This window comes from Dipodomys merriami, unplaced genomic scaffold, assembly GCF_024711535.1.
Source record: "Dipodomys merriami isolate MVZ:Mamm:240054 unplaced genomic scaffold, mDipMer1.0.p SCAF_33, whole genome shotgun sequence".
NCBI classification, from domain to species: domain Eukaryota; kingdom Metazoa; phylum Chordata; class Mammalia; order Rodentia; family Heteromyidae; genus Dipodomys; species Dipodomys merriami.
In genome coordinates this window covers 5,843,659-5,984,092 of record NW_027204826.1, presented here as the reverse complement: position 1 = coordinate 5,984,092, position 140,434 = coordinate 5,843,659, and the positions used below count along the sequence as shown (strand labels likewise).

The following is a 140,434-nucleotide window of genomic DNA, read 5'->3' as shown; positions in this document are numbered from 1 at the left end:
CAGTGGCCACCCACCCTGAGGTGGACAGCACACTTTACTACCCTCTGATTCCAGCTGTCACTGGCTGTGTCTACAGCCAGTCAGACTGACACATAGAACTTGCTACCCCGGGCAGGCATTCAAGGACCCGTTTATCTGGCTTGATTTGCTCCTCCCTTCCCCCCGCCCCCCCCCCCCCCCCCCCCCCCCGCATGGAAGGTCCACACAGGCTCAGCCAGTAACCAGCTCACACTGGAGCAGGCAGACAGAGAGCTTCAAAGCCTGGGTCCTGGGAAGAGGGGCCTAAGGTTACAGCATATTCCCGTTTGGTGGGAAACTGTCTACAGTTCTGGCTATATGCCAGGGGCTTGATTAATCATAGCATCATAGCAAGCAAGCAAATGAAAGAGAAAAGCAATATGGACCCATGAAGAACAAAAGCCATTCCGAAGAAAGGAAGTCTAAGCACCACTAGGCTAGGTGACTTGGCGCTGAATAAGGTTAATGCAATCGCACCCGTGTCGATACTGAAGGGAGACTAAAACGGTAAAATGCTGTTGAGAAGATGAGAGTTTGGGGAGTGTGTGAGTACACACGTGATTTACGTGTGGTGTGGGGGTGGGGGAGAGGCTTGCCACAGCATTAGGCTTGGAAGAGAGTGTAAGGAGGCTGAGCTGTTACCCATGACAGTTCATGGCTTACGTCTAAAATCAAAAGCTCAACAATGAATTTGAAGAGACAGCTGGGCTCCAAGGCCCACTGCAGCTCTGCTCCTACCAGCCAAGATGGAGGATCCACTTAGGGCTCCATCCACGCATGGGTGGTAGACATGAAGAAGTACTATGCAGCCTTGAAGAGAAGGACGTTTGTCATTTGTAGCACACTGGCTGAATCCGGAGGACTCAGTTAAGTGAAATTGTCCAGACACTGAAAGACCAATAGATTCTTAGAAGCAGAGATGAAACCATTTTAATGGGGGTGAGGACATTGTGGTTTTGGTCAAAGGACACAAGATTCTGGTTAGATGGGAGGAATCAGTTCCAGCAAGCCCTCATGCATCACGGTATAGTAATATTGTACATTAAAAATTGTTGGGAGCAGCCAGGAGCTGGTGGCTCACACCTGTAATCCTAACTACTTAGGAGATTGAGATCTGAGGATCAAGGTTCAAAGCCAGCCCAGGCAGAAAAGTCTGTGAGACTCTTATCTCCAATGAACTACCAGAAAACAGGAAGTGGAGCTGTGGCTCAAAGTGGTAGAGCAGTAGCCTTGAGCGAAAAAGAGCTCAGGGACAGAATCCAGGCCCTGAGTTCAAGCCCTATGATCAACCCTCCCTCCCCCAAAATGTTGAGAACATATTGCAGTGTTCCTGCCATAAGGAAATGCCTTTAATGTGCATGAGATGCGTGTGTATGTGTGTGATCTGTGTGATGGTATGATCCAGTCCACCCAATGTGTGTACCTACTACATATACTTTATATGAAAACCATAAAGGTACACAATTTCTACTCTCATGGGGTAGGGAATAAACAAAAACTCAGAAGTAGAGACACGCAGGGAAATACCACCCCAGTCTCTGACCACAGAGACTGCTGTTGTTACTGTGATTGTGATGGCATTCTTCAAATTTTTAAAACTAAGCACACATATTATAGTGATTACAATGACAATTTAAAAACCTTCAAGATAGATAAAAGACAAGTTGTGCTTCTCCCAAATAACAGACCTGATATTTACACCTGTCTCCTACTGGGAAATAGCAGCTGGGCCCTGTCCTAGCAGAATAAGCCCCCCCCCAGCTCCCTGGGGTGGGGTCCCAGGGCAAGGTCCCCAGGGACAGGGATCCCTAGGACATCTGCTTTGACTCAGCCCCGGTGTCTGCTCTGGTTTATTTACCCAGAATCTTGAGGCTAAGTAGTTCCTCATGAAATGACAAGGCTTGCATGAGGTGGTGGCTTTAGGTAGAGGGTGTTTGGAAACCCTGGCAAGCTGGGGTTGGGTGCTTGTTTTTCCTCTGAGACCCAGACACGCTGCTAACCATTGTTCCCAGTGTGGTTTTGAAAATCTTATTCTTTGCAAATTCCACGGGCAGCCCAGACTGATTCGTCCGTCTAGGAATTCGAGGGGCCGAGCACAGAGCTAATGTTTTACCGGAGGGAAGGGATCCCAGACAGCAGGCGTTGGAGCAGAATCCACCCTGGTCTCAACCTTGGGGATCACACCTCGTTAACAGCAGCCCAGCCTCAACCAGGTTGATTTTTAAAAGCTGCCCCTTTGGTGTGCTCTGGATTTTAGCAAACAGTTTTTTTTTTTCAGGCAAACTGCTGCTGGTCCAAGAGGTGGGATAAGTCTCCACATGACCCAAAGCAGAACTTGAACCCCACCATCTAAGGGGTCTTATGTCTGCCTGACAGCAAAGGTGTCTCCACCTTCTTTCCCACCATACACGGATTTCTCTAGTGCTTTCTAGTTTGTAAAGTACCTTACAAACCAACCCACAGAACAGCAGAACGAGATGGGTGAGGATTATTGTTTCCTTTGTATAGGTGGGGAAATTGAGGCTTAGAGAACCTAAAAGACTTTGCCTATAATTAAACAGCAGGAATTGAACCAGGTTTCCCAAGTCTTGGTCCAGTGGCAATACTATACCCCGGAAGGTGCCAGGCCCCCAAACTGATGCTGTAGTGCTGTGTATCCATCATGGCCAGGGCTGGGTGCCATCACCTGCCCTCTTTTCCTAGGTGGTACTGAGTCTCTAGAGCTCTCTAGCCCTTCCTCCTCCTTCTCCTCCTCCTCAATCTGGTGTTGGCTTGAGAGGTTTGGGAAGAAATGGAGTTATATTTGGCCTGGGAGGGCCTGGGAATTCTGTGCTGTTTTCACTCAGCTCTTCTCTCCTTCTCTGTGAAGGTGCTGGGCCAGGGCAGTGGAAACTGGCCTCAGGCACTTGTGGGAGAGTTGGTGGGGGGGGCTCTCCCACTCCAAACTTTGCCTAGCCTGGTGTTGGATGCTGACTCTTCCCCCATTGGAAGGCAGCATTCTCAAAGTGAATGTGAAGTTCTCTGGGGGGGGGGGGGGGGAACCTAAATTCCTAAAGCCAGAGTTCTGTCCTAGCTAGAGGGTCTTCTGGGGGAAGAGAGGGACTTTCCAGTTTCTAGACCTCTCTGGGTGTTGGAAGGCAGAATGCCAACTTCCAGACCCTCCTCAAATTCCACATGACTTTCCAGCTGTCTGGAAAGGGGCTTCTGCTCTCCAGGAAACCTTCTCTCCCCAGGCCCAGGTTGCTGGGAGCCCCACCAGCCAAACTATATAAATGCTGGCTTTGTTCAGGAAAATGGCCTGGGAGGGGCGTGGCCTGGGAGGGGCGTGGCCTGCGAGGGCCAGAGGTCTGGGAGCAGTGATTGCTTTCCCTCCTGGCCAATGCACAAGCAGCGAGACCTAGAGCCTGTGCCAGATAGTGCAGCCCACACAGGCACAGCTCGCCCTGAGAACACCTGACCCCACAGAGCCTGAGCATACAGAGGAGAGCGCTGCCCAGGCTGGAGCATTTCATCACAGCATCCCGAGATGTTGTCTGAGCCTCAGGCTTACCTGAGCAAGATCTGACTTGGAATTTCTTTCCAGTAGGCTTAAGAGAGTGGGCTGGAAATGATAACCCTTCATCTATGCCACATCCTATTGTTCACAGGAGGAGCCCTGGTACTCAGTAGGAGGAATATCAGGAGCTGGGGACATCGTGGACACTGGAACTGGAGATGCTGGGGACACTGGGGTCACTGGAGTTTGGCTGCCGCACTGTCCCATGGGGTTCAGAGTCAAGAAAGCAGGGAAAACACAGACATTAGAACTGAATGGTGACAGCCACATTCACTAGGAGACAACCACATTCACTAGGAGGCCTGGATGCTAGTTCATACCTGTGTCAGGGACTCAGTACCCTGCGCTCCACTGGAGCAGGTGGCAGCATCCTGGGGTTGCATGGAATTTGCAGTGCAAACGTGTCTAGGCTGATCACTACAGGGCAGGGTCTCTAGGGGGCTGATCAGTACAGGGAGGAGTCTCTAGGGCTGGTCACTGCAAGGCAGGGTCTCTAGGGGGCTGGTCACTGCAGGGTGGGGTCTCTAGGGCTGGTCACTGCAGGGCAGGCTACTGTAGGGTAGGGTCTTTACGGGGCTGGTCCTGCATGGCGGAGTCTCTTAAGGCTGGTCACAGGTGGACTGGCATCTCTGCTTGCTCAACTCAGCACAGTCAGCTTTGTGAGCAGAGCCTGGAGGAAGCCATGAGGCTCTGGCAGCAGGGGCTGTAAGGACAATTCTGTGGAAGAAAGGCTAGGAAAGGGGCTGTTGGTGATGACCACCCTCCACTGTCACCCAGGGCCCATCCTTCTCCTTTGGCCTAGCAAACCTTAGATTCTGCCTTTCTGGTGAGATTTCAGTCTGTCTTGTCCAGGTGGATGTGAAGGTCGTCTCTGAGCTGGTCCACACCTGAGCAGCCTCTACCCTACCCTGGCCTCTTTGCTGTTCATCTTCAGCAGCCCACATCTGGCCTGCTTCTGCTGGAAACTTTATCCCCAGGGAAGCAGGGCGAGGGGGCTCCCTCGGAGTCCGCCAGCAAATTCCTGGAGCGTGAACAGGTTGGTTTTCATCAACAGATTTGGAAGTTCTAGACGGCCAGACACGTCTCTTTGAGGTAATGATATTTGCAGGCCACAGGCCTGGCTTCTAGCTCGCTGCCTGTTGGAGTCTTGCCCAACTTAGGGGACAGGTGCCTGCTCCCCCATAGAAAGCCCTTTCTGCCACTCTCAGAGTGTAGGTGGCCCTTGCTACATCATCCCGTTGCCCTGTGTATTTTATGTGGAACACTTACCCCCAAGCCACAATGTTTGTGCCCACATATTTGTGAATTAGCTTTTCCTCCATCTTCCTCATGAACTTAGAATCACATCCACTAAGAATTGGGCTGCAAGTCTGGCACCAGTGGCTCACATCTGTAATCCTAGCTACTCAGGAGGCTGAGATCTGAGGATCATGCTTCAAAGCCAGCCCAGGCAGGAAAGTCCATGAGACTCTTATCTCCAATAAAACACCAAAAACCCAGAAGTGGTGCTGTGGCTCAAGTGATAGAGCGCTCACCTTGAGCTGAAGAGCTGAGGGACAGTGCCCAAGCCCAGAGTTCAAGCCCCACAACTGACAAAAAGAGAAAAAGAAAAAAGAAAAAGAAATCAGGCTGCATTGTAGGCATCAGAAGGGGGATCTGCGCTGCTGAGCTGTTTGCTGAGTTCCCTGGGGATGCAGGTGGAGGGTAGATGGGGTGTGGTAGCCCTAGCATATGAGAGCCAGAGTGTCAGAGATGTGAGCTCCAAGCCAAGAAGCTAGAGAGTCAGGTGAGGGAGGATGGAGAAGATGGAGAGGGCCAGGTGGTTTCCGGAATCCCTGGAGGAAGGGAGGAGACAGAAGGCCTGAAATTGGGGACAGCAAAGGGTTTAGGATGGAGCAACAGGAGGCTGGAAGAGACAGTGGGGCCTACCTGCCTGGCCAGGCCATTTGGGCTGTGACATCTGTGGAGACTCTCTGCCTGGTGCTCCGGAAAGTGGAGGCTGCTGATTTGGAAGTCTGGCCCAGGGAGAGTAAGGAGGTGTGGAGATGCTCCCAGGAGAACTACTATGCAGAGAGGGACGAGAATGTGGTTCTGGGTAGAGCCCAGGGAACCACAGGTAAGGACATGAACCCTTGCGAGGAGACCAAAGGGCCGTGGCTGACGGGGCTCAGCGAGCCACAGGGCACATCGTGGAAGCCGGGCAGAGCATGTAACGAGGTGGAAATGGGTAGTGGTGATCAACACTGTCTCCAGGCCAAAGAAGAAAAGGCACACTGCGTCCCTGGAATTTATTGGCAAGGAGGTCGCTGATGGCAAAGACTATTTTGTTATGACAGGTGGGTATCTGTCCCCCACTCTGGAGCAGGGAGTGGAGAGAGAGAGAGAGAGAGAGAGAGAGAGAGAGAGACAGACAGACAGACAGACAGACAGACAGACAGACAGACAGACAGACAGACAGACAGACAGACAGACAGACACAGAGAGAGACATAGAGAGAGAGAGTATACACACATGCTTGTGCAGCAGCTGGAGCCTTCCAGAACTTTGGCTAGAGAGAATCTAGAGTTAGGGGAGAAAGAGGATGAATGATGAAGGGGAATGAGAAAGAAAAGAAAGAAAGAAGGGAGGGAGGGAGGGAGGGCAGGGAGGGAAGGAAAGAAGGGAGGAAGGAAGGAAGGGAGGGAGGGAGGGAGGAAGGAAGGAAGGAAGGAAGGAAGGAAGGAAGGAAAGAAGAAAAAAGGGAGGAAGGAAGGAAGGAAAAGAAGGAAGGAGGAAGGGAGGGAGGGAGGGAGGAAAAGAAGGAAGGAGGAACGGAGGGAGGGAGGGAGGGAGGGAAGGAGGGAAGGAGGGAGGGAGGGAGGGAGAGGAAAAGAAAATGGACAGGTCTACCAAGCCTATGTCTTGGGGGAAGATGAGGATCAAATGAATGGAAGAATATACTTTAAGAGGCCAAATTGTTGCATAAGTGGAGATTTTTTAACCTCAAAGCTCCTTGCTTTTCTCTAGCCCCCCTCTTCCCCATTTCTGAGCTCCCCCTCAGCAATACAGTAGGGACAAAGTGTTGATTATTCTCAGGATCTGTCCCTCAGAGCAACCTTCCCAGCCTCCTGGGGGGTCTTTTCTAGACTATTCCAAGAACCCAGAGCAGCAGCCACCGTTTCCCTCTGCAGCCATGGAAATAATTAGCTCCGATCTTCCTATTTGGATAGCTATGCTTCATTCGGCTCTTAAATATGAGCTTTGTTTGCACCGATTTTCAAACCCTCACAGGTTCTATTTTTACTTCTCTTGTTGGAAGAAGTCGGTGGCAGGCAAGCTCCAGTACAAAGAGCCCTAATTAATTTCCCCCTGCCTTTAAATATTTTTCCAAAGTATGTTTGAAAAGGATATTGAAGAAGAAGAAGAAGGAAAAAAAACCAACTCCATGACTCTGGAGGCGGACTCCAACATCATCTTTCTCGCTGCTTTCTTACTTGGAAAGCGGCCTTCTCCTCACAGCCCGCGCCGGGTGGCCTGGCTGTAGTCTGCTGCTCTGCGGCTGGGCAGAGCTCACTGCCCCTCCTCCCAACATCTCTTGGACAGCTGAGGGCCAACTTCTCAGGCCACAAACTGTCCTGTGAGCCACAGTCCAAGGACCCAGAGAGAAAAGAGAGGGTCCCGGTTAGAAGCTGGCAAAGGTGATATTTGGAGGCCCCTTCCCCACCCACAAAAAAAAAAATCACAAAAACAGGACTGGGATCATTGGAAAAACCATTAGGGCAGATTCCTTTGCCCTGATCCTCATTCCCAGGGTGGCCCCCTGAGCCAAACCATACACCGTGGCTGGTGATTTATGATCGATTTGGCTGTCCGACTTTGAAATGGTATCTTCAACTGCATGTATCCTCACAAGGCTGTGGAGGCTGAGCCCAGGACATGGGGAGAGAGAAAAGCTTCTGAGGCCTAGAGCACGGGGCTAGGGAGGTAGCGTACCCCAGCGGGGTGGCTGTCTGGTCCTCCAGTTTCTCATTGAACAGAAGTTGTTTGGAAAAAGCAGATGTGCTCTTTTGCAAACACACAAGAGAAGCTTCTTCCAGCTGTGGCTGCCCAAGCGCGGGCTCCAGCTTCTTGGATTGAAACCTAAACCAAGACCAGGGAAGGTAGAGAGAGGAGCCTCTAAGCGGAGGGATTCGGCGTCCTGGATTTGAGAGCCCCAGGCCTGAAATCTCACCACTGGCACTTCATGCTTGAAGATGCTAGGCACCATCTCTGGTAAAATGCGAATCATTTCCAGCCAGCACAGGAAAGGTGGGGGACAGCAGTGGGCAAGATGTTTCCTCTCTTCCTCTTTCCCGCTCCTCTCTGCCCTGCTATACTTCCCCTCTGCCCTCTTCTCCCCTCCCCTGTTCTTTCTTATCCCTTCCTCCCCATTTCCCTCCGCTTCCTCATCTCTCCTCCTTCTGGCTCTGCCTGTATCCCCAGGAGCAGCATCCTGTGTGTCTCTCCTCCAGGTGAGTCCAGCCAACATGGCAGTCTGGCTGCTAGAACTGGTCCGTCTTGTCTGGTCTCATCTGTGGCCTGGACATGGGCCTGGGGCTGCTCCACCCTGAGCTCTTGGGCTCCTGATTGACCTGTGGCCTCTCTTTCTCCTTTCTGGTGGACTGAAGGAGGAAGAAAGAGTCTTCTCTTTAGAGAGATAAACCCTGAGCAAGACACAGAGCAAGTCGGTCATGTGTGTTCTGCACAGCCTGGGTGGATATCTAGTTCAGCACCTACAGGAGCTGCAGCTCTGGAACACACAAGTGCACCCACCCACACCTGTGAGCAGGCAGGCCGAGTCCCAGAACAGAGGAGAAGATGAAAAAGAGCAAAACCCACATTGGAGAAGGTGATAGCCAAGACTTTACTTAAACTATCTGGCCAGATTAGTTCTACATTATTAATTCTATAGGTTAAAAGCTCAAAGATTGAGCTGCTTGATTTCTGGGAGTATACTTTTACCATCCAGCTTTATAGCTCACATGAATTCGTTATGAGTATTTGTCATTTTCAGTGTGAATGTTGAATGTCTTTCTAGCAGCTTCTCAATGGCACTAACTTTCAAACAACTGTGTGGTATTAACTTTGTTGGTTTTTCTTCATTTATTATATTCTATTTCACTAACACTTGTTTTTATTTCTACTCCCCACTAGACTTTGAGGGGTGTAATTAGCTATTTTTTCCCTCGAGATTTATATTTACATACCTGATTTTCAGCCCCTTTTTTTTCTTTTTTTGGGGGGGGTCTTTTTTGGGGTATGAGGGAGTTGGTTGTAGGGCTTGAACTCAGGGCCTGGGTGCTGTCTCTGAGTTCTTTTGTTCAAGGCTAGCACTCTACTACCTTGAGCCACAGCTCTACTTCTGGTTTTCTAGTGGTTAATTGAAGATGATAGTCTCACAGACTTTCCTGTCCAGGCTGGCTTTGAACCGTGATCCTCAGATCTCAGCCTCCTAAGTAGCTAAGATTACAGGTGTGAGCCACCAGCACTTGGCTTCAGTTCCTTTTTTCAAGTGTTTCACATATTCTCCAAGTGTTGCTTGGATTCACATATTCTCCAAGTGTGGGATTAGTTCCTAATCCTACCCTCCAGCCCCTCCCAACGCGCGCGCATACACACACACACACACACACACACACACACATACACACACACTGGGGCTTGAATTCAGTCACTTTGCTTTTGTGCTACACACACACACACACACACACACACACACTGGGGCTTGAATTCAGTCACTTTGCTTTTGTGCTCAATGCTAGTGCTCTACCACTTGAATCACATATCCACTTCCAGCTTTTTAGTTAATTGAAGATAAGAGTTACAGACTATCCTGCCCAGGCTGGCTTTGAACCACAACCCTCAGATCTCAGCCTCCTGAGTAGCCACCAGCACTTGGCTTTGAGCTGTATCTTGAGATGAATATTAGATAAACAGACTTCAGCCTTTCTTTCTTTCTTTCTAGCAAAAGCACTTAAGATTATAAATTTATGGTCATGGAGCTTGAATTCAGGGCTTCGGCTCTGTTCCTGAGCTCTTTTTTTTTTCTCAAGGCTAGTTCTTCATCAATTATTTTTTAAAATACGTTTTTAATTATGAAAATACTGTACAGAGGGGTTACAATTACATGAGCAAGGTAATGAGCACATTTCTTATCAAGCATTATTGCCTCCTCCTTTGTTTTGCCTCTACCATCCCTTCCCTCCCATCTCCACAACTACATTCCCCACCCCCCCCCACCCCCTGCTTAAAGTTTGTTTTTCGACATAGCATCTTGTACATCTCATTGTTGCAATGGGTCCACCTGTATTCCTATTTAAACGATTTGTTTTTCCCCTTCCCCTCCCCAAATTATACCAACATCAAATACAGAGAAAGCAGGGGTTATACCATGGGGGAGAGACATACAAAGCAACAAAAAAATCACATGGTACCTTATAAATACATTAGAAACAATAGCAAGCAAGAAAAAAACACTTGTGCCCCTATCTTGGGGTTCCTTTCACTTAACATCATCTTATCTGACCTTTTCTGCTTGTCTTAGACATATACTAGTTGTGGCAAATAAGGGAAACCATGGGACCTATGTTTCTTTGGGCCTTGCTTACTTCACTTAATATAATTTTTTCCAAGTCTTTCCATTTCCTAACAAATGGGGCAATGTCATTCTTTCTGATGGAGGCATAGAATTTCATTGTGTATATATGCCACATTTGCTTCATCTACTGAGGGGCATCTGGGTTGGTTCCATATCTTAGCTATGGTCAATAATGCTGCAATAAATATAGTTGTGCTGGTAGCTAGTGCTTCATCACTTTAAGCCATATCTCCACGTCTGATTTTCTAGTGATTGACTGGAGATAAGAGTCTCTAAGACTTTCCTGCCCTGTCTGGCTTCAAACCACACTCCTCAGATCTCAGCCAGGATCATAGGTGTGAGCCATCAGGGCCAAGCACTATCTACGTTCTGATACATCATGTTTCTCAATTCTATTGTTTTCTCTAATTCCCACTGACCTGTGTCCCGTGCCTCTTGGGTCTTGCCTCCTCCTGCCCTGACTTCCAGCAACCTGTGCTTTGGTGTCTCTGCCCTGAGGGAAGGCCTGATGCTCTGTCACTTCTCTGTCTCTATGCAGACACTGTGCCAGGACTCTAGGCACCCTGCCAAACATCCCAAGGGCAAAAGTGGTGACCAAGTATGTAACCTTTCAGACTTTTCTCCTTCCTCCTAAATGTTGTCTCTGAAGCCCCACACCTCTTAGGAGGAATTATTGTTAAGGATCGTTGTTAAGGATTATTTTTAAGGCATTTTCTTCAGCATTAGCTAGGAGTGGTGGCTCCTATCTACAATTCCAGATAGTCAGGAGGCAGAGATTGGGAAAACCATATTTAAAACCAGCCCATCTCAACCAAAGCTGAATGCAATAGTGTGTACCTATTCTCTAGCTAGACCTGAGGCATAAATAGGAAGATCATGGTCCAAGCTGGTGTGGACATAAACATAAGACCCTATTAGAAGAAGAATAAGCCAGGCACCAGTGGCTCACATCTGAGAATAGTGGTTTAAAGCCAACTTGGGCAGGAAAGACCGTTAAGACTTTTATCTCCAATTAACCACCAGAAAATGGGAAATGGCACTGTGATTCAAGTAGTAAAGAGCTTGCCTTGAGCTGAAGAGCTCAGGGACAATGCCCATGTTCAAGCACCATGACTGACAAAAGAAGGAAGAGGAAGAGGAGGAGGAGGAGGAGGAGGAGGAGGAGGAGGAGGAGGAGGAGGAGGAAGAGGAACTGTAATCCTAGCTACTCAGGAGGCTGAGATCTGAGGATCGTGGTTCAAAGCCAGTCCAGGCAGAAATATCTGTGAGACTCATCTTTCCAATAAAAGATACTCAGAAAAAGCTGGAAGCAGTACTGTGGCTCAAGTGGTATGGCACTAGCCTTGAGCACAAAGAGGCCTAGGACAGAGCCCACGCCCTGAGTTTAAGCCCCAGGACTGACAAAAAAAAATAAAATTAAATAAAAAATAAAAACAAAAAGGGCTGAAGACCTTGCTCAAGTGGTTGAGCACCTGTCTACTAAGCACAAAGCCCTGAGTTCAAAACTCAGGACAGCCAAAAACAAACCTCCTAGCTTTTAAAGAAGCTCTCTCATTCAACACACATTATTCCCTTAGAGCCAAAAGCGAATAAATCTTGTTAAAGTTTTACCTTGAAAAAAGTAAATTTTAAGATAACCGAACTCAGGGCTGGGAAGGTGGCTCAGTGGTAGAGCACTTGCCTTGCATGCGTGAGGCCCTGGGTTCGATTCCTCAGCACCACATAAGCAAAAAGAAAAAAGCCGGAAGTGGTGCTGTGGCTCAAGTGGTAGAGTGCTAGCCTTGAGCTGAAGAGCTGAGGGACAGCACCCAGGTCCAGAGTTCAGGCCCCACGACCGGACCCAAAAAAAAAAAAAAGATAACCGAACTCTTCCCTAATCTCCTTGTTCTCCTCCAAGAGAATAAGAAATAAGTCTAGGAAATTTCCTGCTAAGACTACAGGTGTGATCCATAGTGCCCAGCTTGCATTTTTTTCCCCCCTGCCCCTGCCCCCTGCATATATATACATGCCATCCTCCTTAGGATGCTGACATTGACATTGCGAGGGTTATGTTTCAAAGCCAGCCTGGACAGAAGAGTCCATGAGGCTCTATCTCTAATATAACCAACAAGAAGCTGGCAGGAAGCACAGCTCAAGTTGTAAAGTGGCATTTAAGCAAGCTGAGCAAGCTGAGTGTCAGGTGCTAAGTTCATCCAGGAAGTGACACGTGCCTTCCTATATATTATCTAGTTTGAATCTCACCTTTGGGAGTAAACTGGAATCCTTCTTCCATTCTGCAAATGAAGATAGTGAAAGGCCTTGGCATTTACATAACAAAGAAGTTAAAGGAATTATTCTAATGCTTCTCATTCAATTAAGGAATCCTAACTGTTTGGTTCTTCTGGCTCCCACTGGAGTCTGCCTGTGGATTGTGACCTTCCTGAGCCAGACACTTCTCAGTATTCCATAGAACTTGCCAGAGGCCTGAGTATACAACAGGCGCTCTAGTGATGCTTGCTGAACTGAGGTTGAACTGAGGTACGCTGGGCTGTGATTGTTGATTTGAGTGGGACATTCCCAGCCTGTCAGTGTTGCATCAGATTTGATTTAGAAAAGAGACTGAGGATAATAAATCAAATTCTGGGGCCAGAAGGAACCCACAGGAATTGATGAGAAATGCAACATAAACGCACTAAACCTCTTACTCAGGACAATTCTCCTCTGTCTTGTATTTAGGCACATCTGGGTATAACTAACTGAGACAAGTCTGCCCACGTCAGACAGGCAGCTTAACCACCCTTCTTACCCCTGCTAAAAAAAACCTCCAAACAAAATAATAACTAAAGCAAACTGACACCACGTAAGAGTTAATGGGAGCCATTATGTTCTAAATTGATAGGCATGTAAATTGAAGCCATTTCTGAAATAAGTCACTCAAAATTCCAGGGGTGTGGAGTGTGGGGGGTGTGGGGGGTGGGGGGGTGTGGGGTGGGGGAATGAAGCTTTGGTTTCCTCAGTTCAAGTTGGAGCACTTTGAGAAGGAAAAAAGGGAGCTGAGTTTGGGACATGGCTGCTGTGCTCAGGGAAGACAACCAACGACAGATGTTTTGAAGCACAGTACTGGTGAGCTTGTCAGGATTGGAAATGGATCGCTTCCCCATTTGGGTCATGAGAGGACTCTGCCTAGCTTTGTAATCACCGCGCTGAGACTCAGCCCAGAACCGAGCCTTCTGCAGGGTTGGGGAAAGTTATTTTCATTTGCTAAAAGGTAGAAATGCAAATTCTGGTTACTTGTCCACTTCAGTCTCCTGGCTCAGATTCACATCTGTCTCCAACTAAGAAACCAGAGCCTTGATGGCAGGCAAAGCTGTCAGCATTGTTTACAGAATGGGCGGCAGGGCAGAGACCAAGCTTTACTTTGCTGGGTTGTTTTCCAAATTGCTGAAGTCCATTTTATTAATTTTACTGATGTGGGATAGGTGTGTACACAGAATAAAATGTATCTAATAAGTTTTAATAAATGCATGCACTCATGTATAACACCAAAAATCAAGACAGAGAAATTCTCTAACTCCAAAGTTGCTCTGTCCAAAGCAATCACTCTTACAAGAGCTCTAGAAGCTTCTGAACAGCTGTTTGTCCCTGCAGTACTCGCCTATTGTTTCTGGAGTTCAGATGAATGGAACCATTAGTAAGTTCTGTCTCTAACCCAAATCTTTCATGTAACCATGGCTATGAGAATCTTAGGCAATGCACATGCATTCCAGAACTTTGTTCAGAGCATAGTGAAGGGTGTGACAGGGCCATGATGATGTGATGTGGTTTAGAAACCTCGACCTCTGCAAAGGCTGAGGACAAAGTCAAAGTCAGAGGCTGCTTGCTGGTTGTCTCTCAAAACATTTCCTTCTGCCTTGTTGTAGATCATTTAGCTGTTCCTCCAGCAGGGTGCGCTGGTCCTGGTCCCACACAGAGATCCCGGGCCTCTACCGAGCACAGACCCCACTTCTCAGTCAGGAGCATGCAGAAAACCGTGCTAGCAGCAACCCCAAACCCCAAGAGTTTCCAGGCCACCCGATCTGTCAGTTGTGAACCCCAGGGCCAAGGGGCTCCACCTCAACACTGATTTCATAGCTGCAAGCAGTACAGGGGCACCCACAGTGGTGTCTGGCTCTAGAAGCGTCTACCAAAAGGGTTAATCATCACCCTAGTCCATGTCTCACAAGCCAAGCAAGTCCTACTTCCAAAAAGAGCAAAAGACAGGGAAATGGGGGTGTTCTTTTGGTGGTTGTTGGTGGTGGTTGTGGGGCTTGAACTCTGGGCCTGGGTGCTGTCCTTAGGCATTTCAGCTCAAGGCTAGCAGCACTCTACCACTTGAGCCAGAGCGCCACTTCGATTTTCTGGTGGTTTATTGGAGATAAAGAGTCTCACTTTCCTTCCCAGGCTGGCTTTGAACCAGGATCCTCAGATCTCAGCCTCCTGATTACAGGTGTGAGCCACCAATGCCCGGCATTGGGGGTGTTCTTAGTGAAAGGTTGGGGCCTCTCAAAGAGAGGAGGAGCCCCATCTGTCTGTTGTGTGGGGTTCATCCCCTAACCTATTTAACAAGAAGTACTCTGCCCCAGATGCCTCCTGTGGTGTCAGAGTTTATTCTAGAAGAAAGAACATCATCGCCAAGACAATGCTAGCCTCTGGCTGGACTGATGGGGAGTTCTCAGGAGGCGGCCAGCAGGGGGCGATGTTGTGAAGCCGGAAATCACCACCCCGCAGGGGCATACTTTGCACTGCCCACCACCCTCTGCCATTGAACCAGTCCAGTCTGCTCCACGGCCCTCCGCGTCCTCCCTTTAAAAGATGGATAATGTGAGTGGAAATTTCCAGAACAGTGGTTGGCTTACTCCCCTTCCCTGGCTGGGAAATGTCTCTCCAGCTCCTGGACCAGAGCCTGGGGCTGAGTCACAGGCACTATCAGCATCGTTCTCAGCCTGGCTGGGTCATGGAGTTGTTTGTCTTGGTGTCTGCATGGATTCCTGACTCTGAAGACCCAGGCGAAGAGCTTGAGGGCTGGACCACCCCTACCCATCCTTCTGTCCTTCCTCCCAGGACCCCAGGGGCCTGTGGGAAAGCCTGAAATGGTGACCCTACGGCCAGGGAGGCTGGTTTCTCAGAGGCAGCCTCCCATGGAGACCCTCCTTGTCTGCCTCCCCAGGGCCTTTGTTTGTAATGACTGGAATTAACGCTAACTCCTTCCAGGCCCTGTGCTGCCTGAGTGCAGGCTTTGCTTCCCTGAAAACAACTGAAGCACCCCCATCTGTTCCTCCTGCCCTCCCCCAGACTTCCTGCCCCAGCCCATCTGCTCCCCTTGCCCCATCCCTGACCAAGGGCCTGCCCTTCCCATCTCCAGCCCTGCAGCTTCCACGGCTGCCCATGTGCCAGGACTGAGCTCCACCGTGGCCCTTGATCCTGCCCTCCGCCTCAGCCCTCTGTCAGGTCGCAGTCTGCTAGCCCAGATCATCCTTTCCCAGCTAGAATACGCTCTGCTGGGCAGGTCAGACCCCAGCTTGGTGACCACGCCAGCTGCACCCCCTCCCTCCCTTCTTCTCCAAGCTCTGTGAAGATCCAGGGCCCGATGGCCAACTGTGACTCCACACCCTGGCTTTACCTCTCCCGAGCACATGAGCTCTCATCACTCTGTGGCTCCGTTTCCCCATCTGTAAAAGAGGGATATGAATGATACCTTCTTCGGAGGGTTTCTGGCTGAAGTGACTGAGAAACAAGACAGAACAAATGCAGTCTGCATGTGCAAGTCACTAGATGTCATCTAGTCCTGACCCATTTACCTGCATGTCTGTACAAGACACTAGATATCAGCTAAACCCCACTCACTCATGCTGGTGCAGGTGATGGGTCTCTCCTGGATTAGGGAGGCTGCTAGGCACGACTCCATGTATGCCTTTACCAAGCATCTGAATCCTAAACTATGGGGTGGGGGGGGACGCTAGATGTCTCTGTGTTACCCTTCTAGTACCAGTCTGGAGGCTAAATAAGCTTCTGTGTCTATGTGTGTGTGTGTGTGTGTGTGTGTGTGCACGCATACATGTGTGTGCACATGCATGTGCACACTGATCCTGGGGCTTGAACTCAGGGCCTGAGTGCTGTCCCTGAGCTTCTTTTGCTCAAGGCTGGCACTCTCCCACTTGAGCCAGAGCTCTGCTTCTGGTTCTTGCTGGCTCATTCCTATCTAGGTTGGCTTCAAACTGTGAGCCTCAGATCTCAGCCTCCTGAGTAGCTAGGATTACTAGTGTGAGCCATGGGTACCAAGCAATAAGCTTCTAGTTTATTTATTTATTTATTGTCAGTCCTGGGGCCTGAACTTGGCCTGGGCGCTGTCCCTCAGCTCTTCAGTTCAAGGCTGGCACTATACCACAAAGCCACCTTCCCAGCCCAAGCTTCTAGTTTTATAACCTTTCTGTACTTCATTTTCTCCATCTATAATGTAGTAGAATTAATAATTTCTTATTTTTCTTTCTTTTTGTCCCTTTTTAAAAAATTTTTTGGTGCTGGGACTCAAACCCAGGGCCTTGAGCTTTTGTTTTGCTTTGATTTTTTTTTTTGAGGTTAGGTCCTCCCCCCCCCACTCTCTTTCTCTCTCTCCTCACTCAGTGGTTATGGGGCTTGAACTCTGGGCTTGGGAGCCATCCCTGAGCTCTTCAGCTCAAAGTTAGCACTCTACCACTTGAGCCACAGCACCACTTCCGGTTTTCTGAGTTGTTTATTGAAGATAAGAGTCTCACAGACTTTCCTGCCCCGGTTGGCTTTGAACCATAATTCCTCAGATCTCAGCCTCCTGAGTAGCTAGGATTACAGGTATGAGCCACTAGCACCCAGCTAGGTCTCTCTTTTGTAGACCATGCTGGCCTCAAGCTCAGCATCTTTCTGCTTCAGGATCCCAAGGGCTGGGATTACAGTCATAGTCTGGCTTTAATAGTTCCTTCTTCATGGGGTTGACAGGGTTGGGAAGAGTGACCTAGTAAATGTATGAATGAACCTCTCTCACTTGTACCTTTCTCTGTGGCCACTCGCTGGCTTGGTAGAGGAAGCATGGGGATTTGAACTCTCCCAAACCCTGATGGAATCAGCCCCGATCTCTTGCAGTAGGTAAAGTCTGTGGTTGAATCTCTTTTTCCCCAGGTCCTGGCAGATGCACAGGTGCAATCACCAGTTCAGGAGTGGTGAAGAGACTGGGAAGAGGCAAATCTGGAGGCCCTGCCCCCACAGGGGGCTGATGCATGCCCACAGGGCTCAGGCCAGCATCCCTGCCTGAGGGTACAGGGTAGACTCAGGCTCTTTATCTGAATACAAACCACTCTCTTGTGTGATCACAAGATGCTTCTCTTCCCACTCCCTGCCGGGAGGCCGACCTCATGTAGAATCACGCTGTCCATTTTGAAAACCCCACAGCCACACCAGCTCGGCTGGGCTAGCCACTCTGCACTGGCTTCCCAAGCTGGGCTTTGGTGGCTCCGGGTCACATGGGCCTCCAGAAGCTTCTGCTGGCCTCCTGCCTGGGCCTTGTGCAGCACGGGACAGGGCCCCACCTCCCAAACGTGTGATCAGATGATGCGCTGGGAGCCCTGAGTTGGAGTATCACTCCCAACTTTTCCACAAAGTCGCTGGTGGCAGCAGGGTGTGAGTCACGTGATGCCTCAGTCTTTTGCAGCTCCAGCGTCCTGGGGCTGTGGTCCACCCTGCACAGCTCTCCAAGCCTGAAAGAGATGGATCCAACCTTTGAGAGCCCGAAAATCCAAGCTGTAAGATGCCAGAAGGAGAGGGAGTCGGAATGCCTCCTCCCAATACACTCTCTCTGAACGCTGTGAGTTTTCCTGGAAAGATCCATCAGTCCTGGCTTAATGGGAACTCAGATTCCACCCTAAACTGTGTGGGAGCCTAAGGATGGACTTAGGTTTGTGCAGATTGTAGGCCGTTTACTGTTTAGATCCCCTTCCCAAGATTACTTTGTATGCAAAATATTGTCATGCATTACTTCCTTGCACAAGACCAATAAAAACCTTGGTTAATAGAATCTGTTGTGGGATCTGTTGCGGAAAGCTAGAGGTCCCCTGGTACCCAAACCTCAGTTCCTTGGTCCCAGTTGTGGACCAAGGATTAAGAACACCAGCCCAGAGAGCTAGGATTGATGCTTGAAGCTGGAAGTTCTCAAACCCAGCCTCCTCACAACATGGGGGAGTGGCTTAGACCACCCCCAAAGCATGCTGGGAAGACTCAGATGTGCAGGGCTCCTGGGCCAGCCCAGCTCACCCTGTCCTCAAGGCCCTGATCAAAGCCCAGGGTTGCTTAGGGCACGGGAGGGACACTGGGGCCAAAATGAGGGCACCAAGTTTTAGCTCCACCTCGGCCAACTTAAGCAAGTTTGATCTTGTGATTGAACACCATAGCTTTTATATATAGTTTGTTTTTTCTTTAAAAAAAATTAGTGAAACTAAGAGAGAGCGGAGGAAGGGGTGACATTATCCAAAAAGAGGTGTACATTTTACCTGACCATGTAACTGTAACCCCTCTGTATGTCACCTATACAATATCAATTTAATTCATTTTTTTTAAAGTTAGTGAAACAATCCAGGTATGAAATAAGGCACCCCCATGCATGAAACAACTGAGTATTAAATCACCTCAGGGTTCTCAGTCTGGATTCTCCTCCCAAATGGCCAGTAGGTGGCGGTGTGTCAGAACAAATACCCCGGCTGCTGGGGAGGGGTTTCTGCAGGAAGAGGCTCCGGGGAGTCCCTCTCTCTTCATGCTCCACAGGGGGTTGGGTGCCCAGCCCATCTGCCTCCCAGAGGAGACTCTGGCCTCTCTTCATCCCGCATCTCTTCCCCATCCAGGATGGGCATGGACGGCTTGTGAGCTCAGCTGTGCAGGGACCGACAAGACTACCCTGAAGTGTACAAAGTGTTGACACTGCAAGTCCACGGGCCCAGGTCCTCTGCTCCCCCACCCCCTCTTCCAAGGCTGCTGCTTCCCAGTGCCCCCTTGGTACAAATGGAAATGAAAATAAAATAGCCAGGGGAGGTTTAGGTCAACACACCTCTTCCCCCTCTCCTGGCCTTGACCACTTCTGCCCTCCTTTTTTCTGATGCCTAACCCACGACCCTGGCCACAACCATCACTTAGACATCCCCTGCCCTTGGCATTTGGACACAGAGGTGGCTTGTTCCATGCAAGCACTGGCACGACCTCGGAAGGGCACACCGCTCCCAAGGGGCAGAGATGGCCATAGGAGGGATGGGGGGGCAGGGCCCTGTTGCCTGGCAACCAGCTTCCTCTGTTACCTCGGTGACAGCCCCATCAGAAGGAGGCTGCGTGCAGTGTGTGTGCCTAGGAGTCTCTGGGCTCCAGGCTCTTGTACCAGCTGTCTGAAGCCACCTCCTCCCCATTGCAGATTTCCTCCTGCATAGATGTGAACTCCCTTCCCGCACCCCCTGCAAACACGATGAAGACCCTCTCCTGCCTCAGTTTCCCCTTTTCCATTATTCCTCATCACAGCCTTGCAGGCGTCAGCCATCCTGATGGGCAGCGTCTCAGATCAACCCCCTTGAGCCTGCCTTCAGACCTGTGCCCAAGAAATCCCCTCAACCCAGTGGCAGGCCTGGGGTCTCTGCCTTCTAGGGGCAGAGCAGATATGGTGGTTGCCATAGTGACCCCAGAGGAGGATTTACAATTTGCTGTGGAATTCTGATGTGCAAGACTGACAGGAAACGAATATTTAAATCACCATACTTTTGGTGAATTGTTAGAGGAATCACAGGAAACAAATAAGAGGTGATGTCCAGCAGAATTTAAACTCACAGTTAGGGCTGAATGCAACCAGCTCATCCAAAACCAGAAGCCAAACTGCTCCTGGTACTTTGGTGCCCCTAAGTGCATATTTTGATGATGAAGGTGGCCCCACTTGGGACCATAGTGAGTTTTAATGTCTCCCTAGGGGCAGTGGGGGCTGTTCAAGGCCACAAGCCAAGTTGTACTGGAATCTTAGACAGGTCCCTGGCTTTGGGCGAGAGAAAGTGTTACAGAAAGCAGGCATGGATGGCAAGGTCAAACTGGAGGCTATGCAGAAACAGCGGGGCCAAGCTGGAGGCTAAGCAGAAGTCCAGGGTGGACGCCGCAGTGGCAGGTTGGAGCATTTGCAGGTGAAGCAGTGGAGGGTTGGAGAATGGGCAGGTGCAGGAGTAGCTGGCAGGTGGACAGGGCCCCACCCTGCAGGGCTGGTTCTAACTAGACTGGGGTGGAGCACAGAGAACCCTCAGGTGATGGCAAGGCTAGACTCTACCAGTAGGTGGCGCCATCAACCGTATCTGGGGAGCAGGAGGAGGATGAGGGACTGACCTCCAGAGCCGCGGTGGGAAGAAACCCTGGGGTTTACACCTCAGAACTCCACGGGTGGGGTGACGTTGGGCGGAAAGCCCAGCAGAGCTCTGCTGAGCTGCCAGGCAGAGTCCTATGACTGTGTCACCCCAGCTAAGGCAGGCACAAATGGAAGGAATGGTGTTCCTTCCTGCTTACTTATGTACTTACCATTTATTTAGGCAGAACTACAGCTTGAAGTCAGGGCCTCCCACTTGCCTGGCACGTTACTGCTGAGCTACACCTCCAACCTTGCACCCTGGGCCGGTGGCTAGATTCCCATGCCTCAGTCTACTGACGGTGTTGGGGGCCCTGTGGCCAGGCCTGTGCCCTCCAGGGTTGTCCATGTGGGTCTGATCAGAGAGCATTTGCCAAAGGAAGATGCCTGCAGGGCAGACCATCGACGAGGCCTGACCTCCATGCTGGGTACTTCAGACCCTCAGCCTCCTGTCCTGTGGCCTGGTCAAAACCCCTGCTGAGTCACTGAGCCAATGCAGGAGACTGGAACCCCCCTCCCACTGCCCACCCACTTACTGCCCCCCACTGCCACCATCCACAAGAATAACCACTTCTCTTTCTAACACCAGCAGCACACACTGCAAAGGAGACCCCCTTCCTCCCAGTTCCCATGCCTTCCTCCCCACTCCCCACTCTGTCCGCCTGCCCAGCCCCACTCCCAGAAGAACTGAGCAAGACTCACACGGTCCCTAGCACCTTCCTCTTCCTGCCAACTGGGCCCACTGGGATGGGTGCAGGGTGCTTGGTTGTCATGGAGACCAGGCCTACCAGCTTCCTGCAGCCCTTTTGCTGGGAGAGGCAGCTGGCCGGAGGGTACAGACATCCTGATACAGAGAACGTGCAGAGGAACACACACACACACACACACACACACACACACACACACACACGTGCACGTGTGTGCATGTGCGCATGCACACATGCACACACATACAGTGCAAGCCCAAATGTGCACATGGAGAGTCCAAGAGAGGAGGCAGGCATGTGTGCAAGGTTTTTTGGGTGACACGGCTGATGTTGACAGGGTTGAGAGAGTGCAGAGGTATACAGGGTCAGGTCTCTTGTGCATGAAGCACATTTTGCTGTGCATATGGAGGAAGCTATAGGTACCCTGACTCCTCTTTACCCCGCTGGTCCTGGGGCTCAGGGATTCGGGAGAAAGGCCTGAACTATTTTTGTCCTTCAGCTGTCCATTCCCATGCCCTTGAGATGTCTACCAGAACAGTCCAGAAGAGGCTGGCTGATCCCCAGGACTGCACAGCAGCAGTACTGGGCACTGGGAGGACTATTGAGTTGGGGTCAGAAGACCTTGATTGACCAGGGAGGAACAATGGCCCTGGAGCAAGGGCCTGGCGCACTCCCCCACCTCATGGTAATACTTCTCCTCCTCCCCTTGTCCTGAGCATGGAGCTCCCTGTGCAAGCCACAGCACCACTTCCGGTTTTCTGGTGGTTTATTGGAGATAAGAGTCTCACAGGTGTTCCTGCCCAGGCTGGCTTTGAACCTTGGTCCTCAGATCTCAGCCTCCTGAGTAGTTAAGATGACAGGCGTGAGCCACTACCAGCCGGATACATCTATACTTTTATTGGAATAGCATTTCAAAGAAAATATGGATGGCCCAGTGACATTTGAATTTCAGATTTCAAAAACAGTATAACAAACCCTAAATAGTGATACTAAAAAAAAGTATTCATTGTTTCTGCACATTCAAATGTAAAGTGGGCATCCTGCGTTTCTATTTGTTTCATCTGATGATCCTACCCGGGAAGCTCCGGAGAGACACAGACAGGCTGAGTGAGACTTCATGCCTACAATAACCAAAGCAGAGCTAGAATAGAGACTTTAAGTGAGAAATTGCTACAAGCGACAACGAAGGACATCTATTCAAAACAGGATTTCATCTATCCAGAAGACACACCAATCAGAAACGTATATACATCTAACAACCAAAGCTCCAAAATATATGAAGCAAATATTGGCAGAATGGAAGGGGCATGACCATTCTCCAACAACAGAGATATCAGTACCCTACTTCCAGTAATGCATGGCAGAGCAAAGATGCTGACAATAATGTATAACCTGAGGTGACTTGCTATGATCTGAGCATTCTCATCAAGACTCAATGCTGGCTGGATATCAGTGGCTCAAGCCTGGAATCCAAGCTACTCAGGAGGCTGAGATCTGAGGATCTGAAGACCCCCCCCCCCACCAGCAGTAGGACCTCGACAAAGGCAGCCATTCATTTTGGCCTTCTCAGCTTTCAGAACTGTGAACCAGAAAAGCTTCTCTTCCTCATAAATTACCCAGTCTGTGGTATGTAGTTACATCAATAGGAAACAGACTAAGATCAGACAGGAGGGAAGACACCCCCCCCTCTGCCCAATAACTGCAGGGAATACATCTTCAGGGTGCATGGAACATTCTCCAGAACACAACATGCATTAGGATGAAAGACAAGGTTCAATAAGTTTATGTGTTAAAAACATCCAAAGTATGTTCTCCAGCTACCATGGATTAATAGAAGGAAAACTGGAAAGATTACAGATAATTGAAAAGTCAACAATGATTTCTTATACAACCCATGTGTCAATGGGGAAAAAATCACCAGAGAAATGAAAAATTATAAAAATACTTTGAACCTATGTTAAACAAAACCACAACACACCAAAACTTGAAGGATTCAGCAAAAGCTTAGAGGGAAACTTAGATCTGTAAACAAAGAAGAAGGAAGATCTTGGCTCATAACTGATTCACAACTTTTTTCTCTGGGTCCGGTCGTGGGGCCTGAACTCTGGGCCTGGGCGCTGTCCCTCAGCTCTTCAGCTCAAGGCTAGCGCTCTACCACTTGAGCAACAGCACCACTTCCGGCTTTTTTCTTTTTGCTTATGTGGTGCTGAGGAATTGAACCCAGGGCCTCAGGCATGCAAGGCAAGCGCTCTACCACTGAGCCACCTTCCCAGCCCCTGAGTCATAACTTAAGAAGCTGAGAAAAAGAAGAGCAAATTAAACCCAAAGCAAGCTGAGAGAATGAAATAATGAAGATTAGGGTAGAAACAAATGGAATAGGGAATAGAAAAATAATACAGAAAAAAAAATCAGTGTACCCAGAACTTGGTTCTATGGGGTGAACAAAATTGCCATTTCTGCAGCTAGATTAGCCAAGAGAAAGGAGGTAAGGCTTAAATGACTAAAATCAGAAACAAAATTGGGGACATTATTGCAAACATTAAATACTAACCAGAAATAAATATCATCAAGAAATAGAAATACATATCATAAAGGAACAAGATCGCCAGGCACCAGTGGCACACGCCTGTAATCCTAGCTACTCAGGAGGCAGAGATCCGAGGATCATGGTTCAAAGCCAGGAAAGTCCGTAAGACTCATCTCCAACAAACTCAGAAAAAGCCAGAAGTGGCAGTATAGCTCAAGTGGTAGAGTGCTAGCCTTTGAGCACAAAGAGGCTTAGGGACAGTGCCCAGGCCCTAAGTTCAAGGGGGAAACAAACAAAAAAGGAAAACAAGGATAAAGCTTCTAATAGAACATGTATATGTCCCAATCCAAAATAACCAAGGTGAAATCAGTAAGTTCCTGGGAAGATACAAACTATCAAAAATGACTGTGGCTGAAAGACATATGAGAAGTAAAGAGATTCAATAAATAACAATTTGAAAAACTCTCAACAAGGAAATGCATAGTACCATATGCTTCACCCGTGACTCCTATCCAACTGGCATCTAAAGAAGAATCAACACGAGTGTTCTCAGATTCTTCCAAACCGTAGAAAAGGAGGGAATTTCCTAACTCATGCTACAAGTTCACAGTTATTAATTACCCTGAGGCCAAATCCAAAAATATTGAAAGAAAAGAAATTGTAGTAGTCTGAGATTATAGCTCAAGTGGTAGAGCACTTGCATAGCATATGTGAGAATCAGGGTTCAATCCCCCAGCACCCCATTAAAAAAAGAGCAAATATTCATTATGAATTCTAGGTGAATTCCAAACAATTGTATTCTTCCTGATGAATAGGGGAGTGGAAAACACTGCAAATTAGCACTCCTTCGTCGTACTTTTTAATAAACATGGTTTCCAATGTATGGGTCAGTTAGGAAAATGGTGGCCCTAGCAAAACTAGGCCCAGCTGTTGTATAGGATAATTCAGAGAATCCTCAGCTAGCAGTGAAACCCTCCAAGGCCTTTCCTGGCTTAGTTCACATTTGTGTAGATTCACCATTATCAGCAACAGAGCCACTGTGAGGGTCAGAGAAGTAGAAGCCTGGCCACTTCTTCTCCACAGTGGTCGGGCACACCACTGCGCATCTCACAGCCATTTTCTCAAGAACACTTCAGAACCTGGTTTCCAAAACAACAACAACAAAAAATCACAGTAGAGGGCTGGGAAGGTGGCTCAGTGGTAGAGTGCTTGCCTTTCATGCATGAGGCCCTGGGTTTGATTCCTCAACACCACCTAAGCAGAGAAAAAGCCAAAGTGGCACTGTGGCTTAAGTGGTAGAGCACTAGCCGTGAGCTGAAGAACTGAGGGACAGTGCCCAGGCCCAGAGTTCAGGCCCCATGGACCAGCCAACAAATAAATAACTAAATAAATAACAGTGGAACTTTCCTCTAGTGAAAACAAATAGCTTGGGGTTTTTGTTTGTTTGTTTTGCCAGTGGTGGAGCTTGAACTCAGGGCCTGGGAGCTCTCCCTGAGCTCTTTATGCTCCAGGATAGTGCTCTACCACTTTGAGCCACAGCTCCACTTCTGGCTTTTTGAGTGGTTAATTGGAGATGAGTCTCCCAGGGAACTTTTCTGCCCCTACCGGTTTTGAACTGTAATCCTCAGATTTCACCCCCCTGCGTAGCTAGGCTTACAGGTGTGAGCCACCAAGCACCTGGCTTATTTTGGTTTTTGGCAACACTAGAGATTCAACTCAACAGTTCACACTTGCTCTGCTATTCAAGCCAGGCCTTCAGTCCAAATTCGGAAAGCATTATCCTTGCATAAGCAGGCATTAACAGTATGGGAATGACTGGAGTTTATTGTAAAATGGGATTTGAAAATTCTTCACCAAATTTACCCCATAGCTAAGCTTTCCCATTTGTTTATAGATGGCTTGATTCATGTGAAAATAAACTTAAAGCCCAAATTAAAAGTGTTCTCTAATTATGAGCAAAGACAGACAATCCATATGACTTTAGCATTTCTTTTTTTCTTTTTTCTTTTTGTCAAGTCATGGGGCTTGAACTCTGGGCCTGAGCCCTGTCCCTCAGCTCTTCAGCTGGAGGTGAGCACTCTGCCACTTGAGCCACAGCGCCACTTCTGGTTCTCTGGTGATTTATTGGAGATGAGTTTTATGGACTTTCCTACCCAAGCTGGCTTTGAACTGTGATCAGATCTCAGCCTAGCGTGAACCACTGACGCCCTACTTGACTTTAGAATTCTTGAACATGAATTCCGGATGAATTTTTATGTCGTTCAGATTTGTGGATGCTGTAAAAATTGCTTTTATGACAGAACCATCCACAGAGATGCTTTTCTCTGGTTTAAAACCACATCCAAGGAACCAAGTTATGAATCCATACCTACTTTCCTTTTCTGTATTTTTATTCTTGAACTTTGTACCAGCATGAATCTGTATGAAGTGCAGCAAAACAGCCCATTTTTCTTTCCAAACCTTTCTATCTTTTTTTTCTCTGACAGCTGTGAATGTCTGGAGTAAATGGCCTTTGTGGGGACAAGCCACAGTACCACCACAGGTTCCACTGGTTACTTTTCAAATGCGGACGGGAGGCATGGCTCAGGTGGCAGAGCAAGTTTGAGCCACGGAGGGGACTTAAAACACAATAGCCAGGCCTTGGGTTAATGAAGTGACTTGCTGTCTATAGGCTCGCTGGGGTGTTACTTCCTTTGCTCTAGACCTCAGTATGGGAGTTTTTAATCCCTATTTTTAAAAATAAACATTTGTTCAAGGGGCAGTTTTAGGCTTGCGGCAAAACAGAGCAGAAAATGTGATTTCCCACATGCTCCTGGCTTCCACGCATGCTCAGTCCCCTCTTCACCATGGCTCCAGCCGGATGGGATCTGGGTGGATTGGATATGCCCTTGTTGTCCATCGGGAGTGTATGCCGGGGCTCACTTTCCATAGGCGGTGGCTAATATAGTGACACAAATGACACAAGTGGTTTCACTGCCTTAAAGCCCCTCTGCACTGTCCCCCTGCTCTCCCCCGCCTCTGGCAGGGCTCCTCTGCGCTGCCCCCCTGCCTACCTCCCCTGCTCTGCACCTGCTCCCTCCTCCCATGGTCTGAGCACCCACTGCTCTCTTCACTGTTTCCCTAGCTCTGCTTTTCCCAGAATGCCACTGTTGGCATCCCTCCGGGCGTAGCTTTTTCAGATTGGCTCCTCTCCCTTAGCAATGTGCACTTCACGCTCCTCCATGTCTTTTCGTGGCTCGATAGCTCATTTCTTGCGAGGAGTGAATAACAATCCACTGTCCACACACTTGCGATGTACTCACCCATTCACCTGGAGGACCAGCCACCCGGCTTCTGAGTCTTAGCAAACTGTGGACACAAATTTTTAACTCATCCAAGTGAAGGCCAAGAAGCATGGTTGCTGGCCACACCCGAAGAGGGTATCTGCCGTGCTGTTCCAGGGGCTGCCGATGCGGCCACAATGCTTGAGTGTCTATGTGCCGCTCTTTTGCCAGCATTTCATGCTGCCCATGATTCTGCATTTTGTCCTCACTTTTTAGTGAAGAGTCTGAGGTACCCAGGGAGCGAACCTGCAGGTGACTCAGTTGGGGTATGAGCTTGAACCCGTAGACCTTCTGATGCCGCTGCTGTTCCTTTGTCTGTCAACCAGCATGAAGCTGTATAGTGCTCTGGGCTCACCTGACAGGAAAGTGACACGTTTGTCTAAAGAACACAGGAACCAGCTGGGAAGGTGGCTTAGTGGTAGAGTGCCTAGCATGCGTGAAGCCCTGGGTTCCAGTCCTCAGAACCACAGAAACAAACAAACAAACAAAAAAGGCACTGTGGCTCAAGTGGTAGTGCTAGCCTTGAGCAAAAGAAGCTCAGGGACAGTGCCCAGGGCCTGGGTTCAAGGCCCAGGACTGGCAAAAACAAACAAACAAACAAAACCCCACAGGAACCAGCCCCAAAGATACCTGGGGAGTCCATGCTACCTCCAGACAGGAAAAGCAGACACGAGTCCTCACCCACAGCACGCAGAGGAGTGAAGACAACCCTCTCACCCTCCCAAGATCTGAGGCTGATCTATGAACTAAATTGACATACGTTTAACGGATTTAATTACACTCCTATCAAGGACTCCTACATGATACCCTAAGCTGGGTCAGACAGCTGGCACTATCCCTGAGCTAGACAGGGCCCTGGCTTCTGAGATGCTGGGACAAGTCACACACAGCAGAAGGAAGAAGCACACGGTGAGTTTGAGGGTAGAATGCTGAGTCCCCAGTAAGAAGATTCATGCTGGGTACCGGTGGCTCATGCCTTGTCATCCTAGCTACTCAGGAAGCTGAGCTCTGAGGATTGTGGTTCAAAGCCAGCCCAGGCAGGAAAGTTGGTGAGACCCTTATCTCCAATGAACCACCAGAAAACTGGAAGTGGTGCTGTGGCTCAAGTAGTACAGCACTTACCTTGAGCTGAAGAGCTCAAGGACAGCGCCCAGGCCCAGAGTTCAAGCCCCAAGACTGACCAAGAGAAAATAAAACGTGGGGCCTGCGTCTCTCACACCAGGTTTGGAAATGCTGGCCTTTGCTACCTCTAGGGTCTCTGGCTCAGCCTGAGAAGAATGGATGCTCCCCTCTGGGTTGGTGCCCAGAGCCCTGGTCTACATGCAGGAACTGGCCATGGATCTGTGAGGCTACTGCCTCTTGCTTTGCCTCTGTTGCTGCCACCTTGTGACCCACTTGCCTCCCATGGGAAGATTGGAAAAGCCTCCAGTCCAGACACCAAGCAAGGCTGAAATCCAAACATGCTGCCTGGGAGACGGAGAGCGAAACCAACTCTTTCACACCTGCTTTGCATGGCTTTGCTGGGCAGGGCTGACATCACATCGCATGATGCAAAGCAGGGGTGAGGGGAGGGGAAGAGGGAACACTGGAAGGAGGGGTGTGTGTGCACGCATGTGCATGTATGTGTGTGTCCTACCTAGGAGCTTCTGGTCAGTAGACCTGTGGAGGCCCAAGACAAGCTGATGCCGGCTGGGGATCACGCTTTGAGAACCATCTAGGTATTAATAGTATTTCAATCCCAAAGGAACTGGAAGTAGAAATCTGCTTCCAGTGAGCTATACCATGCCCACAGGGCAGCTGGTGCCCGGCTGGTGGCCCACAGCAGGTCTCTCTGCTGAGACAGGGATAATATCGTGACACTTGCCAGCTGGGAGTGTGGGAGACGGAAATACCCGGCCCCAAATATATTTCTTTGACATGTTTTAAGTTGGTTATTCAGAGACACAGCGTTAGATTGGCTTTTCCTCCTCCATCCAGCCCCCGTCTCTCTCCCACTCTAGGGGCTACCTTCCAGTTAGATCCTCTCTGTTGAAGGGTCATCTTCTCGTTAGATCTTCTTGGTCCATTTTTCCTCTCTTAGGCTCTGGTTTGGAAACTCTGAACTACATACAATAGGCTGTGTCTAGAACCAGGAAGGAGGCATGGTTTTGGGGAGGCACCACGGAAACACACATTTTGGGGCCATCCTTGGGGGGCGAGCCCTCACCTGGACATAATAGGGGCTATAGCCTGTCCATACTTCTCTCCTGACTGGAGTGAGACCCAACATAAGGAGGGAGCCAGCAGTAGATGACGGGTCTGAAACATTTTCTCTGCCATTGCAGCCTGTCACGTGGCCTAGGGGCAGCAGATTGATGATCCTAATTACTCTTGGCTCAAGCTGATATGAAGTATTTGTCTCATTCCCCAAGCCTGTGACAGCAGTGGATGTCGGATGGTAGGGACTGGGGAACGGTGCCAAGAGGCATGCTGGGTAACTGGGGATGGCAATCTGGGATGTGAAATATCCACAGGAGATAAAAAGTGGGTGCAGAGGATGTGTGTTCTTGGCTGGTCCTCCAATGGCTTTCAATGGAGTCCTAGGATGGGGAGATTCCTGGACAGGTCTTGAATGCCTCCTCCCATCTTGAGGTGACCTATCCAGGACAATCTCAACCCAGACTTAGGCCAGACCACTTCAGAAGCTGGACAGCAGGCAGATGGAAAACAATGTTGCCAGGGGCTTAATTTACATTTTTGCTGCTGATTGGTTTATTTTGCTTGCTGTGTCCTTTTGTGTGTCTGCTCCAGCCCTCATGGGTGGGGTGCTAGAAATGGAATCCAGGGCCTAGTGCTTGAGGGCCCAGTGCTCTACCACTGGCCCATGGTGGATTTGTTCTTGGTGGCATTAAGTACTTGCTGAGCCCACAGGTAGACGGTTAGAATCACATAGAGGCAAGACCAGACACTCAGGGCTAAACGTAATAGGGCAGAGCTGTGGCGGATGGGGTGTCAGGGGAGGTGGACCATCAGAGGTGGGGTGCAGTGGTGTTGGTGCAGAGAAGAGGAGAGAGCGTTCCTGGCAGGGGGCAGTGTGGTCAAAGGCAAGAGTTCCAACTTGGAAAGAGGCTGGGCACAGAACTTGATGCCTGAGGTTTACTACCCAGAGGATTTGGAGAAGGGCTGCACTGCTGGTATGGAGGATCTTGGGAGTTCTCTGGCCTACGGAATAACTTTGGGCCTGATTGGGAAGGACTGATGTTCAAGTCCCAACCCTGTCACCCGGGCAAGTGCCTCCCTCTCTAAATGTACAGACCCTTCCAGAAACTTGCACGTAGGGCTACCCAAGAAAACCCAAACTCAGAGGACGCGCATCGCAGATGCCAGGCCCCGTGTCCATCCCTGCAGCTCGGGCAGAAGTCCCCTTTGATGGCAAGCAGAGGTTCCCGCTGATCTCCCTCCCTCCCTCTCCGCTGTCCCCTCCCCCTCGCAGGCGCTCACAGGACAACGCTGTCCCGGTGAACTGCGCGGTAAATCGCAGCAAAGCAAGAAGTAGTACACTTCCAGCCCAGCTGGCCAGGAGGGGAGTCCGCGTGGCCAGCTCCTCCCACCCCAGTCTGGCGCGCTCGGCCAAGCCCGGCCAAGCCCGGCCCTGCCCGGAGGCCTTTCTCAAGACTTGGGATGCCACCCTCGGGTCCCCAGGTGGTGATGGTGGGGTCCCCGCAGTGCGCGAGTGGCCAAGTTGGGTTCCATCGCACCTGCACAAGGACCGAGGCTCCGGCAGAGCCGCGCTGCCCCGAAATCGGACTCTCGGGGGTGTGGGGTGGGGAGGGGGGATGCTGGCTACGTGGGAAGAGTGGGGTGACGCTGGGGCTGGCCGGGGTGGTTGGCCCCGTGCCAGCCGCCCTCGCTCCGCTCCTGCCCCGCCCTCTAACTTGGGGCAGGCTCCGCACCCGGGCTGGGGGAGTCGGGGGGGGCTACTGGGGGGCGCGCCACGCCCCTCCGCCCGCCGCGCGCGCCCGGCGCTCCCCCGGCCCGAGCGTGACTTGATCGCGCGTCCCGAGCCCCCTGGGTACCCGGGAGCCGAGCCGCCCGCGCTCCCCACCCCCAACCCGGGCCAGCAGGTACCAAGGACTCAAGTTGGCCCCGGCGCGCAGCGTGGCGGCCAGACGTCCGCCCCGGGTCCGGGGGTGGCCGGTGTCGGGCGGGCCGCGCGCGGAGGAGGGGGGGGGGACTCCGGGGTGGCCTGGGCCGGGCGCGGCGGGCCGCCCTCCGCCGCCGCTCCCCCCACCCCCCACCCCGTGTCCCCCTCCCTCCCCCTCCGCCTCGGTAGCGCGCGCCGGCGCCTCCTCCCCGCCCCCCGCCGGCCCGCGCCGCGCTCCCTTTCTTCCTGCCTCGCCTTCCTGCGGCGCCCGGGCTCATCCATTATAGATGCGCCGTCGGCACTGACGGCGGCGACCGAGCGCCCGCGAGCGGCCCCGGCGCGCGGCCCGCCCGGAGCGCGGCTCCAGCTCCGCCCAGGGCTGCGGGGAGCGCGCGGGGCCCAGCCTCAGTCCGGCCCGATCTCCGCGCCCGACCTCCGCGCCCGGCCCGGTCCCGGTCCCGGCCCTCCGCGCCCGTGCCGCCGCCGCCGACTTTCTGCATGACGGTCACAAAGGTAAGCGCCGCCCGCCGCCGCACCCCGACCCGCCCGCCCGCGCCGCAGTCCCCCGGCCCGGGGCGACCGGGGAAAGTGGGGGGGGGATGCGGGGGCGGAGGAGGGGGCAGCCGGGCTGGGAGGGGGCGGGGCGCGCCTCCGCTGCGCCCCGATCGCGCGGGGAGTCCGGCCCAGCCGAGACTGCGGTTCTAACCCCGGTGTGTGGGGAGGGGAGGACGGGGGGGCGGGGGGGACATGCTGCATTTTTAACCCCTGGAGAGCCAGGTCGGGCTGTCAGGCTGAAGGAGTGCGCACCGCGGGGCCTGGGGCGCACGGCGGTGCGGGACGGGACGGGACGCGGGCGAGGGGAGCGCCCGGCGGGGCCTGGGGCGCACGGTGGTGCGGGATGGGCCGGCGTCTAGAGGTCCCGCGGCGAGGGAGCGCCACCCACCTGCCGGCCCGCCGCATCCCCAGAACGTGTTCGGGTGCTGGAGGCGCTGTGGGTCCCGGCTGGAGATGCAGAAGGCTGGCCGGCACCGGGCGAGGGGGAAGGGGACGTGTGACAAGCGGGTGGCAGGTGGGCGACCCGGAGCTCCCCTGTTAGAGGAGGGCCCTCGAGACTTGCAGTAGGGGCCTAGGTTCACCCGAGAACTTCTAGGGCGGCCCTGTTGGTTCTAAGGACAGAGTTAAGAGAACCGTGAGGCAGTAGAAAAAGTTCCCACGGGCCAGGGACCGGGGTTGGGGTCGGGGGTGGGAGGATCCTGAGCTAGGCTCTGCCCCGAACTCTCTTGGGTGGGCGACCTGTGGGGGTGGCTTCTACTTTGGGACTCAGTTTCCTCCTGGGTGATGTGAGGATGGGGGTGGAGGTGTATAGTTGAGGAACCAATAAGATTGAGGGTACTGAGTGCTGTCTGTCAGGGTACTGCTCTCCCTGGCCTTGGCCATCTTTTACACTCCAGGCCGGACTTCGGCTCAGGTGGCCATGCTCACGGGGTGGGGGAGTTGGAGGCCAAAGCAGGACCGCCAGGCAGCTTGAGGTCAGAGCCTAGAGCCAGATGGAGGGTCAGGGGGTGCCAGGGCAGTGCCAGAGCTTCGAGACACGAGTCACGAGACAGCATGCTGACGCTAGGCCCCCTGGCTCAACTCCAGATGCAGCCATTGTCCTGGCTCTGGGGCTAGGGGGCATTGTGGGAATGTGAACTCAGGACCGAGGCTGGCAGGACAGCTGTAATCCACAGAGGCTTGGCGTTTCGAAATGACACACATGATATTCTGCTAGGGGAATTGTGGGGGAGTGGGGGGATCTTTATCATGGAGATTATTGATGCCAAAGACACACAAGCAGGCTGGGACAGAAGAGCCCCTGCTGGATCTAGGATGAGGAAAGAAAAAGTGTGAACTCTTCGAGAAGAACTGTCCCCTGGGTCCCCTCTGTACCTGAATTCCTGCAGCCTCTGTTCCCAGAGACTAGGTGCGCTCAGTTCTTACGGGAGAGGAGACTGAGGCTCAGAGAGGCAGTGACTGGCTTAAGGTCACACTGCAGGTATGTGGCAGGACTAAGGTCTGTCTGCTGCTGTGGGCAAGTGGACCCTCCATGGTGGAGGGTCACTGCTTGTAGACCCTGATGCTAGGCATGGATGATTGATGTTAGGGGTGCCCGTGAAGGTGGACGCCTTCCAGATCAGCTCACTGGAAGTCCACCTGCTGATGTCCCAGAGATTATTCACCATCATCCCCACTTATGTGCAGCCCCTGTAAACCCCTCTGTCCCTCTCCTCTTGCCCAGACCTCTGTGGCCTCAGCTTAAGCCAGCCCAGAGGATTAAATCAAATCCCCACTTTAACCCCTCATGGGTCCCTCACAGACCAACTCTGTTCCTTCAGGGTACTGAGGGAGAGATGCAGGCCAGGTCTGGGACCATTATGCCACCTGCAGGGCTGCTGGAAGAGGCGCCTTCATGTCCCCAGGAGCAGTCACCTGCCCTAAATATGAAGGCCTGCCCTCCAGCGGGTCCTACACTCAGCCTCTCACAGGCTCTGTGACCTTAGCTTGGTCATTTCTGTCCTCAGGCCTCTGTTTCTCCATCTGTCAAATGCAGAAATGTATTCCAGTGACTCGTGGGGTCCCTGCTGCTGAGCTGGCGAACTGCTCCAGCTTTGGCTAAGGACACTGGGGTTCTTGATTGTCAGAGGGGGATCTGGTTACCCCCACCGATGTGACGAAGAACACGGAAGGGCGTGGGAGGTGGGATGCAGCTGGGATGGGAAGAAGATGAGTCCTGGCCGCTGCATGTCCAAGCACAGGTCACCTGTCCCTGTGTGCAAACACCTCTGGGCCAGGCTTGGTGGGGATTGCAGGAGCAGAGCACTTAGAGCACCTTGGGTGGCAAGTGGCTAGTTCCTCAGTGGCAGCTCCACGGGAGGCAAATCCTTAGGTTCCCATCCACAGCTCTTCCAAACATACCTGGCCCTTCCCTTGTGGGGAGCCCTGGACTCCAGGAGAGACTCGGGGCCCTTACCAGTACGGGGACACCACTGTATGAGTCCTGACTATGACTTTCTGGCCCTGTGGCATCTGTCCTGGTTGTGGTGATTAACCATGTACATGTATTTTAATAAGCTACCTCAGTTTCTCTCCTCCAGGCCAGTGTACTTTCAAAGGGCAAGCCAGGGGATGCTGGTGCATCAAAGTCCTCAGCTCAACATCTCTGCTCAGGAGATGCTGGGACCCTTCCCTTCCCAGCTTCTCCCTCCTGCTCGGCTCTGATTGGACAGGAACTGGAAAGCCTTTGGGTCAGAGTCTGGCTCACTGGCGTCCGGGAACAGTGCAGACCCAGGTCCTGGCACTTTGAAGAGGGGCTGGGCTCTCCACCATTCCCACACCTGCTCTGGCTTTGGTCTGCTGCTGCAGGAAGTTGTGGGTCATCTGTTCAGCTGGCATCCTCAGAATCTCTGTGCTAGGCTAGGCCTTATGCTAGACATTGGGGACCCAGAATGCATGGTTCCAGCCTCTACCAGCCATGATCTTAGAGGAGACAGGTGGAAGGGGCGGTTAGGGGACGCAAAGAGTCAAGTGTCATAGGTGCAGCCTGAGTGTCACCCACAAGCTAAAAGTGCTCAAGGAACATAGGCTGATTTTCCCTCTTACTGTCTCTGCCTCTAGGCTATGAAACTCTCCAGAAAAGCCATCACTTCCTTTGTTCCCAGAGGCTCTGTGTTCCCCTGGACATTGTCCCGGGTATCCATCCCCACCCCGGGAAAAGCTGGGGTGCAGTGTGAAGTCAGTCATGCCGACACAAGCTCATCCGGTACAGAACATGGCTGTTTAGTAGGTCCTGGAGCCAGTGGCATTAGGCCTGACAGCCCAGCCATGGAGTGAGATTTTCCATTTCTCTCTGGCCAGCAGCTGGAGCAGACGTGGCCTGTACTAGCACGGGAGCGGTGGTAGTGGAGTCTCAGTTCCTGCCACCAGGAAACCAGAGACCCATGTGCGATGCTGGTCTGCCCTGTCCAGGGCCAGAGTGCGCTGAGCAAATGTGCAGACTCTTGGTCCCTCACCAGTCTCCTTCCTTCTTCTTGGAGTAGCTCTGCCTGGCTCCTTTCCTTATGCCGTGCCCCCCCCCCAGGCCTGGCTGGCAGCAGCTGGCTCAGCCCTGCCAGGGAGGGACAGATGCAAATCCAGTGGCTTCCGCATGAAAAGAAGCTGTTCAGCGTGTGCTCTCCTTTGTGGGCCTGGTGTGTGGGACATCTGCTGCTGGGGGGGGGGGTGAGGGTGGCACATGAGGGTGGGCAGGGGAGGGGAGAGGGAGGAGCTGCCACCAAAGGCTCCTGGAGGGACTTTGTAATTGCTTTCTGGCTGGCACCCTCCTAATTAATTAAGGAAGTGCCTAAGGCTCTGGGTTTTCCTGGGTTAGCACATGGATCCTTCCTTACCCCCACTGTTTGGGAAGAATAAGCGGAGGGACATACGCTCTGTGATACCCTGGTCGTGGAGCCCGTGTGGGCCCCAGGCTGGATGCATGCCCACTTCTGACTGCCAGCCAGCCATTGTCCCTGGAGGCTGATCACCAGCCTGGCACGCATGGTGGTTAGGCAGGCACAGGTGTCACCTTTACTCCTGGAATCCGTGAGCGCCCCATTTTCCACGGGCAGAAATCGGGAGTGTAGGAGGGCTGTGGCTCAGGATTCAGTTCAGTGACTAGGAAGCAGGATTCGCACCCGGGCTACTGTCTTGACTCCAGAGAACCATTCGCCTGCCTTCAGATCCCAGCTCATGGTCCTTCCTACTCCCACCTCCCCCAAGGCAGGGGGCTGCTGTTTGTGGCCTGGGGAGGGGGAGATACGGAGAACACATCCTGCTCAGAGCTACTTCTTGTGCTACTGGGAGGAGGTGGGGATGTGAGGTAGAGGGTGGTCTGTGCATAGTGTCTGACATCCAGCTGCCAGTGGGGGGGAGGGGAAAGGAGGGGAGGGGGTGGAGAGAACGGGGCATGGCCTCCCTCCACCTGCGTGACACCAGCTCTATTAGCGAATGCAGCCCTGAGCAGAAGCAGCCTTATAGTTTGGTGTGAGTGAGCGGGTCGGTGTCCTTTATTCCTGTTGCTTATTTTGGCTGTCATAATGTGCTAGGATAGATAATCTGGCTGTAGAAATTTGCTGTCCTGCTTTTATTTGAAAAGTGAGCTAAATAAAGCACGTGAATCTTGGTGTAGTATACCATCCTGGCTCCGTGCGGGGGAGAGATGGCCCCATTGCGGCCCTGTCTGAGCGCTGCAGGCCCCAGGCCGATGACCTTAGATGTGGCTGCCTGTGTGTGATGGATGAACTCAGGATCAGCCCAGCTTTTCCTCCCCCAGGGTCCTCCTCTAACCTGGGCGCTTGCAGCAAACCATTGAGTTTGATTTCAGAGCTCTCAGCGTTGGCTTTGTGAGCCGGAATCAGCCGTGTGTGATCTGGAATCTGGTGGAATTTCCAGGACGTGAACAGCCGACTGAGTGAAAGGTATTAGTGGGCGGTGACGGGAGGGTTTAGTTCCTGAGCTTTTTGCGTGGCTAGCTCCAAAAGAAAGTGCTCTTTCTGCTGCCACCCCTGCCTGACCTCCTGGAGCACGTGCACGGCGGCTTGCAGGATCGTGCACACGGGGAATTTCGAGGTTCCCAGAAGTTTAACGTTCTGGGGAATTCTCAGGAAGGAGATTTCCGTCTCTCCTGGGTCTGCTGAGAACTGCTTTAGCTCCAGTTCTGTCTCTTCCTGCCTCAGGCATCATCCCATCTCCCTGGGAGCTCACCACCTCTTCAGGACCCAGGTCCAGAAGAAGGCCTTAGCCAGAGAGGCTCCAGGAACGCCTCCTGTCTCAGCGAGCTGGTAGAGGGCTGGCACCGCCTGGCATCTCCTGAGCTTGCTCCTGGCACGAACGTGCTGAGGTTACATCTGATTTCTTTCGTGCCTCTCTGGGCACTCATTACATTGCTGCACACATGAGTGAAGGTGTATTATTTTTGAAGTACTTTTGAAGTTTTTTTGAAGTGTGTGGACATCTGTGGCCTGGCAGGATTTGGCCCAAGGCTGAAATACCCAGGGATCCTCCTGAGCAAGGCAGGGCCTCCCTCCTAGACATCGGTGACTTCTGTAGCCATGGGGCTCTGAAGATGTGCGGGACAGCACCCCCAGTTCTCCAGAGGGGAAACCAAGACTGAGTTCACAGGGAGGTTGAGGCTCAGTGGGGTGAGGGTCCACCTCTGAAGCCTATGTGTGGGCTCATCCCAGTGGGTTTTCTAGACTTTTAGTACTCACCCACTGTTGGCAGGCCAAGGATTGACTCAAACGTGGAGGCTGAGGGAGAGTTCTAGAATGGAGACCTTGCGAACTTCCCTGGATGGGAAGGGACCCTGAGTGAGGAGGCGTGGCTGGGCGTGCCCTGTCCAAGGTGCTAGGGCAGGGCGTGGCAGAGGCCAGAGGAGCCACTTCTGGGCTCTTCCTCTGAGCCACTAGGCTGTGATTGCTGAGATCTGGCAGCCACTGTCCGTACGTGCAGGCTGCCACCGTGGCCTGGCTTGCGAGCTGGATCTGTCCCTGGAAGCCGGCCTCCTGGCACACTGGGCCTGGTGGCCTCTCCTCCTTTCATCTCTGAGGCCCCGAGGAGGCCGAGGGGCTGGGAGGCTGGGTTGCCAAGAGCTTTCCTCTTACCAGACCTCTGGGCCAAGTTCTTCCTCTCTGGAACTATGTCTTGAAGGGAGGGAGGGAGGCTGGCTGGAGGGGTGGTGGAGAGAGGCTGAGGAGCTGCATACAAAGACCCCTTGGGATCACGGTGCTGGGGTAACTGGACCCCCAGGCTGCGTGGGCCTTGGCTTCAGAAAGCTGCCCGAGGCCCACCTCTCACACCACACACTGCACATCCTCATGCTCACAGAAGCTCCTGCCTGAGCCCAGCCCTCAGCGCCCCAGCTCTTCCCCAGCTCTGCCCTGGCCTCAGTTTCCCCACTTGGCTAGAGGCTGAGAACAGGCCTGGGCTTCAGCCCTGTGGCTGCTCAGCCTCAAGCTCTGCTGATTCCTTGCCTTCCCTGTGCCCCAGGCCCTACCAGCAGTGTCTCTTTCTGAAGTTTTGTCCTTCAGCAGACCCCCCCCCACACACACACGTAGGACAAGCTTATGCGACTTGAGATCCAGAGTTCAAATCCTGCTCCAGAGCCTGCCCTGTGATTCCAGGAAATCACTCACCTGTCTGAAAATTGTACTCCTTCCCTGGTATCTGGTTGTAGGTACCAGGCCATGGCACAAGATTACATCTTCCCAGCCAGTGTCTCTTGGCTCTGCCCACCTGCCTTACTCAGTCTCCTGTGGTGGGAAGTCCCTCCTTTGAGGAGATTCTGTCCCATTTGAGGTGGGGTGGGGGTCGTGTTAACTGAGATGGCTCACAGGAGAACCCTTTGGGGCCATGTGTGTTCGTTGGTGTAAGCGCCTGCCATGCTGACTTTCAGTCTTGCGTGCACATTGTGTTTTCCACCTTAGGTAAGGCACCTGTCTGCTCCCACAGCCTGGGTGTGCAGAGGGAAAGATGGCGCAGGGTGGGCTCTTGTGTAGCTGGGGAAATAAGGTCCCTGCAATGGCTTTTTGTGGGCACCATTTTCACCCTGGCTGCAGATCACCTGGCCAGATTAAATAAAGAACCTGTCTCTGGGGCCTGCTAAGGCCTGGCACCTAAGTGTGCTTGATCTAGTGTTCTTCACTCGCTGTTTTGAAATACTGTGTGCATTATTATGATTATTTTAAAATTACGTTGAAGTAGTTGTACTATCCAGCATGTCAGTTTGTGAGTGTAATGCATGTCATCCCAATCAGCTTGACCCTTCCCTCATCCTCCCCCATCCCCTCAAGTCTTGTGAGCATTGAAAATGGGGGGGATGGGGGTGTGTGTGCAGAATTAGACCTTTGTCCTCCTGGTCCTTACCTCCTTGTCATGATGAGCTGAGGGCCTGCCTGGGAGGTTGGGCCTGAGCCGTGGTATTTCCTAGAGCTTATTTCTGGGACATTGGGTGCAGAGCGACCCTCAGCCTAGAACAACCGGTGACATTGAAGCTGAAGCCTGGCTCTCTACTCATTGGGACAGTGAGACTTCGTGTTGGAGAGCCAGAGGGAGCTGGGGTGGGGGCGGAGGGGGGGGGCAGGCAGGGGGAGAGCCATGTAGCTCAGGAAGGCTTCCTGGAGGGAGGTGGCCTGTGACTGGTTCTGAGCAGGCAGGGGAAGAAGGACGCAGCAAGAACGCTCCTAATGGGAAGGGTTCTTTTAGGGGAGGAAAGACAGTGAGGTTCCAGCAAGTGAGCTCAGCCGTTGGACGCAAGGGTGGGGCAGGACAAGGAAGCACCGGAAATGACTGTCTGAGAATCACAGTCTTGTCGGCAATGGGGTGGGGGGGGGGGCTTTGACGGTTCCAGATCCAAGAATATCAGGGCTCTGTGAATGTTTGAGTGGAGTAAACAAAAGGGGATTGTAGGGGTTTCCAGCCAGAGCTCTGGCTGGCCTGTTCCTGGGGCTCTGCAAGTCTCCCGTGGGCCTTTGGAGGATGGCGGGGGGGGGGGGGGGAACCTGGCATCCTGCAGTGTGGTCCCTAGGAAGTGGGGAGTATTTCTAACAGAACCACTTCTAGGAATGGGGAGGGGGCAGGAGTCGGGGACAGCAGGGGTGAGGCGGCCAGGGTCCTGTGCTCAGCTTGCTTCTAGCTCCCCAGCCCCTCAGGAAGGACCCCACCCTGCCATCCAGCCTCTCCAGTCTCCCACGTCCTGTGGACTCCATAGCACTGGGGTGGGGGGCCCTGTGGGGAGAAGGGGGCCTGTCCTGTGAGGTATCAGCAGCAGATCAAAAGCAAACTGGCTTGTTTGTATCCCCTGAAGTATTTACAGGAAGAGAAGCAGGAGCTGTTTATCCAGCCCTGTTCTCCAGGGAAGAAGCCACGGGACAGGATGGGACTGGATGGGAAGGTTTCCCCGGCCTCCCCGCTGCAGGCAGACAGGATTTCTGTGGGTTGAAGCCAGGCAGCCCCTGTGCGTTTGAAGAAGGGGGAGGTAGAGTTTCTGGAGAGGTCCAGGAGCCCCTCCACTCCTCCGGCCTGCAGTCCCCAACAAAGCCTTTTGAGACACACACATACTAACTAGAGTCTCAGCCTGTAGGGTGCTTAACCACTCTGGTGGTTATTTCCAACTCTGGAGGAGGGTTACCAGTTTGGTGTGGTCTCTGATGGTGTCTGGAGGGTGGCTAGGCTGTGTGTTGAGTCGGCCCTGAGATGGGACACTGGGTGAGGAAATGCCACACTGGCCCCAGCCCTATCCCTCCCCCCATGAAGTGTTCACTGCTGGAGAAGGGGCGGTGGCAAACCAGAGCCCCTGTTGGGGGCCTGGAGTCAGGCTGGGGTGCATTCTGTGGACCCGGGGCAGGATCAGGGGGCTCCTTCCTCTAGCTAGACCCCAGCATCTCCTGTTCTAAACTCCAGCACAGTTTCCTCCCGAGAAGGGACTTTACGTCCCCAGGGAGTTGCAGGCACAGAGCCAGGCAGCATTTCCTCTTCATGGTGGGCCCGGCCTGGTCTTTAGACCCGGAAACCCAGTTCTCCACGCCCACCAGGTCAGGCCTTAGCTGGCCTGTCATCTCCTCTAGGATGAGGACCACCTTCCCTCAGTCCCGTCTCAGGCCAGGGCACAGGGGTCTCTCCATAACCCTTATATGGGGAACAGATAAAATGGCTTTCATGGGAGCAACCAGGCCTCAAAGATGACTCTACAGCAAGGACGGACCCAGGCCGGGCATCACCCCCACACTGGGCGCTGCCCTACCCCATTGCCAGGCACTGCTGAGAGACACAGAAGGCACCGACTCTCCAGCCTTTAAGGAGGTTGAATTTTGCTTGGAAGGGGCACAGGTTGCGTGTGCCCCTGACGGCCGCAGCGACCTGACCTGGGCCAGGCTGGGCTTGCCAACACAGCTGTGTTTGACCTTGCCAGTGTCCCTCCCCCCCCCCCCCCCCCCCCGTTAGCTGCCAAACCCCAGGTTGTGCAGGAGGTGAGCAGGAAGGGTCAGGAGGAGTAGGGAGGGGGAGGGCCAGGTGGGAGTCAGCAGGGACCAGGTTAGTGGGTTCGGGGCTATACATGGCCAGGTACCTTCCTTTATATCAGAAAGAGATGGGATCAAGTCATTGGATTCTCTCTCTCTCTCTCTCTCTCTCTCTCTCTCTCTCTCTCTCTCTCTCTCTCTCTCTCTCTCTCTGTCTCTCTTTTGCCAGTCCAGGGGCTTGAACTCTGGGCTCAGACGCTGACCCTGAACTCTTTTTGCTCAAGGCTAATGCTCTACCATTTGAGCCACTTCTGGCTTTTTCTGTGATTCGTTTGAAATAAGAGGCTCATGGATTTTCCTGCCCAGGGTTTGGCTTTGAACTGCCATCCTTAGGTCTCAGCCTCCTGAGTAGCATGGATTACAGGTGTGAGCCACCGACGCCTGGATGGTCATTAGATTCTTGTGGTACTGCCGTGCACTGTGGCTCTGACTGCTCAACCCTGAACAAAACAGGCCCCACGGAACATGACTGTACAAGTACCATAGCATCACGTTTGTAGGAAATACCCTCAAGAAAATGCCCTTGCCAGGCCCCAGTAATCCCATACTGGGTGCTGAGGTCGAAGCATGAACTCAAGGTCAGCATGGGTTACAGAGTGAAACTGTTTCTCCAAATACAGAATAAAAACGAAATCAGAGGACGGGCAGGTATGGTGAGAGGCCTTGGGCCAGAGTGGAATGGAGGACGGATGAAATAGGGCACCCAGCAAGCTAGAAGGCTGCACTGCTAAGACACAGCAGGGGCTAGGAAGTGAGGGCCTGCCCCCCCCCCACTCACCCCCACTCCCAGGCTGGTACCTATTAGCTGCTCACTAATGTTGGTTGAATGACTGAGAATGACCCACAGTGGAGCTGTGCGGACAGTTAGGAGCCCGGGTGAGGCTGGGGAGAGACCACAGTTCAGCAGCTACTTTGAGCCCTGGGGATCTGAACCAGGACAGAGCTGTGAACACAGGAGATGCGTGCACACCAGAGACGAGTCATTCTGGGAGACTGAGTAGGAGGAAAAAGTTCATGCAGGACAGGCGTGGCGTTGTTTTACAGGGGTCCTGTACCCCACCCTGACCCAGGACCCCGGAAGTGAACCCAGATGAACCTCTCAGATGCTCCAGATGGGGTCACCATCATCCTGCAGGGCCTGCCCCCCTCTGTAGGCAGCCTGGAGAACCCCACCATTGCCGGTCTCACCTCATTAGTATTTTGAGCAGAAGCATATTTTTTTTTCCTGCAGGGAATTGGAGCCCTGTTCATTTCAAATTGAGTAAAACCAAAGAGCAATTAAGAGACACAGCCTTGTCGGTCAAGGAGAAAGGACACAGAGCAGGGGCTGCTGCTCAGCGGGCCGAGGGGCACAAGCTTTTCTGAGCTGGCTTGGTTCGGGGGTGGGGAGGGGGGCAGGGAAAGGCTGTGCCATGGATTTAAATCCAGCAGTGATGTTAAATGCTAAATCAAGGATCTAGATCTGCCAGCGCTTCCTCAGCGTTTACCAGGCTCTGGGGCTTGTGCCTAGGGTCCCCCGTGTATCCTATGGTCCTGGGGAGGTGGGTGAGGGTGAAGGTGAAGAGACAAACAAACCCAAGGTCACACAACTAGCAGATGGAGGTAGCACCAGGTTGGTGTCCACAAAATGTTCCAGAGCTTGTACCCCTTAATTGCCTGATGCTTGTTTCTCATAAGTCATGCTTTCACCAATCATTGCTCTGAGAGAGAGAGAGAGAGAGAGAGATCTAACAAAACCCTCCGTTGCTATGGAGCTTACTGTGCTACAGCCAGGTGGAAAGAAGGTAAAACATCGTAGGCTGTGGCCCCATCCGGTCCCTCTTCTGGTCCTGTACAGTTAGACCTAGGGCTCTGGTGGGCCTGGGAACCTCTCTGATCAATGATGGGGCCATTGTGGTCCAGGAGAGGTCCATACTGGTCAGGGGATGATCCAGGACTAGCGATGTAAGGTGGCATCCCAGAAGTCTGGAGATGAGGCCATTTCTCTTCTTCTGTCATACGTTGTCAGTGATTTTTTTTTCTTTTTGCTAACAGCTACCTCCTAGGGAAAAAAGAATTGATCCAAGGCTAGCAATCTAGCTTTCTGTGGTGAGGTATTCTCAATTCTGTATTCTAAAAAGTAGCAGAGGGGAGGCTGCTGCTAGATAGGTTGTCCCGGTCCTGGATCCCCCTGACCCCTCTCTCTCTTCTCACATTTGATTTTAGCCTTAGCCCCTTCTGACCTCTCCATCAGCTCTTCGCTGGGGCCAGGGCCTCTCTGTTCTTTGTCCCTGGCAGTGTCTGGAAGAGGCAAGGAGGGCTGATCTTCACTCCCCACCCCCAACTGCTCAGACACATTCTGGGCTGCTCTGAAAGAATTCTAAAGGAAGAGAAATGCTCTCCAGGGCTTCTGAGACCTCCCTCCCTGGAGAGGCAGCACCCTAGTGGCCCTTTGGCAGTAGTACCCTGCTCCAGGCTCCGGCTCTCTCGGGAGGCTGCCATATGCTTTCTGGACATCCGGGTCTCATTATGCTCCAATTCCAACGCAAAAAAAAAAAAAAAAAAAAAAAAAATCATCTTGGCTAATTGTGCTGTAGGCCTGAGTGAATCCAGAGGCTGTTAGTCAGGTCCCATGGGTCTGGAGTCTCCCTGGCAACAGAAGATGCGTCCTAATGATCCGAATCCTTGCAGATTGGCTGGGGGTAGGAGGTGGGGTGGGGTCCCCTCCCTGTCTCTTCATGAAGGTTACTCCCACTGCTGCTGCAGCACAAGGCCAAGGGGGACCTAGGGCTGGGGAGAGGGCAGGGAGGCAGGCAGACTCTATTCAAAGATACGAATGATCCCATAGCCATTACTGGCCAAGGATTTTCACAGCCTACAAACACAAACTGTTCAGCTAAAAAAATCACATATGGGCAACCGGCATGTGTACAGTATGCACACACACACATAGATGCACCCATACTCTTGCATGTGCATGCATATACACATGAAGAGGCACCTGCACACGCAGATGCATCCACACACGTGCACATGTGTGTACATGTGTCATACATGTGCACGCAGAGATGCATGCACCTGCACATGCGTGAATGTATGTGTGTGAGGGATAGTGTATACATACATATGCACATATAAGCACTGGAGTGTGCACACATGCTCATGTGTGGATGCTTAGAGACGTGTGTGCCCACATGCACACATACACAACATACCAGATTGCAGGTGTTTAAAATGTGTGTGTCACCCACCTGTCATAGGCAGTCCGGGAAGCTCCCTGGACTGTTTGTCTCCAGCACATTCCAAGGCAGTACTTGGTCAGCTGTGTTTCACAGCAGACCCTGCCCTGCTTTGGGTGTCACTAAACACACACTGCTCTCTTCCCACAAAGCGACAGACTCTCCATCCCCTGCGTCTTCTATGGAGCCCCAGTCCTGGGTCTTTGGGGGCTCATTCTGGGCTTTGCTCCTGGGTCTGGGCCTGCTGTTGCTATGGCCATGGCTCTGGAGGCCTCCTGTCATGGTGGTGGTGTTTGGGGTCTGTCCCTGAGGGAAGAAGGGGGCCCTAAACTAGGCCCCAGAGGAAGGAGTGGAGAGGAGGAGCTGAACCAGAGGAAGGATATCAGTAGGGTGCTGCCCAGGCCAGCTCCTGCCTCCTGCATGTCGGGGGGGGGGGAGTCCCAGGCTCTGGGCCCTGCAGCCTTTGGCTGTTCATCGGCCTTAGGCTGTCCGCTGGGAAGACCCTGCAGTGTGGGCGGGGAGGGAGGGAGAGATGCAAACCCAGCAGTTTCTCCACAGCCTCCGCCCCTCCCTCTCGGCTGTCCTGCTGATTCTTGGTCTTTAGAAATGGCCAGGCAAGAGGAAGGAGCAGGGAGGTGGCTGGTCTAACCCCTAATTGAAAGAGACAGGATGCCTCCCAGCTGCTTCTTGCAGCTGTGGCCTTCCTTGGGCTGGTGTCTCCATCAAGGGGCGTTGGTGGGGGGGCACGTGGGTGGCTGACAGACCGAGATTAGATCGCCTTTCCAGAAATCCAGGGCTTCCAGCCTCCTCCCGTCCACCTCCCTACATGCCCCCTGACCATCAACTGGCCCTGGGCAGGGCACGCAAATGTACAAGACTTGCTGCTCCGGTCTCCAGGGGCTGCTGACGTGTGGGATGGGGTGCTGAGAATTGGGACCCACCTTTATGCAGTTAGGGTATTTGCATCTGTGCTGAGTAGGGGCTGGCCTTGAACATGCATTTTGGGGGGGGGGTTGGTCATGGGGCTTGAACTCTGGGCCTGGGCGCTGTCCCTCAGTTCTTCAGCTCAAGGCTAGTGCTCTACCACTTGAGCTACAGCACCACTTCCGGTTTTCTGGTGGTTTATTGGAGATAAGAGTTTCACAGACTTTCCTGCCCGGGCTGGCTTTGAACCACGATTCTCAGATCCCAGCCTCCTGAGTAGCTAGGATTACAGGTGTGAGCCACCAGTGCCCGGCTTTTGAACACCCATTTTTATCAAGATGTCTTGATTGAGAGAGAGGAGCAGAAAGGGCTGTGGCTGGGCTTTAAGCCGCCCTCCCTTCCTGGGCCAGCCTAAATGGCAGCCTCAGTGTTACCTCAGGGTTCCCCAGGCTCTGGTCTGCCTGGAGGGGGGAGGTCTTGTGTGGGGCTGAGGAGGAGCAAGTGGTGTTGACTGGCCTTTGGGCTGTGGTGAGGTGGGATTGTTGAAATCAGAGTTCTCTACTCTAGGGTAGGAGTCTCCAAGAGGCTGATGGTGCCTGTCTTCCATCCCTGGAAAGTGCCAGGGGACCCTGTGGTTGTTGGTGGCAGCGTGGCGTGGAAGCAAGTGTTTCATGGGTGAAGAAAAGAAAAGGGGGTGCTGCTTGCACGAACCCTACAGGCACACACGGTCTCCTCCTGGCACTGGGTGAGCTTATTTTTCCAAGAGATTTGCGATCCCTTGTGCAGAAAGGCTGCCCCCTTGTCTCCCTGGGGCAGGAGGTGTCAGCGTCCCCTGCCCACCAAGGGCTCCCCAGGATTATTAGGATTTGCAGCATGATCTGCTGGCAACCTGGATTAGGCAGGACTAGATGCAGAGAGAGGCTGCTGGGTTGGTTGGGTAGAATTAGGGCTTGGGATTAACAACGCACCACCAATATTACAGGACCTGCTTGGTGCCCGGTTCCTTAGGGGTGCTGGATGCCGGGGGTGGGGGGGTGGGGTTGGCTGCATGAGTGGATGAGAAGGTACACATGGAGGAGCAAAAGCTGCTGTCATGGTTCAGTGACAACCAAAGCCATACACCTGTCTGGTCAGCTGGAGGACAGGCTGCAGACATGCATGGTGACAGAGATGTCAAGTTATGGCACAGCCCTCTTCCCCTGCCCCCGTGCGTTTGGTGATGACGCATCCTGTGAAGTCATCAGGGCTAAGTGAGGTCATGAAGGTGGAGCCCTGGTAACCACAGGACCGTGTGCTTAAAAGAAAGCAACGCGTGCGCAGAGGAAAGGTGGAGTGAGGACACAGTGATATAGCAGGCCAGGAGGAGAGAGCGAGGCTGCATCAGAACCAACCCTGCGGGACCTCCATCCTGGCCTTGCAGCCTCCAGAAAGTACGTCCAGCCCAGTGTTCTCTTGGCAGCTGGAGCGGACAGGATGGCGCCATTGGAGATGCTGGTCTGAAACAAGGTCAAGGTTACAGAATATGCAAGGTGGCAGGTGCCCCTCTGGAAGAGCTTTTACACCAGAAGACTTGACATAAGAGCTGAGCCTAGGGGTTAGATCATCAGATCCAAACCCTGGCCCTTTGCTGTAGACTGAGAGCCTCCTAGCAGGGCTCTACTGCTTGAGACAATCTTCTCACTGTCTTCCTCTGTCTCGTTCTCACTTTAGTTATTTTTCAGATAGGGCCTTGAGTTTTTGTCTGGGACTGGCTTCAGACTGAGATCCTCCAGCCTGTATCTCCTGAGGTGAGATGACAGGTACTACCACCAGGCCCAGTTATTACTATTTTATTTAATATCGGTTGAGTTGGGGGGGGGTCTCATGTAACTTTTTGCCTGTGCTGGTCTTGAACTGGGATTCTGGGCCAAGATACTGAGATCTTGTCTCAAAAATAAAAGAAAAACCAAAAGATTGGAGGAGGGCGGTTATGGGTCCAGTGGTAGAGTGATTGCGTAGCAAGTGCCACCAAAATTTAAAAAGCAAAGTCCTCTCTGGGACTAGCTGGCAAAGCTGGGGACCTCTGTATAAAAGCTGGATTAAAAATTAGCTTTTTCTGGGCACCACTAGTTTGTATCTGTAATCCTCAATATTCAGGAGGCTGAGACCTGAAGGATCTCAGTTTAGGACCAGACAGGGCAGAAAAAAAAATCTGCAAGACTCCATCTCCAGAATAACTAGCAAAAAGTAGGGCTAGAGGCATGGCTCAAGTGGTAGAGTGCCTTGAGTTCAAATACCAGAATCTCCTCTAAACAAAAACAAACAACACTCCTTACTTCTGTGTGAGTTCCACCCAGCCTCAAATTCCAATGCCAGAAATCTACCTTTTGAGAGCAAGGAGAAAGAAAGGAAGGATTGTGGGTGATTTTCTTCTATGTGCTGTTCTGCATTGTGCATTCATTGCCTTGATAGTTAGGGAACGTTGAGCAAACGTTTAAGAACTCCCTAGAAAGCGAGGGGGAAAAAAATCCCAATTCCCAGCTGTCCAACACCATCCTGGGTGCTGAGGTGGTATGGTCCACAATTGTAAAAGCTGTTATCAAAGACACATAGAGCAAAGCAGTGTCGCTTCTGTGGAGAGCAGGCTGACAACACATATGACAGGCACAAAAATGTCCATCTGCTGTGATCTAGGAGTCCTACTTCTGGGAATCTGCCCACAGGAAGTAATCCTGAGGAAGAGGAAGACTCTGTGCATCAGGAAGTCCCTCACGCCACTACAGACAGGAAGCCCTCGAAGGACTAAGGCATGTGACTGGCCAAGCAAGGCAGCCTGCATTCAGGGAACATTGTGCAGCTATTAGTAAGCACAGTTCCAAAACAAGGGCTGGAGGCGTGGCCCAAGTTGCCTGGTAAGCACACGGCCCTGAGTTCAAATCCAGTTCTTCCCCAAATTGCAATTCCAGCTGGGGGCTGGGGGCTCGTGCCTATAATCCTAGCTACTCAGGAAAACTGAGGTCTTGAAGATCCAGGTTCAAAGCCAGCCCAGGCAGAAGAATGCACTAGACTCCATCCTCAAAATAACCACCAAAAAGTAGACTGCAGTCACGACTGAAGTGAGAGAGTACTAGCCAGGCAGGCATCAGGCCCTGAGTTCAAACCCCACTGTTCCTCATAAAAGAAATCAGTAATTGTAAAGCTGAGTGGAGACTGGGTGGGGAGATTCCAGGTTTTGTTGCCTGAGGATTACAACTGTGCAGAAGTGCTTCCCAAAGTCCAGAGACTGGAAAGGGAAGGAAGGACTGTCAGGAGGGGTCTGGGCCCATGATGGGGGGAGCTGCCAGGGGTCCAGGCTAGGGAGGTGGAGGGGGGAGGGAGATGGCCAGTTCATTTCTGGACAGGTGGCATCAGAGATACTGAGAGAATCCAAAGGGATGGATTGGCTGGGGTTGGGCCTTGGCAGATGGATGAGGAGACAGAAGGGGCCAGAATGATCATGGCCCTGTGAATAAGGGCCTGAGGAGCAGAGCTACAGTGGTCTTGAGGGACATCCCTCCACGAGCTACTCCGTTATCCTACACCGAGTCCTCTCCACAGAGGATGGAGGAAGGAACTCAGCCGTACCACGGGCCCTGGCGTCAGGGTATGTGAGAGAGTCAAAGGGGTAGCTGAGAGCTGTGGAATTGTGGGTAGCATGGAATTGTGGGTAGCTGTGAGGTTGAGGTGGCCATGGAAGAGTCAGAGGAGATAAAGTTTTCTAACTTTTCTGTAGACCCCTCAGTGTTTTCCAACGCTGGGCCCAGCCAGCGCGTCTTCCTCTGCTCTGTCACCGTTACCACTGTCCTGTTCCCAGATCATCCTGTGCTTCAGCAAAGGTGCAGCAGCATTACAGGAAGTTGTGGCTGTGGTCATCCAGGGGCAGGGGTGAGTTGGTGATCTGGGGCAGGATGTACGGGCAGCCTTGGGGGCCTCTTCACTGTTTCTGACAGCAGCTGGGGTGGGAGGGGACAGACCTGTGGTGTTCAGTGCCTGGACTTGAATTGGAATCTGCCTGTGTCATCCAGACTAGCCATGGAGCCATCCCCAGCATCGGTCCATGTGCAAGCCCCTCCCTCCATCCCATTTACTGAGTAGAACTGGCCAGAGGCAGCACCGAGAAAGCAGGCCCATGTAGGACCTGCACCTTCAGAGCCCTCCAGGAAGCTCTGGATGTAGAGGTTTGTGGAGACCAGCTCTGTCACCGGGGACCCTGCACCCCCAATGCCAAGCAACCCTGGCTGATGTCCAGCCCAGAAGAGTTAGGACTTGTACAGTGTCTCCAGCATCTGGTTTGCAAAACAGAAAGTTGAGCCTTTCTTGACCCTGAAGTTCTGTATTTCCTCCCAGGTGCAAGTTGAAGAGGGTCAGCAGGGGGCTCGGGCCTGGACATGTCCTTTTACTGTCTGTCCCTGAATTGGCGTCCCAGGCCCCTTGCTGCCTGGGCCCATCCATCATCCCAACTCCTTTCACCTGCTGGCTGTCCACAGGCCCCTCACTCCTTCCTTAAGACCCTGCTTTGTGCATTCTGCACCCACCCTCTCTCTCCCCTCCATACCTGGCCCCTGGCCCAGCACCCCATGCCAGCAAATTGTGTTTGTGGAAAGCTGGTCTTGGGCCGGATGTCTGTGGTTTGGGGATGGGTTGAGTGTTCCCTAGGGTTTATGTGTTGGAATTCAGTTCCCAGTGTGAGGTAGGAAGAGGGTGGAGATGAAGGACCATCTGTGGTGGTTAGAGTGGAGCCTCTGGGGGAGGGAGGAGGCGATCCTCAGGATTAGCTGAGACTGGGTGGAGCTTGTGAGACTGGGTGGAGGCAGAGACTCTGCTTCCGCCTGCCCTTGTAACGGACAAGAAGACAGTCACCATGCAGCCCCTCAACCTACAGCCTTCAAAACCAGGAACCAAAGAACCCTCTTTCCTTCTGCAAGTTATCCAGCCTCGGATACTTTGACACAGTAACCAAACACAGAGGAGCACTCGGGATCCTGTCTTGTTTCCTGACCTGTGTGGCTGTTTCTCCTCCTCTCCAGAGGAATCCACGTTTTCTTTCACTTAGCAAAATGGCTTATGCTTCATAGGATAAGATGCCCCAAGGCCCACTTGAATGTCCGTGTGTGTGGAGTAGACTTGGCGGTCAACACAATGCCAGCCCAGCCCAAGTATGTCCACAGACAGATGTAGAAATGGGCCCCCAACTCAGAAACCATCACCAGACACCCAGAAACGTCGTACCTTCCTTTTTGTGGGCCCAGAAGCAGCCGAGGGAGGAAGGCAACGGGGAGAGAAAAGCAGCATTTTGTGTGAGCTTTGTTTGTGTCAGTGAGGAGTTGGAAAGCTGTACATGTTCTGAATGACTAAACCAAGTGGGAGGGACTGTGTTCCCATCACCCAGGCCAGTGTGTAGGAATGGCTCTTGGTGTGCATCCATAGCTTGGAGACCATCACCATGACTTTGCCTGCTGGGTGTATGGTTTTTTTTTTTTTTTTATTTTTTTGTGAAGCTGGGGGGTCAAACCCAGGGGCTCATGCATGCTAAGCAAATGCTATACTACTAGGCTATATACCCAGTTTTTTTTTTTTAAATAACTGTGTCTTTTTCAGGTTATAAAAAATAATGTTTTGCCGGGTGGCTCATACCTGTAATCCTAGTTACTCAGGAGGCTGAGATCTGAGGATTGCAGTTTGAAGCCAGCCTGGGCAGAAAAGTCCCCATAAGACTCTTATCTCTAATAAGCTACTCAAAACAGCTGGAAGTGGCGCTGTGGCTCAAGTGGTAGAGTGCTAACCTTGAGCACAAAGAGGCTCAGGAACTTGGCCTAGGCCTTGAGTTTAAGCCTTAGGACCGGCAATAATAATAATAATAGTTCTAGAAAACGTGGAAAATCAGAGAAGTGTAGAGATGAAATGGAAATAGCACCTTCTGTGCTGCTCCACCCAAATACCACCCTTGGGACCTTGTGTCTTCCTTTTCCTCCTTCTCCTGTGCGTTTGTGTTTGTTGTATACCCCAGCCTCGACATTTAGAATTCCCGTGGGGGCATCATCATCATCATCATCATCATCATCATCATCATCATCATCATCACTATTCTGCCTGTGAGCTGCACCCAGGCCAGCTCCATGGTATTATTTATTCCCCATCTCATCTGTTATAATATTTCACATTTTGTGATTTCTGAAATTGGGCTCTATCTTCCATTGGTGGCATGTAAATTACTTTTATGGGTTTTTTTTCCTCTTTCCCAAAGGGAGATAAAGTAATGGAAAGTCCTACAGTTGATTGAATTAGATCAGATGAAATATAGTATGGGCTCAAAAGCATCATTTTAAGCCTCTGTGATTCTTTATCAGATGAACACAGGCATATTTTATTTCACAGCCTCCTACTGGTAGAGATTTAGTGGTTTCTACTCTGTGTGTGTGTGTGTGTGTGTCACAAACGCACACCAGTCCTGGGGCTTGAACTCAGGGCTAGGGCACTGTCCCTTAGCTTTTTTGCTCAAGGCTAGTGCTCTCAATCACTTGAGCCATAGCTCCACTTCCAGCTTTTCGGTGATTAATTGGAGAAAAGAATCTCATGGACTTTTCCTGCCCTGGACTGGCTTTGAAAGGCAATCCTCAGATTTCAGCCTCCTGAGTAGCTAGGACCACAGGCATGAGCCACCTGTGCCTGACTTCCTAACTTTTTACTTTTAAGAAACAACCTGCTGGGTGCTGGTGGTTCACGCTTGTCATCCTAGCTATTCAGGAAGCTGAGATCTGAGGATTGTGGTTCAAAGCCAGCCCAGGCAGAAAAGTCCATGAGACTCTTATCTCCAGTTAGAAAACCAGAAGTGGTGCAGTGGCGCAAGTGGTATATTGCTCACCTTGAGCTGAAGAGCTGAGGGACAGTGCCCAGGCACAGAGTTCAAGCCCCATGACCAGCCAAAAAAAAGAAAAGAAAAGAAAAGAAAAGATAAAAGAAACAACCCTTTACATGAAATGTGCCCATATGTCTCTATTTTGTGATAGGTCCCTGGGCCTGGGTTGGGTGGGAGGTAGGGAGCTGTCGGCGTGAGAAGGGAGTTGGGAAGGTGTGTGGGCTCCCAGGTTTCTGGGAGGAGGGCTATGGCAATAATTGAGAAGTCTAGAAAGAGCACTGACCTGGCAGGGGAAGTCATCGGCGTTCCAGGTCATCGCTCGTCTCATTGACCTTGAACTCATGAGTTCTTATCCTCGACTTCTCTTTCTCCCTCTGTCAGTGAGAGAGAGTGAGATTGGATGTGTTCAGATTTCCTCTGGCTCCAAAGATGTGTAGCTGGGTCGTCTTAGCATGTGGGGGAGATGGTGGCAGCCCCGGGTTATACCTGAGCCTCCTTCTCTCCTCTGCCTTATTGGTGCCTGGAACAACTTTCTGAATTCCTTATGTAGACCTGGAGCACCGGAGCTTGATGCCCCTGGGGTCAGTACAGCCAGGTTGGGCATGACCTGAGATGCCTTACCTGATGTCCCCCTGCACCCCCTGAAGGCTCTCAGACACTGCTGCCAGCTGAGGCAGTAAGGGGGACTGAAAGATTAAATGAAAGATTATCAGACTTTGCCAGAGAACCACGCAGCCATCCAGGTGCAGAGAACAAAGAAAGGTTTATTGCTGGGAAAGGGGGCTGGCAAGACCCCTTCTCACAAAGGGAGAAGTGAGAAGAAGCACCGGCTATTATCTGAGGTGACCTATATAACCTAGGAGGTCTAGGAGGGGCTAGAAGGGGCTAGGAGGCGGAGACCCTGGTGTGGACGTGTGGGCCAGGGGCTTCATTATGGCGGACTAGGATTGATGGCTGCTGTCCAAATAGTAGATAAGGGTCCTGCAGCTGCCCAGAGCTGAAGGTCACTCTAAGGGGCTCTTATTGCCTTATATGGTAGTGGCTGCCTCAGAGGAGTGCCATCCCAAGGTAAAGGGGGTTGGAGGCTGATTATTTACTGCCTTTACTGCATGGACTTGGTGTTGCCTGGGAAGGGAGCGTGCTAAGCTGTGGAGAAGGGAAGGAGTGGACTAAGCTAGGGGAAGGGAGCTCATTTCGCTAACAGGGACTGACTGCAGTTGTAGTTGTGAAACCAACTGGCTCCTCCCAAAATCAGGGTCAGGAAAGCTGAACAGAAGTTAGAAACAGTGATGATGATCATTCTGTCTGTTCTAATAAAAGGCCCAAAGTGGCATAAACAGAACTGAAGTCCCTTTATCTCTCATGCTACAGTCTGAGCCCTTAAATTAGTACCTCTCCTTTTTCAGTGTTGTAGGACTGGATCCTTCTCTCTTGTGTGATGTTCCCACCAGCACGACCACCTGCCCACATGTGGGAAGGGGAAAGGAAGAGGAGAGAGGCTCCCCTCCCTTTTTATCCTTTGATCAGGAGCTGCCACTTACCACTACTATTCACACCTGATTGGCCAGAACTTTGTCAGTTGACTACAAACCAGGTTGCAAAGGTGCTTGGGAAATGTAGTATTTGTCTCTGCTTAAAAAAAAAAAAAAAGAAAAAACCTTAAGACTTTTACCACTATGAGAGAAAATAGAACCGAATTAGAGGGAAATGAGCAATCTCAGCAAAAAGCTGGATCTTCCAAGTCAGCACGTCGAGCCTCCAAACAGCTGTGGGATGGCAGAAGCTTCTTATTAAAAGGCCTTTTTTTACCAAATTGAGGCTCGTCAACATAGACCAACCCTGGCACTCAGGCACTGCCTCTCCTTTGCTTCTAGACAGTCCATCGATTCTGTATCTGTGGGGATAGGCTTGTGTGGTTTTGTTCTACCTAAGTATCTTGCAAGAGAAAGGATGCTGTAGTGTCTTGTAGGGAGTGCACAGTATGTGCTCAGTCCCCACTCTGTTCTCCTGCGGATGCATGGATGCAGGTACACAAGGAGGCCGTGGGCCATGAATGCTTGGAAACCACTGCCCTTGAAATGGAGAGGCTGGGTCTCACTGGCACCATCTTGGCCACGTGGTGGATAGGGAATTGGGTTTAACTGGCGCCATCTTGTTCTTCTGGTGGAGGAGGGTGAAGTCCCATCTTCCAGGTGATGGACATGCTTGCAACCTTATTATACAGGCAAGGGGGTGGGGACTTGGACGATAAGTTACTGGACCTGCCAGTCTTGGGTTATGAAGTCTCAAGCTCCCTGTGATGACCCTCCCTGTCCCCCTGACCTGGCCCTATTTAGCTCAGGCACTAGCTCAGGCACCATTACACCATGACTCATGTTCCTGTGTCCGGTCCCACTTTGACTCTCCATTGGAGTTGATCTGGCTTATTGGTTTGTTGGTTTGTTTTTCTGCTCTTTCTTTCCTCTCCTGCTCACATGGCTCAGTTTTCTGATAATAAGTATATTTGAGGGGCTGCAGATATTCTTTGGTTTTTGTTTTGTCGATCATGGGGCTTGAATTCTGGGCCTGGGCGCTGTCCCTCAGCTCTTCAGCTCAAGCTAGCACTCTACCACTTGGGCCACAGTGCCACTTCCCCCTTTTTCTGCTCATGTGGTGCTGAGGAATTGAACCCAGGGCCTCATGCATGCAAGGCAAGCGTTCTACCACTGAGCCACCTTCCCAGCCCCAAGGGGGCTGCAGATCTTTGTGACAAGAGTCCACCTGCAGTTACCAGCTCTCCAATAAAGACTCCTGATTTGACCTCTCAAAATGTGGCTTCCTTGTTTGTTGCGACTGAGTTACAACACCCGAAACACCAAGAGAGGGGAGTAACACTTGCCCAAGGAGGAATGAGGGCCAAGGCCAGGGAGTTCTAAATGACTCTCTACTGGCCAAGAGCAGAAAGTGCCCATGCCTTGAGGTCAAGGACTGGAGCTGCAGAGAGACTGAAGGATTGGAGACTCCGGGGGGGCCTCTGGACACTGGCCTCTTCTTCCCTGCACTGGGGAGGGGCCTCTCTGCGGTCACTGGGGCGCTTTGTGTCCTGACTGTGCCCCTCACAGCCTCTTTGTGATGGGTCTGCACCCATGTGTGAGCCGGAGGCTAGCCCGGGCTTGTGCCCATGTGTGACGCAGCCGCCACCAGGACAAAGCTGCTGTGTGTGAGAGCCGGGTGGGGCTGGGGCCTGCTCTCCACCAAGTCCTGTTTACCAGGCACAGAGAGGCTAGGGATGGCATGGGGGGCTTCTCAGTGGAGGCCCTGAGAGGAGCGGGGTGAGGGGGTCATGGAGGATGACAGCTTTGTTCAAGTTCAGGGCCGTCTGGTACCCAGTTCCTCTGCTCGCCGTCGGCTCAGGACGCACTGCGTGGTCCTATCTGGGGCTTTGCAGCTGCCTCCCCTGCCCCAGACGGGCATGAATTCCCTAGGGTGCCTGTAGTTTGTCCTCGGGCCTTGGGTTCCCAAGTGACAAGACATCCCTTATCAGAGTGGACGGTCGGCCATCCACGGTGGGCCAGGAGCCTCTGAGGGCACCCTGGCTCGGGTCCCAGTGTGTGTGGATGGCATCCGCAAGGACTTCCACCTGGATACCTTCATGAGTGGCACCAGTACCCTTCTAAGCACCCTCGCCCCGTCCTCTTGGGTGAGGAGGTAGCTGGAAGCTTCTATCTAGGCACAGTGAGTGAGTGGGCCCTCACCAGGTGGCAATCCTGTCCCCACTCTGTGACGACTGAATGGACTGAAGACCGAAGACCAGGGCCGCCTGCTGGACGGATGCCGCCTGCTGGGCTGGATGTAGACCCACTGCTGGGTGGATGCGGACTGGCTGACTGCTGGATGGAAGACCCGAGCTTCCTCCGACGAGGAGGGGCAAGGAGGCGGCCGTGGAGAGTGCCTAGGGCCTAGGCAGGGTGTCACCACGCCTCTCTGTGCTGACTGTCCCCCATGAGGCCTCCGCTCACCACCCTGATGCTCCCTTCTTAGACTGAACGCGAGGGGGAGGTTTAAGAATCTTGAGTGCTCCGGGTACCTGCGGCTCACACCTGCAATCCCAGCTACTCAGGAGACTGAGATCTGAGGATCGAGGTGTAAAGCCACCCCAGATAGGGAAGACAGTAAGACTCTTATCTCCAATTAATCACCTAAAAGCTGGAAAGGATCTGTGGATCAAGTGGTAGAATGCTAGACTTGAGCACAAAAGTCCCAAGACTAGCACACACATCTACACACACACACACACACACACACACACACACACACACACACACACACACACACACCTAGGGGTAGCAGGTATAGTGGCATACACCTGTAATCCTTGCAATCAAGAGACTGAGGCAGGAGGATTACATAGCCAGAGCCTCACAGTGAGCCTCTGCCTCAAACAAAAAACTAAAAATTAGGGTTGTAGCCTTGTGGGAGGCCAAGGGTTGGATCCCTAGCACTGGAAAGAAAAGAAAAGAGAAAGAAAGAAAGAAAGGAAGAAAGAAAGAAAGAAAGAAAGAAAGAAAGAAAGAAAGAAAGAAAGAAAGAAAGAAAGAAATCTCAGACAGGATACAGATGGCTCAAAGACGCTGTCCTCCCCAGCTGCCCTACTTCCTTCTCTGGAAAGTTCTAGCCTTCTTCTCAGTCTTATTTATAGATTTCCAAATCCTCCTGTGCCTCCCACAGAAGGTACAAGGCCTTGCTCAAGGTCACGCGGGCCCCTGGGGTCTCTAGAGGCCTGACCTGCTAAATCCCCTTTGTCCTGGCTGCTGGCTGCTGGCTGCAAAGCCAGAGGGTCCACTGTGTCGAGGCCCCGCTTCACTGCCTGACCGGCCACGAGTGCTTTGTGTCCATCCGTGGTCCTCGGCACACCCAGACAGCCCCGGCAGCAATCACCCAGGATACCTCCCACATTCAAGGTCTTGGTGTGCTGGGGGCCAGGGCTCTTGCCTGGCAAGCAAGAGGCTCACGTGGAGGAGGAGGCAGGAGGGGGAGGTGGACGCTGTGTCCTTAACTGCATTTGGTTCTGGAACCAAATCCACACAGCCAGACCGATTCCAACTGTGCAGATCTTGGAAGTGAGGTGTTGGAAGGTGGGTGTGGGGAGCGCATCGTGGGGGTGTGCATGCCGCTTCAGCCTACGCTGCCATCCCAGGTGGCACCTGACTGCCCATCACGCAGGCCGAAGAGAACCAGCCGGGTCAGAGCCGGGTCAGGCCAAGAAGCACTTGGGGAATTTGGGCCTCGCCCTTTCAGTCTAGGGCACAGAAGGTGCTGAGGGATGCGGGTATGGGAAGGGGTGTTCTTGTTTTCATTTGGAACCCTGTATTGCATATTAATTCTGGTGCTGGGGGAAAAAGAGCAAGAACTGACTGATTGTTTGGGTTAGAGACGGCAGAGGAGCCCCGTGGTTCAAGTGGTACTTGAACCAGATCGAGGAGTGGGGTGTGGGGGGTTTCAGGAAACAGGAAAGATTGAAGCCAGTGCGTGAGCAAGGGTCCGGTGAGCACCAGAGGAGCCGGAGCGGGAGATGCGGTGTCTTCCCATCCTTAGGGTGGGGGCCAGGACATAGAGACACAGGGGAGTGAACCCGGGGCACAGTGGTAAAGCAGGGTTTGAACTTGCAAGGCTGCCTTGCCGTTGGAATGGGAGGTTCCTCCTCTGGGGCTAGGTATTTATAGGCAGGGCTTGTCTGCTGAGGAATGAGGTCAGAGCCCTCCATTTACAGAGGACGTCACTGAGCCCTGGGTGGCAGCTTCTCAGGACTCTGGCTACCTGGTTTGTGTCTCGCCTGTGGGTTCAGGTTTTCTGGGTGTAGGAAAGCCGAACTGGCTTAGAAGTGGATGAGGACCCGATCGATGGCCAGCTCTTGCCCATCTCTGAATGACTGAGACAGACTTGCCTGTGGTGGTGACTAATGTTTATTCTCTGTCACATCTGGTGCACAGGCCTGGCCCATTCCCTCCTCCCCCTACCTCTTGTGGGTTCTTAGACCTGGAACACTGATTTCACAGTTAAGAGGCCCCTGAGCCTGGAGAAAGCAGGTGGTTAGTCCCCATGGCCGAGCGCTCATCGCCAAGCAACGGAGCTTGCCAGTCTTTCTCTGATAGCTTCCTGTGGGTTGCCCCCTGGGATTTGTGCCCACCCCCACCCAGCAGCCAAAGCATCTCCCCAACCCCCCGCATGTGGACATAGCCACGAACGAGCTCCCCATACCCAAGCCCTTGCGTATGGACACAGCCACGAGCACCCCACACCTGAGCCCAAGATGGGAAAGCAACGCTGCCCATGTGCTTTTTTGGTGATCCAGCTATAGAAGCAGATTTCATCATCACCTGCTGGATATGATAAGCCATTTCTGAGAGCTGAGGACAGAGTGTGGGGCGGATGTAGTGATTATCCCAGAGGAGGGGAAAGGCCAGCTTCCATTTCTTGAGAGGCTACAAGGGCCCTCAGCTGTAAAATAGCAGCTGCTTCCTTCCGGGCTCTCTCTCTCAGAGGGAGCCCCACGTGGCCCAGGGCCCCAGCTAGGGGATGCCAGGAGCCATGACAGGATGCCAGGAGCCGTGCCCACAGCCAGAGAGAAAGGCCAGAGCCTCTTCCTGCCCCTCCCTGCAGCTGGTACCCAGCAGAGCCCAGCAGGGCCCTCTCCTCCTCTCCAGGTGAACTCCTGGGTTATTCCGCCCTGTGGGAGGAGGAGGGAAGATGGCAGCACACTTCTAGCTAGGGTGGCAGAGCCAGGGGTAGGTTCTGACCCTACACTCCCGTCCATCGGCTGATCTGTTCTCTTGCTCTAGCTATGCAGTTCCATTCATTCATTCCTTGTTCCACAATGCCCTTGGACCCTTTCCAGGGGAGGGAAGCGCACAACCTCCCATGGCAGCTTCCTTTTCCATCTCAGGCACTTCAATCAGTCCAAGAGGCCTCCCTTAGAGGGAGCGCAAATGTGGCACTCATTGGTTCTGAGAGGTTCAGGGAGCCACCGCCATCTGGGCGAGGCGTAGCAGGGGAAATGGCCGGTTTTCATGTCCCCGTTCACTCACTGTGCAGACGTCTGGGCAGCAGCGCGCTTGCAGCCAGATGCGGCCCTTGGGCCTCTCTGAGCACACAGGGTGGTGGCATCTGTCCCCACAGCCCACAGCAGCTGAGCTCAGCCCTCAGTGATGGAGGTGGGAAGCAGAGCTCAGCTTGCGTTCTGAGCCTGGCCCAGTCTCTAGGCCTGTGGCCTCCACCCTCTAAAATGAGCAAGCTCTGGCCAGCTGGCCCCCTTGTCAGAGGGCTGACCAGTGCTTGCTCGCCCATCTCCTCGCCTCTCCCTTCTCAGAGGACAGATCAGTCATGGAGAACTTTCAACCCAAATGGAGAAAGAGCTTTGGACTCAACTCATTTATTCTATTTTTATTTTTGTTGTTGTTATTGTTGTGAGCCTTGAACTCAGGGCCTACTCTGTCTCTGATCTTTTCTGCTGTAGGCTAGCACTCTACCACTTTGAGTCACAGCACCACATCTGTTCTTCTAGTGGTTCATTGGAGATAAGAGTCTCTCTCAGACTTTTCTGCCCAGGCTGGCTTTGAATCATGATCCTCAGATCTCAGCCTCTTGAGTAGCTAGGATTCCAGGCGTGAACCACCAAGTGTCTAGCTGGACCCAGCTCTTAAAATATTTATAGGAGGCACAGGAACAACTTTGGTGAGGGCCTAAGGTCAACCAGACCTAAATAGCTAGGACGTCTTATGAGACAGTGGCCTGGTGTGTTCAAAAGGTCGGTGCCATTGTAAAGCCACAGGTAGCTTTCATGTTGTTGAACAAAAGAAGCAACAGAGATTGTTCCAGACCACAGCCATAGCACCGGGCCACATTGGCGCCACCTGGAGAACCTGGGGACCCCAACCACTGGCACTGCACAGAGAACCTGGAGTCCCCGATCACTGGGCTCAGGCACTTGGGTTCTGATGGGCTGAGCTTTCCTGTCCACCTCCACTAGACTGGGCGCCCCCTCCAGGAGGTGCTGGGCTGACACTAGCCAGGAGCTTGGCAGGGCTTCTCCACCTCCAAGGCCCTACTGGGCGGACCAGGAAGATGAAAGGGAGAGGGAGGGTCATCAGCCCTGCCCTGGCACAGAGGCCTGTTCCCATCAGGGAAGGCTACTAGGGGTGGAGGGAGAGCAGAAGCAGAGGTGTTAGTATCTACTTCTGAGACCTGGCAGGAAGGAGTTTGCAGGCCAGAGCAGTGCTGGCAGGGAGCAGGTCAGGGAGTGAGCAGGTTCCACACATGTATGGGAATGGTGGAATCTAGAATGTTCTGCCTGGAAGGGAGGGATACAGATGTTTTTTCTTGGACTTGGTTCCATTGACTCCACGGTGCCTATAGGTCGGGTATGCACTGTTCTGTCTTCCTAATGCAATTAAGCACATGACCGGCATCATCTCTGGGACCTTGAGTGACCCCCTGAAGCCCACTGTGGGAATTGGTGATGCCATCGGTGAGGCGTTCCAGGGCCGCTCTCCCCAGCGTGACTTCATGCAGATGTTTGCGAGCAGAACTCATTGGACAGAGAAGGCATTTGGGGGTGGAATTCTGTGTGGGCAAAGGTAGGGAGGAGGGGAGGAGCGAGCCGAGGGAAGATGGGCCTGCAGGGACAGAAGAGAGCCTGGGAAGGGGAGAAGGAGCTGGGGCGGGAGGGAGAGGAAGGGATTTGCTGAAGATGAGATCTCCTGGAAGACGTTGACCTTCCTCGACTTCTGTGTGTCCCAGCTCCTGACTGTATTTCAAGCAAACGCAGAGTTTTGGGTTCGAATTCTCCAAGCTGATTTCTTAGTCCCGTGGTGCTATTTCTGTCTGGGAACTCAACGAAGACATTTGCTTGCTTTCTGTCCTAAGATGGTCAGGAGGCCCCAGGGTCTATCTGATCTTGGCAGCGGGAAGGTCATAGTGAGCTCTGGGCTCTCTCTGCAGGGCTGCATCACATAGGGCTTTCCTATTGGGGTGTCACCTGCAGCAAGGCTGGACTAGCCCCCCTTCCCCCCCCCACCCCGCTGCGCCGTCCCCTCCCCTCCCTGCCACAGCCAGAGCCAGAGCCTGGGAGCGGGGCCTGCTGGCCTCTGGGAGACTTTCGTCCAGGCTGGACAAGGAAACAGTAGGAGGGCAAACTTCAGTCGCCTTTCAGTGTGCCACTTAGAGGGTGGTAGGGCCACCAGACCAACTTGCTGGTGGTGGGGTCCTGTCCACAGAACTCTGAGCTCAGTGAACCTGAGCTGGGACCCCAAAACCTGGATATGTAGCAAGTGACATTGGAGGCTCAAGTGTTCTACCCTGCTAAGTGGTTTTATTACAGGTGCGTCGTGGGCCCCTGGGATGTGCCGCAAAGGCCACCTGGCATGGTCTCCACTTCACACGGCCCCCTCTGTGGCTTAGGTCATGTCACTGAACCACTCGGTGTCAGAGGACACTCTGTAGAGCCATACAGTTTCTGAGGTGCTGCTGTAGGTTAGAAATTGTGTTGAAGCCAGGTGCTGCTGGTGGCTCACGCCTGTCATCCTAGCTATTCAGGAGGCTGAGATCTGAGGATCGAGGTTCAAAGCCAGCCTGGGCAGGAAGGTCCATGAGACTCTTATCTCCCATGAACCACCAGAAAACCGGAAGTGGTGCTGTGGCTCAAAGTGGTAGAGCACTCGCCTTGAGCTGAAATGCTCAGGGACAGCGCCCAGGCCCAGAGTTCAAGCACCACGACCGACAAAAAAGAAGAAGAAGAAATTGTGTTGAGAATCATAAGAGAAGGTGACAGTGTGGGAAGGGCTGCCCTGCTCCACCTCTGCCACATGTCACTCCCAGACTGTATGGAGCACAGCTTAGATACTATGTGTGTACCTTGCACGTGTCCCATGGATGCCCTTCGTGTGAGTCCTGCACCTGTCCTACGTTTGTCCTGTGTGTGTCCATGTGTCCTGCGTATGTCCCATGTGTGTCCTACGTGTCATGTGTGTGTCCCGTGTGTGCCCTGTGTGTCCTGTGTGCTCAACACGTGTCATGCATGTCCTACATGTGCTACATGAGTGTCTCACGTGTGCCCCACATGTATCATCTGTGTGTCCTGTGTGTCATACGTGTATCATGTGTGCCCAACACGTGTATCATGTGTCCTACATTGTCCTGCACATGTCCTATGCACCCTCCGTGTGTCCCACATTTTGTCCTATGAGCCACACACATGTCATGCATGCGTCGTGTGTGTCCTGTGTGTATACCCCACACGTGTCCCATGTCTGTCCTGCATGTGTGGCTGCCTTTCTGTTGAAAGACACGTTAGGACCTTACTGTTCTGGAAGGTGGCTGAGCGTGCAGAGCCAAAGCGGGCAATGTGCAAGCATGTGTCCACTAGACTTTGCTCCTGAGGCCTGCAGAAGGCCCGTCCCCTGCCATGTTCTGAGAGTGGACACCCCCAGCTCAGCTCTGCGTGGCTGACCTCAGAGCCCAGAGCAGTGCCCAGCACAGTGCTCAACTCACTGCCCCGTGCAGTGCCCAGTGCCGGCACTTCCTGAAGCGGTGGCCAGCCTGACCCATGTCTCCCTGGCCCCTCACAGATGTCCTGGCGTCCGCAGTACCGCAGCTCCAAGTTCCGGAACGTCTACGGGAAGGTGGCCAACCGGGAGCACTGCTTCGATGGGGTCCCCATCACCAAGAACGTGCACGACAACCACTTCTGTGCCGTCAACGCCCGCTTCCTGGCCATCGTCACGGAGAGCGCGGGAGGCGGCTCCTTCCTGGTCATCCCCCTAGAGCAGGTAGGAGGCCTGGGCTCTCCTGGGAGCCGGGAGACTGGACATGGCTTTCCACAGTGCACCCCAGGGGGGCCCGGGATGGTCTCTGCCCTGGTGTCCGCAGCCTCTTCCCAGGGGTGGACACACTGGTCCAGGGCCAGCATCCACAGCTTGGCATCCTGCCTGGCCTTCTGCGTTGGTTCTGGAGGGATGTAGACCCTGCCATGGGGGCACTGGGTACCTGGGAAAGTGGTGCTGGATTCACAGCCTCCTGCTTCTGTCTGCACCTCTGCCTTCGGGGCTGCTCACGTGAATGTGGCTCAGCCCAGATCTGGTGATGTTAAAGCTGTGGACACTCAGGCAGAGGCCGCGAGGCCCCGTGGGAGGTGGTGTGCCTCAGGACAGCGCCGCTGCTGTCAGCCCTACTCGTTTATGGCTGAATTCCCCTCCTGCCACTCACCCCACTCCCGCTGTGCTCAGATGCTTGAGCAGGGTGAGGGGGACTGTTTCTGAGATGCCCCCAGCAATTGCTGTGGGGTCCAACTTGTAGTTTTCCCCCATAGGGCAGGGGTCTGGGGCAGGTCTAGGCCAGGCCCTCCTTCCCACCAGAGGGGCAGTAGCTGACCCCGAGGACAGGGCCTGGCAGGCAGGGCTCTGAGGACCAGCGGCTGGTGAAGGTATGGGTGTGGAGGGGGAGGCAGGGAGGGGAGGGGACTGAGGCTGATGAAGGCATGCAGGGGGGTGGGGAGCAGGGAGGGGAGGAGACAGCCATCTGACTTCCTCCAGGTGTTGGTAGCTCTGCTCGCTCTTATACCCCACAGAGGGGTGGAGAAGGGGCCAGGGCGGGGGCACTGTTGATTAGAGCCCTGTCTAGGCTCTCCATTTATCCCGCAGGAGGAAGAAGGAATGACTCCCAGGAAAGGGGAGGTTCGTTTATCTTCAGTTTCCCTCCTTCACACAGAAATCTCCCCTAAAAGAATTCTGTACATTCATGAACACACTGAAAAGACTTTGGTCACTTCCCGAGGTCCCTGATGGGTCTTTGCACTTTGGTGAGGAGCGGTGAATGTGTGGTATTCTGCCCTCTGCAATCAGCAGGCCACAGAAAAGGTCTCCTTTGTGTTCTTTAAAAAAAAAAAAAGGCTGGGCATGTGGCTTAGTGGTACAGTGCTTGTCTAGCATGCATGAAGCCCTGGGTTCGATTCCTCAGTACCACATACACAGAAAAAGCTGGAAGTGGCACTGTGGCTCAAGTGGTAGAACCCTAGCCTTTGAGCAAAAGAAGCTCAGGGACAGTGTCCAGGCCCTGAGTTCAAGCCCCAGGACTAGCCAAACACACATACACACACACACACACACACACACACACACACACACACACACACACACACACACAAAACCCCTCCCCAGTGCCTCCTGTCTTCCTTTCTTGCTTCTTTGAGAGGTTCTGGCAGAGGAAGGGAGAACTTGCAGCACCCCAACACCCCTGAAGGTCCCCACATTCTAGAAAGCCCAGAATTTTTCAGGAGCCATCCCACCCAATTCCCTCAAAGCCAGCTTGCTAGGACTACAGCTTTTATGATTTAAAACTCTGCAGGTAGCCATGTGCTGGTGGCTCACGCCTGTCATCCTAGCTACCCAAGAGGCTGAGATCTGAGGATCAAGGTTCAGCCCAGGCAGGAAAGTCTGAGAGACTCTTATCTCCAATAAACCACCAGAAAGCCAGAAGTGGCACTGTGGCTCAAGTGGTAGAGCGCTAGCTTTGAGCTGAAGACTGAGGGACAGCACCCAGGCCCAGAGTTCAAGCCCCACGACTGACAAAAAAAGCCAAACAAAAACTCTGCAGGGCACAGCCCTAGCCAGAGGTTCAGAGACACTCACCCTGGTCCAGCCACCCATCCTCTGATCAGCAGGGAGGACCACCCCCATCTTCTTTTTTTTTTTTTTTTTTTGTTGGTCGTGGGGCTTGAACTCTGGGCCTGGGCGCTGTCCCTCAGCTCTTCAGCTCAAGGCGAGCGCTCTACCACTTGAGCTACAGCGCCACTTCCGGTTTTCTGGTGGTTTATTGGAGATAGGAGTCTCACGGTCTCTCCTGCCCGGGCTGGCTTTGAACCGCGATCCTCAGATCTCAGCTTCCTGAGTAGCTAGGATTACAGGCGTGAGCCACCAGCGCCCGGCGACCACCCCCATCTTCTACCAGGAGAAACTGGGGCTGCAGTGGCACTCAGGAGCAGGAGCCGGACCCCATGACCTTTCACTGCCAGGAAGCCGGCCAGTGCCCCAGCCTGGCTGCCAGCAGATCCCGACAGAAGGGACTTGTCCTCAGCTCTTGTTTCAGCTGCTGCTGTGAAGGCCGGAGCCTGGTTTTCCCTAGTTAGCATTCAGCTCCCGGCTCTGCCTCTCTGGAGAAGACATTAAGCTGCAGCTGGGGTACAATCAGCACCCTGATTGCCTGGCCCAGCTCAAGGAGGCTGAGGAAGGTGTGAGGCACCAGGCACACTGCCCAGAGGCCTCATTAACCACAGGTCTCCCTGGGTGCTCAGCCTGAGGCTCCAGAGCCCAGGCTGAGAAGATCAGGGAGGAAGTACAGATGGGAAAAAAAAAAATCAGAGGCTCAGAGAAGTCTTGACTCCTTGGAGGCTGCACAGCACATGAATGACAGAGGAGAATTTGAATTCAGGTCTCTTTCCCAGCTGTACACCTGCCTGCCTCGCAGAGGGTTGGGGAGGGGCCTTTGTCTATACTCCTTGTAGGATCAGTGCACAGCACCAGCTTCCTTGAACCCTTGATGTGCCAGCCATACCCATCCAAGCCTATGGGTGTGCTATGTTTGCTGTCCCGGCTTTTCTAACTGTGGAGTCACAGCCAGAGGCCGGTGGCCTCTAGCTCCCAGTGTGTCCGAGGCTGATGGATATTAAAAAGAAGGGTGAGGGAAGGCCAGCCCAGTCCTAAGAACTATCACAAAACTGGACGTCCTTTGGTCCAGAACCTTCACCCCCCCTTCAGGCCTCAAGCGCTCCCTAACAGTTTGGAACACCTCTTCTGCTGCCCCCTAAAGAGCCCCAAATCTCCCCTCTCCCAGGGAATTCAGAGTCTTCCCTAAATCCATTTTTCAGATCTTTCTTCAATTGCTCTTTGTTCTCCAAGCTGCCTTCCGCTTGGTGTGATTTGCATCTCAAAGCCTGTGACAGGCTGTACAGTAAGTGACTGGGGGGGGCAGAGAGAAAGGAGAGGGGGAGAGAGGAGAGAGGGAGAGAGAGAGAAAGGGAGAGGAGAGAGAGGGAGAGAGAGAGAGAGAGGGAGGAGAGAGGGGAAGAAAGGAGAGAGAAGGGGGAGAGAGGGACAGGGAGAGAGAGAGGGAATGGGGGAGAGGGAGAGGGAGAGAGAGAAAGGGAGAGGGAGAGAGAGAAGTCATGACTACTTTATTCAGTTTGTCGGGGGCAGGAGATTGACAGCCTTGCTCTGTGGTTTTCCCTTTTTTGGAAGAATGGCTGCTTATTTTTTGAGAAAAGCAAAGGCAGATGGTTCAGCAGAAATCAAGCGTGGCTCTCTTGTTTTGCTTCCAGTGCATGGGGTCCGGCTTCCTCTGGTTTGGGGGGGTAGATCCTGTAAGGTCTGCACCTGGATGGCGAGCAGACTCCACCCTCCTCGCAGCAGTCTCCACCCAGTACCTGCATTACCTAGGCAACTGGGACACCTGGAAGAGGTCACATCTGAATTTGATGTGGCCACACCTTTCCCCACCCATACCCTACATAAGGGCTAGCCCAGGCCCAGACTCTCTCTTTTTTCTCTCTCTGTTCGTTTCTAGCTCTTGCTGCTCTTTTCTTGCTCTCTTGCTCTCTCTCTTTCCCAGCCACGTGGAGTGCCAACCTTGCCTGGTCCCAGCAGATCTACCCCTTACCTGAATACCACGTGAGTGCTACTGTTCTTACCCCTCTCTCTGCTCTTTTCTCTCTCTTTCCTCTCTTCCCAGCTCTCTCTCATTCCCAGGCCTTTCCCAGCCACGTGGAGTGCCACCCTTGCCTGGTCCAAGCAGGTCTACTGAATAAACCTACCCCTTATCTGAATACCACGTGCGTGCTGGTGCTGTTCTAACTCGGTCACCTCTTTTTAAAAACCTAACAGATCCCAGGGCTAAGAGATGCAGCACTGGCTAAGGGGAGCCTGGACCCCAACCCACCCCTCTGCAGCACTGTCCTGACTCCATTCTTCTCCTTCCAGAAAAAAAAAACCCAGCCTGGGAGCCGAGAACTCTAAATCTGGGTGGGTTGTGTCCTGACGCTGCTTGGGCCTCCAGCCTGGACCCACAGCAGTTCCCAGACCATTCTGTCTACTCCCCCTTTTCCTTCTGAAATCTCAAGCCCTCTCCTCAGACAGAAACCATCCCGTGCCTCAGTTTCCCCATTTGTAAAAATACTCTGGGTACTTTTTCTCGGAGTTCTCTGGTGATTCACTAAGGTGCTATCTTTAAAGCCCTGAGCCACAGCCTGGCATACAGCGTGTGTTCAATACCCAGGAGCCATGGCAATGCCAGACGCTCCTGCCTGACCCCTTTCTGCTCTGCCAGTTGGCCCCTGAGCTGGGCTGTGCTGTGCTGAGCTTTGAGTCTACAGCCAGCCTGGAGGAGTCTTGTGTTTGTTTTCTTACTACCATCTACATTGTCACTGCCCCGTATCTGCCAGGCACAGCCTCACCAGCCAACACAGAAAGCACATGGAAGAGAATCCATGCTGCCTGGAATGGGAAGGGGGTGCGGGGCCCCCCGCCAGGGGTCAGGCTGAGGTGGTTGCACAGCTTGAGTGTTGCCATAGGAAGTGTGTGGAGGGCCTAGGCCCACCCGAGCCCTGCGGTGCCATCTGAGGGTAGTGAGGACATTGGTTAAGTTCAGGATGGAATGCCAGGAGTCCGTGCCCTGATTCAGCTCCCAGCGAGGTCTATACACAGGAGCCATCGTTTCGGCTCTGGGACCAAGCTGGAATCGCACGTGAAGGCTTTGTCCATCTTCTGCCCATAGCAAGGGTTCCAAGATTGCCTCTACTTCTTCTTGCTAAGGTAAGCTCCAGCTTGGAGAAAGAGAGGGACACTAGGAACTAGGCATCTAGCTGGTACAGACCGAAGGCCAGGCTGTTGAATGGGCATGAGTTGGACAGCCTGGAGCCACACGATGCCCCCTGGCCCACCTCCCCGGGACCTAGCTGCAGTGTGACGTCAATGCATCACGGGTCACAGGACCAACAGTTACGGTGTGGAGGCAAAGATGGAGACCATTTTTCCGAGAGGATAAAGGCTAAACCAGACTAGTGCCAGAAAGGATTCGGAGGGTGAGGAAGGGGAGACTCTGGTTTTTATACAAGCTGGTTCCACACAAGAAAATCAGGTCATTAATCAGAAAGGCAAAGATGGGGGAGGGAGGCAGGGGAGAATGTCAGCTTCAGGCCTGGTGGACAATTTCCACCTTGTTATCCATCCACATACTCACAACCTGGTCTGCCCGAAACTCGCATCCCAGCAGACAGCCTTGCCTAGACACATTCTGGCTAAATAGCTCCAGGAAAGTCTTCGCAGAGAACAAAGTTACCAGGAAGGGGCAGCTGGGTCTACATCACCTGCTTTTACCAGGACAAATCCCGGCCTCCAAGAGGAGACAGGTCCCGTGCCAGCTTGCCCAGTGTGCCGGGCCCCTTTCTAGGAATGCTACACTGCTGTTTCTGAGTGCAAAACCTTCTTCTCCACGGCTCCTTTGTCTTGGGGCCCTGCCCTGGGTTAGGGCCATGGCTGGGTATGAGGAGGCATTCTGCATTCAGTGTAGAATGAAGCCTCTGGCCTGCCCCGCCCCTCCCCAGGCCTGGGAGAGAAGAGGCAGACACTCCCGGGTCCCACTGGGCCCGCCCAAGGGACCCCCAGCCCCACATGGGCCATGACTCCAGTGTTCCAGGGCGTAGACATCGAGGGGCATTAAGACTGGGTCTAAAGCGCCTGTCTTGAAACAGAGCATCTCCTAGTCCCAATAGGGCCTGAGGCCTTGGCCAAGCCCCCTACCCTGGTCTTTTTCCAGCAGCTTCCAGAACAAAGGCTTCCTGTGTGCCTGGCCTAAGAAACCCCAAGCTTGGTCCAGTCCTCCAGGGCTGCAGCCATTTCCTGATGGCCTCCTCTTGTCCCAGCCCCTTAAAGGTCGCCTGCAAGGGGGTGTGGGGAGGGAGGAAGGGGTTGTTCAGATCTTCCACAGTCTCGGGGAAATAAGAGCTGCTCTGTGGCATCGCCAGGCCGCTCTGTGCTCCACCCTCAGCCCAGACCTTGATTTTAGTTGCTAAGCAACCTGTGCCTAAGTTTCTAAGTGGGTCGACAGGTACCAGGGCGGTGGGGGGGGGGGGGGGGGATGAGGGGGAGAGACAGTGCTCAGAACTTGGAAATTTACAGATAGGAATTCCCAGGCTCAGAGAAGGTAAGAGACCAGGAGAGCAATGTCTCCAGTGTCCCATTCTATCACCGCCCCCCCTCCACTCTCCACAGGGGAGGTAACTGGGTGGCAGCAGCCTTTTGGGGCCTTCCCTAGAGAAACATCAGCTGCCCGGATGAACAGCTGGCACTCCCAGACCTGTTATCTTGGGCGAGTTACCAAATCGGTTGGTGCCTCAGTTTCCCCAACCGCACAACGGAGACATGCTTGCCCCTACTCCAAGGCAGTTCTGCTGTTCAGTGAGGTTATAGAAAACTAGGAGGCGCCTGGCCCAGCCTCTGCTCACATTTGGTCTCGGCTCCTGACCTGTCCCCTGCCCCAGCCTCCCTTCCCCCTTCCCCCTGCATACGCCTTCATATGACAAGTCTCTGTTTTATGAGGTCAAACTTCAGCTTTAACACTTGAAACTGTTGTTCAAAGAAAACAAGTTTTTAACTCTTTGTAGGGGGCAGTCATAGACTCGCTTGGCAGTCTACAAAGCCCATGGCTCCATCTTCCTCCTCTTGGTACTACTTTCTCTTTCTGGTAATACTGGGATTTGAACTGAGGGCCTCATGCTTGTTAGTCAGGCATTGTACCCCTTGATCCAGACCCTTGCCCTTTTTTTTTTCCTTTAGTTATTTGTAGGTAGCATCTTACAGTGTGTGTGTGTGTGTGTGTGTGTGTGTGTGTGTGTGTGTGTGTGTGTGTGTGTCGGTCATGGGGCCTGAACTCTGGACCTGGGCTTTGTCCCTCAGCTCTTCAGCTCAAGGCTAGCGCTCTACCACTTGAGCCATAGCATCACTTCCAGCTTTTACTGCTTCTGTGGTGCTGAGGAATCAAACCCAGGACCTCATGTATGCAAGGCAAGCGCTCTACCACTGAGCCACCTTCCCAGCCCAGCATCTTACATTTTTGTCCAGGACTGTCGTAGACCACAATCCTTCTACCCTACATGTGACCTCCCTTGTTCATGGGATTATAGGTGAGACCCATTGCACCTGGTTCATCGTCCCCTTCCTAAAGTTTATAAGTAGATAAATCAAATGTATGGGACAAAAGAACCTGATTGTGTTGAAATTCAAGGATCAGGAAATGGATCGGGACTGTACTCATGTAAGTGCCTTTTTGGTGCATTAGATAGCGTGGTCACTTGGGGCCCTCACAAGTAATTAACTTCCTGAGCATACACAGTACTTGGAGGACCCCATAGCAGAAGAGGTCTCGAAGCATCCCCAGCCTGAGGTCTATTGATGAAAACGCTGCAGGTTCTGTGAGATCTCACTTAGGGCTGGTGACAATGTTGCAAATTTCCTCCTGCCTGTAGAGGTCTGAGGACTTAACCCTGAGGGTCCAGACCCCACATTAAGATCACAGGCAGAACCATAGGTAAAATCAAGCCAAGTGGAGCTACACGGGCTGCAAGCTGGCTGGGAGGGGCTGTGCAGCCGACCTGAGCACCCCCAAACTGGAAATGCACTGTGACTTCAGCCAGGTGCCTCTGCTCTCTCCAAGCCTCGCTTTCCCCAGCTGTAAAAGGATCCATAGGCCTAGTCTTGTGGGTGCTGCCATTCTGGGGGTCTATGTGCCTCCTCCCCCTGCAGGAGCCTTCGACCAGCCAGGGGGTTGAACAGCTGGGACCAGGCTGGCCTGCAGGAGCCAAGGAGCCGCCATGCAGGGCACTTTCCAAAGCGACAGCTGGGTGAGCGTGGCTGGGGGCTGGGTTCCCGCCTGCCATCTGTGCCTCCTTCCTGCCTTCACAGGCTGAGGCCCATAGGGGGTGTGGAAGAGGCCCAGACCAGGCAGCAACCTGGGGGGGGGGGGGAAGGGGCTGGCCAGTGAGCCAGGAAAAGCCCGCTGTTGGCCGCTTGACTGTCCACTTGCCTTCCCTCCCCCTGATCCTGAAGCCTCTGCGTGGGAAGGAGGTCCGGGTGGCCACTTGGTGGTCATGTGCCCTGGGGAAAGGGTTCCGGGAATCCCTGAAATGCCACCAGAGGTGGCAGGATGCCCCAGACACACACTTGTGCCTTCCACAGTGGCCGTGAAGGGGGGGCACTTGGAGCGTCAGCCACAGAATTTACCACGTTCCTTCCCACCCTCCCAAAGTAAGAAGCATCCACCCCATCCTAGAAGGAGCAGCCACGCCTCTAAGGGGTAAAATGAGGCCCCAGAAACAGAGGAGAGGCAGAGAGAAATACCGAGGGAGAAAGGTGGGTAGCTACGGAAGCTACAGAAGGCAAGTTTTCATGTCAATATAAAGAGTGATCTGTCAAGCCAGGTAGCGCAGGCCTGAAATCTCAGCCAGTCCAGAGGTTGGAGGTAGGAGGATCATAGTACAAAGCTGCTTGGACAACATTAGCAGGAGACCCTACCTACAAAACAAACTACAAGGACTGGAGGTATGGCTCCAGAAGCAGAGCCTGGAGGGTCTGTGTTCCAAGTACTGGGGGGGGGGGGGGCGGGAAAAAAGACCAAAACAACTCTGCATGAGTTGGACACTGCTGTGAACCTCAGTTAACTCAGAGTGCTCTGGCAGCCCTCTGCCCAAGAGCCCCTGGCTCCTGGTGGCTCAGCTCTGGGAAGTTTGGCTGTGACATTTCCTCCATCTGGAAGTCAGCTGTAACGGACAGGCAGGCACCCTGCTGCCCTCTGCTGGTGGAGGTTGGCAGTTCAGCCTCCCTCCAGATGTCAGCAGAGGCTGCTCAGTTGGGGCTCAGAGTAGGGTTGACACCCCGGCCAGGAAGGTAGGTGGGTCTGTAATGTGGAGGAGGCCTCTGAGAGACCACCCACCCTCCTGTGAGCAGGTACTGTAGCCTGTCCGCTGGAATTGCACACTGGTGTCTGGCCACCCTGACCAGGCCTATTGCTGATGAGGGCCAAACTCCACAACTCCAGAGAGGCTTATGGGTGGAGAAAGGGAACAGCATGAAGAACACAGACTTTCGGTGAGGTCCGAAGTCAGAGCTAGCTCTGAGGGCTGGGGTGTGGCTTCGTGACAGAGGGCTTGCCTGGCATGAGGATCAGCACAACCCGTGGCACCACAGAATAATACATAACACTGATACTAATAGCAATCTGATAAGTGTCAGGAGTAGTGGTGCATCCCTGTAATCCCTGCACTTGGGAGACTGGGGTTGGAGGATCGTGAGTTTGAGGTCAGATTAGGCTGCATAGTGAGACCCTAGCTCAAAAAAATAAACCAAAACAGGGCTGGGAAGGTGGCTTAGTGGTAGAGTGCTTGTCTAGCATGCATGAAGCCCTGGGTTCGATTCCTCAGTATCACATAGACAGAAAGAGCTGGAAGTGGTGCTGTGGCTCAAGTGGTAGAGTGCTGGTCTTGAGCAAAAGAAGCTCAGTGACATTGCCCCAACTCTGAGTTCAGACCCCAGGACTAGCAATAAGCAGACAAACATAAAACACACAGAAAAGAGTTTGTGAGTTTGTACCCTCACCACTTTGTTCTATTACGTGTGGTCTGGCAGTTGTGCAGCTTGAGCCAGCAAGCCTTGCTAGTGTTCTACGACTTTAGCCATGTCTAGTTAGAGATGGAGTCTCATGGGCTTTTCTGCTCCAGCAGACTTCAAAGCTCCATCCTCTGGATCTCAGCCTCCTGAGGCGTCACAAGTGCCTGGCTTTTACCTTCTTTATTTCTCCTCCACCAAAGTAGGCATGTTCTTTCTCATAAGACTTGCTCTTATTATTATTGTTGTTACGATGATGATGATGATGATGATGATGATGATGATGATGATGATGATGATTGCCAGTCATGGGGCTTGAATTCAAAGCCTGAGTGCTGTCCCTGAGCTCTTTTACTCAAGAATAGCGCTCAACCACTTTGAACCACAGCACCACTTCTGGTTTTCTGGTGGTTCATTGGAGATAAGAGTCTCATGGACTTTCCTACCTGGGATGGCTTTGAACCGTGATCCTCAGATCTCAGCCTACTGAGTCGCTAGGCTTACAGGCGTGAGCCACTGGGGCCTGGCTGAGACCTCCCCTTATTAAAATCCCCGGAGCTCCCTGGGAATAACTGACAACAACCAAGACCGTTTTCCATGTGTTCTCCTCTCTGTTCTTTGCATGTTAAGAGCAGCAAGGTAGGACACCAAAGGGATGAATCTTCCGTGGTGGAATTTGTTGGAGGGAGAGTCTGGGACCCTTCCTTCTTAAAGGTCAGTGAAGAAGGAGCTGGAGGAAATCCAGGGCCTGCCCTGTGCCTTTTGTGCCGTCACCCCCAGGGGCTGGAAAGGCAGCACTGTCCTCAGCTCTGTGAGCCACACTTTAATTGGGAAATAGAGCAGAAGGTAATGCGAGGAAGGCGGCCGTGGTGGAAGAGTCCAGTCTAGCGTGAACGGGTGTTTGTGCCCCCGCAGCGAGCTCCGGGTGCCCTCGGCGGCGGCGGCTGCCCCTTGCTTTGGTGTCAGTCGCTAGTGGAGACTTCACAGTAATGCCAGGGCAGGGAAGAGCCAGTGTTCATTTTCTGTCCTCCCAGGTCAGGACTTGGATCTGCCCTTCCCCCAGACCCTCCTAAGGAGAGAAAGCTTCCAAGGACAAAACTGTTCCTGTCATTTCTGGGATCAGTAAGGAACTGAGGGACTTGGCAGTAAAGTCCTGGGTTCTAGTCTTAGCTCTGCCTTTTATTTGCTCCGTCATGTTGACAAAGTCCACTATCCTGCTAAGTCTGCCTCAGGTTTAAAATTGAAATAATAATAATAATATAAACAAATAATGATAACAAGATAATGCCCCCCCGGGATATGACACAAATAACCTAACCCAATAAATATGTCCATAAACCATAAAACCAGGGCCCACCCAGCCCTGTGTGACCTCAGCTCTGAATTCTCCCTGCTGATCCCTGAGTTTGGGCAAGACATCTATAACAGAGACAAGGAAGTGGATGCTGGTGGCTCATGCCTGTCATCCTAGCTACTCAGGAGGCTGATATCCAGAGGATCAGGGTTCAAAGGCAGCTCAGCCAGAGATTCCATCTTCAAAATAACCAGCAAAAAGCAGAGCCGAGGTATGGCTTAAGTGTAGAGCACCTCTGAAGTAGAAAGCCAAGTCGCTGAATTCAAAGCTGTGTGTGTGTGTGTGAGAGAGAGAGAGAGACAGACAGACAGACAGACAGACAGAGAGACAGAGAGACAGAGAGACAGAGACAGAGGCACAGACAGACAGACAGAAAGGTGAGGAGGTACTCAGAACATTCTAACACCTAGCAGATGGCCTGTAAATGTTAGCTGCTATACATGTCCAGCTACAGGCTCACACAGTTAACCTTCCCCCGGGATTTACAAAGTGCCATGCTCTGTCAAAACTAGATACCCAGCAGAGGCTCAAGCAAAACACCCTAGCCTTCCCTGGCCAATAGGACGCACGTTAATGCTGAGAAGAGAAATAAATCAGGGAAGAGGATAGGGTATGGGAGGGTGGAGTGTCAGAACTTTAAATAGGGTGGTGAGGGATCTGATTGGCTCAGTTTCAGTTAAATGTTCACCCTCATCCAGTCAGCTGTGTGTATGTGTAAGAATGTGGAGCAGGGACAGATCTGGGAATCTGATTGCCTTAGCTTGAATTAGATGCTTTCTCTGGTCCAATCAGCTGTCTGTCTGTCTGTGTGTGTGCACGTGCGCATGCGTGCAGATGTTCTAAGAGGAGCTCCTGCTTGCATTGCTAGGGCCGCTGCATGTGTGGGTGAGGGGCTGGGGAGCCGGGGGGCCATGGTAGGAGCCTTGACTTTGAGCTGGGCTTCTTTCTACTTCCCTCTCCTTTTTGTCTCCTCCTCCTTCTTCCCATCTTGGCCTTCAGCTCTCGGACGTCATTTCCCTCTGCTGTCAGGACTGTATGGCAGAGGCGAGAGGCCTGCTTTAATGACCAGCACAGCCAGCCACTGTCCATGAACCCAATGCTGGATGCCTCCGCATTCAGTCCCTATGGAGCAGGCTGCTAACCCATCACAAAGGCAGGGCAGGAACGCAGGTCCCTGACACTCCCAGGCTGGTCCCCCATGCTGGCGGCTGCGCCGGTCAGGGAACTTGGGAGCCACCTGGGACTCTGGTTCAGTGGGTGTGGAGGTGGCCTAACAGCTATGTTTTTAACAGAGCCTGTAGGACTGTGATCTCAGGCTTGGTGCCCTGTGATCCTACCCTCCTGTCTCCCCAGGACATCTGTTGGTACCCACACTTCTTTGCCTTTCCTGCACAGCCTCCTTCACTGTAAATGGCTGCATGTAGAGGAGCCCTGTTTGCCCCCAGTCAGCCAAATGCCAGGATGCCAAGGCTCATGGAGCCAACACAAAGCCCATGGATAGCAGGAGTAAGGCTCAGCGGGCCCAGGTGGCTCAAAGAGACACTGTGGTAAGGGGGTGCTGAGCCCTGCCTGGCCTGCAGTGGCCTCACAGAGCAGGCATTTCCTCCCTGGCAGGAGGCAGCTATTCTGGGAAAGCTGGCTGGTGGAGGAGCTGGTGGAGGAGGAGGTACTGGTGGGTGGGGGAGGAGCTGGAGGATGGAGGAGGAGCTGGTGGGGGAGGAGGACCTGATGGGTGGAAGGTAGAAGAGCAGCTGGTGGGTGAAGGAGGATGGGAGGAGGAGGAACTGGAGGGTGGAGGAAGAGCTGGTGGAGGAGAAGCTGGGGGGAGGAGGAGGAGCTGGGGGAAGGAGCTGATGGGTGAAGAAGGAGGGGAGGGGCGGAGCTGGAGGATGGAGGAGTTGGAGGAGGAGGAGCAGGCAGGAAGAGGAGGAGCTGGCAGATGGAGGAAGGATGCCCTGCTCCACCCCAACCTCTGGGATGTGCTTGGAGAGGAAGGCTCTTTGGAGAGCCACTTTCTGAGTCTTTGGGCAGGAAAGAAATGGCTGGTGGCTTGGGGCTGGGAACCTGCCCTCTCTGGGTCAGCCCCTGCCCTCTTGTTTACAACACAGCCCTGCCCGGCCCTGTTCTGTGTGCCTCCCCTTGCTGGTAGTTTGCCCCTCCTTTCCTTGGACGGGCACCCAGGCCCCGGTCCTCGCTGTGGTCGGGTCGGGGCAGAGCCTGACCCCTGGTTCAGTTGGCCCTGGCTCTCCCCAGCTGTGGAAGACGAGGCTGGGCTGGGCTTCCTTCCCTTCCCAGGCAGAGGTCAAGCCTCCAGGGTTCCCAGGGGGCCAGGTGGCCCCTCCTTCCTTCTCCTTCCCAGTGCACAATGCGGCCTGAGTTCTGGCTTCGGCACTGGGCTCACTGGCCCGGTGGGCTCCCTGTTGGCGTGAGTTTGGGAGGGATGTGGTACTACACGCCTTGCCGAGTGACTGTGGTCACCGAGGGAAACTGAGCTTGGCCACGGGCCGCTGCACACGACAGCCATGTTTGTCCTCCTTAGCAGGTTGTGCAGAAGTTGAGGGCAAAAGATCACACAATGGGGGTGCTCACCAGAAGCAGGGCAGGGGGACTGAGAAGGCTTAGAGCAGCTGTGTAGGGCAGGGAAGGGGGAGTCGGGGCTGTGGGTTAGTGAGGGCCCCACACACACACGAGGACACCAGATCTGCAGGAGTTCGAGTTTCCTCCAGATGTGAGGGGCAGCCTGGTCGTTGACATCCTGGGGCTTTGCAGCTCTGACTGGGGGGCCAGGGAGCGGGGGTCCTCGGGGCCTAGCGTAGCCTTGGGCCAGGCAAGGCACTGGTTCTAGGACTCAGGTCTGTCACCAGTCAGGCAAGGGGGAAATGTCCCCCATGGCTGCCCACCTGTCCTGTTGGAGAGCCAGGTGGGAAGCCCCTGCCCAGAAGGGGAGGTGGGGGGGAGATGGGCGGTGTCAGCAGCAGATTAGGCAATGGGAAGGTTGCCAGCCCCGCCAGATGGGCGGAGGCAGGGAAGATCCGAGTGTGGCTTTCCGCCTGGCGACTTCACACGAACTCCAGAACTTCCCTGGGCCTCAGTTTCCACCTGCACAGCTCAGGACTCCCCAGGGGTTGTGAAGATTCTGGGGGTCTATTGACAAGCTGATTCACTGTCTCCCCCTTTGCTCAGGGCTTGACCTAGCAGGGAGAGCAAGGGGGGCGAGGAAGGGGGTTCCAAGAAGTTAAAGGAGCTGACACCCAGGCTGCAGCCTGTCTTGCTGGGAGGTCCTACTTGGGATGTTAGACTTGGTCCCCTGGATTTGCCTGCGGTCTCACTCCCATCTTGCAGGAGTCGGGACAGCAGAGGTGTCTTCAGGTGGCAGGTGACCTAGCTGCCCATCCCTGGGTCTCATGAGGATGGCATCACGTGATATCTCCCAACTGCCAGGTCCAAGGGATGCACTGTGAGCTCCACTCCAGCATCTCCGATCTCCATTGTTGCCTTGCTTCTGGCTACTGCCAGGCTTACTGCCCCATCTTTTCCTCAGGAGATCTATGGGTCCTGGGGTATCCTGAGAATGCTGGAATCACTCCATTCCAGGGTCCCATGTGTCTCATTCCCAGTCATCAGATCAGGGCCTAGGGGTTTGGGAAATGCAGAGGCCAGGGCTATTTTCAAGGTCACCCAGCCAGTGAGCTCAGGACTCTGCCTCCTGCTTGGTATGTGTTTTCTGCCGTGCAAAGCTGTTTCTCCAGGTAAGAGGAGGTTTTGCTTCCGTGCACAAAATCAGTTCTGCAGTGATGGGAGAATCCTAAGAAGCAGAAAGCACAGTGAGGGTTGTTTTGAAACAGGCTCACCCCCCAGAGGTTCTGTGGGTTCAGATAAACCCTGGACAGGGCTCAGAGCCCTTACCCACCAAGCCCCAGCAGGCAGCCTGCCGGTGGAGCTAAACCTCAGGCCCCTTGCTCAAACCTTGCTTGCAGTGATGCAATTCCGTTCACTTTCACGGATCTTTTCCCTCAGCTTGGACGCGTTCCACATATTTTAATCACACAGAATAAGCTTCTTTTAGAACATCTGACTTGGGTATTTTCCTTACATGTTCTTTCATTTTTACATCTAGCATAATTATAGCCGGGTGCCCCTGGTTCACACCTGTAGTCCTAGCGATTCCGGAGACTGAGATCTGAGGATCGCAGTTCAAAGCCAGGAATGTCAGTGAGACTCTCTGTCTATATTTAACAACCAAAAAGCTAGAAGTGGCTCAAGAATTAGCACCCTAGCCTTGAGAAGAAAAAAGCTTCAGGACAGGGCCTAGGCCCTGAGTTTAAGCCTTAGGACTGGCGCACACACACACACACACACACACACACACACACACACACACACACACACACACACACACACACACACACACACACACACACACACACACACACACACACACACACACACACACACACACCAAACTATAAAGGTGCCAGTTTCGTCAAGTCTGCCGGCACTACAATTGATGTGTTTTGTTGTTGAGCATTGCCTGCAGAGAAGTATCTTTTAAGTATTTCAGAATCCTGAAAACATTACTATATACAAGCCTTTATTAAAACTGTGATCGCAGCTGGGCACAGATGGCTCATGCCTGTCATCCTAGCTACTCAGGAGGCTGAGATCTGAGGATCAAGGCTCAAAGCCAGCCTGGGCAGGAAAGTCCGTGAGACTCTTATCTCCAATAAACCACCAGAAAACCGGAAGTGGCTCTGTGGCTCAAGTGGTACAGCGCTCGCCTTGAGCTGAAGAGCGCAGGGACAGCGCCCAAGCCCAGAGTTCAAGCCCCACGATTGACCAAAAACAACAACAAAAAACTGCGATCACATTAACTTACAATCAAACCAATTGGAGTAGAAACAGAAGCATTAAATAAATATTAAATATAAAAATATTACATTTTAAATATTAAAAATCCATCACTCGGTACCAGGGTGCCACTCCGATCTTGAGGCTGTTTGTTACTCTCTAAAGTGAAGACGCATTGCAGCCTGTTGTGGGCCGACGCTGTGTGACTTGCAGGTGCTCCAGGGCCCCCTGGTGTGGGGGCCGGAGAGTCCCTTCTTTATCCTGAAATTTGCACCCATGGGTCTGGTTCCACCTCGAAAACTAGCAAATGCACAAATCCAAGCCTTTCCCCTAGAGACCCCATTGTTAATCATGAGGAAATAGCAGGTTGGGAGAAGTTTGTTAACTTTCCCAAGGCCCAGGGGGGGAGTGTGATTCCCGCCACCTGGGAGATGGGGATAGAGAGGGCTGTGTCACAGAAAAGTAGCCAGTGAGCCAGGCACTGGTGGCTCATGCCTGTCATCCTAGCTACTCAGGAGGCTGAGAGCTGAGGATCGTGGTTCAAAGAAAGTCCAGGCAGGAAAGTCTGTGAGACTCTTTTCTCCAATAAACCACCAGAAAACCGAAAGTGGTGCTGTGCTCAAGTGGTAGAATACTCACCTTGAGCTGAAGAGCTTAGGGACAGCACCCAGGCCCAGAGTTCAAGCCCCATGACTGACAAAAAAAGAAAAGTAGCTAGTGAGTGTGGATCATGGGGAGTGGAGAGGGTGTAAGGAACTTGGGTTTGGGGCCTGTTTCTTTTGGTGTTTGGACAGAACCTCAGCATGATTATGAGGCTGGAAATTCTCAAGGTCCACTGGGGTTTCAGTGGACTGGATCCAGAAGCAGCCAGGGAATTCTGTGATTTTTTTTTCCAGGACACAGAAAGAAAGTGAAGCTCCGGGGATCCTACCCCAGCTGATCCTACCCCTGCAGGGCTACTCTAAGGCCACTGTTCAACCCTGTCCCGTGCTTTTTGTCCTCCACAGACAGGCAGAATCGAGCCCAACTACCCCAAGGTGTGTGGCCACCAGGGTAACGTGCTGGACGTCAAGTGGAACCCCTTCATTGACAACATCATTGCCTCCTGCTCTGAGGACACGTCAGTAAGTGAGGACCCACACGCTACTCCTCCCTGTCCTACTCTATCCTCTTCCTTGCCCTCCCAGCTAGCCCAGATGGGGATGATTGGAGGATGGTAGAGAAGTCAGTCCATGCAGCACAGGGCAGACCTTATGTTTCTGGTGTGCGTGGGTTTAGAAGTGTGACAATGTAGGTGAGAACCAAAAACAAAAAACCTTCAGGTTGTGATTTGGTCCTGGCTGTGCTCTGTGATGCAGGGCAGAGGGAGGAGGGGAGGGATGCAGAGAGTAGCGAGCTGGCAGCCTCTGGGCTTGGCAGAGTGACATGGTAAATGCCCCCAGGGGCAGTGTGTCAAAGCTGCTGTGTATCTATCCCTCCCTTGGGCACTACTGGTTCTCATGGGTATTCAGGGAGGGGTCACAGGTCAGGGAGACTTCAGTAGATACCAGGTTTCTGGCCAAACTTCCAGCCAAGCTACAGGGTATACCTGTGCTCACTGGCATGGTCTGGGGCAGGCCACATCCTCAGGATTCTGGCAGTTGAAGGAACCCAGAGTTTAGGTTCTCTAGTCTTTCTAGGCTGGACAGTGAGCTTCTGAAGGCAGAAGCTCTGAATCCAGGCATCTAGCACATGGCCAAGTATTGGTGGGTGGATGGATGGATGGATGGATAGATTGATGATGGATGGATGGATCAGTAGATATATAGATGGATCGATGGGTGGATAGATGAGTGGATGGATGAGTAATTGTATGGATGGGTAGATTGATGGATAGATTTATAGAGAGTAGATTAATGCATAGATGAGTAGATGGATGGATGAGTGGATAGACGGATAGATGGATGGGTGGATGGATGGATGAGTCATGGGTAGATAGATGAATGAGTGGATGAATTTGTGGATGGATGGATGGGCGGATTGGTGGATGGATGGTTAGAGGGTAGTTTAATAGATGGATGGGTAGATAGATTAATGGATGGATGGATGGTAGATAGATGAATGGATGGATGGATGGTGTGTGGCTGGATGAATGGGTGGATGGGTAGATGGATGGGTAGAGGATAGATTAATGGGTAGATGGATGGTGGATAGATGAATGGATGGATGATGGATGGATGGATGGATGGTGTGTGGATGGATGGATGGATGGATGGATGGGTAGAGGATAGATTAATGGGTAGATGGATGATAGATGGAAGAATGATTATACTGGTGAATGAGAGAGCTTAATGGATGGATGATGAGCAGAAGGAAAGATAACTAGATTTGTTGGGAGATGGATTGATGGGCAGTGGAAAGATAAACATGAAAGAATTAATGAATCAATTAATGAAAGAGATTGACAGTAAAGTCTCCATCAGGGAAGGGTGTGGTGGCAAATGCCTGCTATCCCAGGTACTTTGGAGGAAATAGGGGGATTGCAGCTCACGGCCAATCTGGGAAAAAGTTTCCGTGACTCTTTAAATCAAAAACTAAACCAGGCATGGTGGTTCTTGTCAGGTAGGAGGATCGTGATTGGAGAATAGGCACTAGGCAAAAATAATGGAGCTGGGAAGGGGGCAGACAAGTAGTGTGGGCTAAAGAGTCCAGTGGTCAGTTCAGGAAAGGACAGGGCTCAACCGGAAAGAAGGGAGGTGAGTCACTACCTACTTTCCTCTCCAGGAGTGCAGCACCATTGTCTCTGTCCTGTTCACTGAGCTGTGGGATGCTGTCACCTGCTTAATTTCAAGTCACCCTTGAAACTAAGGACTCCTGCTCTTATTTGGGCTGGCCAAAATGTATTCATTTAGGCCTCTAGCCCACTGGTGACCAGGAACCTCAGCCAAGGGTTAGAGGCCGGTCTAGCTTACAGCTGGACCAGGGGAGAACCTGTGTTTCTTGTGGACGTGGGATCCTGGCTGCTCCTTCTCCTCTGCCCCAAGCTCCACCCACCCAGTGGTGCACAGTGTCAGCAGATTCCTCTGGCCTCTTGAAAGAGCAGGTTCCCCTTTGGAGAAGTTAGGGTACAGCCCTTGGGGTTGCTTCCTCTGTCTCCTCTTCAAGTCGCAACTCGTAACTTACCTGGTTCTCGATGGATCCTTCTCTTACCTAAGGAGAGCCTTGAGCGCTGGGACCCCAGAACAAGCTATTGAGGGTGATATGTACTCAGACAAGCATAAGGCTCTGTCTGCCCTGGTCACAGAAGCTAAGCAAGTCCCTCATGTTGCACACAGCATGTCCAGTGCCCTCCTGCCTGCTGGGGTCCCAAAGGACCCGAAGGTAGAGATGACTTCTCAGCTCCCTCACAGGCTGAGTGGCCGGGGGCGTGTGACCTAACCTCTCTCACTCTTGATTTTGCTCTTTCTGAAGGAGTAATAATGAGACTTGTCTGTAGTTCTATGCCTGGGGCCTCCAAAAATGCCTCTGATCTCAGCCTTGCTCCATGCCTGGCCCGGGCAGAGACACCAAAGCAATAGGAAATACGGTGCAGATGTATATGAGACCAGATTCGCCTTGACCCAGAAGCAGGGACAAAAGGAAGTTGGGAAGAGCTGGATGTGGGACAGACAGGATGTTGGCCTACAGAAGAGAGTTAAAGGAATCCCAGAAAGAGGCCCTGCCCTGGACAGGCCAGTCGGAGTGGGGGTGCATTTGGTAGAGAAGGGGAGAAAGGGAATGCTGGGCTGCAGCCAGACCCCTGGGGAATGGCTGTTCAGTGAGAAAATGAATATGGTGGAGGCTGGGAAGGGAGGCTGGGACAGGAAATGATGTGGGGTGCAGAACTTGGAAATGGAGCCTGGGCTTCTCAAGCTATCTGGGCAGTGGATGCTAGAAAGGGAGCCATGAGGACACTGTGGTCGCAGCCATCTTTGAGGAGATGAGACCAGAGCTAGCTGCAGAATGTCTAGGATCTGCATAAGCAGGGAGGGAGGGAGAGGGCAGTCCCCAGGGAGAGGGCAGCCCCCAGGGCAGGGTGTGGCCGAGAGGAAGGAAAGGGAAGGCCAGGCTCAGGGCAGGAGGTGGGGTGTTCTGGCTAGAGCTGCTGATCCAGAGAGAGGAGATTAAGGCTGGCTCAGAGAGAAGCTAAGCTCTCCCCACACCTGCCAGGCCAGCTGCTCCAGAAGCCTGGCCCAAAGCCCCACCGGAGCTCAGGTGTGTGCCCCCGCCCCTGCCCCAGAGGGGCCCAGGGCCTTGGCAATGAAGCCAGCAGTCCCCAAGGCTGGAACCCAGCTGTTGTGCAAAGGGCACCCTGAAGGTGAAGTCACATAGTGAGTGACTTAGGGCAGCCCTGGTTATACAGAGCTGGGGGAACTGAGGGTCTGAGCCATAGTGCCTGTCCAGATTCCTCACCTAGTACTTATACCACAGTGCTCCAACTGGGAGGATGGAGCCTAGGAGACAGTTGGGGGGGGCTTTACTGGCCTCTCTGCCCCCAACTAAGGACCTTGAGGTCCATGCCTCCAGGACTCCCTCCCTGGACCCAGTCCAGCTTCCCGAATGGTAACACACATTGTCTAGAAGCAGATGCACCAGGCACAGTGCCCCAAACCTGGGCTGGGAACACAGAGCGAAGCCTCCCCCCGCCCCAGAAACCCCAGTCCCTGATCAGCACTGAACCTGCTAGTCCTTCGGAATTGCAGAAGACACTGAGGTGTCCTTCCTCCCCATCACCCCACCCTGTGACATTATGGGGGGGCGTGGATCTGTTGAGGGTCCACCACCCCCGCAGGGTCCAGCTTGCCTGAGCCCCTTTCCCCAGGGCCCGGAGGGCGGAGGGCTACATGGGGTTGTAAGTCTCCCTGGCGTGTGGCAGAGTCCAACCCTTCCCACCCAGATGATGTCACCTATTGTTGCTGGGCTGCGCTTTTTATAGCTTCTGCCGCAGCCAGGGAGAGCAGCCGGCAGCAGGCAGGCACGGGAAGGGAGCCATCTCTTTCCAAGCCTCGTGCTCCAAGTCTTGGGGGTGGGGGTGGGGGAGGGAGGGCAGTAACCAGAGCGGGGCAGGGGTGCAGAGAGAAAGCTCACACACCTAGGAGAAAGGAAGGAGGCCGCTCTCTGGGCAGACCAAGCGCAGCATGGTTCTTGTGCCTTCAAGTCGAGCTCTTCCCCCAGAGAGATACAGCTCTTCTCTGAAGACCTGGGTAGTACATTGGTTCTGCTTGAAGCTGCCCTGTCCCGTCCCACCCCATAGCTGGAGAAACAGCATTTCTCACCCATCAGATGGGGGGAGAGAATAAGATTGTATGCGTGTGTGCGTGTGTATTCACAGTGCTAAGGTTCCAGGCAAATGATCCACCAATGAGGTAAGCTCCCAGCCTTTCAGCATTTGAAAAGGTGAGCCACACATAACCCCTGTCCTTCAAAAGCACACCCTAGGGTGAGGATCATCACAGAATGAGCTGGAATCCTCAAAGAGAAATGGGCAGAGCCCAGGGTCAAGTTCATCTTGGGATAGTTAGACAACAGATATCTGTCTGGCCATTTATGAAGATAAAGTAGCCAGGCACTGATGGCTCACAGGTGTAATCCTGGCTACTCAGGAGGCTGGTGAAGTTCAAAGCCAGTTTGGGCAGAAAAGTTTGTGAGACTCTTCTCTCCAATTGGTCAGCAAAATTTTAGTCCAAGGTGGAGCTGTGGCTCAAGTGGTAGAGTGCTGGCCTTCAGCAAATAAGCTCAGGGACAGTGCCCAGGCCCTGAGTTCAAGGCCCTTGACCAGCACAGAGATAGATAGATAGATAGATGGATAGATAGATAGATAGATAGATAGATAGATAGATAGATATAGATAGATAGATAGATAGATGACAGATAGATGCATAGATAGGTACGTAGGTGATAGATAAATCATTGACTTACTAGAATCTGCCTTTCTCACCCCAGACTCCCAGTTGATGGTTATATGAACTTTGGGGGTCTTTTAGGGACACAAGTAAGGGAAATACTCATTTCTGTGATCTTTGATCAGGAAGCTCATCAGAAGGTCTCCCTTCAGACACCCCAATTCCCAGCCAGACTCCCCAGGCCTGGCTTTGCCTTTGCCTTCTGTATTATGTTCTTCAACATCATTCTAGCCTTTGGGGTTCCAATCAAATGGCTACCACGACATATAAATAGTAGATGTGCTATTTCCCCTAAAAGTTTTTTTTTTTTAATGTGCATTGCTTCCCTAACATTGATCACTTGTTGAGTTCCTTTTTGAGTTTTCTGTTTATGCTGTAATAAACACCTTCATGCCTAGAGACATTCTTGTATTGTATTTGTTTGATTGTTTTTCTGCCATTACCAGAGTTTGAACCCAGGGCCTCAAGCTTTGCTCAGTTTCTTGCTTACAGTTGATGCTCTTCCGCTTAGACCATGCCTCCAGTGCAGGCTTTTTTTTGCTAGCGATGGAGTCTTGCACACTTTTCTGCCCGGACTGGCTTTGAACTGTCATTCTCAAATCTCTGCCTCCTCCATAGCTAGGATTATAGGCCTGAGCCACCTGCACCTAGCCTCTTATATTGAGTTTTAAGAGTTGAATTATTGTCTGAAGGAATGGCTCAAGAAGTAGAGGCCTGCCTAGCAATCCTGAGGCCCTGAGTTCAAATCTTAGTATTGCCAAAAAAAAAACAAAAACAAAAATGAAAGAGAAGCTGGCTTTTTCTTTTTTCTTTTTTCCAGTTGGCTATTTTAGCAGATTGTAAATAGCATTACCAAGCTATTTTTTTTCCTGTTTTCTTATCACTAACAAGGGTGGAATTCTGTGTTTCGAGAAGGTGGTCTTACAGGTGTTTGAAGTTGGAGTCACCTGTACTTTGCCCTCTCCACCTTGTTGGACTCTAATAAATGGAATTAATGATGATAATAACAGACTTATAACTCTATTCTGATTTTACGCTGCCAGTATGCCAGGCAGATCAAGCATCTCCCTTTCCCCAGATGGCATAGCGGAGACTGCAGATTGACTGGCTTGAGTTCCAGACCCCCCATCCCTGGTGAATGTCCTAAAGGGGTCCCTGACTACAGAAATGGCCCAGTGCCCGCTCTGGGTCTCACTGCTTCCCGCGTGTCCCCCTCCTTCTCTTGTTACATCATCCTGCTCTGCTGCCTTGTCTGCATCACAAGAAGAAAATAGCAGCTCTATCCAGGCCCTCTCTGGCCTTTCCGCTCAGGCCCAGCCTCCCACTGAAGTCTACCCCTGAGTCTGGCATCTCTTGGCCACCTCCTGAATGCACCTCTCTCCCTCAGTCCGGGCGTCAAAGACAGAGTGAGGGACATGGCCATGGGTCATGGTGTGTGTGTAGGGGGGGGAGGGGAGTACACAGGAGAGCAGGCAGAAGGCAGATTCTTAGGAGGGCATGGAGGGAAAGAGAAGGTGGGCTTTTCAATGAGACGCTAGCTAAAATCCCTTGTGCTATCCTCACAATGGTCCCAAGCCTGGCTTGCCCACAGTAGGACCAGCATCCTTGAAGCCATACTCTTAGCTAGCTTGTGGTGACATCATTTAGAGAAGCCAAAGGAAACAGCCCACCACCCCTTCACCACCATACCCCAGGCAGCTCAGCCTCCCACCCGGATTAGAGCCTGCCACACCCAACCAGTTGCGGAAGACCTGGTGCCCTGGGGAAGCAGGGCCTTTCACAGCGCCTCCTGCTGGTGTCACCCGGCCACAGCCCTGCATTCCCCTGCAGGTACGGATCTGGGAGATCCCGGAGGGCGGCCTGAAGCGGAACATGACCGTGGCGCGGCTGGAACTGCATGGGCACAGCCGGCGCGTGGGGCTGGTGGAGTGGCACCCCACCACCAACAACATCCTATTCAGTGCTGGCTATGACTACAAGGTGCGTTGCCACTGGGATGGGGTTCTGGGATGCTGGCAGGGATGGAAGGGATACCTAGGGGCGTCAGAAGCCCACTTCCCAGCAATGGACTGCTCTGGTCTCCATCTCTTGCACATACCTGAGCAGGTACCCCATGCACCTCATCCACCCTGGTAGCTGGTGACATTGTCCCTGCCTTCTCCGATGGTTGATGGGCTGGGGAGAATGCCTACTCCCTGTGTATAGCCCCCATGTGACCACTTCTTAGCCAACAGTTGGCCGCTACTCACCTGATCACAAGAGTGTGGAGCCCTGGCCCCTCTGCCCCATGCCAAGCCCTCTAAAAAGGTGTCACAACCTGGGTCCTGGCAAGTGACATTTCCTCTCCTTGCTGGTTGCAGAAGCTGAGAACCAGACTGGGCCTAGGACCTTGGATAAGGCATCTTCTAGGGCTTGAGAAATGGGATGTATCAGTCTGTCTCCATAGAACCCAATAGTGTCATTCAGCATCACAGCACAAAGCCCTGCGTGGGCCTTTCTCCTAGACTGTCAGTGTGGCTGGAAGACAGACTCCTAAGACAGCAGCTGACCCCATTCCCCTGCTCCCACATGCCTGCTTTTGCAGGTCCTCATCTGGAACCTGGATGTGGGCGAGCCGGTGAAGATGATTGACTGCCACACGGATGTGGTCCTGTGCATGTCCTTCAACACGGACGGCAGCCTGCTCACCACCACATGCAAAGACAAGAAGCTGCGTGTGATCGAGCCCCGCTCTGGCCGCGTTCTGCAGGTGGAGCCCTAGTGTTGAAGGTGGAGGGGAGGAGGAAAATGGGGCCCAGGATTCGGCTTGGAGCCATGCCTGGAAGAAAAGGCTGTGCCTGGACCTCCATCTGTGAATCTCTCCTGAAGGCTGGTGCCTGTCTGCTCTAGGCCTTTCCAAGTCCATGGGAGCCCTGCTTCGTACTAAGGGGAGAGGGACCCTAGGACCCTTTCCTGCCCCTGGTACCTGGTAATGCCTCCAAATGGGATTCTTGTGGCCTACACTGGAGACTCCATCAGACCCCAATCCCCAGGCATTAACTGTGCCCCATCATGGGCACGGGAAGGGGGGGTGGGCAGGGGGACTGGACACTACCCAACCACTGGTGTGTAATAGGCTGGGAGAGTGAGTAGGGGTGCTGTCCCCACAGACAGCCTCAAGTGGGGACTTAGTGTGGAATGATCTCCATTTGGGTCTGAATCTCCCGAGTGTGAGGAAGAATTGCATTCCATTTGGTAATAACCAGTGAGCATTTGTGTTTTAGACATTTTATCATAGTATTTAATGCATTCATATATTGTACTTTGACTCCTCTATTGCTATTTCTCTTTCAAAAACCCCTTCCCCCCGCCCCTCTTTTCTTTGCCTTTTTTTTTTTTCCTTCTGGTCATGGGGCTTGAACTCTGGGCCTGGGCGCTGTCCCTCAGCTCTTCAGCTCAAGGCTAGTGTTCTACCACTTTGAGCCACAGCACCACTTCTGGTTTTCTGGTGGTCAATTGGAGATAAGAGTTGCATAGACTTTCCTGCCCGGGCTGGCTCTGAACCATGATCCTCAGTTCTCAGCCTCCTGAGTAGCTAGGATTATAGGCGTGAACCACTGGCACCCAGCTTTTTCTTTTCTTTTTGTAATAGTTTTTACTGGGTTTTATTATGCCATCTTTATACACAGACAGGATAGACTCAAGCGTCATTCGCCTCTAAGCATTCTTTGTCCTTCTTATATCTGTTCCCTCTGCCACCTTTCTCCACCAGACTGCCCCACAATTATGTGTGGGTGCATGCGCGTGTGCGCGCACACACACACACATACACACACACACACACACACACGGCTTAGCTTCTTGCAAGTTTGAGAAAAACCTGCTCTTTATCTTTCTGAACCTGGCTTATTTTGCCTTAAGGTAGGTGGTTGATCATCCTCAGTTCCCTCTGTGTTCTTGCAAATGTCATAATTTCATTCTTCTTTGCTGCTAATCTGCCGTGTGTAGACACCGCAGAGTCTCAGGTAGGACTCAGGAACCGTGCAGACCACACGCAACACAAGACTCCTGGCTGTTTCAGTTCCACAGTTGAGCTCTGGCTTCTGTTTCTGAGAGGTTCTGTTCAGAAGGCACCGGGTTACAACACAGAGAGGCCAGGAGGCAGTAAGGGTCCCCCATGATGAGACTCTCCGTGATGAGTGTCCCTGTGACAAGGGTCCCCATGATGTGTCTCTGTGACGAGGACACCGGGATGGAATTCAAACAAGCACTGCCACCATTGGCCTTTCTCAACAACCTTCAACATTCACATCTTGTAATGGATGTGTCCTCCCAGTCAATGTTCCTTGAGCACCTACATTTGCCAGTCATGGGGCTAGGTGGAAAAGGAAATGTGCGTGGAATTTGGGTTTTGTCTGCTGCTCAAGAAAGTGCCTGAGCCGGGTGCCAGTGGCTCATGCCTGTAACCCTAGCTACTCAGGATCATGGTTCAAAGCCAGCCTGGGCAGGAAAGTCCGTGAGACTCTCATGTCTAAAAATCCACTAGCAAACTGGAAGTGGTGCTGTGGCTCAAGCAGTAGAGTGCTCACCTTGAGCACAGGGACAGCGCCCAAGCCCAGAGTTCAAGCCCCACAACTGACAAAAAAGAAAGAAAGGAAGAAAGAAAAAAGAAAAAGGAAGGAAGGAAGGAAGGAAGGAAGGAAGGAAGGAAGGACCTGAGCCCAGTGTATTAATCTTTGGAGATGCCTGGACCATTACTACAAATGACAGAACAATCTTAGTTGCTGACGTGAACACTGATGGACACTTCCTAGGTCCTTGCTGTATGTGACACCATCAGCCCTCAGGACAGCCTTGTTTTTGGACACACTGCCCGCCCATTTCTTGTGTGAGAACACCCAGCCATGGAGAGGCTGAGATTCAAAGCCCCCAGTCTCAGGGGGAGCTAGAATTGAACCCAGATCCCACAGTGCTTTAGAAAGGATGGTGGAGAGTGGAGAAGTGGGGCTGGGAATGTGGCTTCGTGGTAGAGTACTCACTTAGCATGCATGAAGCCCTGGGTTCCATTCCTCAGTACCACATAAACAGCAAGGCTGGAAATGGTGCTTTGGCAAGTGGCTGAGTGCTAGCCTTGAGCAAAAGAAGCTCAGGGACAGCCCAGGCCCTGAGTTCAAGACCCAGGATTGAAGGAGGAGAGCGAGAGGGAGGGAGGGGGGAGAGGTGATGTTCTAGCTCACAGATGAGGACCTCCATGTGACAAGGACACTGGTGATGGCATTTGGGGACCAGGACACTGGTGGCAGCATTTGGGGACCACCTGCAGGATCTTTTCCCTGGCCTCTTGGGATCCAGATGTAGACACTCAGTCCAGCTCAGGACAGTACTCAAGTGCTGGGGCCCTGGCTCACCCACACTGTCTGTCCCCCAGGAGGCAAACTGCAAGAACCACAGGGTGAACAGAGTGGTCTTCCTGGGAAACATGAAGCGGCTGCTCACCACAGGGGTCTCCAGGTGGAACACGAGACAGATCGCCCTCTGGGACCAGGTCAGCTCTGGGGAGGCCATAGTGGGCAGGGAATGGGCAGGCAGGGAGAGGGAGATGACCAGAAGGGAGAAGGAAAGGGTGGGCAGTGTAGATCTGAGCTTGGGCAGTGGGCAGGGGGTGGGGAGGGGTGTCTCTTTCCCAGATGAGTCTGTAGTCTAGGTCCCTAGGCCTCTGCTCTGGTTAGAGGGTCACAAGACGTCAGCAAAGGAAAGGGCCGAAGGAGGCACCTGGGATGCTGGTCCAATGGACTGAGAAGTGGTTCCTGAGGGCCCTGGCCCCGCTCTGGCCTTGTGCTGAGAGGGGACCAGGCAGGCATCCAGGCCAGACCCCGCTGTGGTCACAGCCTGCCCGGACACAGGCACGCACTGACTGCTGGAGCTCCAACTAAAGCGGGATAAGGGGCCTGCTCAGGCCAGGCCAGCCTCAGGCCCCTCTTTGGGGGTGGAAGGGGCGGGGGCGGGGGGATCCCACCCTCTTCCCCAGGCCCAGGCTGGGCACTTTCACAAGGAGTGGGGTACTGGAGCAGAGCTTGGCTCCTTTGTCCCTATACTACAGTGTCTGCATGCATCTGCTCCAACTCCGGCCCCAAAAGGCCTGGCCACCTCTGGGAAATGGGGGGGGGGGGGTCCCAGGTGTCCATGAGCAGGAACCTCCCTGTCCTCTCCCACCCCTCACCCAGAGCAGCAGCATGGCCGGGCCCTGTAGGTCAGAGGCCAGTGTGGGAAGCAGATGGAATCTCTGTGTGACCGGAGGGGAAGCCCAGCCCCTCCCTCCCAGACCTCTGTGATCGGCAGTTGTAGGTGGGCCTTGCTGGGGTTTGCAAGGCGACCTGCAGGTCCTCCTGGGCACTGGCTGAGCCCTCCACCCACCCCACAGGAGGACCTCTCCATGCCGCTGATTGAGGAGGAGATCGATGGGCTCTCCGGCCTCCTGTTCCCCTTCTATGATGCTGACACCCACATGCTCTACCTTGCTGGAAAGGTAGTAGAAGGTGGGGGAGGGACCGGGGAATCAGAGGAGACCCCTGCCTCCTCCCCCCAACTTCTGCCCCCAGCCATGAACCGACCCAGGGCTCTGGGTCTCCTCCATCCCCCATCTGTCCCTACATTCAAGTCTGACGTTGGTTCTTACTAAAGTGTGAGTGACAGAATTTACCAAATGGCAAGGTGGGGTGGGACTGACACGGAAACAAAAGATCTGAGCCTCAAGTGCAGTGACTTTTGATGGAATTCGAGACACCTGCGAGGAGATCTTCGATCGAAAAGACCATCATATCACAAGTTCATGTGCACCTGTGTGCATGCACATTTGATGGTGCACCTGCATGTGTGGACGCACATGCCTATGTCTGTGCATGCACACAGGCACTGACCGCACCCCACCCCACCCCCACCCCACTAGAAAGACCCCTGTTCCGGAATCTCAAGGGAGCTAAGTGGTGCCTGGTCTCCCTGGTCTCTGAGCATCGCAGCTCTTCTGACTCCCTGATGCCAGACCTCCCTCTGCCTTGAATCCCCCCCCCCGTCCCACCCTCCCCTCTGCCCCCACTCTTCTTACCTCCTCCCTCTGGTCCCCAGGGTGATGGGAACATCCGCTACTACGAGCTCAGCACGGAGAAGCCCTATCTGAGTTACCTCATGGAGTTCCGCTCCCCGGCCCCCCAGAAAGGCCTAGGTAAGGGCCAGAGACCAGGCAGCCTCTCCACACAGGGCAGGAAGCCAGCCCTCTCTAACTGGCAAGGTGATGGTTGGGGGGCGGGGGGAAGGAGACACACAGTCATGGCTAGATGACGAGCCTTCCAGGCGCCACCCCTGACTCTTAACCCCCACTTTGATGCTTCCTGTCACCCCACCTTCCTTGGGCCACTGCCATCCTGTCCAGCTGTGGCCTGGAGCCGAAGGGGAGACCTAGCCCCAGTCTGGCTGACACAGTGAGAGTCAGGTCATTATCTAAAGTTCAAAGGCCAATTCTTTCATACTGGAGATTGAACTCACCTGAGCCGTGCCTCCAGCCCTTCTTCCTGTTGGTTATTTGTGACGTGGGAACAGCTTGGGCTGCCATCTTCCGATGTGTTATATGTTAGCCTTGCCCGTGCTGCTCACGGTAACAGGCACACACCCCTGGGCCCAGCCATTGTGTGACCCCAGACCTGGGTTACCCACCAGGTCCAGCCATTGTGTGTCCCCGGACCTGGTTGGTTGGGATGGAGTCTCTTGAGCTTTTATGCTCAGGCTGTCCTTAAACAGTGATGCCCGACCTCTGCCTCCCAACGAGCTGGGATTACAGGCACACCTGAACAGGCCCATCTCTAAAGCACACAGTGGTGAAGCTGTCTTGGTGATGGCCCACAGGCTGCCCTACCTGGGGACGCCCAGAAGTGGGCACCAGCATTGACAGAACCACGCATCTTTCCGCAGGGGTCATGCCCAAACACGGGCTGGATGTGTCAGCCTGCGAGGTGTTCCGTTTCTACAAACTGGTGACTCTGAAGGGCCTGATTGAGCCCATCTCCATGATTGTGCCCAGGAGGGTGAGTAGGGTTGGCCGGGCTTCGTAGAGCCCAGGAGGGTAAGGAAGGTGGGGAGGGGTGTGGATGGGGTCCAGATTCACCCTCGAGGAGAGATGGCGGCCACTGTGAACGTGAGCTTCATACACTCAGGGGTGAGGACACTAGGAGCTGGGAAGCGGGCAGTGTGGAGGGAGCTCTGCCATCCCCTCTTCCTTCCCCTCCCCTGCAGTCGGATTCCTACCAGGAAGACATTTACCCCATGACGCCAGGCACGGAGCCAGCTTTGACCCCAGATGAATGGCTGGGAGGCATGAACCGAGGTATGGCCGTGGATATGGGATCGGGCAAGAAGCCACAGGCCTCCCCTCCCGGCCAGCCTGGCTGGTTTCCCTGGCGTAACCTGCAGAACATGCCCTCCCTCAGCAGCTGGGACCCCCTCAGGGTGCAGCAGACACCCCATTGTTCAGCCTCCCCTGCCTCCCTCTGCAGACCCTGTGTTGATGTCTTTGAAAGAAGGCTACAAGAAGTCCTCAAAAGTGGTGTTCAAGGCTCCCATCAGAGACAAGAAGAGCGTCGTGGTGAACGGAATAGATTTACTAGAGAATGTCCCACCCAGGACAGAGAACGAGGTGAGGGCATGTAAGTTATTTCCTCCTGGGCCCTTACATCTCAGTTATGGCTACAGCCTGCAAACTAGCTCCAAATCCAAGGCGTTTTTCTTTCTGTAATGAAGACCATAGATAGCTTGCTGTTACCTCTATTGGCTGGGATGCCAGGAAGATCCGCCCCTTCCTGAGTAATGCCCAGTGCTGGGTGTTATCCACTCACCGGTACCTTGGGAGACCAGCCTGGCCCTGGGCTTCATGGCATGGCTTTCTTTCTAGCATGGGGACACACTTCTGTCTGGCTACTTGTGCAAACAAACCTTGATACCACTCAGAATGGGAGGGAGCAAAGCTGGTCCCTGGGCAGCTGGTGCCAGGCCTTGTCCACGCCCCACCCAGGGCAGCTCTGTCCATCTGTACCCCAGGCCCAGGTCCCAGCACAACTTGTCTCATCCAGGAGTCATCCGGGGCCTGCTTTGTGGCAAGCACTGTGCCCAAGCAGGCAGGAACAATGACGCTGATGAGACTAAGCAAGGTCCCTGGCCTTTCCGACTCGTGGGAAAATGGGGACAGGAAATACTGTGGGCATCAGAGATGGTCACCAGTGCCGAGCTTGCATCCTGCTGTCGCTGAGTACCCAGAGGAGGTGACCACCTTGGCTGTCTGTCCACGTGTGTGAGATCACTCCAAGACTTAATAACGTTTACAGCCTTACAGATTCTGTGGTGCCTGCGGCTTGGGTTTCTCAGGGGGCTGCAGTTTGCTCCAGCAGTGGGGCTGCCGTCCCGCGAGGGCCATCTTAAAAGACAGCCTGTCCCACAGGATCAGAGGAAAACCAGACCAGCATTGAGCTGGAGGATCTTAGACTTGTAAAGGAGATATTGACAGGCAACCTGATACTTGCCATGAAATACGTTCTGTGCCATTGGCGGGAAGGGGAGCAGGGTCCTAGGGATGGATAGTCAGGAGTTTGGGTCAAGATAATCCCCAAGTGGTGGGAAGCAAAGGTGAAGCAAGAAGGGTCACAGGCTTCTAGGTGTGGTCGTGCATTCCTATAATCCCAGCACTTAGGACGCTGAGGCAGGAGGATCTCGCCTGGGCTACACAGTGAGACCCTGTCTCAGACAAACAACTAGTGATAGCATTTTTAACGCGAATGGCGACATGATGTAACATACATAACCTTTTCTGGTTATCAAAATGTTTGTTGGGAAAACATAATACTTGCCCCTAGAGAAACAACTGTGCCTGCCCAGGTAAACACAGCAGGGCCTAGACTCCATTCCCAGGCTGGGCCTGGAGAAGCAGGGTTGGGTACTGAGCTGTGACCGGCCTGTAGGATGCAGACCTGGGAACAGGAGATCTCTGACAGGACCATTCACCTGCCATGATCCCCAGACACCAAAAGGAAGAAATGGGCTCAGAGCTGTCAGCCCCACCCTCGCATCACCCCTCTCCCAGAGCTTGCTTTACTTAGCTGTCATTCATTCATCCGTCCATTCATTGGTTCATTCATCGTCGTGTGTATTACTTGTCCCGAGGGTTTTCCGTGGTATTGTAGACATGCGTGTATTACATTTGGATCAGCATTACCCCAACACTGCTTTCTTGCTCCACTCCCTAGTTTAGAAAGGATGGTAAAGAAATGCATTAGATCTGGGCCTATAGAAGAAGGGTGAGCCTGGGTTGTTTGGAAAGCTGGGCTGCGGCGTTGTGGGACCTGTGCCCCCGGATTCGTGTTGGATGAGCCTGGAGGGGAGTGGGCAGGGGCGCTGGGCAGGTGGACAGAAGCACCACCTCACCTGCGTCCCTGGCCTCCTGGCCGTTTCTTGTTCTCTAGCTGCTCAGAATGTTCTTCCGGCAGCAGGATGAGATCCGGAGGCTGAAAGAGGAGCTAGCCCAGAAAGACATCCGCCTTCGGCAGCTCCAGCTAGAACTGAACAACCTGCGCAACAGCCCCAAGAACTGCTAGCCCCGCCCACCCCAGGACCGGCTAGCTCCCACCCCGCCCCACCTCCGGGATGTGCCAGGGGACTGCTAGCCCCCTTTCTCCCCGGCCACACTCCAGGAACCGCTAGCCATGCCTGGGCCTTGTGGAAGCCATCTTGATCTCCGTTGTTTCTACTCTTCCCTAACTGCCTCTTCTCCGGTGACCCCGGGGGACCGAGCCCCGGCTGGAACTGGGGGCCACCCTGAGCATCTGCCTGCCACTGACCTCCTGAACTCATACCAATCCTGTCCCTGCTGGCCGCCCCACCCCCTCCTGCTTCCCAGCAGTCAGACTCCTGGGGGGACCTCCATGGACAGGGAGCAGGACCCGGCTGGACTTAAGATGTCAAACTTCTTCCCTGCAGAGGGGCTGCTAAGACCTGCTGCACTGGGCCTGTTGCTCAGCTCTTCCTGGGAGCAAAGGACAGACTGTGGGCTGGACTTCCCAGCCCCTTCCCACCAGCATCTGAGTCGCTCAAGGGCAGCGAGCAGCCCTGCTCCCCTCTGCCCCTCCCCCTGCAGCCCCTCTCCCCTCCATCCTTCCCCCTGCCCTTATCTTCAGGGAAGAAGAGGGGACTCTGGAGGCCCCGTGATCCCTGCTTTGTGAGCCAGGCAGGGGTGGGGACCTGTGTCCCATTTGTCAGCTGATAGGACTGAGGTCACCCAAGAGAAACACCTCTCCTGGTTTCCTGGGGGGGGGGGGTGGGGGGGGGAGTCACCCAGAGGCCCAAGACTTGGGGTCTGAGCTCCAAGGCTCACTGCATCAAAGCCAAGACCTGCTGGGCATCCCCAGCATAAGAACTGGAAGGTTCATCCGCAATCTGCCCAGGTGCCACACTGCCCCTCCCACTCAGCGCCCCTGCACCCCTGGCCTGCACCCTCCGTGCTCTCGGACTCCAGCTGGGACGAGACCTCCTCTTCTGGAAGCCCAGGCTGAGAAGGGTAGAGGTCGGCCCCAGGGGCCGGCAGCCCAGGGGTCTCAGCCACTTTCAGCCTTACTTGCACGCAGAATGACCACAGCCTTCGCATCCGCATAGCACTTTAAGGTTCACGTAGCTCTTCACATCTAGGCTCTCGCATCCATCCGTATTGCAGATGAAGTGACAGATCGGAGCCCAAGGGTGCCCGACTCTCAGCGACCATATTTCCTTTTCTCCTCTGCCTCCTCTTTTCCATTTCCTACTACCTACCAGAGCCCAAAGACACCATTCAGGGTGGGTGATCTAGGGATGAGGAAATGGGTGTCTCCTCTTCCTTCCCATTGGCTGAGTTCTCCAGCCCGGGACACTCCATGCCGGCCTGTTCCACGTCACCTTGCCCAACTACCCTGAACAAAGGTGGGAGGGGACTGTCTAGCCTCGGCTTATCCTGGAGGCCTTCTGCTCTCCCAGCCTGTGGGATCAAGGTCTCCTCACCCCGCTTGGTAGTGTCAACATTCATCTCTCTCTCACACACACACATGCACTCACACACACACACACTTGTAGCTTTTTTTTTTCTTCCCCATTGACCTGTGTGGTCTTCTGTGGTTATTTATGCTGCCTCTCAAGGATAGAATTAAAAATGTTTTCAACTGATCACACTTGGGCATGGCTATGTCATCTGGCCCTCCCATGGGGCTGGGGCGGGGGGAGGGGGCGGGAGGAGATCTCACTCTTGGTCACCATGGTGTCTTAGTAGCCTACTCCCTGCCTGATTTCCTTCACCTTTCTGAGTGACAGGTCTCACACTGTCCTGCATTGTGGGACAATTGACCGTCCCCGAAGCCAGATTCCCAGGCACCCCTTGTGACAAACAAAAAATAGCCCTGGATATTGCAGAGTTGAGGACCTCTACCTGCAGATGTCCAAAGATGTCCACTCTGAGCCTGGCCCTGGGCTGGGACTGGTGTCTCAGAACGCCACATCTCAGTTTTCAAAGCAGGTTCCCTGCATGTGACCTATGGTGTGTCTCACGGTGGCGCTGAACTGTCACCTCTATTACTGCTCTTATCTCAGCAGAAGAGTCAGGCTCTGTGGTGACCTGCTCAAGGTCACTTTAGGCAGTGACCGGGGTGGGAGGGGGTGTGTGGAGGGGGTAGGCCTGGGTTCAGGCTCAGAGGAGGTGCAGGCCCTGTCCCCAGCCAGGCCCAAGCTGGGCAAAGCCTGATCTTTTGAGGGACGACAGGACCTATCAGACTGGGACAGCAGACAGTGAACCCTCAGGGCTGTCCAGCTTCATAATAGGCAGTAAGGGACATGAGACTCAGGAAATGGCAGAGGTGGAGGGTGGAGGGTGGAACAGGACACTGGACAGAGCTGGCCCATCCCGGCTCTGGCCCAACTTGTCTGTGCAGTCAAGTGAGTCCTTTTCCTCTCTGAGGAATATTATCTCGTCTACACAGTGAGGTTAGAGACAGTCCAGGCCCCTTCCTGGCCTAAGGCCTGAAGATTTCCATCCTGGTGGCATGGAGGGAGTACTAGTGCTTATGACCACCCCTAGTCTAGCACCACAAGTCAGGAATGGTGGTGGAGGGCTTCCGACAAGGCCTGGGTGCAGATAATGACCTTGGATGGATCCTTTCACTGGCCTCCAGCTGATGCCTGGAGCTGTGGTGCCCAGTGCTTGAGCCCTAGGAAACTGGAGAGTGAATACAGGAGATGACCTGGCCAGCCCCCCCCCCTTGTCCCACTCCATGGTTCTGAGCTCAGCCCAGAACTCTTATCACCCCTCCTGACAGGAAATCATCTAAGGTCAGGGTTCATCCTGTCCCTTTCCCCCAAGTGCATCTGTTAAGTAACTCATCATTTTCTCTGGGGTTGGCGGTATGTCCCTAAATTCTTCGTGTGCTATGATCCACTCTGTGCTAATTCCAGCCGATCCCACTGCACAGCTTTAGTTACCGAGAGATGGACGGAAGCTTCACGACTCCCTGCTTGCCCGGCTTCCCAACAAAAGCCCCCTTTTTTTCCAGGTAAGGATGTCTTGTGCTCAACTCCAGACCCTCCTCTTCCATGGAGAGGACCCTGCCCCCTGTCGGTCCTGGGCATGCCTGCAGCTCCTGGCCCTGCCCCTGTCTCCTAACTGGATCTCTGCCACAGTTAAACAAACACACACCAAGCCTGGATCTCTGTGCATTGGACACTGGCCTGACCTTGTGTGGCATCAGCAGGACACAGCTCTACCACGGGTGGCTCACTCTTGGCTGGGTTCAGGGTGGAGTGGACAGCTGTTTTGAGTTTTCTGGCTCCAAGATTGTCTTCCAGAGAGTCTCCTAAGACCCCAAGATGGGCTCAGACATTTTTAGAGTCTCTTGGCACTGGGCAAGCGTCCCAGACTGCCAGTGGACCGCGCGTGCGGAACGTGGCTGCTTCCTCGCTGTGGGAAATGACTTCATGCTGAACTGAAAAAAAACACCCTCCCACCCCCACCCTGTCTTCCAGCTTGGAAGGGCTGAGGTCTGCCTGGAGCAGAGGCCACATGAGACAGCATCTTCCGCTCTGCGGGCCTGCAGTTTAGGGAAGGCAAGAGGCTCCTGTTTGGAATGTTGGCAGAGCTCTTGGCTCTCGCGGCCTTTCCAGTTCGGGGACAGCATGCAGGCAGGCTGTCTGATCTTTCCTTGGAATTTCAATTTGGTAGCAAGCATAAACAGGCCAGCCTTGCACAGAGAGAGAAGAGAAATGGTGAGGTTAGGGGGAAGGGGTCTCTAGATGGCTTTGGTCTGTGAGTCCTTCCCCAACTCCTGGCTGGTCATATGACCTGGAGGGGGGACGTCCTGCAGCCTCTTTGCTAAGGACTGCCTTGAGCATGTGCATATACCATGCCCTGAACTGGGGTGCTGGCACGGATAGGGCTAACACACTGGGTGTAGGTGGGAGGCAGAGGTGGAGGGACACTGAAGAGGAAGATCTGGCATTTCAAGGTCATAGTGATCACAGCAAGATTCAAAGGCCAGAAAGAATTTGCTAGAAACTTGAATCTAGCCAGCAGGGGGCAGATGATGGCCTTCCTATTAAACTTATTTATCCTGAGCTGAGGCCCCTTCTGCCACCTCTCACTTCACTCCAGAATTAATGACCCAACCACATTCACCAGACTCTTGGGGCAAGCAGGCACAGGACCACGCAGGCTCTGAAAGACCCAGGTGTGGAGGAGGGAGGGGCACGCAGGGAAGCTGCAAAACCCTCCACCACCCTGCAGCAACTGTTTTGAAGACTGGCCAGTGGAGGGCGCTTGCCTCTCCTTCCCTCTGAGGCTGTGTTCAACCCAGTTGGCTTCTAGTCCGGTTTCCACGGGGACCTTCATGGGGAGAAGTCCTCCCTGCCTGAAGAGCCTGCAGTTGCTTGGGGCTGAGCAGGTGGCAGAAGAAAATGCCAGAAAGAAGGGCGAGGTAGAGGTCCCAGAGCTCTGTGGCTCAGTGGTCACCACCCAACCCAAGCCTGGGACACCTGGGTCTCCAGGAAGTCTCTGGTGAGAGACGCTGTCCCCAAGATGTATGATCCCCAGGTACAGGTGTGGCCCAGGGAACCAGCCTAGAAAGTTCTGAACCCTTGCCCTGGGAGGCTGGCTGCACGTTGAGCCCCTGAAAGGTTCCCCCAACTCTCCAGTTGCTTCGCCAGGCCGGATTGATTCATCAAACCACCTGGTGGTGTTGTTCATCTCAGCCTGTAGTCAGACTTGTAGCTCAACTGTAGAGGCAGAACAGAGAGAAATGTCTAGAAGGGCTAAGATCCATAACTAGCCAAGACTATGGTGGGATGGTGGGAGAGCACATTAATTCTATTGTTGTCCGGTATCTACCTGTTTCTCTACAGTTGTAATTGTTTTCCATAAGAGAAGACGGGTTTTCATTTATTTTGGGGGGTCTCAAGCCCTCCGGGCAGGCGCTCTATATTCACTCATACCTCCTCCCCTTTTTCTTTAGCTGTTTTTCAAATAGGGCCTCACACGTTTTTTGCTTGAGCCTGTCTGGACAGAAATCTGAGATTCATGCATTCATCGTGGGTAGCATAGAGGACAGGCAGGGGCCACCACACCCAGCTTCTGGTTGAGATGGAGAGTTAAGCACTTTTCGCCCCAGCTGAGTCCCTGGGATTACAGGCATGACCCTTCCTCCCACACCAGGCTTTTTTGTTTCTTTTTTTTTTGAGACAAGGTGTCTCACCTGTGGATTGTAGTCTAGCCTCAGTGACTTTCTCCTACCTTGTCATCCTGAATAATGGAATTACAGATGTGCAGCCCAGAAAACACAGGGAAAAGCTTAGCATCAGCTATGATCTTGGGATGAAATCTTACTCTATTTGACTGGTCAGGTGTGTATGATGGTGCTCTCTCCTTCTCCCCCCCGCCCCACTGGCTCTGGACTAGAAGAAGGCACTGTCCTTATGGTGGGGAGCAAACGAGGTTGGTCAGGTGCCATCGCCCTGCAGTAAGGCTGGAGCAGTGCATGCTGGGAGTTTAATTCAGGGCCTTGCGCACACTACGTGCAGAACCAGGAAGTGTTTCTTCCAAAATCCACCCTCCCCACCTCCCGCCCCCATGTGTCTAACTGGATCACCAAAATGGCCAAACTGATTAGGACCTCAATGAAGGGGAGAATTTTAAAGATGATAATGAAACTTTTGCTAACTTCCAGTTAACACCTGCTGTTCAAGAGCACTATGTTAGGGGTCACAAAGCCACTTGAAGTCCTCACATCTCTGACGTGGGGGGTGGGGTGTAGATGTGTGAGCGGGGTGCAGACGTGAGGGTGGGGCGCAGATGTGTGGGTAGGAGTACAGTGCATCGTTCCCGGCAGGTATCACCTGTCCAGGGGCAGAGGGCACGGAAGACCCTGAGCTTCCGCCCAGAAAGGAAGCAAGGTCCCAGCATGTCCAAGGTCACATGGGACAATAGTAGGCATCATGAGGGTCATAGGGGCCTTGAGTTGCTGAAGCTGGGGGGGGGGGCTGACAGGTGTCCAGTGAGCACCAGGCCTTATACTCAGGCTCAGAAGATCCAGAAAGCCTGGAAAGGTTTTTAAACCTCCCGTCAGCCTGAGCAAATGATTCTGAAACATCTTCCAGTGTGTGTGTGTGTGTGTGTGTGTGTGTGTGTGTGTGTGTGTGTGTGTGTGTGTGTGTGAGAGAGAGAGAGAGAGAGAAAGAGGAAAAGATGGAGGAGGAGGAAAGAGAGGAAGAGGAGAGAAGAAAAAGAGGAGAACAGAGGGAGGGAAAGGAAGAGGGACGAGGGACATGCTAGAGGAAGAGGAAGAAAAGGAGAAGAAGAAAGGGAAGAGCGAAGGGAGGGAGAGGCAGAAGGAGAATGAGGAGGGGGCAGGGTGGAGGAGAGGAAGGGTGGGAGACAGGGATGAAGGCAGAAGTGGAAGTGAATTTCTGACTCTGGTCATCATCAAGAAAGTCTGGAACTGAGAGGTCTAGAAGAGCAGTGGTGGGAAGCAGGGGCTGTGCACCAGGCTTGCAGGACAGCTAATGCCATCCAGCGTGCCCTACGGGACAGCTTCCCTGGACACGGAGAAAAGGCAGGGTGGGTCTGGGGTGAGAGGGAAGTAGGGGAGGCCCTGGGTGTCAGGTCCTCCCCCCTCCAGCCCTCCCCGCCTGCCTGACAGCCCTGGGAGATAACAACCTTTGGGGCTCAACCCAGAAAAACCATACTAACCCTTGTCTTTTTTTCAACCTTCTCTATGGAGACTCCAAATTCAACCTCAAAACCACTCAGTTAACTACCAAGACACATTTTCCATTTTCCTCAAAACTGCCAAGATGGAGAAACTTGAATGAGCAGAGATCTGGGTTCAAGTTCTAGTTCAAAAGGTCGTCCATGCAGTTAGGGATTGTCTCTCAGTTCTACCTTTGTCCGTCTTAAAATGGGCTAATCAGAGCTACCCAGATTCACACATACAAACACACACACACACACACACACACACACACACACACACACACGACATACACAGAGGACATGCTCAGGACACACACAGTATGTGTGCAGCACACCCCACACATGACACATACCATACACATAGCACACAGGACACACATAGTATGTGTACACACACCACACATGACACATACCATATACATGACACAAAGGATACACACAGGACACATATAAAACACAAACACAGACACCACATGATGCATACCATGCACGTGGCACACATGGCATATACATGACACATACAACACGTGTCACACAAGGAGGATACATGACATACAGCACACACATGACCCACAAGATATACAGAATATACACAGGACATACACACTGCACACGATACACTCAGAACATGCACCACACATAGGACACACATAGGACATACACAGCATACACATACAGGACACAAACACAGGATGTGCACACATAGGACACACACACACACACACACACAGGACACCAAGGAGAGCACCGACCTGAAGGGACAGGGTGGAGACCAAGCAGCCCTGCCCTGCCTCTCTTCCTTCCAGCCATAAGGACCAGGACAGTCCCAGCTCTCTAAGAAGGAGTTTGGTAGAGTCACTGCCACCACAGATAAGAGAGGTCACCATTTTATCAGGTGGCTGCAGAGTTCCCTGTAGGGAAGGAAGTGCCTTTGTTTAGAAAAATACCTTGATAAGTCCCTTGTGGGCCAGAAGGTGAGTGAAGCCCAGGCCTCCGAGCTTGGGAGGAAAAAACAAAAGCCAGTTCTTCAGCTTCTTCTAAGAAATGGACAGGAATGGGAGCCTAAGGAAGAACAGAGGATGAAAGAGAAGGGGAGGGGAGAGGACCTGCCGTGAGATCAGAAGCTGAAGTCCTGTAAGGAGAACTTTGAAGGGGCTCTTTAAGAACAGAGCTACAAGCCTGTAATCGGGAAAGGCAGGAGAATCTCAAGTTCAAGGCCACCCTGTGCTATAGAGCAAGACATCATCTATCCACTCCTTTTCTCCAGAGTCTTCCATGCCCCAGTTCTCTGGTGAGAATTGGCTAATGCTTGTGGCTCTTGTCCTTGGGAGTAGGTGAATGGGTATGAGCATTCAACTTTGGGGACAATTCTCAGATAGATATAAAAGTGACAGACCACAAGACAACTTTAGAGACAGCTTGAGAGGAGAGGGTACAGCAATCAGCCCATTACTTCTTTCCTGATGCCCCAGGGCAGTTCTTAACTTGCCACAGACAGGTAATATATTTATGATACAATCTATTCTTGCAGCATCCTATTGAAAGTGAGTCTCTATTGAATATTATATATATATATATATATATATATATATATATATATATATATATATATATATATATATATATATATATATGCCAGTCCTGGGGCTTGAACTCAGGGCCTGGGCACTGTCCCTGAGCTGCTTTTGCTCAAGGCTAGTACTCTACTAACCTGAGCCCACTTCTAGCTTTTTTTGTTTATGTAGTACTGAGGAATCAAACCCAGGGCTTCATGCATGCTAGGCAAGCATTCTCCCAGTAAGCCACATTCCCAGCCATCTGTTGAATATTAAATCTTCAAATAGCCCTGCAAACTAGGAAACAGTATTCCTTGTGTGAGCCATGAGGAAATGGAGGCACAAAGAATAGAAAAATCAAGCCAAAGATAACTATGGTAACATATATTGGAGAGACAAGACATGCATAAAAAGGTAAATAACAGCATTCAAGAAATAGAAATAATGTAAAAAATAGGTTTTGGGGTAGCTTGGTGGTAGAGTGTTTAGCATAGACAATGCACACACGCACATACACGTTGCATAGGAACAGACTACAGAAGACAAATATCTAGCTAGTCATGTCTGCCTTATGACATGGGCGTATCGTTCCACACTCACGGAAATGGTGACACTCAAGACGTCTCCTGGTTAGGATCCAAGGTGAGGAATGCAATGGACTGGCAACTCTTGTCCACATCCGTGATGGGTGGGGTGAAAATGTCCCATCATTTACTGAATGGTGAGTCACTTTCAGTTCAAGTCAACACTTCCAACTACACAGTGGTTCTTCTTGTACTTGGATGTGAATCAGAATCACCTAGGAAACCTGCTTTAGAAAGAGAATAAAAACCAGGACAGGCTCTGGGCCCAGCCAGTCAGCCTGGCTCTTCTTTTCCCCATTGGACTTCCAGAGAATCCTGTTAGACCTACCCCTTCCTCAGGTCTGATCATCAACACGCTTGTGTGTTTGCATCTGGGAGCCGTGATTTCTATTAGGAAAACAAATAAACATATAACAGCCAAAGAATGGTAAAGGATGGCATATCACACAGCAGAAAAGAAAAATGAGAAAGAGCTATGTATACCTCCCTGAAAGAAGCACAGAAATCAGTGATGAGGGAGGGAAAAAGAGCCCAGGATATTTACGTGTGTATAGTATGAGCTCCTGTCGAGCTCAAAACCAAGCAACATTAAACAGCATGCTATGTAGCACATGTATACGTAAGAACTACTTTTGGGGTGGAGGGGTGCAGGCTGGGGATCAAACCCAGGGTCTTACACGTTCAAGGCAAGCACTCCACTGCTACATTCCCAGCCCTAAGACCTTCATTTCCAAAAAGCCAAAGGAAACCTCACACAATTTAGAATTGTAAGAGGGAGGTAGGGGCAAGGAAGGGAAGTCTAAAGAGAATAGTTACGGGCTGGGAAGGTGGCTCAGTGGTAGAGCGCTTGCCTCGCATGCATGAAGCCCTGGGTTCGATTCCTCAGTGCCACATAAGCAGAAAAAGCTGGAAGTCACACTGTGGCTCAAGTGGTAGAGCGCTAGCCTTGAGCTGAAGAGCTGAGGGACAGCGCTTAGGCCCAGAGTTCAGACCCCATGACTGGCAAAAAAAAAAAAAAAAAAAAAAGTTACTACTAAGTTTGTAAATATCATCCTGGGTTATAGCTCTGTATTCTTTACAGTTATCTATAATGTACACCTAAAGCCCAATAAGGAATAAAAATACATGAAATTTAAGCACAGTGTTATCTGAGCGGGATTGTGAATGATTATGAGTGTGAATTACAAAGAGGTTCTGATTCCATTGGTCAGGCTTCCACTTCTTTGACTGGGTAATGGATATGCAGCATTTTCTATTCTAAATATTTTTAATGATTTTCTTTAATTTAGTATGGAATCAAAGAGGCAGGCGGGGCAGGGTACGGGGAGAGCAAAGAGGGAGAGGGAGAGTATAAACAAATGGATGAGTGGAGAACAGGCCAGAAGGCTGAAAGCCCTCCACTAGGATTGAGGTAAAAACGGTGAGGTGCTACTTGTGGTCTGAAGGAACGCTGTGTTCATAGTGACACTGCCAGAGGTAGTGGGGAGCCATGAACAAGAGAGTTAAGTCACCACTGCCAAAGTCAAACCCAGAGCTATTAGTTAAGAAGGCAATGACGTCCCATAGACAGTGGCAATGGACATGAAGTTTCAGGTCCACATGAAGACACAGCCTGGGAAGTGGTGCTAGGACCCATCTTTAAGCCAAGATGCTGCTGGAAGAAGCCACACTGGATGTCATTGAGCTCTGACAGCTGCAGGACTTTGTCACCCTACAGGAATCGTGGGAGCTGTGTAGAAGGGAGAGGAAAGATGGTGAATGTCCCGTAAGGGGTCCCTGTTTGCCAAGGACAGAATCCAACACCAAATCTCCTAGACCTGAGAAACAACTTCAGTACTGCAGCAGGATGCACAATCAACATACAAAACCCGGTGACTTTTCTACACACCAACCGTGCACAGCGCAAGAAGGAAATCAAAACAATGCCATTCACAATAGCCTCAGGAGAAAAAAAAGATTAAATACCTAAGAATAAACTTAACCGGAGAGAAGAAAGACTTCTAAAACTTAAAAAAAAAAATTAAAGAAGACCCCAGAGGATGATGCAGACTCTCTCTTTCATGCTTATGGCTTGGCAGAATGTAAAAAAAAAAAAGGCTAAACACTTAATTCACTCTGTTTCTATATCTTAGTACTGATTTCCCCACAAGAAGACAGAAGAAGTGAATTTGATGCATTCATTCATGTCACTGGGTCTTGGCGCTTTTAGTAAACTAGAGTTAACTTCTTAAACGAATTCTCATCTACCTTCCATTTTAAGGAAGCTCTTTAGAAAATATTGCATGGGGGAGGGGAAGGGGAGTAGCTGAGGAGGTGGGAGGGAAGGGATGGTAGGGGAAAAACAAAGGAGGAGGCAACAATGCTAGATAAGAAATGTACTCCTAGCTGGATGCTGGTGGCTCACGCCTGTAATCCTAGCTACTCAGGAGGCTGAGATCTGAGGATCGCGGTTCAAAGCCAGCCTGGGCAGGAAAGACCGTGAGACTCCTATCTCCAATAAACCACCAGAAAACCAGAAGTGGCGCTGTAGCTCAATTGGTAGAGCGCTGGCATTGAGCTGAAGAGCTGAGGGACGGTGCCCAGGCCCAGAGTTCAAGCCCCATGACTGACAAAAAAAAAAAAAAAAAAAAAAGAAAGAAATCTATTCCTTACCCTGCTCATGTATCTGTAACCCCTTTGTACAGTATTTTCACAAGAAAAAAACATAATTAAAAAAGGAAAATATTGCATCCATGTAAAGACCAATCAAAATAAAGCAAGAGAGGCTATATTTATTTGTTTGCAGAGCTGTGGATGGAAGATTGCACCTTGCACACACTAAGCAGCACTCTAAACATGGTTATGCAACATCAGATAAAGTAGACTTTAAGGCAAAGATTTTGATCACAGATAATGAGTTCACTGCAGAATGGCGACAGACCTCTCCAACAGGAAGAAAACACAGAAATGTCTAAGGCCCCGAACCACAAAGCCACCAATCTAGAAGGCAAAAGTGAATAGAACTGGGGCTAGGAAATGTGGCTTAGTGCTTACCTAGCATTCATGAAGCCCTGGGATTTGAATCCTCAGTACCACAGAAACAGAAAAAGCTGGAAGTGGTACTGTGACTCAAGTGGCAGAGTGCTAGCCTTGAGCAAAAGAAGCTCAGAGACAATGCCCAGGCCCTGAGTTCAAGCCCCAGGACTGGCAAAAAGAAAAAAAAAAGTGAATAGCACTGTAGTGGAATACAACTCAACAGTACACATATATACATTACTGATAAATGTACCAACTCAAACAGACCTCTCAAAACATGATGCTAAGCAAAGAAAGCTAAACAAGGCACAAGAGAACATGCCAGAGGATTCTATTCAGACGATTATTTCTGTGGTGTTGGGAAGTGGTAGAATTATTTTATATCTTCATTGGGATATGGATTACCAGAAATTCATCAAACACTCAAAAGTGTTGTGCATTTCACTGCTTGATAGAAAAACCTGCAGAATCATGAATAAATATTGAGCCAAAGCTAATGATATGTGTACGGAAGCGTTTAGAGACAAAGTGCACTGATTTCTGGAATTTATTTAGGAATGCATGGAACGTTAGATGGATTAATGCACATGTGATAAAGTAAAGATACTAAATGTGCTTTCAAGTTTTCTCCACATCTGAGAGATTTTGTGATGAAATCACAATGTGAAGATAAAATGGAATAAAAGATCTTATAGAGTTAAGATTGTAGCCAACTTTCTAAAAACCACCTGTTAGTCAGACTTTTCCTTGCTAGGACAAATACCTGAGTGTGTTAAGTTAAAGACAAAAGGTTTGGGCCAAGCACTGGTGGCTCATTCCTGTAATCCTAATTACTCAGGGGGCTAGGATCTGAGGATCATGGTTTGAAGCCAGCCGGGGTAGAAAACTCTGTGAGACTCTATCTCCAATAAACTATTCAGAAAAGAGCCAGAAATGGCACTGGGGCTCAAGTGGTAGGCTCAGGGTCAGTACCTAGGCCGTGAGTTCAAGCCCCAAGACCAGCAAAAAAGAAAAAAGAATAGTTTGTTTGGGCTTCTGATTTCAGAGATTTCCAGCTGACCACAGAGACAGAGAATGGAGTCAGGAGCAAGATAGTCTTCAAAGATACTATAGTATGGCAGGAGAGAGATGATGGGACAGGGACATTATATTTCTTTAAAATCTAGATTCCAGGGGCTGGGAAGGTGGCTCAGTGGTAGAGCGCTTGCCTTGCATGCCTGAGGCCCTGGGTTCGATTCCCCAGCACCACATAAGCAAAAAGAAAAAAGCTGGAAGTGGCACTGTGGCTCAAGTGGTAGAGTGCTAGCCTTGAGCTGAAGAGCTGAGGGACAGTGCCCAGGCCCAGAGTTCAGGCCCCACGACCGGACCCCCCCCCCCCAAAAAAAATCTAGATTCCAAGCTGGGTACTGGTGGCTCATGCCTGTAATCCTAGCTACTCAGGAGGCTGAGATCTGAGGTTCATGATTCAAAGCCAAGCCCTAGCAGGAAAGTCTGTGAGACTCTTATCTCCAATTAACCACCAAAAAAAACCCTGGAAGTGGCACTGTGGCTCAAGTGGGAGAGTACTCACTTTGACCTGAAAATCTCAGGGACAGTGCCCAGGCCCAGATTCAAGCCCCACAACCAAAAAAATAAATTAATTAAAAAAGTAAAAATCTAGATTCCATCAGTGAGCAAAAACTGTAGTATTTGCCTTTTTTTTTTTTTTTTTTTTTTGGTGCCTGTACTAAGGCTTGAACTCAGGGCCAGGCCACTCTCCCTTAGTTTAACTCAAGGTTGGTCCTTTCCATTTAAGCTACAGCTCTATTTCCAGCTTTTTGGTGATTAATCGGAGACTAGAGTTTCACAGACTTTCCTACCCAGGCTGGCATTGAACTGCAATCCTCAGATCTCAGCCTCCTGAGTAGCTGTGATTACAGGCGTAGCCATCTGTATCTGACTAATACTTGGCTTTTTCAACTTGGCTTATCTTGTTCAATGTCTGCTTTCCTAAAAAATGACATGATTTCATTTTTCTTCACTTTCCTGTGTGTCCTGCTGTGCACTCTCTTTTTCCCATCTTCCACCAGCAAATCTGTCTCCTCTCTGCCTGCAGCCTTTTTTCTCTCCTCTTAACTGCTCTGAGGTATAAGGCATCCTGTCTCCAAGGACCAAGCTTCTACTGCCAGCGAGCCTTGCTTGCAGATTTGTTACATGCAGTTTGGACCAAGTGCAATCAACAGAGACTAACAATATACTTTTATAAATCAAGCAAAAACTCAAAATGAAAATTTTAAGCTTTTGTTGTTGTTTGTGGTGGCTCTTCCTAGGACTTGAACTCAGGGCCTTGCACTGGCTGGACCAGCACTGGCTCCACCACATTTCCAGTCCCAAAAGAAAATTTAAATTCCTGCGCATGCATTGCACAGCTCAGTTGCTCCCAACATTTAAGTCCTGTTATTGTCAGTGTGTGGAAGTCTGCTGGGTGTCTCCTTGCCCGTTTTGTGAAAAATCCATGCCCCCCTCCCCCCCCCGAAATAAAGCAAATAGTGCTGCAAAAGCAAAGTCCAATGTGCTTAAGTGAAGCGCGAAAGTGCAAACCTGAGATTTATTGAGAGCCAGGCGTGACTTTAGCAGACGGATGGTGTTATGGGGGGGAAATGCCTCAAGCTTCCAAAATCTCTGACATAAAGAGCCTGAAATAAGGTGTAGTTTTGGGTGAGCACAGGGGCTATTCAGTGGCAGCGGCTTCGAGTTGTAGATGCTAAGACGGGCAGGATGTATGATGGAGGTAAATTGGAGTAACTTTAGAGGACTGAACTCTATGCACCCCTGAGGGTTTGCAGTCTCTTCTCAGTGGCTCCTTAGAACCATCTTCCTGTGGATACCAGGGACTCCTGTGTTCAGGTAGGACATCCACGGCCCTGACTTTCTCCAGAACCCTAGCAATCCCTCCTCTGTCTGCACTAGCCCCCTCACCACGCATGCTCCGGTCTCCTGATGCTTCCAGGACATGGACAGTTGAGGTGAGTTGTCCAAGGTCACAGAGGGCTGGCTTTGGCTCAGGGCTGACACCTTATGCATTGGAAGAGGTGCTGCTGACTCTTGAGGACATTCAGGGTTTCCCCTCCAGGAGCAGAGACTCATTCTCCTTGTTTCTGAGGTTCAGCACATTTCTTCTGCAAGACATCTGTTCCTTGGGACTCTGGAGAGCCTGGTTTTGTCACCGCTTGGAAGTTGGCGAGCTGCAGGTGCGTGGGAGGGCGGGAGAGTGGGATCCTGGGAAAAGGTGTGAAATTAGTCAAAATTTGGGTGAGACGAATCTTGGTACAGTCAGCATGGGCTGCACAGCCGCTGAAAATTGAGGGAAGACCTCCGTGCACACTGCAGAGCAGAAAGCTCCATTCCGGTACCAGCCCGGGCCTTCCTGAGTGGAGAGGAGCGGCACTTCTTCACCTGCAGAGCGGGGAAGCGATTGAGCATGAGCAGGAACACGTCTGCTGACTTTGTCTCCCCTTCCCTGTCCCCAGCCAGTGATTCTGCAATCAGTTGCCAGTGAACGTGGACTAGCCTCCCAGGCTGCACATCAAGACCAGAGTGTCATTCTGAGCCAGGTGCCAGTGGCTCACAACTGCAGTCCCAGCTCCATAAGAGGCTGAGATCTGAGCACATTAGCTGGCTCTTCCCCTCCTCATCCCCCATCCTATTCCTGTCCTCTGGCTGAGCTGCCTCTTCCTCCTTGCCATTCATGTTAAGTGCGATGACATGGAAACATCCTGAGAACTCTTCTTCTTTGTAATTGTAGTTCCTCAGCCTTAGTCTTCCTCATCTGCAAAAAGGGCACAGAGTGACTCATCTTGCTGAGGGGTTGAACAGGACTGCTCAGGCCTTGATAAGGGTGTCCCTCCAGCGCCCACAATAACCTATTCATCTTGCAGCTACATTCTTATTTCCCTGTCAGTCACTTCATCTTTAGAGCCTCTTTAGAGAGTTGTATCTGGTGCCTCTGGGCACCTACAGGGCCGGTGCCAATGCACTGCCCAGCAGGGTGATGCTCCATTGGAAGCATTCTGAATTGCTGGAACCCTATCCTGACGAAAAGACTTTGTGGGGTTCAAGGATGTGAGGTAGCGATTGTGTGTGTGTGTGTGTGTGTGTGTGTGTGTGTGTGTAACCAGGTAAATTAATATAACTAAACCTAGAGGAAATTCATACATGAGCCTCATAAGCACTATGGACTTCTGTGTGTACTAGGAACTCCATGAAAAAAACCCAAAAAACTGTGATTTTATTTTCAGCAAATCCAAAGTGATCAGAATACTCTTCCACCTCTTGAAACTAACTGGAAACAGGTCTAAATCTCAGGATTTGTGAACTGTTCTATACATTCTGTCAAACATGCATTCTTTTGGCATTATAAAAACAAAACAATGAAAGGTATTCAGAACAAGGTTCTAAGAGGGGGCTGACCTGACTGTTTGGTACTTTGCTTCTTTCTTGGCAATTTTTTGAGAGCCTTATCTTGTTATGCAGCCCAAGATAATGTGGGACTCACTACTTAATCTAGGCTGGCCTCTGTTGATCCTCTGCTCCCATCTGCTTCCTGGGGGCCAGGATTACAGGAGGGAACCACTGTGCCTGGCTTTGCTTTTATTTTCCAAGTCAGTTTGAATATATTGAAAGGTCGTGCGTCTCGTTGAGGTCAAGTCCACGGGACTCAAAGAAGCGATCCCCCAAAATTTGTATAAAAAGATTTATTGAAATTTATCAATGACAAACAGACATAAAACGCAAAGGTTGGCTCTCCAGAGGGGCGGGAGGAGGATGGGTGTGGCGCTCTTTATACAGATGGAAGGGTTAGGAAGTAACATTTCACTTCTAAAGCAAACTGGAAAAAAAGGGCAGGGCAGCCACCTGTACATTCACTAGGAATTCGATCAGTTCAGATTTCCACTAGGTAAGAAAATACAATTTTGCGTTAGTTTTTTTTTTCCGTGCTTGATATATGAAAGAAAAAAGAAAACAAAACCAAAAACCCCCAAACCCAAACCTGAAAACAAAACAAAACAAAAAAAACCCAGCCGACATGCAACGTCCAGCACTTAGGTATGTAAAAACATTCTAAGCACAGATAGACAAGAAAGAAGCCTCCTGCTGTTTTTGTAAAACAAGCATTCTAGTATTTTACACAAGTCAGGACAGTTTTTTTTTTTTAATTCCTTTTAAAGAGACTGAAGTTTAAGGGTTTGTTTGTTCTCTTAATCATAAATACCAAACCCATCTGACTTGTAACTCAAAGCCTTTGGGTTTCAGATCTGGGGGGTGGGGGGGTCACAGCTGCCAAGGGCGACGCCTGGATTCTCTGTGGAGTGGGGCATCGCCATCTATGGGGGAGGGAAAGGGTCTAGGGTTGCAGAGGGTCCCAGCCCAGGGCCAGATCTGCCTTTATGGGTTGCTATTTACAAACCAGGGCATTGGAGTCTCTAGCAGGTGAAAAGAAATGCCGAAATCACATCATCCAAATCAGGCGTCAAGGACAATGGCTGGCGCTTGGCCCCTCCTGGTGTCAGCCATGGCCTTCTGGCCAGCTCCAGGGACATTCCAAGGAGACCCCGGAGACCTCCTCCAAGCCACCCTCTTTTCAGAGTGGGGACAAACACTCACGTGGCATACACTCAGCTACGGCATGTACAGGGACCAAACCAGACACAAAGAAAAAGGAGGGAAAAAAAAATAAAAGAGTGGCAGTAAAAATAGTATTTTATTCCACCCCCTCCCGGCCCTCCCCAGCCCCCAGCACGCTTTTCCCCTCTCGTTCCCACGGCAACGTTACAATCAGAAAAAAATAAGTTTCGGGGGGCAGGATCTGGAGGGGGGGAGGGGACATGGGTAAAAACAGTCAAATCACAAGAGGAATTTTTCAAAATAGGTTATTCCACTTAGTCGTCTTCCTCGCCCTCTTCCTCAGGCTCTCGTTTCCGCTTCTGACCCTTTTCTTCTTCTGGAAGAGTAAAGAAAGAAAAGGCATCTAGGTTAGATGTCCAAACCCTACCCACGGCTCAATCCCCACCGAGGCAGGCCAGCCAGAAGAAGGCCGGCCAGTCGTCCTCAGAGCGGAGGCCAACGAGCACCCAGGCCACCACCAGAAGAGAGCAAAGGGGCCTTCCTACCACCGAGATCTTCCTCGTCTTCCTCATCGTCGACCTCCCCATCGTTGTAGCCTTCTTCATCCTCCTAGGAGACAAGAGGGGGCGGCGGGGTGTTGGAATGTCAGGTAAGGGCCTCACAGACTTTCCTGAGCAGGCTGGCTTGGAGCAGCAATCCCTGGCTCTCAGCCTCCTGAGCAGCAAGGATTACAGATGTGAGCTACAGGTGCCTGGTAACTTCACCACTCCTAATCCAACTCTTCCAGAACTTCTGCCAGCCTCGTTTCTCAGGGTCAGTGCAGTGACACTCAGGAGGGGCTCACTCCCCTGCTGTAGGGGGCTTGCTTATCCCCAACCCGGCACTGCTTCCTCCCCGGGGGGGCAGCTGAGGGGTCCCCCCATTACCCAACAAGGGCTCCTGGGCTGCTAGGGCTAACCACAGACATCTGTGAGGGAATTCGAGGGACAACAGCTCTGCCACTGACTCACCTCCTCCTCTCCACTCACGTCCTCCTCTTCCCCTTCCTCCTCCTCGTCCTCATCCTCCTCATCTTCTACCACCTGAGCGTCTTCCTCGTATTCCTCCTCTGTGTGATCAGGGCAGAACGTGAACAGATGGCTGAGCTGGGTGCTGGTGGGGCGTCCTCAGTGAGGCCCACGGCCCTCAAGCCCGCCAAGGCCCCCCGGGGGGGGGGGTGCTGGCTCGCACCCCCAAAGCAACGCTCAGATTGAATAAAAATTAAACCTGGCCACCCAGTCAGAGAAGCCACACAGCGCCGAGGACAAGAGGGACGGTGGGGAGGGCTGAGAAAGGGGTGCTCCACCACGTCTCTTCTTGCCGGCTGACCCCAGCTGCAGCCCCCGCTTCCCAGCTCAGGGACCCTCCAAGAGGGATTCCCCACCCAGGCCCTGTCCTGCAGGTTGTGGCCACCAGGGGGCCCCACCCTCTCCAGCAGAGGGCACCTGGTTGGAGAATGAGGTCGTGGGGGACTGAGCGTGGGAGGAGCAACAGCATCAGGCCCGCGGACACCCGGACACCCACCGTCCTCATCCTCCTCGTCGTCGTCCAGGCCTTCCACGTAGCCCTCGGCGTCGGAGTCGGGGGCCTCCTTGTCATCCCGGTCGTAGCCGTCCAGGTATGTGAGCTGCGGGAGGAGCTCAAACACGCTTTCTCGGTAGTCGTTCAGGTTGGTCACCTCGCAGTTGAAAAGGTCTAAGCTCTTGAGGTTCTCTAACTTCTTCTGCACAGCGGGGGGGGGGGAACAGGCAGGTGAGAACCAAGGGAGAAAGATAAGAGGAAAGGAAAAGTTTCCCAGGACATGGTAGGGGTGGGGCGGCTCGAGGCAGGGTGGACAGCTGAGGACTTGTTCTACTCCGCCACCTGGTCTACCCAGACCCATCACCATTGCCACTGCTCTGTAGGCCTCAGTGTCGTCTGGAAAATGGGCTGAACTTGAGTCTGCGAAGCTGTATTCAACACTAACACTTGTGTGTGTGTGCTGTGACAGTGTGAGCTGGGCCAGGAATGTGTCTGTGTCTCATCTCTGATGACATGGATTCACAGGATTCCGACTCCATCCTTGTACCCCACCCCTCTCCCATAGAACTTTTTAGGATTTTTTTTTTTCCTTTTGTAGTGAGAGTATAACATCTAGACTTCTAGCTTTGTTTTCTTGCAGGGAAGGGGTCAGCAGAAGACCTGAAGAGGATCACGGCGTGGGAAACTGAGTCATGACGCAGACAGGTAAGTCAGAGCAGCTTGGGACTATCAGCAGGACCCTGTGTGTTCATGGAGAGCCAGGAGTGCTGTGCAGATACCCAAACCCACAGGGCCTCTCCCCTGATGTCAAGGGCAGGGAAACCGTCTCGAAGTCTTCCCTGCCCTGTCCTGAGGCTCGGAGGTGGGATCCTCACCAGACAGCTGACAAATGAACAGCAGGTTTCCCTGTTCCACAGAGCTGCTATTTAGTCAGACTAGCATCACCTCCTAAGAGCTGGTTTCCTTGAAATCAAAGGAAAGCAGTAATTTGCATCTCTGTGACCCCAACCCTCTTTCTAGCAGGGAGGTCAGTGAAGTCTGGGTATACCTAACTGCAGCCAGGCAGCTGGGCATGCTGCCCACGTATGTAGGCGAAGGCTGGGCTATGTGGCGCTGCCGCCTGGTTTTCCTGTAGAGACTGTGCCCCCTCATCACAGGGTGATACCCCACACCATCAGCCCGAAGAAACCTGATTTCCAAAGCTGAGTAGAAACTAGGAAAAACTGAAGCCAGAATGCAAGGCTGGGGGGCTCGCTTCCCGCCTGGACACAGAAGGCCCATTCTACAGTGTGGGGCGGCCCTGGTCAAGTTCTTAACTTCTCGGGGCCTCAGTTTCTCTATGGACGATGCAGAGACAACACAGGACAGCCAAAGAGGCGAAGACACATGGGGGACTAATTCCTCACCCGCCCCCTCCGCCGCGCCCGCTGACTCACCAGCGGCTCTATCGTGCTGAGGTCTTTAATTTTGTTGCCACTTAAATTTAGATGCGTCAGGTTCGGACACTTTTCTGCCAATACATCCAGGCCCCCTGTGATTCTGTTATCGCTTAGTTCAAGCTAGACAAGGCAGGGAGAGAAAAGGCAGGAAGGCTTTGACAATACAGGCTTTTGCACAGAGTTGCTTGCTCTCCCAGGTGGCCAGCAAGGGAGTACCCTGGAACTGTCTGTAACCATCCTCCCAACAGGGTAGCTGCCTCCTCTCCCCGCCCCCCCGCCCCCCCCCCCCCCGCTCTCTGGGCTCCCAGCACCCAGGTGCATTTCACGGCCCCCTCCCTTACCTTCTTAAGTTTGTTTAACTTTGGTAAGTTTGCAACGGAGGCGAGGCCTATGTTGATCGTACTCAAGAATTCCAGTTCTTTGAACTCATCTGTGAGGCCATCGATTTTGCCTTCGGTCGCCCGGCAGTTGTCCAGGACAAGCTCTTTCACCTGGGAAAAGAGAGGCATGAGGAGATGTGGGGACAGGCCTCAGGAGGCTCCCAGGAAAATGAGGAAATACCTCCCAAACGTCACTTCTGCCAGATCCCTGTGCTCGATAAGCCGCTCGCCCCAGTCTTTCTATTGGTGGTGGGGGGTGCTAGGGAACACACCTGCAGAACTCTGACACCAGGCCGCAGAGCAGCCACAGCTGGGAAGAGGACAGCCCAGCGGATCCTGTGGGCTCTGGCTGAGGCTGGGAGCTGCACACAGCCACAGCATTGTCGGGGACCTCTGGGTCTGGCATACCCCCCCCCATGCTCAATGCCCCAGGCAGCCCACCCTCCGGAGGCCAGCAGCCTCTTCCACAGTCGATCCTGCCTTCCTCTTCCTCCCCATGTGCTTGTGGCTACCAAGGGGCTCACAGGCACAGGATGTGAGCCATCCCTGCCAGCCAGTAGAGCTGCCCCACAGTGGGGTGGTAGGCCAGGGCCTCCTCCATCCCATCCCCACACCAACGCCATTGGCAGACAAGGCCACAGCGGTGCCTCCAGATGTCCCTGACTCTACTGGCCACATTTCAAGGCGCCCGTCTTCCCCACCCCCACCACCCCCTGGTTTGTGCCCCCTTCACCATCCAGCGCCACTCTCTCAGTTGACAGTGCTCCCCAGGCTAGCCCCCAGCCAAACTGCAGGTGTCTGGGCTAATCAGGGATTGATCACAGCCCCTTCTGGCCAGACCTTGGATGGGCCTAGGATGCTTCTCTGACATTCCAGCGTGGGGGCCATAGTCTCCCATGTCCCCGCCCTGGCCACACTTTCAAGACAACAGAGGTATGGAGGGGGATATCTGGAACCTCCATTTAGCTCTTCCCCAAACAGCAGAGACAACTCCACTTGTGGAAAGCCTGCATTTCTGAAGGGATAGGCAGAAGGTTTAGGGTAACAGGGGTCCATGGCACACAAATCCTGACACCACCAGAAAGCTCGAACCAAGTGGTGTCACAATGGGGGGGGGGTGTCTAAAATAAAATGAACAGGAGAAAACAACCACACCAGCCCCGCCTACACCCCCAGTGCAAGTCACCCCGCTCTCCCCCCTCCAGTCAGGCCTGGGGTGCGCCATTCCAGCCCCCCCCACTTCCTCTGTGCAGTAGCCTAGCAGGACAGCTCGTTCCCAGACGGGGTGAACTCTGCTTAAAAAAGGAAACAAACAACAACAAAAATTAAGGCCCATTTCCCCTGCCAAGCCCGGGTGTGAGCGAAATGCAAGGTTAAAATTAAACTGAAAATTTGTACTTTGGGTTCAGGCTCTCCCCCAATTCCACCGGCTGCTGCGAAATATCCAGTGGCGGTTACTGTAACATGGTCATATTGCTCGTCCTGCCCAGAGCTGGGCAGAAGGCACCGGAACTCCCCACAAGCCAGACTAGCCCGGCTCCCCATTTCTTGAAAGATGTCCCCTAAGCTGGGCTTCTCCATACATCGCTCTAAGGCACAACTTACTGGTTTCTTCCAAAACTATGAAGAAGCCTTGTCTTTGCAGATTTCTCAGATCTAACCTCTCCTCTACATTTCCCACACTGCGGCCTGGTCCCTGTCACCTCGAGTTACATTCCAGCCTTATTCCGTCTTGGAAATGAGGTCTCTGTGGCCTCAGGGACAAGACATTAGGAGGAGTCTGGCCTACTGGGAAAAAGCCTGGTCTTGGAGGCCAGGGACCAGGGAGTTAACTGGCCCCATGTCGGTCCCTAGGACCCCAGGCTTCTGGCTCTGGAGAATGGAGGTGCTGACAATTGTTAAGCCACGATGCACAAATGGTAACCCAGAAAGGACACTGGGCTTTTGAACACATGTTTCTAAGCAGTCAAGACTCTAAGCATGATCTACAGGGCCTGCCCTCCCGCCTTCCCTCTGCAAATCCACCCGGCCCCAGCCTTCCTACCCCCGGCTCTGAGCATCCCAGGCAGAGAGGGCAGCTGCTGAGTGAATCCTTTAATCTCATCCTAAGCTATGTGACACTCCTGGAGGTCAGGCACTGTCCCCTATAATCAGCCTAGCGGGAGGGGGGACTCCAGAGCAAATGCTGAGCAAACATCCTGTTTACTGTGCCAGGCACCATGCCGGGTATCAGGAATGCTAGCCCAGGCTAGCCCAGGCACACTGTCCATGCTCCAGGTATTCAAGGTGGGGAAAAGCCCCATGAAGCCCACCTCTGGTCAAGGGCAGCAACACTGGGTTGTGAACTCAAGGCTGACACAGGTGTCAGGTCAGGCGGATGTGACCCAAGTCTCTGCAAAAGAGCTTCCTGCCCTCTCCACATAGGCCTCCTGAGGAGAGCTTAGGCCACTGAGCCTTGAGGTCAGGGTCCTGTTCTGCCCCAGGGTGCCAGGCAGCAGGACCCAGGCTGGGAGATGGCCCCCCGCCTGATAAGACAGGCAGTGTGGGATGACAGAAGGGATCCAGATAGAGAGGGAAGAAGGTGCCACTCACAACTGGTGTGGCGAAGAACCTCCAGGACCAGCGCGAAATGAGGGTGTGGGTCGCTGTTGGAGAATCTGAGACTTAGAGCAGCACTTGTGTGTAGTTCACAACAGGCCCTGACTGAAAGGGGCAGCCTGTCCAGAAAGGAACCAGGGAGAAGGAAGTTCCAACTGGGTATGGTCCTCTTTATTATCCCCTCCCTGCAGAGGCCGCCCAGGCTCTGCAATCACACTGTCTACGATCACACTGTCTGTTTTGCTAGCCTGGATCATGTCCCGGAGCTTCCAAGTTTCCCCAAAGCCAGCAATGCCTGTCCCCTGGGTTGAAATGTCATCCTGGAGCTCAAGGTCGCTTTATCCACAGCCAGACCCCACTCTCAACGCTGCCTGTAATGTCTCCACGGAGGTGTCTGGATCTTACACTACAGTTTGTTTAGCTGGTTTTCAACACCAATCTCTCTCCCTACCTTGATTTTTCTTTTCCTTCACTGTGCAAGAATCCAATAAATATTCCTAGCTTTGCTCTCAACCTTGTGGGTCCCTGCCCAATTTGGTTTTCAGGTTCCAGTCTTTGCACAGAAGAGAAGATTCGAATCCAACTGACCCCGTGTTTTTTGGTGCTCATGGGTTTTAAATAGGTCAGCTTTTAAAATGGGCCATCCCCTGTTGCAGATCCCATTTCTAGCTGGAAGACCAAATTATTTGTGACACCCAGGTTTTAGACAGGGTATTTAGATAGTATGTTTGAGATATGCTTTTTTTCTTTTAACCATGTAATCTACAGTTTTGATTATCCATCCATGTATCGAACCCAGCCACGTTTCATGGAGGAAGAGCTCAGGCTCTAGAAGTTAGGACATTTTGAAAGCCCCATGGCCCTTAGGGACCACTGAGGCCACATAACTCACAGGAAGAAATACAAGTTCATAATTATGCACATAATTATGTCTGTAGCACACATTTGGTGTGATCACACACAAACAAAACTCACCCCTTACCACTCCTTTCTTATTACTTTTTTTTTTTAATGTGAGCCATGGATTGCAAAATGCTGATCTAGTTCAACTCTTTTTTTTTTTCTTCTTTCCAAAGGAAGGAGCAACCTTCCAGAGTTGGGCAGAGAGCCAGGAACCCCCTCCCCCCCCAGGCTGTTTTTTTTTTTTTTCCTTGTCTTTTTGCCACACCACACGTGGCCATCCTGGGCCAGAAATGCAGTCTCCAGTGGAATTCATAGCCTGGCCATGGGGCTTCCAGGTCTCTGCTAACAGGGCCATTTCTCAGCCTCGCTTGGGGCTCCAAGCTGCTCAGGATTCACGATTGTAGCTAGGGGCAAGGGACCACCTGATTAAAAACAAACAAAAAAAATCCAACAGGCTGTTCAAGGGAAGCAGGCATGGGTGTATCTGATTTTTTATGTGCACTACAATAGGCACACGGGCTGGAGGAGCGCGTGGCATTGAAGCGGTGACGCCATCCTGATTATTTTCAGAGCCGGGAGGGCGGGCAAAGGGAGGGCACAGAGGTTGATTAAGCTGTCGGCCTTGTGGGCTCATAGGCTGGCTGGGGAAACATGACAGTCACTCCACCTCCTCCCCAGGGTATGGGGAGGATGTGGTCCTGCCTGGCAGAGGAGCTGGTTCCATGGGGGATCCATTCCTCCAGCTGGGGGGCCAGCAGTACCCCACGGGGATGGAGGGGGGGATTTGGGCTTGCTGGATGGGTAGCAGAGCTGGGAGCCTGGCAGAGCCCCCTTTTCTCCCTGTACTCCCCTTCAGCCTCATTCCTATCTCTACCCACCGGTTAGTTCCCCCTCCAGCAGGCAGCCTTCCCTGATTACCCAGCCCATTCCCTAGCCCCCACCTATAGGGAAGTATTTGAAGAATGGCAAAGTGGGGTCAGAGGGCTATTGTGGGATCTGGAGAGGTCTTGGGTCTGGTTTTGCGGGGGCAGGGTTTGAGGGGCTGGGAATTGGCAGGGGAGACTTCATGTTAAAATCTAGTAGGGCCAGTTTCCTATGGTGCTGTAACACTCCTAAAGGCAAATCTGGAACCAGAGTCCATGAGCACCAACTCGTGGGCGCAGAGAGGGAGAAGGAAGGGGCTTTCCACCAGCTTGGCAGCCTGCTTCTTCCCCACACAGCACTGACCTCGCTCTGCCTCTTTCTGGGACCCTGCCAGTCCCCTGACCCCGAGGTCCACTCCACGTCTAAGCTCAGTCACTACCCCTGAAGACAGTGGGTAATTTCATGGACCTAGGAGCTCTCACGGAGGGGTGTCAGAAGGGCAATCTGGGGCATGGAAGGGACCTGGAATGGATCAGCTGGTCCCTGTGAACATCCCAGGACCGCAGGCTGGGGGCCGGGAGTCTGTGTCCCATGGATGTCTGCTGCCTCCTGGATACCAAGTTGCCTCCAAGCTCTCCAGCTCATGAGGTGCACAATAAAACCCACGGCTGTCTGCGTGACCTTAGGAAAGAACCCCACACTGACCCTGACAACATGGCTGGAGGCACACAGAGCGAGGTGGTAACCACATCCCATCCCATTCCACAACTCCTGCCTGATCCCAAAGCCTTTAATGGCCACCAAAGATGAAGTGCAAATCCCACGGCAGCACTCCCTGAAGAAACCCCTCCTTCTCCCCCCCAGGCAGACAGCCCCCCGCCCCGGCCCTGTTCACCTCCCTCACCACTATGTCACAAGATACGGAATTCTACCTCTCACCTTTCCCAGGGACTTGCTCCGATCTCCCCAGACCCTCTAAAGCCAGCTTCATGACCAGCCTCTTCCTCTTGTCTTCCCACCCCCACCCCGCTCCAGCCTCAGGCCTGAGGTCTCAGCAAACGCTTGCCAACTTGGCCATGTGGGCACCTGCAGGCCTCTGTGGCCTGAGGAAGGGGCAGGGGCAGGTAGGTAAGTAAGCACTGGTGCTGGATAAGATCCTGCATCTAGAGCCCAGGACATGGCCCAGTGTGAGACCCATGAGCTGGCAACTCAACCCCGTGCGCCTCTCCAGCCCCAACCTGACTCCTTTCAGCCCAGCTCAGGCCAGGATTCTGCCCTGGCCTCCATGCCCTACTTCCGGTCAGCTTAAAAAAAAAAAAAACCTTTGAGACTCCAGTGGTAGAGTGCCTGCCTACCAAGTATGAGGTGAGTTCAAACTCCACTATCCCCTTCCCCTAGCCTTCAGGAAAGGGCAGGAATCAACTAGAAGGCCCTATCAAGCCACCTGGGCTGTATCTAACCCAAACCCTGGCAGTTTAAGGTGGAAACAACTATGGGCCCACTGGATGTCAATATCAGCCTACTGTGGAATCAAGCCTTGGGCCAGGTCACAGGAGGCAATAAAGGGGCAGAGGGAAGAAGAGCGGATGACCCTCCACGGAGCCCTGGGTCTCCTCCTTCCCAACCTCGGCCTCAGCCAGGGACTTGGAGACAGAGGAGCACCATCTCCCATCTGGGGATGGAGGTGGGTATTCAGCTGCCAGTGAAAAATGCAGATCTGGACAGAAGACCCCCCCCCCATAAGCCAGTCCTGGATTAAGTGTAGGAACTAATTGATCTCCGTTCTTTCTCCTGCATACGTCAGAAAAGTAAGTGTTCATGGGAAAGCTACTGACAAAGAAGGCATTTCTTGCAAGAGCTGCAGGTTTCTGCCTATGGAGAGAGGGATGAACAGCAGCAATGGACTGAGGGGGAGCCAGGAAGCAATGTGGGGTGGGGCACACACAGAGAAAGAGGCAGAAGTCAACGAAGGGAGATGTGAAGGGAACAAAAGACGGGCTCTGTAGGTTAGGCCTCATGTCCAGGGTCCATCCTCACTGGCCAAGCTGGCGATAATTCAACTTTGCCTATACTTAATTAGCTTTTAAAATAGAATACAGGTTAACCGTTCATAGCTCTACACCTGCTCAAATCCCAAAATACTGAAAACCAAAACCTCTGGAAGAGGGCTCAATGACTGGAGACAGGGAAGGACCCTTGGGCAAGCTGAGTCTTCCGCAGCGCTCTGAAGGAGGTGCCATCTCAGGCCATCCCAGGCCGTGTGGATGGTAACAAGTGGACAGGCCACGGTTCCCGGGTCAGGGCCCCAAAGTACTGCACGGGCAAGGGCTGATCCTTAAATCCCAAAGCCAAGTGGGAAGGACACACACTGGAAGAAGGCGAGCAGGGCGGGGAGCTGTGGAACAATTGTAGGAAGCACAGATGTATGAGCAGGAGCAGAGATGGCACAGCTGCCTCTCCCCAGCTTTGGAAAGGGCAGCCTGCCACTGAGCTCAAGTTGGTTTATGCGACGCTGCTCCAGGGCCTCCACTGGCGGTGTACAGGAATGACATGGTGGGCTTTCTGTCCAGCAGACAACTGAAGGTCTCTGGTGGCCGTGCCTCAAATGGAGCTGGCTGGCAAATCTAAGGCTGCTGGCATCTGCCAAGGACTTCGTGCCTCAATAATGTGGTGATTATTTAATGAATTAATAATGCCGTAATGGTGAAGCCTTGTAGGAAGATGAGCTCTGGCTCTTCTCAGCCCTTAAAATACTATGATTTGAAAGCCGGGTGCCAGTGACTCACACCTGTCATCCTAGCTACTCAGGAGGCTGAGATCTGAGGCTCACGGTTCAAAGCCAGCCCAGGCAGGGAAGTCCATGAGACTCTTATCTCCAATAAATCACTCAGAAAAGGCCAGAAGTGGCGCTGTGGCTCAAGTGGTAGAGGGCTAACTGAACACAGAGAGGCTCAGGGACAGCACCAGGCCCTGTGTGCAAGCCCCAAGACCAGCAAAAAAAAAAAGCTATGAGTTGATCGTTGTTTTTTTTTTTGTAGGGGGGACAACTCTGGCACTTGAACTTAGGACTCTGAGGTCTCCCCAACTCAGGTCTTCCCTGCAGCTCCCACACAGGGGCTGCACAGTCATCAGCCTGGTTTCAAAGCCACAAAGTGGACGGTCAGCTCTCCCTCTCATCCATCGTGTCGGTCTGGCTTCTGCTCCCCCTCATCAGGAGTGAACTCACAGTCTTGTCTTCCTTTTTACCCAAAATGAGCACACCCACCCACCCTCCTTCACCTCTAACCTGTCCACTGTTTTTCGCTTGCCATCTTCCTGTCCCGGAGTGCTGATTCCCCCCCCCCCCCCACATTTCTTACTTGTGGCAGTGTTTCCCTTAACCTAGTCCCCGTTGGTGTCTAACTGGAGGTGGGGGTTTCAATCTACCAGGATAAATAACCCTGCAGTACAGACAGGCCAGTGCATTCTACCTGCACCCTCCCTCTCCCTCACCCACCAGACGTAAGTGCTGAAAACAGGTCCACTGGCTACCGGTGGCCGTCCTGCAATCCTAAAAACCCAACACCTTCACAGGCCCCATGGGTCAGCCCTCTCTCCCCTTCATCCCACAAATGCCTGGCAGGTACCCTGCCCGCTGCCCCTGAGTCTAGTCTTGGGGCACAACGGGAGGGCAGCCACACGCAAGGGTGTGTGTGTGTGCCAGGTGCCCCCCAAAAGCCACGTGACCTCTCAGAGCATGTCTCAAAATGGGTGGCCACACTCCAGCCCAGGGTGCTCTAATGGGTCCCCCCCAAAACTCAACATGGGTGCTGTGAGCAGGCTGTCCCAGAAGGGAACAAAGGGGGAGGTGACTGGGCACGGAGGCGGTACGCTGCTGTCCTCTTCTGGGGGAGAGGGGGACACAAGGCTCCTCATTTTGCTAGAGTCTAATGGAAAGCCCATTCCAGGTCTCTAGGCTCAGGTTGTTTCTGGCTTGCAGAAAAAAAAAAGCCCAGGGAATAAGTATGTCAGAGGTTCGGGGGAAATCCCAGGAGAAACTTGGACATTTGGTAAGGCCGTACCTGTCATCACAGCCATAGGCAGGGTGCCACAGGAGTGGAACAAGTTCAAGGACAGCTGAAAATACACAGCAAGACCCTATCTCAAAACAAGCAAAAACCAAACATGCACCCCAGCACCGAAGGACCCTGCTGGCAGGCACATGCAAGTTTGTTTTGGTTTTTGTTGTTGCTTTTTTTTTTTTTCTGCCTGTTGTGGGGCTTGAACTCTGGGCCTGGGTGCTGTCCCTGAGCTCTTCAGCTCAAGGGTAGCGCTCTACCACTTGAGTCATAGCACCACTTCTGGCTTTTTCTGTTTTATGTGGTGCTGAGGAATCGAACCCAGAGCCTCAGCCTCATGCGTACGAGGCAAGCGCTCTACTACTGAGCCACCTTTCCAGCCCACATGGGAGTTATTTACTAGGTAGTTCTTCCAGTATTAACCCCACCACATTTCATATTCCTTTGGTTTATGTGCTCTATTCCACAATGAAACATTTTCTAAGATGTTCCAAAACTAGAAAAATGGGTGCAATCTGTCTCATTGTCCTAGGAAACAATGTAGCAAGATGTGATTTGGGAAAGAAAGGCTAGTTGTTTCCCAGGGACCCCAAAGTATCTGAGAGGAAGCAGAGGACAGAGCTGAGGTTGAAGTTGCATGGCAGGTTGCTTGCACAGCTTTGAAATTGCCTGGGCTTCCTTGGGCCAGTGGCATAACCTTGCTGGGTCTCATCTGTTAGTGGGAATAACCAAGTTCCTTCGGTGGCCTTCTGTAGATAATTTAGCAGTACTGGAGTCTGTGCTCTCCTACGCAAGTGCTCTACCGCTAAGCCAATGCCCCAGTTCTTTTTGCTTTAGTATATTTTTCCAGATAAGAGTCTTGAATGTTTTGTCCCAGCTGACCTGGGACTGTGATCTTCTTAGCAGGGATTACAGGCATGGCCTGCCCTTTTGTGTCAGGTTTGTTTGTTGACATAGAACTTTTGTTTATTTGGCTGGCGCTGGCTTTGAACTTCAGTCCTCCTGATCTCTACTCTCCTGAGTGGCTGGGATTACAGATGTGGGCCATCACACCTGGCTATTTTTTTTTTTTACTTTTATTTTTTTCTTGGTCATGGGGCTTGAACTCTGGGCCTGGGCACTGTCCCTGCACTCTTCATTTCAGAGGTGGCGCTCAATCGCTTGAGCTACAGCGCCACTTCTGGTTTTCTGGTGGCTTATTGGAGATAAAGTTTCACAGACTTTCCTGCCCAGGCTGGCTTTGAACCGTGATCCTCAGATCTCAGCCTCCTGAGTAGCTAGGATTACAAGTGTGAGCTACCAGTGCCCGGCTGCCCAGCATTATTTTTGAGATAATGTCTCAATATGTACAAGTGGCTCTGCTCTGACTTCATGATCCTTGTCCAAATTGTGTGTGTGTGTGTGTGTATGTGTGTGTGTGTGTATGTGTGTGTGTGTGTGTATGTGTGTGTGTGTGTGTGTACACTATCACACCTGGCTTTCTGTACAATTTAAATACAAAGATGGTGTTTAGCATACAGGTACAGAAGAATTAAAATGAAACAATTTTTTAAGTTTACCTTTTTCTCTTAATAAAATGATGGAAATCTAGCACATTCCACTTAGAAGCTCAACCAGCAGGCATCAGATCAGATCAGACCGCCCATCACACTGGGCTCTGACTTCACCGGGGAGGCCCATGGCACTGCTGTCCTTACTGGGGGAGGTAAGGAATGAAGTGATACATCAGCCAAAAGCTCCTAATCGTGTCCCCTGTCCTTAGACAGTGGGTCAATGGCCATGATCCGTACTCTGTAACCTCTACTTCTCCCCTACTAAAATAAACAGTGAGCCGGGCACGGGTGGCTCATGCCTGTCATCCTAGCTACTCAGGAGGCTGAGATCTGAGGATCATGGTTCAAAGCCAGCCCAAGCAGGAAAGCCTGTGAGACTCTTATCTCCAATTAACCACTAGAAAACCGGAAGTGGCACTATGGCTTGAGGTAGAGCACTTGCCTTGAGCTGAAGAGCGCAGGGACAGCACCCAGGCCCAGAGTTCAAGCCCCACGACCGACAAGTAAATAAATAAATACGTAAATATAAACAGAGTGCTTCTAAGCCCCACCTGGACCCTGTCATCAGATGCACTGGGGTGTCTCCCCAGCCCACCCCAAGGACCCAGACCTGAAGAGCAGGGAGAGAGCAGTTGGGGGAAGATGACAGTGGCAGTGCTTCAGAAGCACCAACAGCAAGGGGATCTGTTGGCCACGAAATAAGTCTATACATCGTTAACAGATACAATTCACAGCAGAGGTCCACATCTATGGTTGTGCTTATACAGTAAGCACAATACTGGCCGGCGGTCATGCCTTATCTCTTCATGTCATCTCGTCTCTCCTACTAAAGGCCTCACCAGGACTCATCTGAGCTCCCGTGGGCCTCTTATAAGAGCCAGGCCTCTACCTAGGGGGCTTTAGGTGAGCCAAGACTCTATCTCGGGGACTCTGGGCAAGCCAGGCAGCTCCTCTGGAGTGTTTTCTATCTGCAGAAACTGATCTCATAAACTTGTTTAACGCAGACATAGCTGGCCAAGTGCTGCCCGTCAACAAGGCCTCCGGGTTATGGCATGCCTGGCTAACAAGGCATTTGCTGGGCACAAAAAGCTTCCTGCTTCGGCAGGCACCTCCCAGACCAGCATCCACATTTTGCTGGACTCTCTGGCCCCTGGCCAAGCTCAGAAGCACACTGTCAGTTCTACATGCAAACTTGTCTTGTGGCCACTGTGAATGACCACACTGGCTACTGGAGCTGACGACAGGTCTTGAGTACCTTGAATGAACCAAGAACCCTGCAGCTTTTAAGAGGATAGCTAGCATGCTCATCCAGCCCCTGCTGTCTTAGGAGGCTGCGAGCTCTCCTCAGGGGAGGCACAGTGCAGGCCCACCCAGATGGACAGACACGCAGCACAGCACGCACCCAGACACACACAGGCCAGTCTGCAAGAGCAGAACCGCACGTGGTGGCGAGGCCAGCCTCTGCAGAGACTCCATCAGGCCTCCAGAGTCTGCTGGTGGGTACCAGCCCTGAACTGCCTACCCTTCCCAGGACACAGTGCGGTATATCCAATCCTCATAGTCAGAGGAGATACGCAGAAGAAGAAGGAGCTCCTGGGGCTGATGCCAGTTCCAGCACTGTGCAAGGATGGCCAGCCCCTTCCAAGATAGCCATACACGATGCCTAGAAACCGCCTGTCATGATCAAGCTTCCTGTACCCCTAACTAGAGTGCCACAGGGCTCTGCAGCCTCTCAGGAACTGTGAGCAAGAGAACGGATGGGAGACAAGGAGCCACAGCTCAGTAGCCAGCCCCGAGCTGAGAGGCCGAAAAGGAACTGAGAGCCAGCAGAGCTCCACTCCAAGGAGGGGGTGGGGGGTGCCTAGCTTGTCTGAGATCCCTCCAAGCCTCAAACAAACCCCACAGTGCAGGGGGAGGGGTTCCTGTCCTTGGCAGGTTTCCCCAAGAGCAGAGGCCAGCTCCTCGTACACCTTCACATCTCCCAGGCTTCCAGCATGGCCCACAGGGGCTGGGCCTCCTTCCAAGCAGGTTAGTTAGAGGAAGTCTCCAAACCTGCCTGGCACAAACCTCCTGACCAAGAGGCACGGCTGTCACCAGCTGCCCTAGGACCCACCCACTACACTGATGGCTTGGTCCTGGGCCCTCACCTTCTTCCAAACGATCCCACGGCCTCAGTCCCCTGGAGACTGAAGATGGCCAGGCAGCCTTAAGTCTCTCTTCCTGCAGGGGCCTCGGGACACATGGGGATACATAGAAAACAGCAAGCATGTTGAGCAGAGCATGGGTATGCAGAAGTATATGTGCGTGCGTGTGTATGTGTATGCGGGCTGAGGTGCGGATCCTGTACCCCAGTGGGTTAACTCTTGAGCTCTTCCTTGCTGTTTCCTGTGGTCCTCGCTCTACTTTCCTCAGAAAACTGCTTCCTGCCAGCTGTGACGCCCCACCTGCCTCCACGTGGCTTTTCCAACCATGCTCCAGAGTTCTCCCTGAGGATCCTAAAACCACAATCTCTGGGACCACTGAGACTACTCCAAAACCAACCAACTCTGGGTCTGGGAGGAGCCTGGGAAGTTCTACAATGCTCTCTGGTGGCTCCCATAGCTGGGGTTGAAATCTGCTTCCCCAACCCCACAGTTCCCCACCCCGTGGCCCCAACTCCACCGCAGGACCCATGCTGCACTCACCTGTATCACTCGTTCCCTTCCCCAGCCCCCTTTGGCCAACCACCCAGGAGGGCTCAGAGCTACAGCTCAGTTTGGCCCATAAATACTTGAGCATTCTCGCTAAACTGCCAGCATTTTGTGGGTCTGTACACATCTGTCTGGTAAACCAGACAGGCAGGTTTACCAAAGAAGGCCTAGACTGGATGTACCCTGTGACAGAGCTGAAGACCTTACCTGGAGATGGAGTTTGGGATGGTATGGGGAATCTCCTTTATAGCACGGATCCTCACAGCCAAATTAAAAGCAAAACAACTATTCACAGTAGTGGTCTCCTGGCTAAAAAGCCTAAGGCAATCTACTTACTGCGTGTGGATTACTACATCTTGGACATTTTTTAACTTTTCTATTTACATTTTATAACGCACACATTCGTATGTGGTGTATGTCATAGGCCACCACTTTAAAGGTGGACAGATAGTTGTGCACACTGGTGTACACATGTACACACACACACACACACACACAAAGAGAAGTCCCTGGTACTCAGGAGGATGAGGCAGGAGGATGGCTTAGACCAGGAGTTTGAGGCCAGACTGAAAGCAAAGTCTAGTCTCAAATAAACAAAGGAGAGGTGGGGCACATGTCTGTCATCCCAACATTAGAGGCTGAGGCAAGAACACTGCAGTTCAAAGCTAGCTCGTGTGTCCCAAACAACAAATAAGAAGTAGACATATTTAGGCTCGGGCTCAAGCTGTTTACCAATAAGAGGAGCAAAAATCAGACTATTAGATACAAAGGAGATGGCAGTGGCTGGAAGTAGACTGGAGTGATGGAAGACAGCCAGGGAGGCCAGAGTGCAGGGCAGAGGGAGAGAGCATACAAGAGGAAGCAGCTGGAGCACACAGGACTTAGCAGATCTTTCTCAGGACTGAGGACTTTATCCTGGGAGCAATGATCAGATTCACCCCTGGTAGCAAAATCACGCCTGGCTGAAGCGGAGGCTTGGTTTCCAGGGGCCTGGGATGGAAGGCTGGAGGTAAGCACTGTAAACCAGGAGGAAGTAGTCCTGCATTCCCTCTGGACTTGAGTACAGGGTGCCCTGGGGACACCTAAGGGTAGCCTAGCCAGGAGGCAAACATCCCCTCCCAGACAGCACACAGCACTTAGCACCTACAACATGCTTCTTAGGGAGGGAACCCGGATCTTAAGCTCAACTGAGTTCACGGGTGTCCAGAGGGCAAAGACCAGCAGAAGCTGAGCCGCCCAGGCATAGGTATAAGAGACCCAGGAGAATGTACCTTATGGTTCATTCATCAAGGATGCTGAGCTGTGGGCTGATCCTGGTAAGAAAGAGACGTTGGCCTTCTCAGAGCCACTTAGGAAGCCAAGCAGACAGAGAGGGAAGGTGTGGAGACTACAGTCAAGAGGTATGGATGTAAAAGGGAGACTGGCCAGGCACTGCTGTGGGACCCAGGGCAATCCAAGAAGTTTGCTATTTTGTTTTAAGACAGGGTCCCACTATGTAACCCAGGTTGACCTCAAACTCTTTTTTTTTTGGGGGGGGGGTCCGGTCGTGGGGCCTGAACTCTGGGCCTGGGCGCTGTCCCTCAGCTCTTCAGCTCAAGGCTAGCGCTCTACCACTTGAGCCACAGCGTCACTTCCGGCTTTTTTATTTTTGCTTATGTGGTGCTGAGGAACTGAACCCAGGGCCTCAGGCATGCAAGGCAAGCGCTCAACCACTGAGCCATCTTCCCAGCCCTGACCTCAAACTCTTTATCTCCTGCCTCGGCCTCCTGCGTGCTGGGATCCCATGCATGTATCACCCCACCAGCTTCAAGATGGGAGAGAAATCCCTCACAAGAGTAGCTAGCAGTCACAGGGAAAAAGGGACAAAGGGCGGGGGGGAGGGGAAGCAGCGACCCAAAGGACCGCTGAGCTACAAAGAGCGCGGTTTGGTAAACTTCTCAGAAAACCAGGCTCTATGACAGCTTCCCAGGCTGGGGGCAGTCACAGCTGGAGAAGGGCCAGGCATGGCATTGCCCTCTGTAGAAACCACTACCTGGAGAGCAGAGCTGGCCTACTGGGGATGTCTAGCCAGCTGCCACAGCTGTTCCCGGGTCTCCAACAGCACAGGGCTATACTGAACTGCTCCCAAGTTTCCAGCTTCATTTTCCATGGAAACAAATGCTACTTAAAAAAAAAAAATGTAATGTCTGTTGACAACGCAATCTTTTCCTTCTTCCATAGTCTCTCAAAACAGACCACGACAGCAACCACGGCCACGTGCTCACTTATTGTATGTTCAATGTGCAGCACACTGTGTGTTGTTGCTAGGTCCTGTGATGGCCTGGTCTTACAGATGTGTGTGTGGGGGGGGGGGGGGAATGCACAGATGAAAGGGGCGGTATGTACGCAACAGTGAGCTGAGCTGGAAGGACCGGCCTGGGTGCCCTAGCTGAAGCTGGAGAAAGATGCACCCCCAAGCAGGTCTTTTTTCTCTACAACCTCCTGACTGGTGCTGGAAGGTGTGGGTGCAGCCACTGAGGGACGGGGAAAGGAGGGTGAGCACATAGTGGGGGTAGAGGGAGGCTGGCATAGTGGCAGAGAGCCACTGGCAAACCCAGGACACTTCCAAGGCATTCGTCTGGCGTGGGAACGTGCCAATGCTGCCGGGCATGAGGATGTATGGGATGGAGGAACTGAGGATAAGCAGAGCAGCTGGACACCAGGCCCAGCACTGGGCTGGTTTAAAACAGGGGAGGCCATCACCCACCCCAAACCACACTGCCAAGCACCTGAGCAAGAACCTTAATTCCTATCTTATATTATCTTTCCATCATTAGTGAGGATTGGAGTCAATGCATGGGTCCAAGCCAGCACATCATTTTAGTGAATCGAAAAGAGTCCTATACCCCCTTCATACCTTGTAAAGGACTATGTGGTCCATTTCTTTTTTTGAACTGCACAGAGGAACCTGCACCTTGGCTAGCAGAGAAATGTACTTGTTCATTTTAAGATCAGAAAGTCTGAAGGACAGACCTAATCAGCATCCTCTTTGCAGATAAGAAGACAGAGGCCAAACAACTCGCCCAACTTGAGTTAATAGCAGTGACTAAGAATAGTGCCTTTAATAGTGCTCTGAAAATTTGCTCACCAAACCGGAATTTCAAAACTTAAATACCTCTGGGAAACCCAAACAAGGACTTTGATCCTGTCAGAGTAATAGTCCAGTGAGTTGTTTTTAGACCTGCTGCCTGGAGCAAGTTTTGGTAAAAGGATGAAGACAGGTTGGGAGTAGCTCAGAGTTAAAACAAACTTGATTGGGGGGAGGGGGGCAAGGTTGGAGCACATAATTGAGCCCACTTTACTGAGGACTTCACACTCACAAGCACAATCTATATAAAGAGACTAGTTCCATGCCGGGGTGGGAAGGTGCCTGGCTCACCTGGCTTCTATCCATCTTACCAAATGAGCTTGGAGTAACAAAACAGATTCCTTCACCTACCTCCATCCCTGCGAGATTCCAGTTCTTTAACAAAACATCACTGCTGGGTGTTGGGCATTTGCTATTACATAATTCTATTTCAACATACAATTAGATTCAGAGTCAGGCCTTCATTTCTCTACCTGTTTATGGGTGCTGGATAGGATCTATATCTACCCAGACTACAAGATTAGCTAGACCTGGGAGGGACAGGCAGAGATGAGGAGGGGGCTGTGGCAAATGCTTCTGGAGGGCCTCTTCTGGACACCAGGACAACGAGCCTCCTCTTAAACAGGGACTGAAATCAGGCCAAAGGGGAGTCCAAATTCATTCCAATGCCCCCAGCTGCTTCCCAAACTGACCACACAGTCCTCACACCCCCGACTTTTTACTTCTGTGGCAGTTAAGTCTGAGACCTGGAGCCCAGAAATCCCCACCAGGTTTCTTCCCAAAGCACTGCAAATCCAGACAAAGCCACCTGAAGAGTCTGTTCAAATGACACCAGCCAAGAGAAGGCCTGGGTATGTGGTGTGTCATCTTATAGAGTTATGAAGACTAGACTGCCCCCTTGAACTTATCCTTCCCTCAGCTTGGCCATTCTTCTTCCCGTTCCTTCTCTTCCGTAGATCAGAGACAAGAGACTGGAGGGAAAACAAAGGCTCAAAACCCCCCAAAGCCACTTGGTTGCCAGTGGAGAATCTGCAGGCAAAGCCAAAGCCTCCAGCGCCCTGAACCTGACATCTGCAACTGGGCCTCCTGTGCCCTGCCTTCAAGTCTCAACTTTGAACTTTTGTAACTTGAGGGGATGGTGGGCTGGGAGATGGAAGAGAATGACAAAAAGGGTGACATTGATCAAGAGGAACTGTACTTGGAAACTGACATGTTGAAATGAAACCCCTTTTACAACTACTTACAAGATAATTTTAAAACTTTTTTTTTTTAAAGCTTGAACTTCCCAGCTTAAAGTTCCACCCCCAAAAAGGACTTCCTTTTCTACAAATGTTTTTGAGCTGAGGCCAACCTCTACTAGGCTCAAATTAGAGGAAGAGCACAGAGAAAACACTCTGGAAAGCTCTGCAGCACACCAGAGTATGGGTGGCTTCACACTTATGGGAAGTAAACAACAGATCCCAGGGCCCTTCCTTAACTCAACAAGGCTCAGTAAACTTTCACTTGTAAAGGGCCAGACAGAAAACTTTACCAACATACAAAACTGAAACTTCACATGGGTCATTTAAAAACACAAGTGAAAACCAATTTCCACAGTCCTTTTATTGATGAACTCCAAAACATAACGAATACAATTTATTTTTTTATAATGCATCTGCCAACGTGACCAGTTTTGAGGGGGGAAGAGGTAAGGTAACAGTTTCCTTAATTGGGATTTAAAGTTAGGCAGTTCAGCGGTGCTTTGGTGACTGACCTTGTGTTATCCTTATGGCCACCAGTGGACCCCAGGAATCTGGTCCCCAGGTCTCAGGGCTCTAATGGACGACACAACCTTGGTAGTCAGTCTATACTATCTACATCTCTGGTTCTCATCAGGAGAGCCCAGCTCCACTGTACACCAGAGGCTCAACCTTGCCAGGCCCTGGCTGATTCACCCCCAGCAGGAACCGGTGGCACTAACTGCTTGGCCTCCCCTGGAGGAGGTGTTGGGGATTATGTGAGATGACCCAGGAGGTGTTATTAGTATACTATGTCCCAGATATAAGAGACATGCCAGTTCTGCCAGTGTTCTGGCTGCAGAGGAAACAAACAAACAGAAAATGCATTACGTCCAAACTTCACAAATCCTGGCCCAAGAGTGGTTCCTGTTTGTCCAGTTACCTAAAAATGTGACACCCCACAATACACCCAAAGGGCCAGATTCATTTCTGCCTACTGGGCTCAGAGTATGGCTTCCCCCCAAACACCAACTCCACAGTGCCAGTGGTTCCACTCACACCAGGAGGCCATCCAGGCTTTCCTTGGACGCTGTGGATAACAGGGAATTCTTTCTCTTCAAGAGGGGACATTACCCCAATGGGGTGGGCTGAGGTGGGGAGCTCAGCCATGATTACTGAAGCAGGTGCATTAGGAAGGCCAAGAGCTAAGACGGAGTTTGCACAGGGGTTCTGCCACTTCCTGGTCATGCCCTTAACCCTTCCCTGTCTCAATTTCCTGTGATGTCACAAGTGCTGTTGTGTGGCGAAAATGTTAAGTGATGCAACCCACTCAGCCAGGAAGGGGCCCAGTTGGCCTCCTGGGACCCGGTATCATCCTGAGAACAGTCATATACCGAGCACGCACCGGGTCTGGATCAAACCAGTTTTGTCCCTAACTGATTAAACAGGATTACTGTCTCCAGTTTACAGGAAACAGTTTTTTTTTTTTTTTTAAGAAAAAAGAAAAAAAGCCCCTGCCTGGTTAACTTAACCTATTCCAGGTGGCAAAGGCAGGCAGTACCCTACTACCAGTGGGTGGCAAGGCCTCAACACCCAGGCCTCTGTGGTTCTTGAGCCCCCCCCCCCATCTCCCAGAACCAAACCTACACAGCAGAGGAAACAAACTTAGGACAAGTCCTGAAAGAGCCCTGGCCAGTTGGCCTGCGCTTGACATCCTCAGGCCACTTGACCTCAACCAGGCACCGGGTCCACCTGGTGAAGGTGGCTCAGTGGTAGAGCGCTTGCCTTGCATGCATGAGGCCCTGGGTTTGATTCCTCAGCACCACATAAGCAGAAAAAGCCAGAAGTGGCGCTGTGGCTCAAGTGGTAGAGCACTCGCCTTGAGCTGAAGAGCTAAGGGACAGCGCCCAGGCCCAGAGTTCAGACCCCAGGACGGGCAAAAGAAAAGAAACCATGGATACGTAGCACAAAGGTCAGAGTCCGAGCTGGCTTTCACCAGGGCACAGACCTGCACCGCACCCCAGTCCTTAGTCCTGGAGAAGAGATGGGCCTGAAGAGCCAAGAACAACCCGCCGATCTGAAGTGGACAGGCGCAGGGGGCCTTCGGCTGCGCTCGCGGCGGCTCCCCAAGCCCGCGGGTGCCACGACACCCACCGGGCCCCACCTACCTTCGGGGAGCGCCCGGCCCCGGAGGGCGTTTCCCCCAGCGCGACACGGCCGCTCGGCCCTCCCGGGCAGACACCGAGGTCCTCGGCTGGGCCAGGGCCTCAGGTCCCGCTCCAGCCCCGCCCGCTGGCCAGGAGGAACCCGGGGAGGCCTCACGCTCCATTTCCCCCTTGCCCCGCCACTTCCGCCGGGATCGGCCTCCGGGCTGCGTCCCGATCCGGGTACCGGCGGAGGAACCAGGAGCAGGGCGCGGGGGAGCTTGGTGGAGACCCTCACCGCGGCCGGGGCACCGATGTGGGCCCCTGGCCGCCCCCAAACCACAGGCCGTCGGGGCCGTGGCGCAGGCTCGGCTCCCCCCCACCCACAGCGCCGGCGGCCGCGGTGACAAAATGGCAGCCCGGCGCCCAGCAGTCGTGCCAGCGGCGCGCGCGGCCCCCGCCCCCCCAGCGGCGCCCGGAGGCTCGGGCCCCCCCTCACCCCCAGGCCTCGCCGCCGAAACCGAAGAATACGTGAACACCGCCGGCGCCGGGCCCGGCCCCGCACGATCCCGCGCGCCCTCCGGGGCCCCCGCAGCCCCGGGCCCGCGCTGTGGGGGAGGGGCGGGCGGCCGCCGAGCCCGAGAAACATGGCTGCTCCTCCGAGCGCGGCGTCGGCGGGGACCCGCCGGCCCGGACCTGAGTCCGGAGGTGCCCAAGGTGGGTGCGCGGGGGCCCCCCGCGGGGCGCGGCGGGCGGGCGGGGCGCCCTCCGGTCCCTCCTCCCCCGCCCCTTTTGTCCCTCCGCGAGCCGCCTCCCCTCCCCCGCCCGCCGCGCCCCGCCGCGGGCCGGGCTGTCGCGGGGAACGCGGGCTCGGCGGCAGAAGCCGCTCCCGGTGCGGTGCGCCACCCCCCCCCCCCGCCCCTCACCGCGCCCGGGAAGTTTAAGAGGCCGGCTCGGAGACGTTTCTACCGGCACCAGCGACCTCCCACACCCGGCGGGCGCCCCCGCCGCGCGGGGTCCCCCAGAAAGTCAGCGGGCGGACCGCGCGGCCCCACCACACCCAGAGCCCCAGCCCGGCTGCAGGGCCGGCGGGGAGGCCCCGGCGGAGGTCGGCGGGCTCTGGCCTCTCCCGCCCCGGTGGCTGCTGCGGGTGGGGCGGGGCGCGGCAGGCGGACCCCCCTCTCCCAAGTCTCGTTGGGGCTCGGGGAGGAGCCGGGGAACTGGGACGCGAGGCCGGCCTGTGCGGGGCCTCGGTCTAACGGGCTACCGGGGCGGACAGGTCAGCGCCCCGGGCTGCCCAAACCCCCACCCCCCGCGGCGCCCCGGGCCCGGCGCCAACTCGCGGGAAAACACCCGTGTCAGGAAGCGAGGGGCGACGGAGATAAACAAGGGCGTCCGGGTCGCCGCTCCCCCGCGTGGGGCTCCCCCGCCTCGGGTTCCTCCAGCCGAGCCCCCCGCCGCTGCCCAATGCACAACGGCGACGGGGCGAACTCTCACCCCGGGGGCTGCGCGTCCTCCGCGCCCGCGTGGACGAGGCCCCGGCCGGCCCCGCCGCGCCCCGGTTCCGGGCAGTCTGCGTCCGGACAAAGTTTCCCCGAGCCCGCGTATTCGCCGGGCGCCGGGGGACCGCGGGGCGACTCCGCGAGAAGGGCGCGCGCCCCGGGGTCCAAGGCTGGCGTCCAGGGAGAGCGCCGGGCCCGGGCGCCGGACGGACGCAGCCTTGGGGCAACTTATAGTCGCGGTCGTCGGACGTGAGGGAGGCGCGGGGGACCACCGGGGCCTTCGCACGTTCAAGACCCCCCCCCGTATCCTCCCATTCCCGGGGAAGGGCAGCTCCCCAGTGGGGTGGAAAGTGAGGGAGGACGAGGAGCAGAGGAGGGTGGCGGGGAGGGAGGAGGAGAGAAAGGGCGCGTTCACGAACACTACAAAGTTACAAATATGGCTCCCCCGTCCCTCGCCTCCTCTCCGCACAGAAACGAAGACGCACTTCAGACCCGGGCCGGGCTCCGCGGCGCCCCCTCCCCACGCGCCCCCCGGGGCCGCGGCCCGCATTGATCGGAAACTAAGCTGGACTCGCGGAGCCCAAAACTTATTGTGTGCGCGGGCGGGCGGGCGGGCGGGGGAGGGGGCGGGGGGCGCGTTTCTAGAACGCAGCCCCCCCCTTTTGTTGTGAAACCAGGGAGGCAGCCCCCCTCTGTCTCCCCCGTTAATCCTCCCCCCCCCGCCCCGCGGGGCCGTGGGAGCCGCGAGCTCCGGGGAGGAGAGGGAGGTCGCCCCATTCTCTCCGGGCCCGGACGCGTGCGCCGCGGGCCCCGGGGGGCGCCCGCCCGCCCCCCGCCCCGCACCCGCGCCCGCACACGCGGGAGCGCACGCACAGGTAGCCGCACACCAAGGGCAGCGGCGGCGGCGGCGGCCGAACACGCTCGGCGGCGCGGCGATCCCCCCACTGGCTTGGCAATTCATTTGCAGCCCGACCCCCGAGCCCACACCTCCCGGGCGCCCCCTCCAAAATAAAAAGTGCCGCCCGCGACGCACACGCACACAAAGTACGGAGAATGGGCCGCCAGGGGTATTTTTGGCAAATGCTCACATCCGAGGGCGTCCTGTTCCGCAGCTCTAAATGAATCCGCTTGTCCATCTCCATCTTCCGCGCTCGCTCGCTCGCTCTATTTCTCTCTCTCTCTGCAGAGGCTCCCGCGCCAGCGGAATTCAATCAATAAACCCCGAACCCGCGGCCGCGCGTTTTAGGACTTTGAAGGCTCAACCAGCTCCGCTCGGTCCTCGAGCCCCCAGCACCGCGGCGCACACGAACCTGATCGCCGGGGAGGCGGGAGCTGCGGCTTCGAGCGCGAGTGGCAGCAGCGTCAGCCAATCGCCGAGGAGGGTCTCCGGGAGCCAGCCAATAGCCGCAGCGGCGGCGGGGGGAAGGGCCCAATGGGCGGGCTGCGCTGCCGGACGGGGAGGCTCGGCCATTTGGTTGCGGCGCCGGAGACGGACCCTTTAGATTTCGGGGCGGCCGCGGAGCGCGGTGGCTGCTCCGCGGTCGAGCGAGGGGGGTGGGCGGAATGGCGGGGGAAGGGAAGGTGACCGCACCTCGCCAGCCCGCCGCCGCCTCGGCGTCTGGCCGGGGGCGGGGCCGCAGGTGCGTGTGCGCGGGGAGGGGCGCGGCCGCGGGGTCGGGTCGGGGTCCCCGCTGGGGGGTGCGGGGTGGGGGGGGGCGGGCGGCGCGGGGCCGGGATGGGGAATCTGGGGGTGGGGGTCGCGAAGGATGGGAGCCCGAGAGGGGATCTCCGGGGCCGGACATGTCGCGAAGGTTGGGAGGTGGGGGGGGGGTCCGTGGGGTCCGCAGGGAATGGGAAGCCTGAGGGGGTAGCAGGGGGACGGAGGGCCGGGGGGGGGCGTCGCGGGGGATGTGGGGCCCTGGAGGGAAGGTCACGGCGTCCGCGGGATGGGGGTCACGGGGTCCGCGGGGGACGGGCAGCCTGGGGGGGACTCACGGGGCTTGGGGAGCGGGGCCGGGGACTCGTCTTCCGGACCCGCGGGCCGAGCGCCTCATCCCTCCGGCAGGGTCGGGGTTCCCTCGCCGCCTCCGGGGGGACTTTGCCGGCCCCCGGCGCCGGGCAGTCGGAGGCTCCGGTGTCCGCCGGCCCCGAGATCTTGCTCAAGAAGAAATCAGCGAACGTGGCGGACCACGGACCGCGGCCGAGCGTTAGGCGGTGGGGAAGGAAGGAGGGCGCGGGGGACTCGGGTCCCTCCCGGGCGCCGAACCTCACCTTTGTGTCCCGGACCGTCGCGCGGCTGGCGGATCTCCCAGCCACCGCCTGGCGAGGAGCTCCGAGCTGCCTCCAGGTGTTGGGGGTTTGCTTGCTTTGTTTTGCTTTAAGCCACGTTAGAGGGGTCCGAGCCCCTCCCGGGTTCCCCACCGTGCACCGGCCTTAGGATCCGCGGCAGCCCCTGACCCTGGGAGGTGTCTGGCATACGGACCCTGGTTCATCCCCACTCACCCCCTTCCTCTCAGTGTGGATTCCGTACGTCCAGACACAGCCCCAACCCCCGGGGACTGTCGTGCTTTGGGGAATCTTTGTGTTTGTTTATTTTTGAATTATTTAAGGGGGCGGGGGAGGGGTAGGAAGGGGAGGTGACCTGTGTGCAGACCACGGAGTTACAGTATGGTTATGTAACAGGGACACTATTTCCTCCTTCTAGGTAAAAATAAATAAAATTTTAGGAGAAAATGAAAAGCCACAGAATGTAAACAAAACACTCGTAGGAAAGGAATGCTTGCCGGGAGCAAGAGGCTGGCGGCACTGGCTGATGATGGCCTGCCCAACTCAAGTCCCGAAAACAGGCATTTTACTCCAGAAATTCTTTCAAATAAAACAATAAATGAGGTTTGGCTGCCTATAGACGATTCCTCTCAGTAGCCGGGGAATGGAAAACAAAAGCTAAAAAAAAGCAAAACACGGTTTTATTTAATCCGAGTATAGATTGTGTAAGTTAGTTTGCTCATTTAGCTGACGTTTCTCATCCTCAGTTCTTGTCCATTTTGATGAAGGCTTTTTTGGGTAACAAATTTCTTCCTCTCTTTTTTTCCCCCAATTGTATTGCGTTCCTTTTTAAATTTTGAGGGACCCAAGTTAACCTCCCTTTGCCAAAGAGTCCACCGATTTCCGGGCTTGGGACTGAAGGTTATTTTTAAAGC

The 140,434-nt window shown here is 53.0% G+C and overlaps 2 protein-coding genes and 2 long non-coding RNA genes across 9 annotated transcripts; 3 read left to right on the top strand and 1 right to left on the bottom strand.

Moving 5' to 3' along the window:
- The first annotated feature begins 31,494 nt into the window (after positions 1–31,494).
- On the top strand, positions 31,495–97,378 carry Coro2b (coronin 2B). Of its 4 annotated transcripts, none has more exons than XM_070043022.1 (12): positions 31,495–31,779; positions 62,975–63,175; positions 80,261–80,377; positions 87,005–87,154; positions 87,759–87,923; positions 90,582–90,698; positions 91,575–91,679; positions 92,276–92,372; positions 93,116–93,228; positions 93,437–93,527; positions 93,697–93,846; positions 95,653–95,776. In XM_070043022.1, the coding sequence occupies exons 1-12, from the start codon at positions 31,765–31,767 to the stop codon at positions 95,682–95,684; spliced, it is 1,353 nt and encodes a 450-aa protein (XP_069899123.1). In that variant the 5' UTR covers positions 31,495–31,764; the 3' UTR covers positions 95,685–95,776. The 4 variants fall into 4 exon arrangements, with proteins under 4 accessions (XP_069899123.1, XP_069899124.1, XP_069899122.1 ...); XM_070043023.1 differs by having other exon boundaries at positions 31,527–31,779; positions 93,697–93,836; positions 95,653–97,378; XM_070043021.1 differs by lacking the exon at positions 31,495–31,779 and adding an exon at positions 36,737–36,758 and having other exon boundaries at positions 93,697–93,836; positions 95,653–97,378.
- A 14,935-nt stretch (positions 97,379–112,313) lies between these two features.
- Positions 112,314–138,541, bottom strand: Anp32a (acidic nuclear phosphoprotein 32 family member A). Of its 2 annotated transcripts, none has more exons than XM_070043019.1 (7): positions 138,323–138,541; positions 116,540–116,689; positions 116,196–116,318; positions 114,763–114,961; positions 114,210–114,307; positions 113,745–113,808; positions 112,314–113,575 (listed from the first exon to the last, which is right to left on the bottom strand). In XM_070043019.1, the coding sequence occupies exons 1-7, from the start codon at positions 138,374–138,376 to the stop codon at positions 113,514–113,516; spliced, it is 750 nt and encodes a 249-aa protein (XP_069899120.1). In that variant the 5' UTR covers positions 138,377–138,541; the 3' UTR covers positions 112,314–113,513. The 2 variants fall into 2 exon arrangements, with proteins under 2 accessions (XP_069899120.1, XP_069899119.1); XM_070043018.1 differs by lacking the exon at positions 138,323–138,541 and adding an exon at positions 136,232–136,443.
- LOC138841959 (uncharacterized) lies at positions 130,501–134,024 on the top strand. The gene is made up of 2 exons (XR_011376532.1): positions 130,501–130,644; positions 133,328–134,024. It is a non-coding gene; the product is annotated as an uncharacterized lncRNA (long non-coding RNA).
- Positions 138,542–138,607: 66 nt separating the features above from the next.
- On the top strand, positions 138,608–139,973 carry LOC138841958 (uncharacterized). Of its 2 annotated transcripts, none has more exons than XR_011376531.1 (3): positions 138,608–138,874; positions 139,300–139,581; positions 139,939–139,973. It is a non-coding gene; the product is annotated as an uncharacterized lncRNA (long non-coding RNA). The 2 variants fall into 2 exon arrangements; XR_011376530.1 differs by having other exon boundaries at positions 139,300–139,760.
- Positions 139,974–140,434: the final 461 nt, after the last annotated feature.

Bases quoted from the DNA above. Each gene is read 5' to 3' on its own strand.
- Coro2b (XM_070043023.1), top strand. The intron at 87,155-87,758 runs GTGCGTTGCCAC...CTGCTTTTGCAG, and splicing joins GTGCTGGCTATGACTACAAG to GTCCTCATCTGGAACCTGGA. The intron at 93,837-95,652 runs GTGAGGGCATGT...CTTGTTCTCTAG, and splicing joins CACCCAGGACAGAGAACGAG to CTGCTCAGAATGTTCTTCCG.
- Anp32a (XM_070043018.1), bottom strand. From the start codon at position 136,381: ATGTTTCTCGGGCTCGGCGGCCGCCCGCCCCTCCCCCACAGCGCGGGC. The intron at 114,962-116,195 runs GTGAGTCAGCGG...CCCGCTGTGCAG, and splicing joins TCAGCACGATAGAGCCGCTG to AAGAAGTTAGAGAACCTCAA. The intron at 113,576-113,744 runs GTAGGAAGGCCC...TTACTCTTCCAG, and splicing joins AGACGAGGAAGATCTCGGTG to AAGAAGAAAAGGGTCAGAAG.